The 144,179-nt window shown below is 40.8% G+C and overlaps 3 protein-coding genes and 1 pseudogene across 3 annotated transcripts; 1 reads left to right on the top strand and 3 right to left on the bottom strand.

The window, feature by feature from the left end:
- The first annotated feature begins 4,518 nt into the window (after window positions 1–4,518).
- Window positions 4,519–22,374, top strand: LOC117503186 (transmembrane protein 200A-like). Its single transcript, XM_034162385.1, is given in 7 exon segments — window positions 4,519–4,744; window positions 15,729–15,860; window positions 17,751–18,028; window positions 18,923–19,086; window positions 20,786–21,175; window positions 21,177–21,528; window positions 21,531–22,374. Coding segments are annotated over 6 exon segments (1,680 nt in total). The 5' UTR covers window positions 4,519–4,744; window positions 15,729–15,735; the 3' UTR covers window positions 21,902–22,374.
- Window positions 22,375–52,876: 30,502 nt separating this feature from the next.
- On the bottom strand, window positions 52,877–72,740 carry LOC117502831 (band 4.1-like protein 2). Its single transcript, XM_034161944.1, has 10 exons — window positions 72,735–72,740; window positions 65,057–65,116; window positions 62,591–62,758; window positions 60,892–60,960; window positions 60,036–60,605; window positions 58,437–58,565; window positions 58,128–58,226; window positions 57,880–57,960; window positions 56,577–56,694; window positions 52,877–55,435 (listed from the first exon to the last, which is right to left on the bottom strand). The coding sequence occupies exons 2-9, from the start codon at window positions 65,063–65,065 to the stop codon at window positions 56,587–56,589; spliced, it is 1,233 nt and encodes a 410-aa protein (XP_034017835.1). The 5' UTR covers window positions 65,066–65,116; window positions 72,735–72,740; the 3' UTR covers window positions 52,877–55,435; window positions 56,577–56,586.
- Window positions 72,741–73,693: 953 nt separating this feature from the next.
- Window positions 73,694–79,485, bottom strand: LOC117503602 (band 4.1-like protein 2). Its single transcript, XM_034162854.1, is given in 8 exon segments — window positions 73,694–73,848; window positions 73,851–73,870; window positions 74,634–74,680; window positions 74,682–74,732; window positions 74,946–75,098; window positions 78,413–78,500; window positions 78,643–78,766; window positions 79,386–79,485. Coding segments are annotated over 6 exon segments (510 nt in total). The 5' UTR covers window positions 78,497–78,500; window positions 78,643–78,766; window positions 79,386–79,485.
- A 4,744-nt stretch (window positions 79,486–84,229) lies between these two features.
- Window positions 84,230–123,809, bottom strand: LOC117502830 (annotated as a pseudogene).
- Between the last annotated feature and the right edge of the window lie 20,370 nt (window positions 123,810–144,179).

Raw genomic sequence — 144,179 nt, 5'->3', positions numbered from 1 at the left:
GATAAGATCAACTTTATTTATCTCAAAATAAATTATTTTGCTAGAGTACCGAAACAGTAAATGATGCTTCTTTTGTTTTGTTGTTGTTGTTTTTTTTACAATAAGTATAACAAATTTAAACGAAATGGCTGGAAGACACTTGCACAAGATGTTCAATAATACTGGACATAACTCTAAGTAGCTGAATAACTCTGTTCATTATCTGTTCATCCTGCAGAAGGGGATGGAATTATACAGTCTGATTGCCACAGGTAGGAAAGTCCTCCTGTGGCATTCTGTGGTGCACCTCGGTGGTCTCAGTCTGTGGCTGAAGGTGCTCTGACAGGATGTCAGAGTGGCATGTAGGGGGTGAGAGGTGTTGCCCAGGATGTTGAGCAGTTTCCTCAGCATCCTCCTATCTGACACCTCCACCACAGACTCCAGCTCAACCCCCAGGACTGAGCATGGTCTCAGATGTGCTTGTATGAGTTCATTATTAATTTTTTGTATTTATTTTATGTAGGATTTGGGGGTGTCTATCATCAGAAATGGAAAAAAGAAGGGGAATCAGTCTACAGATTGCTGCTGCAGGCTAACAAGTATGACAACCATTGTTCTTGTGAAATAGAGGTTCATACATTTTATCACAACAGAAGGCAAAGGAGTATGAATCCCCTTGGCCAAAGAAGCAAAATGCAAAGGGGAAACAAAATTGTGACCGGTTGCAACATAAAGCAATCTGCAGCCTTACCACTAGATGACAGTAAATCCTCCACACTGTAGCTTTAAATGACAACAGCAGAGATCCAGGCAGCTTACCAATATAATCACCTGATAAACAACCTAATTACTACCACACATCTGGAGGGTAAAAAATTCAATGCTGAACAGATTAGCCGAGGAGGAGTACAAGCAAATTCAGCTCAGCTGTCACAGATAATCGCCAAGCATCATGGATCGGGTGGTGAATTAGTAATGGAAGTGAGTCAGTCAACCCTTCAGCAACATGCTGCCTTCCAGCTGCACACTGCAAGATTCCTGCAAACCACCAATTGTGCATCTCTAACTCGTCACTGCTTAAAAAGTGGGCAAAATGCACAGTAACTCTCTGCAAGTTCAGGAATCCAGATTGTGAGCATTAAAATAACCCCACAGCCATGTAGCTATTACATCACGCTGACCTCGCTGCTGGTCACGTGTGGTTAAGCAGAAAATCCACTCTTTCCACAATACGCGTCACCTTGTGGCGATAGCGCCAGTATATGTGTGTGTCTGTGTGTGTGTGTGTGTGTGTGTGTGTTTGGGTGCCACATTGGTTGCTGTAGCAACCTAAGATGTGCTCTGGACCCCTGCCTGAGTAAACTCACACATGCACGTGACTCTTCAGATGCATAACCTTTAATACTCTGGTATTCAAATCCACCGAAAATTAACTGTACAAAAAGAACCGTAATTATCTGTTAAGGCAACTTGGACATTTTTTCAGTCCACACTGTAAAGTCCATCGTGACGGAAGCATAAAACCTGATTTCACCCGGCTGCTCCTTCCTGAGACTACACGTGGAATAAAAAGATGCAGCCTATAAATACATTGAAGAAATGCATTCTTTGCCAAATATAGTCACCGTGCAGCACTGCTGCCATGATATTCCATTAATCTCAGGGGGAATGTTTTCTAAAAGGTGAAGTATGACTTGAATGGAGCAGATGAGAAGATCCACAGTGGCTACTGTACGATTTCTGCCTGAATTATAAAATTAGTTTAGTTTAGGTTGTTGGCAGTATTGTTTTATTTTGTATGAAGAACAACCCAGTAGTCTCTTGTGATGAACCTGTTAAAGGGGCACATTGTGTAGGATAGTTTTTTTTTTTCTAACAGCTAAACATGGAGGTTTTTGCATTAAACATCCTCACAATCCCACCTTTTCTTGAACATGCATGTGAAAGTACTGCGTTATAAGCAAACCGTAAGCTTCAACCAATTTCTTTTAGATTTCTGTGACATGCATCACATATTTGGACAACTGGATGCTCTGTAAGACTTGCTCACTGAGCTGGCCAATGCTTTGTATGACACAGCTGCACTGGCTATTGACTGATGGAGAGAAACAAGGAGATACCCACTTTCAGAAGATAAAGGGGTGTGGCAACCAGCAGCATCTTTATTAGCCACTCACTGAACCAAGGAGCAGGTAAGACTGGCACTGGATAGAAGTGAAGTGATTTTGGACAACTGGAAACTGATGTGGTGCGGGAGACAGCTCAGGAGGCACTGTGTCAGAGGGAGGAAGACATGGAGACCTGGTAGTGGAATACAGATGTTCAGGAAAGTATGAGTAAGGAGAAAAAGACGTTGGCAAAAAAGAATAGGGATAGTTGGAGAAATGATGAAAACAGATAGGAGTAGAAGAAGATGCAACTAACCCTAACCCTAACCCAAAGGGTAAGGAAAGAACATACATTGAGCGGTACATGAAGTTGAACACTAAGGAAGGAGAAAAGGACTTTTACCTATTGGGCAGACAGAATCACTGAGCTCGAAAGGATGTGCAGCAGGTTTGGGTGATAAAAAATGCAGATGTAAATGTGCTGAGTGGGGAGAGTGTGTTGAGAAAGTGGAGGGCATACCGTGCATCCAGAAAATATTCACAGCGCTTCAGTTTTTCCACAATTTGTTATTTTACAGCCTTATTCTAAAATGGATAAAATTAATTTTTTTCCGCAAAATTCTACACACAATACCCCATAATGATAATGTGAAAAAATCCCTATAGTGAAGCATGGTGGTGGCAGCAGCATGCTGTGAGGATGTTTTTCAGCAGCAGGAACTGGGAGACTAGTCAGGATTGAGGGAAAGATGAATGCAGCAATGTACAGAGACACCCTGGATGAAAACCTGCTCCAGAGCGCTCTTGACCTCAGACTGGGGCAACGGTTTCAGCAGGACAATGACCCTAAACACAGAGGCAAGATATCAAAGGAGTGGCTTCAGGACAACTCTGTGAATGTCCTTGAGTGGTCCAACCAGAGCCCAGACCTGAATCTGATTGAACATCTCTGGAGAGATCTGAAAATGGCTGTGCACCAATGATCCCCATCCAATCTGATGAAGACTGAAAGGTGCTACAAAGGAATGGGCAAACCTGCCCAAAGATAGGTGTGCCAAGCTTGTGGCATCATATTCAAGAAGACTTGAAGCTGTAATTACTGCTAAAGGTGCATCAACAAAGTATTGAGCAAAGGGTGTGAATACTTATATACATGTTAATTATTAGTTTTTTATTTTTAATAAATTTGTAAAGATAAAAAAATATGTTGTCATTATGGGGTGTTGTGAGTAGAATTTTGAGGGAAAAGTGATTTTACTCCATAAAGTGATAAGGCTGTAGCATAAAATGTGGAAAAAGTGAAGCGCTGTAAATACTTTCTATATGCACTGTATTTTGGAGGAGCTAATGAATGAAGAAAATAAGAGATGCCAAGGATGGATGATGTGGAGAGGGTAAATCAGGATGTGCAACAGATTAGTAAGGATGAAGTGGGGACAGCTATGAAGATGAAGAGTGGAAAGGTAGTTGGCTCAGATGGCATGCCTTTGGAGGCATGGAAATGTTTAGGAGATAGCAGTAGAGTTTTAACCAAATTTTTAAAATAAAATCTTGGAAAGCTGTGTACACCTGAGAAGTGGCGAGGTCCGTTGGTTTGTATTTTTAAGAATAAGGGTGCACTGCAGTAGGTTTAGAGGCAATAAGTTGATCAGCCACAGCATGAAGGTATGGGGAAAAGGAGCAGGGCAGCAGGAATATGGTTCATGCCAAGAAAAAGCACTACAGATGCAATGTTTGCTCTGACAGTGCCGATGGAGAAGTGTAGAGAAGGCTAGAAGGAGTTGCATTGTGTGTTTGTGGATTCAGAGAAAAGTTATGACAGGGCACCAAGAGAAGAATTGTGGTATTGTACGAGGAATTCTGAAGTGGCAGAGAAGTATGTGAGGGTGGTGCAGCACATGTACAAGGATAGCATGACAGTGGTGAGATGAGCAGTAGAAATGACAGATGCACACAATGTGGAGGTGGGACTATATCAAGGATCATCTCCGGGGTTTTTCTTGTTTGCAGCGGTCTTGGACAGGTTGACAGATGAGATCGGACAGGAGTTTCCATGGACTATGAAGTTTACAGATGCCATAATCTGTAGTTAGAGTAGAAAGCAGGTGAGAGGATGCTGAAGATGCTGTGATTTTCTTTTGGAGTGACAACAATGGACAGGATTAGGAATGACCCATAGAGGGACAGCACGGTAGAACATTTTGGAGACACCTTCTTTTGGATGCCGGGAGACACAAAGGCGGCAGATGGTTTTACGCAGCTCGTTTTTGTAGGTTTTTTGTTCATCCCACTAATAAAACGGGAAATATCTCACTGTTGGAATGACAACCGACGTCTTTGCCACCTTTTGGAATCGAAAAATGTTCCAGGATTTCCATTTCGGGAGCGCGTGTCGATGGAGTCCTGGGCGCCCAAATGCGAAAAGCCGTTTCCTGCTAATAAAGTTGTTGAACACACAATGGCACTTTGAAACTGTTTGATCCACGCTCACAGGCTGAGGTGATGACGTCTCTACCAAAGGGCACTGGTTGTTAAACTGGTTTCTGCCCGCTTCATTTTCTGCGGCATGCCATTTCCCCTGAAAGTGGTCCACAACGCCTAATCGTCCTCTGTGCCTCATGGCTCACAGAGAGTGAAAAGTCGAGTTTTTGTCAAAGGTAAGGAGCTCTCACCTCAAAGTCAAACAAGTCACCTCTGCAGCTCTTTGTCAAACTTTTTCTATTCCATCCTTTGTGACGTATTGATCATCAAAGTAGCTCTGCCACTCTTCACCAGGTTAAAATTTTATCAACGTCCTCAACTACAGTGGCACTCATTAGATGCCATACATACAACCAAATCCCCTGGAACTGCAATATTTCTAAAAGCATGCGAGAGAGGGGAAAATATGGTACACATGCACACATATTCAGTTGGGTCCATAAGTATTTGGACATAACACAATTTGTGAAGTTTTACTTTTGGACGCCACCACAATGGAGTTAAAATTAACCAAGCAACATGTGACTGAAATGTGATTACAGCCATTTTTATACAGATGTGGCTGCAGGTACGAGGCATGCCCAGCAGCCCTGGTGCGGCAATGCTATGAGCAGCTACAACAAACCGAAGAGGACAAACAATGTATAGCAGTATTACTACTATGACTATTACTCACCCAATACTGGTGTACAATGATTAATATGTCTTGGACAATATTGCTAATGCAGACAGTATGGTACTGTATAATAAATATGCCTGGAGTCAGCAGTTCTCAAAAAAAAAAAAAGAAAGAATGATCATGCAAGCAAAAGTCTAGTGAAGGAAGCCACCAAGACACCCACGGCAACTCTGAAGGACTTCTGTGCCTCCCCAGTTATAGGCCTACAGTTTGACTGTCGTATTTATGCATTTTTGCGAGTATTTATGCAAATAGTATAGGTAAGTGATTTCTTTTGGCTTCCCTCATTTTTGTTTAGGGTTGCCACAGAAGACCTAATCAGAATCCATATGTTGATCTGGGAAAAATGCAATTAAAGATGAATATGGAGAATGGGACACCAGTGGTCTGGAACTGGGAACCTTCTGTTAAGAAGGCAAGCACATTATCCACTTGCGGTACTGTGCTACTCTTAGAATAGCGCACATATGTGTGAGGAAAGATGTATACATGTGAGAGGATTGCACAATGCCTTCATGCAAATCTCAAGCTGTGATCTGTTTTAAGGACAAACTCCATCTGTGTTTAATTTGAGACTCATGTAAAAATTCGAGTTTCTGCTAATCCTTCACAGCAATAATACTATAACTAGATAATCCCTTTTTTGTCTGTAGGCCAGTGGTTTCTGCATGTTTGAGGTGATATTGTGGTTTTATCTCATTGCGAACATAATTTTCACTGATAAATGATTAAAAAGCCGAACTGAGTCCAAGCTTTTCATTTACAGGAAATAAAAATAACGCTGGACTTAAGTTATTCCTTGGGGAGATGATGTGGGTTTATCACACAAATTACTGCTTTATGTGGGGTCGCAGTGGGCGCCACTTCTGTTAGGATAAGTGTGGGAGACTGATAATTGGGACGGTGGGGAAGATGGAGTGAGTCATTTTTCTGGAGTCAAACAGCATGGTTTACTGCAGTATACACACACACACACACCTGTGAATATCCAATGATTCCGTTCTAAAGGCCAGAGTTTCATTAGAGGCAGTGGCACTGATCCGCTTTGAAAGACATGAGACACGAGGCAAGAACTTCAACACGCGGATCAGCACAATCTTGAGAAAACAACCAGAGATGATGGTGCAGGGTTTGACATTTGAGCACATGCATGAGGAAATGTGCCGCAGGAGGATCAGCAGGCAAACGTAAAGTGGTATATTCTTCAGACAGATGACTCACCCTTGAGTCTGGAGGAGGAAGCCAACACATCAACACAAACCAATCAAATCTGTTCACCTCGTGCTCTCTTTCTCTTCTGCAAATCCGCTGCAAAACCTTTATTTTTCCTGTTATTGTTATGGAAGCATGCCCTGGGCTGCATGTTACCACTACATGGACCACAATATGGTATCACCTTGAGTCGTGATTGACAACCATCCATGTAGATCGTTGGTCCATCACCATCTCCCAAAATGATCTGCTATGGCCAAGTCTTCCATGGGTATCCTCTTGGCCTGTTTCCAGCTCATGGGATCCTCAGTACTGAGGTGCCTGCTTCCTGAGTAAGAGTCAGGAAAAAACCCATATGGCCATGAGTCTCTTGAGGTAAGTGTTGAGTTGACAGAAAGTCATTCCAGTGGCACCCAAGTTACACCGCAGAATCACCTTGGGTCCTAGATGGCAACTCCCCCAAGGTAAACGACTGGTCTGTACCCACCTCTTGAAAATAACCATCTATCGTCCAGCAGCTAGGTGAAAGTAGGCATGCCCTTGGCCTTCTCCGACCACTGGAGGCCTCAGCACTGAGGCACCTGTGTTGGATCATGCCCCAAGAAACACACTGCATGATCAGTATGCTGGATCTGATGTTCCCTCACAATGCAAGACAGACAGCTAATCTGAGACTCCCTAAGCAATGGTTTGACACAAAATCATTCCGGCAGTATCTGAGGATCCGCTGAAGAAGACATCTAGTCATTTTCTTAGGTCACAGGTTAATAATTTCCAATACAGTAGGCCCAAGTGTGACAGGTCCTTAAACAGTGTTGTTGGTATCAGGTTGTAAAGAGAGGTTGTGCTCTTGGCAGAAGTTACAACTTTCACCAGCACACCCAGTGAAATAATATAAAATTCAGTACATCTAAGTGAGGTATCAGTGATGGCACCCACACCAGCAGTGGTGAGACTAAGTCATGCTGGGTTATATTTAACTTAATGTCATCTATTGTCTTTTTGAAGTCTAAGAAATCTTGGGCTGTAAATGGAGAATGACTTACAGGTGGTCGTCCTTGAATAAGTATTGCCACAGTGTCAAACAAGAACTTTGGATTATGCTTGTTTTTGTTCATCAAATCAGGGTAGTAGGCCCATTTTGTAGCCAATAGTGCGTGTTTATAGTCCAGAAACCATTGTGTGACACAAAGTGGAATACTTCTAATTTTGAACTACTCCATTTTCGCTGTAGACCTCTAGACTTATGCTTGAGGTCACGTAAGTGATCACTGAATCAAGGCAAGTGTGTTTTTGGGTGGGGAGGGGAGGCATGGATTTAATGTAGGTGGAGCAATCATGTCCAATGTGCTCGTGAGCACTGAGCTTGAGCTGTCCACGAGATTATCCAAGAGACTGAATGATCATATTCCGAAAGTGACGCTAAGATATCAGGCAGTCTAGCTCCAAGCTCATTTTTAGTAGAGGAGTTAATGCGTCGCCATGATGATAAATAAGAGTCTCGTCCCATTGGACAAGGCAAAAAGACTGTAAACTTAATAAGTGAGTGATCTGAAATCACTGACCCAAGACATCAAGATGTCCCAATGTCAGTGATTTTTATTCTTCTGACCATGGCTATATGTAGTATCCTGGGCAGAGCAGAGACAAGTGTTCAAATAAATTATATTTTCAACCCCCAAGAGCCAGTAAGCTAAAACCCTATTAAAGAATTAAAACAACACCTCCACCTTGCATTGTATCATGAGGGACATGAGTAAATGTATATGGTGGTGGGCAAGCTTCATTTAAGGGGAGGACAATGGTAGGTTTCAGCCAGGTTTCACATAAACCAATCATATCTAAGCGATGTTCCATAATTAGATCATTTATCAACAGTGATTTTTGAGGACAGTGACCTTATGTTAATGAGACCCAAACTAAGGACCTCAATAGGGTTGACATTTTGACTGTTGGGATTTGGGGGGTGAGGGGTGGTTCCAGAGTAATATATATAAGATGCCTAAAATTAGGTTTGGGTTTATGAAGTTCTATACGGGTTGAAGGTAGCAGACACGGAACATTTGACGCTGCAGAAACAGCCAGTGGGGTACCCTCGTTTTACTGTTACCCAGTGTAATAATGGGAACTAAATTTGCAAAACAAGTCTCACAAAAATACAGTAAGACAGGAAACACTAGGACCCTAAAGACTTGAACCTTCATTCTCCTGCAAAGATAACGGCATTCTAAAATACCCCTGTCCAACAACCTCATGACTCCATAAGGTCGTCCCAGGAGTCTCCTGATCTTAAAGCCTGAGGACCAAGAGACATGAATGTCACTGCCAAGATAACAGTATAATGTCTTGATTCCATCTATCTATCCTTGAACTCATGTTCCTGAAAAAATTCCATACATTTATGGGAACAATTCATTCTCAGTTATCCATACCAGGTCATAACATTAAAACAGCACATGATCCATTGATTATCTCTCTTATCCTACTCTTGGACACTTCTTTTTTCAAGATCTCTTATTATATCAGTGTGTCTTTGCCCATATGTGCTTACGTAAAGAATCTGTCTCTGCAGCTTGTTAGTTCACTGACGCGAACGCTAAGACGTTTGAAACAAACTGTTCTTATTCGCATAGGTCTGCCTCTGGAGTTTGTCAGGAGACCTCCTACACTGTCTCACTTGTCTCGCTTGATCAACTCCACCTGCCCGTTTTTTCCATTCGCCGTCTTCTCTCCCATACACGGAGGCCGACTGTGGAGTTGTAGCACTTCATCACAGACTGCATAAACACGATGTAATTAATGCCCAAACACAATGCCAAGCTCTCGCTACCCTGTCCAATCCTTCACGGTCTGTCCAACACGTTCATCCCAATTACACCACCTTCTCTAATTCTCCAGATTCAATCCTCCTTTCCTCCCAAATCACATCTCCCTGAAATGCTCGGTAAGGAATTATTCAAAATCGTATGCGGTGATGCAAAAGGTTCTTCATTTTTGACAGTCTAGCACCTGAATGTGAGCCAAAATATGAACGACACTGTTAAATTTTGCTGGATCTCAAGCGGACGAGGTGGTAATGATGTACTTGTCATTGCTGAGAACACATCTGGTAGTTGCTATAGAAACATGTCACCAAGCAGCAGCAGATGCAGTTGCCATAGGGATAATACATCACGCGACATCACCTATAGATTAGGTAAGTTTGGTTAACGTGATTCAAAAGGAATTTCCTTAATGCAGGCATTGCAAAAGAGGTAGGACGGGGGTGGGGTCGCCATTCTAGAAACACGAAGAGAATATTTTTAACTTAATTTTTAAATGTCTTAATTAATGGCTTGACTTTAAACTCATAGACTGACTGCTCATTTAAGAAATTAACTGAAAAATGTAGATAATGATTAACTGCATTTTACTTCCAAAGGGGGGAGGGTGACTTCACTCAAAATACATTTTTCGTCAATTTAGTTAGCAAATGCATTCAAATATACAGAGTTTAACAGCGTAATATGTTGGCAGCAAGAAGCGAATTGGCATTGACCTGGTGTGATGGTTGTAAAAATGTCCCCAGATTTTGATTTTTCAATAAACTTGGTACAAATATGTAGGTGGGTTCCTAAAATGCCAAGGCCAGGCCAAATTTCTAAAAGTCAATCATTGGACTCAAGGTGTTGTGAAGGTGTCGTAGCACGGACCCACAACAGGGGGCGCAAATGAACGGACAATGAGTAAGCCAAAAAGTAACAATTTAATGTTGTGATAATACACAACTAAAGTCACAGAATTTGCACAGTCAGTTAACACCAGGTGACGTGTGGGCAGGCTCGAAGATAGAAGACCCCCGACGAGAGAGAAGCCGCGACCCACACGGCTTCCACCACCAACGGCCTGAAGAACACCGGAGCCGCCAAGTCCTGAGTCCCCAGGTGGCCTCTGTCTTCGGCTGTCGACCCTGGTACTGCTGGCAGAAAGCAGAGATAAGATGTATGAGTGTGAGTCCGCACACTCAGTAATCCACAGTCCATACACAGTTAGGAGGGAGCACCTCCACCTCCAATCACACACTCGTGCAGCTCCTGGTCAACCACTTATCTGGGTTGGGGTGTGAGGCGAAGCCGTCGCTGTCACACCAAACGCCAATCCTCCAGATAAGGCAACACTCCAGGAAAACGGCTGCAATAGAAGTTCAGGTTATTACACACAAAGTGTCTGTCAGCAGAGAAATTACCTTTCTAATGGTAGTCGATTTCTCGGCGGGGAGGTGGAGTTGCAGTCCGGCTTATGTACTGGTGTAGATGAGTGACAGCTGGTGTGATGAGTGACAGCTGTCACTTCCTCTGGGTCTGGCGCCCTCTCGTGCTTGGAGCCCGCACTCCAAGCAGGACGCCCTCTGGTGGTGGTGGGCCAGCAGTACCTCCTCTTCAGCGGCCCACATAACACAAGGTCAAAATTTTGATTTTAACTCTGAAAACTAAGACATGATTTCTAGAGCTGTCCAGGGGAGGTAAAAAAAAAAAAAAAAAAAAAATTCAAAGTTCAATCACTAGCATCAAGGTCATGTCTGACTGTTTGTTGGTCTACTCCTTCAAGGTCCTTTGGCTGATTTCTGCCAAACTTGATATGTAGATGAAGGTCAACACCATAACTGCCCTTGAAGGGTTCACTTTGGCAAAGCTCAAAGTCATTGGGACCAAACTTAAGGATCTTGATTTTCAACCCGATTTAAACCAAATTTGGCCACACTTACAAGGGGCAATTGAGAAGTTTTGAGCTTGACCCAGAAAAAGTAGGGCGTAGTTCTGCACATTTGCATTGTGAGAAACCAACATTTCTCGAGAAAGTGTGAAATGATTACTCACTGGGTGTAATGTTGAGAAATGTTGGCTTCTCAGAATGCAAAAGAGGAGAACGACATTTAAAAATTTTCCATCTAATAAATGTAGCACCAACTCAAATATAGCACATCCATGGAAGATAATGTAACTTAATTTAGTTGGGACTACAGATATTTTTTAGATGGAAATCCGATCCAGTGAGTCAGTTTTTGAGTGTATCACTTAAACAGATGACTCATTGGATGAACTCAGTTCAATTATGTGCAGGATTTCCATCTAATAAATAAATGTAGCCTCAACTCAAATAAAGCACATCCATGCAAGATAATATAACTTAATTTAGTTGGGACTACAGGTATTTTTTAGATGGAAATCTGATCCAGTGAGTCAGTTTTTTGAGTGTATCACACAAACAAATGACTCATTGGATGAACTCAATTCAATTATGTGCAGGATTTCCATCTAATAAATATATGTAGCCTCAACTCAAATAAAGCACATCCATGCAAGATAATGTAACTTAATTTAGTTGGGACTACAGATATTTTTTAGATGGAAATCCGATCCAGTGAGTCAGTTTTTGAGTGTATCACTTAAACAGATGACTCATTGGATGAACTCAATTCAATTATGTGCAGGATTTCCATCTAATAAATATATGTAGCCTCAACTCAAATAAAGCACATCCATGCAAGATAATGTAACTTAATTTAGTTGGGACTACAGATATTTGTTAGATGGAAATCCGATCCAGTGAGTCAGTTTTTGAGTGTATCACTTAAACAGATGACTCATTGGATGAACTCAATTCAATTATGTGCAGGATTTCCATCTAATAAATAAATGTAGCCTCAACTCAAATAAAGCACATCCATGCAAGATAATATAACTTAATTTAGTTGGGACTACAGGTATTTTTAGATGGAAATCTGATCCAGTGAGTCAGTTTTTTGAGTGTATCACACAAACAAATGACTCATTGGATGAACTCAATTCAATTATGTGCAGGATTTCCATCTAATAAATATATGTAGCCTCAACTCAAATAAAGCACATCCATGCAAGATAATGTAACTTAATTTAGTGGGACTACAGATATTTTTTAGATGGAAATCTGATCCAGTAAGTCATTTTTTTTAAGTATATCACTCAAACAAATGACTCATTGGATGAACTCAATTCAATTATGGACAGGATTTCCATCTAATAAATATATGTAGTCCCAACTAAATTAAATTATCTTGCATGAATGTGCTTCATTTGAGTTGGGGCTACATATATTTATTAGATGGAAATCCTGCTCATAATTGAATTGAGTTCATCCAATGCATCAGTTTTTTTGAGTGTACACCCTGCTTTTTCTGGGTCAAGCTTAAAACCTCTCAATCACCCCTCGAATGCTGGTGGATCCTGGAATTGCCAACCTAGTAAGGCCAGCCAAGGTCAAACATTCATGAGAAGGTCATATCAATGGAATTAAAGGTCAATTTCCACCATGCACTGAATTGTGTTGTTTACTAGGAGATTCTGTCGTAAACGTAACCCCAACCTCAATAATCGCAAACCTACTAAACCAGTCCTTACTGTCTACGGGTACTATCACCGTTTCTGGCTTGTGTTAATCTCTAAGTGCTAATTTGTTCACAAATTATACATCTTGGGATAGCTTCTCAAGGTGGAGGCTTCTCACTCCTACCTTGTTAAAACTACCAATGCACTTGCTTAGTTTTCTGACGAGACGTTACTCTCTTTATCCTCAGAACGCTTTGCTCTTTTCCAGGCTTTTTCTTTTACCCGGGTGTTCAGATTCCAGCAGCTTCACTCAGGTGCAGCTGACAGGTGTAAATAAATGTTTTTGTCATCCTTGTCGCATCGTCACGATCCACTCCTCCGTTCCCCTCCGTTCTCATCCTTCCTTGCCAGGCAATCACTTTTTAGTCATCTGCTTTTCTCCTTTTTCCAGCCTTTCCTACTCTCTCAGGAAATGATAGCCTTGAAGCATTGTGTGGGGGGTTTTTTTTGTGTGTGTGTGTGTGGTCGCGAACGAGAGACAGCCGAAAGAGAGAATCAGAGAGCAAAAGATAGACAGAAGGAGAGCGACAGAGAGAGAAAACCCGAGAAAACAAGTTGGTTGTGTTCGTCCTTGTGTGATTCACCATCTGTGGCCAAACACTTTCCTAGAGCAATAAACTGATTGACAAGAGGAATACAGCAGAATGTGAGATTAACAGAAGGCAGGAGGAGAAGATTTCTGGTCCCGATGCACAACTCGGTTGAATTTTTTTTTACAGTCGCTGCCTCGTCACGCATGAAACGCTGATTGCTTCTGGATTTATTTTTTGAAAAAGAGGAGCTGGAATAGAACTGTTTAAAGTCACAACATGAAAGAATGTTAAAATTAGCCACATTAAAAATAGATGTGAGAGGATGAATTTATTCGCCGCCGCCACAACAAACACGTGTTATCGGAGCAACACGGGGCGAAATGGAAAGGAGAGATTTACAGATAGTGTGTTCTTTGGGGAATAAGGAGATGGAGGGAGATACGGAAACAAGAAGGGAAAAGAGAAAACAAGACACCTAAAGGTCACGGATGTGCCCGTGTTCCCATGCTAAGAGTGAGAGAAATACGCACAGATGTCCTGCAAACCCACAGTCTGCTATTGTGACAGCTGCACTTGAAGGATCGTAAAGATCTTAGATAAATTTGCAAATTTTGTAAAAGTGCAATGATAGAAAAAGATGTAATCGGTGCCCTCCACTAGGTGTCTCAAGCAATTGAAGGGCTGGAATGTTTCTATCCCAGAAGCAGTGGAAGATAGCAATTGATGTTTAAGGTGCAATACCACTTACCGGCCACAGTGTGGTGCTATATTGAATAGTAACATAATTCCTACATAAGCAGGTTACTGGATGAACATCCAGGAGGAGTTGCGGAGTCTCATTGTACTTCATTTATGTTCACAGAGGATACACACTAGGCTGATGGGCCCGAGAGTCAGTATAGGACTTGGTCTGTCTCTATATATAGACATAGGATCCCGACCTTCAAGGTTGCATTCTATGAAGATCTGGCCTTCTGAAACTGTGGAGGCCAAACCACCCCATTCTGAAATGAGATGGTCTCTAGCCCATGGAATTTGCTGCAATTGTGTCATTAGCTTATCCTGGCACTGTAGCCTAGCAATCTTAACAGCTGTACATGACACGCTCGTGTAGAGGGCATAATCTGTAGTTTCATAATAATTTTCCAATACTTCTTATAAACATTACTTATGTATGTACCAGAGGTGGGACGAAGTCACCAGCAATCACTCTCAAGTCAAGAATCAGCAAGTCACAAGTCTCAAGTCAAGTCCCAAGTCAAGTCTCAGTCATAATGACCACCAATTGATGTAAGATGACTTGAGACTTGAGTGAGACTTGACTTGAGAATTGCCGATTCACGACTTGACAGTGACTTCATCCCACCTCTGGTATGTACATAAGGAGCCCCAAATTGTCTTCTTTAGAAATTCTCCATTCATTTTGTGTTGGTGGCGGTGGGGGGTGTTATTATACACCTGTTGTATCTTTATTTTTGGGGGGGGGAAAAAATCCTGCAATCATTGGCTGCATTCCAGGAGGTCCATAAATTGGTATCATTACTAATTTCAAAGTACTGATATTATGTGCGTCTCACTTCCCACCAAATATGAAGGAAATCCACTGAGCAGGTTCTGAGAATTAACTCTAGACGGTCGGCGGTCATGTTGCGTTCGAAGGCAGCAACATGACATTGACGAAAAGTAACCAAAGTTCCACCAGTGAAATTAATTTGAAATATTAATTCATGTTTGGTACTGCTGGCGATACTCTATCAAGGTTGTTATCTTTAATCCTTTTATTGCTAAATGGGACAACACCAGCATTAATGCAAGCTTAAATTAACAGGCATTTAAAACCAGATGAAGGCACCTCTGTTGTTTTAAGCCCCTTTCCCTTAATTATTATTTATATAGAAGTACACATCCGGTGAGCAGTAAGACCATGATTCATTTGCATATTATGTCAGAATTGCGGTTCTGTATTTTTATAAACGTTTCAACGACCAACTGAAAATCCCAGTAAAGGCATGACATAAATTTGAGTCACCTGCAGCACTGCAAAAGAGGTGACATTCATGCATAATATACGACACCCAGAGCCGTAATCCCAGGAAGTGGATCAAAAAGTGCATGTTTGTAAGTGATGCTGCACTCGGAATATTTAGTGTTGCATAAATCAAAACTGGTGGAAGACACAGCTATGCAGAAATAAGTGTTGATAAAATTTTGCTTAGTGTAAAGGTATCCGTATTGTGTCAAATTCACGTTTGATCTCTGTGAAAAAATATAAGAATAATAATTCTGCACAGGTGCTGAGCTCATGAATGTTTGCCTACGTTTGTCTATGTAGGTTAAGTATGACCGCAGCTGCAGGTGTGCTAACAGGCTTGGCTAAGCTGAAACGCCAGGATTCCGCTCGCTCTCAGCAGCACCATCCCACAGCTGCCACTTCTGCAGGCTTGACCCAAGAGGCTGCCCACAGGTGCCCGAATAGCACCGATTACATGCTACACAACACAGTCAGTATTGGGGATGGGGGGGGGGGGGGGCATTTCATTATAATTGTTATTAGCAGGACTAAAATTAACAAATCTGTTTTCACAAAAAGTGGCAGAAGCCTTAAATATTCTACATAACGTGATGGCAGAAATAAGCTGGTTGATATTTTCAACCAAATGTACAATAGCGGGCAGCACGGTGGCTTAGTGGTTAGCACTGTTGCCTCACAGCGAGAAGGTTGTGGGTTCAATTCCCGTGGCCTTTCTGTGTGGAGTTTGTATGTTCTCCCCGTGTTTGCGTGGGTTTCCTCCAGGTGTTGTTGTCTATTTGTGCCCTGCGACAGACTGGCGTCCTGTCCGGGGTGTACCCCGCCTCGCGCTCTATGACTGCGGGGATAGGCAACAGCCCACCCTTAATTGGACTAAGCGGTAGAAGATGGATGGATGGATGGATGGATGGATGTATCAATAGCTTCAGAAATGATTCGATTAACTGATTTAGAAACACTCACCAAATGAGTGAAACAACTGCATAAGAAAGCAAATCACTGTTGGTTAAAATGCTAAATGAAACTTTTTTTTTTTTTTTTTTTTGGAAAATCAGTATATAAATTCCCCAAAATCTTAAATGAAACAGTCCTCTCAGAAAAAAGATTCAGTACTTTGAGACACTTACCAAATGCATAATTGTCTCAGAAAATGAATCAATTTTTTTGATTTAGTTGCCAAACTCTCAAAATACTAAATGTACCAATTGCTTCAGAAAATAATTCACTGTTTCAAAAGGCTTGGAAAATCAAATAAAACAGTTAATCGAGAACATTGGACATAACTGTAAGTGCCTAAAACACTATATGAAAACAATTATTTTAAAAAAATATCAGTTTCCCATTATTCAAAACACTAAATGAAACAATTGTTTCAGAAAATGATTTGCTACTTTGAAACACTCAGCACAAGAATAACTGCTTAAGAAAATGAATCAACAGTTTTCTTTCAAAATACTAAATGTACCAATTGCTTCAGAAAGTGTTTCACTGTTTTGAAAGGCTTGAAAACCCAAATAAAATAATTAAGAAAGCTACAAACTGTCTGTAAATGTTTAAAACACTAAATGAAACAATTACTGTATTTTTAACAAATATCAGTTTGCAGTTATTCAAAATACTACATGAAACATTTGCTTCAGAAAAACATTTGCTACTTTGAAACACTCACCAAATGAATAATTGCTTAAGAAAATTAATCAATTATATATTGAATTTTCAAACTCTCTCAAAATACTAAATGTACCAATTGTTTCATAAATTAATTCACTGTTTCGAAAGGCTTGAAAAATAAAATAAGACAATTCATGGAGAACATTAGACACGTCTGTAAATGCTAAAACACAATATGAAAAATATTTTAAAAAGATTCATTTCTAATTTTTCAAAATATTACATGAAACAGTTGCTTCATATAATGATTCACTGTTGAGAACCACTCAAAAACTGAATTAAACAATTAATTGAGAAAATTAATCAGTTTTGAAATTATTAAAACACTAATTGAACTTTAAAAATTCTCAAAACACTAAATGAAACAATTGCTCCAGAAAATTATTGTTTTGAAACACTAAGTAAAAAAAAGTGTTCTTTTGTCAGTTCAAAAATGCCCAGCACACCACAACGGGAGTTCCATGGTTCAGAAAACTGCTGCAATAGGGAAATGAGAAAATTAGTCTTTTCAATTCCAACACTTCAAAAACCAGTGAACAGCAGATCCCCAGAAAGATGAATTCTGCACTGCAAGGGTGCCATTTAGCCTCACTTCTTTCCTCCTTTTAAACGTGCCCATGCTGATAAAAATTATCCGCTGTTGCTTCCATGTAGAAAGCGGAAGCGGCGTACTGATGTGGTGGTGGTGCGTGGCAGGCTCCGCCTCTACTCTGCCTCTGGGTTTTTCCTACTCTTGGGATTGGTCATCTTGGCTGCGGGAATTGGCATGGCAACCCTCGGATATTGGCCACATCGTGAGATTAAGCAGTCGGCCAAAACACCAACTGCAGGAGGATCCAGGGCAGGAACAGCTGGAGGGATTAAAACATCTGTCACAGATGAAGTGAATGGAGTCACGATGGCGAACTCCAGCTCAGGCCGTGATGTCCGCGGTAAGTGAACCACTGGGCAATTATGAATGTGTTCTTTGGCGACGTGATGGGTTTGACTCAAAGTTTGGTCACTAGTACTCAAAACTAAATGTGGCGATTTTCTTTATACCTCCACCAATGACGTTGGGTGGCAATTATGTTGTTGCCCCTGTTTGTTTGTTTGTGAACAGCCTGGAGTCCACAATTTTCATATATTGTTATGAAATTTGTACTGAAGATTCATGTCCTGATAGGCAAGAACTGATTAAATTTTCAAGGTCATGGGTCTAAGGGCAAAGTCAGGAATAATCTTGGAATATTGGAAAAATCCCTATCTTTAGCATTGAATGAATCTTCAAAGATTCATAACTCTGTCAAAAAAGCTCAAATTTCTTTTGTATTTGGGAGTGTTATGTGGAATGGTATTCTTTATCAACTGACAAAGTTTGATCTGGATCTGATCTAGATTACAGATTTTGTGGCCATTTATATTTAACATTGAAAAGCCCAATTTAATGTATATTTTGCATTATATTTTAAACAAACGTGCCTCAATTACTGTCATATTTGAATGTAAGGTGCAGACTGGCACTCACTATCGCCCGACAAAGATTGATCTGGACCTGATCTGGATTGTGTCGACATTTGGATTTAATATTGAAAAGTTCATTTGGTGTACATTTTGCATTATATCTCAGTCAAAAGTGCCTCATTTTAGCTCATCTTCTAACAGGACTTTGACCTTGAAAATTTTTTCCAAGGTAAAAATTTGTGGAATTGGAAACTAGTGTTGGCGGAGGTTTTTGAAATGAAATCATCAGTAAAAATGTATCTGCTCTTTTCTCTACGGAAGACAAACCAAGTCATTCTGTCCATTTAAAAATAAAATTCCATCGTCTTCTTTTTCCTGCACAGGCGAGGCCTCCAAGCAGACTGGAGGCATTCTGACTCGTTTTCTGGAACAGCATCGTCACTCTGAAAGGATGAAGATGCTTGGACCCTTCACCATGGGAATTGGGATTTTCATCTTCATCTGTGCTAATGCCATTCTTCATGAAAACAGAGACAGAGAAACTAAGGTAGGCCTGTTCCAGAATATAGACTGCCTCCGGGCATGCGACAGTTTTGGCATCAACTTTCACTGGCATACCGAGTTTGATAGAAATCAGCAAAAGGACCTGGGAGGAGGAGGCTGACAAACAGAATCATAGTCTGGTGGTTTCTGCCAATAAAGCTCCGGACATCATATGACTGTTCTGATCTGGATGACGCCTCCACACTGGCAGGGCTGGCAATTAGCAGTGTGAATGAAATGTCTGGCATTGAACCTGGTTTCAAGTCATCCAAGTTCTCTACACACTTTAAAGATGTTCAGTGTTTTGCAAGACATAATAGGGTAAAGGGTTTATTAACCTCACATGATGGATCTTAGAGGTGGCCTTGGTCAACCATTGTTACAGTACATATGGTCTATGGACTTGGTGAAGGATTAGAGGATTAGAGTGTGGTGGTTTGCAGGACTATGGTATGTCAGGTACCTGTTGATCTCAAGGTACAGGCGAGGAACAAAAGCGTAACTTCGAGATATGCCAGAATTGCATTGCTGCTTGTTGCAGATGATGGACCATAGTTCTGATGACTTCATCAGGATGAGGCGTCCACTAGTCATTGGATGATTCACAGATGAGTGTGAAGCAGCTCCAAATCTGAGGCTGTAGTAATCTACGACAAAGTGTCAGACTGACACCTACAGGTTGGGAATGAGTCACATCCCTGAGTGAAGGAGTTTAAATATCTTTGTGTTGTCTTCGTGAGAACGGGCAGGACAAGCAGGAGAATCAGCAGCAATGGATTTTCAAGCTGGAAGGCCAACTATAGAGACCTATGATCATGAAGTCTGGGGTGTGAATGAAAGAACTGAAGAAGCAGAGTCCATGTGTCTGAGATTGAGATTGAGAGATGCCTTGGAAGAGCTTATGGAGTCAAAAGGTTACCAAATGGAGGTGTTTGTCAATGCTGATACCTTTGCAGGGGAATAATTCATTCCCCCCAAAATAAAATGAAACAGAAATCATGTATTCGTTATTATTTTGGGGGTTTTAAATGTTGTTGTGGTTCATGTTAGTTTAACAGTGTTAGTGTTACTGATTTATTGTGTTTTTGTAGTTCAATTGGTTTAGTCAGTTTAGTTAAGTGTCATGTTGCTGTTACCACAACAACAACAACTAATTATATTGGCCTTTCCTGGGAATCAATGCACTAAACAAAATAAACTCAAATAATAAGAGTAAATGGCAATAATAAAAGTATATTACAACAATGCACAAAAATCCTAAATTAAAGAGCCCATTAAAAAAAAAAATCTAATTGAGCCACATTTTTAATGTAGCAGTTCCAATGCGGTGTGCCCACAATCTGTCTTAATCTTGCTTATGTTTTGTAATTTTAAAGTCCTTATGATTCTTCAAGGGGTATTTTTTGACAGCCTGAGATTTATACTCCAGAAAAGATATACTTCAAATAACACACAGATTCCTCTCATGTCATTCCACCCTTACCCCTCTTAGTTTCCTGTGATCGTATTGCCTCTGCTTTTATGTGCTGTCCGTTCCTCTTCTGATTAGATTAACTCTCCTGTGTCCCAATTAATCCCTATCATTCATTCCTAGGTTTCAAACACCGTTCATAATTACACCCAAATGCAAAACTACAGAATCAGATTATGTTTTAGTAAAGTTCTGATAGGATTCTAATGAGGCTGTTCTCTTTTTATCTTAGATAATCCATATGAGAGACATGTACTCCACTGTTATCGACATCCATTGCCTCAGGCAGCGAGAGCAGAAACAGCAGCACCAACGCAACGCCTCCTATGCAAGAGACGTCGCGGACCTTCGAGTCCTTGGTGCCGAGAATGCCAGCGCAGTGCAGCAGGCCAGCAGCTCCCTCCTCACCTTCTCCTCTTGCACCGGGAGAGGCGGGTCTACTGAAGATGAGAAGGTGCTCTTGGGAGAAGGGGAAACCTACAGATACAGGGAGCAGTCACGGTTGGACTGTGGTTTGGCTGGACGTCTGGTGCCACTCTATAAGGATCGTTCCTTCTGCGGCCCCGGATTGGGGTTGGCGCACTCTGATTCTGCACACCAGCAATGGACTATGACGGGAGATTGGGGAGCAAGGAGGACATCACACACCTCCATAGTCTCTCCTCCATTTCGGCATTTACTCTCCCGTTATAAAACTCAACAACTGCGTTATTGATGAGCCAGAGATGGAGGCAATTACCGAAGAACATCAAGGAGGACACAGAAGAGACCAAGGGAGTTCTCAACTCCTGAGCTCCATGGAGTCATTGGTCATTCCTGTAGCATCCGTTTCCAAGGCATCCAAACCGCTGAGCTTGCACCGTAGTAACTCTGCTTTTTCGCCATCCAACCCCACCTGTGTCTCCTCTTCCTCCCTCTTACCTGCTCCTTCCTCTACCTCAGGCTGCTGGCTTTTCCCCGGAACAGTCAGGAGCAACTTGGTTCCAACTCCTCTCTGCACATACTCAGCAGCCACTCGAAATCTTTGGACCTGGAGCGCAGGCCGAGCATGCTCAGCGTGCATTCAGAGCAACGGAAACACCCCAGCTGGCCTCGCCTTGACCTCAGCAACAGTAGCCGTAGTAACAGTGGCAGTCAGGGTAGCAGTAAAGGCTACACGAGGCTGGAAGACAGGGAAGAGCAAGGGGAGCATTTGATGGATGCGTCACCATCTGTGCCAGCCAAGAGTGACTACAGTAAGCGAGAGAAGTTATTAATGATATCGATGTCACACAACAACCTGAGGTGTGAGAATGAGGAGTTTACCAGCAGCACGCTGAAGCGGGGAAGCTCCGAGACTCGATTCTGAAGTCCTGTTTTGCAAATTACATTTCAGAAAGGAAGGAAACTCACTCACCTTGTAGTGTTTGTGGTTAAATATTCAGGGTCCAATGGCGCTGGTCTGCAGGTAACCCTGGATGCAAATGGAAAGACTATGTGCATACAGGAATCTGTAATCAACAGATCTACAGCACAGAGCATAGCAAGGGGTGTCTACTTCAGATGTAAACCCCTTTTGAAATATTACAGAGTACGGGCAGAAACCTTTTTTGGGGGGGTTCATACTTCCAACATATGAACTAATTGCTTCATAAAATGATTAAATGTTTTGAAACACTAACTAAATTAAATGAAACAATTGTTTCTGAAAGCAATTCACTTTTTCAAAAGTTTTGGAACAATACATTAATCAAAGGACTAAATGAAACATTTGCATTTGAAAACATTTCATTGTTTTCCAATGAGCAGTTTACTGAAACACTGTGAAGGTAGATGTGGAAATGATTCACTGTTTCAAATTCTTGAAATACGAAGTGAAACAAGTGCTTCATAATATGGTTCCCTTTTTTGAAACACTGAGTAACACAACTGCTTCAGAAATTGTTTCAAAAACACCCAAATTGCTGCAATAGGTAACTGGTTCAGAAAACAATTCAGTGTTTTGAAAAGCTCCAGAAACTAAATGAAACATTTGTATTTGAAACATTAATTTTTTTTTATTTTTTTTTAAATTAAGCAATTGGCTGAAATGCTACAGTGGTGAAAGCTAGTTTTGAAAATAATGCGCTGCTTTAAAATGATTGAAATACTAAATGAAACAAGTGCTTCAGAATATGATTCCCTCTTTTGAAACACTGTAAAACAACTGCTTCACAAACTGTTTCAAAAACACCGAAAATACTGCAAAAGGTAATTGGTTCAGAAAACAATTCAGTGTTTTGAAGTGCTTCAGAAGCTAAATGAAACAGATGGTTTGGAACATAGTTCCCTATTTTGAAAAACTGAGCAAAACATTTGATCCAGAAATTATTTCTAAAACACCACAAACGAGTGCATGTAATTGCTTCAGAAAAAGCTTCAGTGTTTGAAATGTTTGGAAAAACTCAATGAATTGTATCACAGTGCTTGGAAACACTGAAAAAAAAATACTTCTTTCGGAATTAACTGTTTCACAAACAAGAGAGACAAGACTCTCCTTATTAGAGAGTAATGTCTCGGTGTACAGTTGCTTACGAAATGCTGCACAACAAGTCAAAGATGGAAGAATTCCGCCCTTTGCAATGCTGTATTTTTAACATAATTTATTGCTTTAAAAATGTCACAATTCCACATGTGAAGGCTGATTCCTTATTTTCCAAAGTTTCTGTATTAGCTGATGTGAGTTTTCAAAATCTGCATTCTGTCTGTTTTTTTAAAACTTACATTTAATATATATTTGAATGTAATGCATATCTTATTTTGAAAGCGGTGCTTTGTCCCCACTGAACAGCAAACCAGCAGCAGAGCATCGATTGGTTACCAGCAATTTGTCATCATTGTCTAGTTTTTTCCTCTTTCAGAATAAAGAGATTTTCACTGAACTGTGATCATCGTAATTCCACATGAATGCACTCATAGAAGGTATTCTCATGCCTTGCTCAATGGCCAGCAAAAGGCACCCACATCTAGGGCGTCACTAGGGCAGGTACATTTTGGGTTCAAACCCTTCTTAAATATTCCATAAAAGTGATAGCCGCAGGCAGCAGAACCATTCACAACTTTGAAGCAAATAACCCATTTCTTAACAATTCAACTGTCTTTAAACATTCTTAACTTGAAATGAAACATTTGCTTTAAAATAATTAATGGTTTCAAAATGCTTAAACAACATAATTAATTGTATCAAAAGCCACAAACTGTTTTAAAAAACTTAATTGCTTCATAAAATATGCACTGTTTTGAAGTGCTTCAAGCATGAAAGTTGTTTCATAAACGAATTCACCATCTCAAAACACTGGACATGAAATTAAACAAATGCTTTAGGAAATAAGTCATTTCAAAATGATCAAAACAATAAATAAGTAAATAAATAGTAAAAGTATTTAGTGTTTTGAAATGCTAAATGAAACAGTTGCTGAAAATACTGTGAACATCAAATGAAACAGTTGCTTCTGTAAATTGGTTGTTTATTTCAAAACCCTAAATACAAAATAGTCACCATTTCAAAAAGATCTGTTTTTAAAACATCCAAAACATGAAATTAAATGATTGCTTTAGAAAATAGTTTCTGCAACAAAACATTCAAAGCTATTGAATAAAATAAAATATCCCTAAATGACTGAATGTTAAAATAAACTTTTTTTCAGATAATGATTTACTAAATGAAAGAGATGCTTCAGAAAATTGTTTACTTTCTCTGAACACCACATGGAGCTGTTTCAAGAAGCAATTAATTCTCTCTCTCTCTCTCACACACACACACACGCGCACACACACACACACACACACACATACATATATATATATATACACTTCCAAAAACACCAAATGAAACAATCCATGGGAATTCAACTCTAAAATGTTTGAAACACTAAATGAAACAACAACTTCATAAAGTGTCCATTTTGAAACTTTAACTGTTTCAGAAAATAACTGATTCAAAATGTGAAATGAAGCAATTACTTCTGGAAATGGTTCCAAGTTTCCAAATTTTCAAACAATACATTGATTATATCTATTGTATGGTAGTAACCATATTTCTTATATCCAACTTCCTGACTGATGCTTCAACCAAAACACATTTGGGAAGTCTCTGCAATGCAGGCCTCCCAAAAGTTTCAGTTGTCCGCGCCCCCCGTATATGAAAATCGAAGTAAAAGCCTGGATGACTCATTTAATTACCATATGTTGTGCAGCTGTGTGGGATAATAACTGCACAGACACCCAAATTTAAAAAGCTATGTTGTCGTCTCGTGGAATACGTGTTACCGTAGGAACAGATCATCATCACAGCCCTTACTACAGCTTGAATTACATGACATTACACCCAGTTTACAATGTTAACAGTTTGCTGAAAAAATATAACTTTCTTTGATTTTCTCACCTGCAGCAGTTGATCGCTGTAGTGTTAATCGACATATGAAGGAGCATCTTGTTGCTAGGAAATGTGAGGTTACAATATTGACCATGTGCATTATTTATTTTGTTGTTCTGCTTTACATGATTAAAGAAAATGCCGAGGTCCACTGCTCCATTAAAACAGATGACTGACTCATGAAAGCAGCTAAAGAAACTGTTTCAAATGTTCCACTGCGTGCAGAGAAATAAAACCAGAGAAGGGAAATGAAAGTGATTTTTCTCAGTAATCCTTGAACAGGCGGACAACTAGTGATGTGTTAAAGACAGCTCGTTCCTCTCACCTCCTCAGTCGGGGTGCACAGACCGGCTCAGTCTGTTCAGCTTTATGCCATGCGTGATACAGCTTTCATTTATTAGTTTTAATTTTCCATCTTCTGTCACATCCACACTTCTCCAAAACATCTTAAATCTGTGAAAGCAAGTTGTTGTTGTTATTCTTGTCTGTTCCTGAGCCATGAAAGTTCCAGGGAGCAGGTTCAAACAGGCTTTTCCAAGTAAATAAAAAAAAAAAAACTTTTGATACTTCCAGCAAAAGAAAAAGAAAAAGAAAAAAGTGATGAAATAAACATAACTCCACCATCAAATCATTGAAATATAGCAAAGAAACCAAAACAAATAAGTACAAATATTAAGTTATAAAATGAAATAACACAGGGAAAAGTATTGAACAGACTTCGGACATAAGCCTTGTTGGTAATGACAACTTCAAGATGCCTCCTGCATGAAGAAACTAGTCACATTCATTGCTCAGGTGTGAGCAATAAATTTCTCATTACATCGATAATGAGAAACCTTTTTATAGGCCATCAGTTGAAACTGAACTAGCTGATATTAATTTGCACTGACAAGGGGCAGGACTGCTTTCTAATTATTGATAGATTTCAACCGGTGTCTTGGCTTGCCATGTCTTTTTGCACCTCCCTTTCTGCAGGTGTTCAGTACTTTTTTCCTGTGTCATTTCACATTATTACACATAACGCAATTTATAGACATCTATGGTTTGATTTCTTTGTATGTATGGATTACTTGGGTTGTTACTGACATTTGGTGAAAATTTCATGTCGATAGCACCTTTAGAAGTATATTTACTCAGAAAAATGGTGACGTGTTCAATACTTATTTTACCTGCTGTAAATAACCCGGAAAGTTGAATGAAAGAAAAGCTAAATGAAACTATGTTTGTAAAACAAAGTGATCTCAAAACAAAGCTTCCACCATTACTGCTGCTGCTCCTTTCCCCTTCAAAAAGAGGGTGTGTTCAGCAGACATCTTTGTTTCGGTTGCCCACAATAAAAGGCCACTCTGAAAGGTGCAGTTTTATCACACAGCACAATGCCACAGATGTCGCAAGATTTGAGGGAGCGTGCAATTGGCATGCTGACAGCAGGAATGTCAACCAGAGCTGTTGCTCATGTATTGAATGTTCATTTCTCTACCATAAGCCGTCTCCAAAGGCGTTTCAGAGAATTTGGCACTACATCCAACCAACCTCACAACCGCAGACCACGTGTAACCACACCAGCCCAGGACCTCCACATCCAGCATGTTCACCTCCAAGATCGTCTGAGACCAGCCACTCGGACAGCTGCTGGAACAATCGGTTTGCATAACCAAAGAATTTCTGCACAAACTGTCAGAAACCGTCTCAGGGAAGCTCATCTGCATGCTCGTCGTCCTCATCGGGGTCTCAACCTGACTTCAGTTTGTCATCGTAACCGATTTGAGTGGGCAAATGCTCACATTCGCTGCCGTTTGGCACGTTGGCGAGGTGTTCTCTTCACGGATGATGCGAAGGAGATGTGTTGCACTGCATGAGGCAAATGGTGGTCACACCAGATACTGACTGGTATCCCCCCCCAATAAAACAAAACTGCACCTTTCAGAGTGGCCTTTTATTGTGGGCAGTCTAAGGCACACCTGTGCACTAATCATGGTGTCTAATCAGCATTTTGGTACGGCACACCTGTGAGGTGGGATGGATTATCTCAGCAAAGGAGAAGTGCTCACTATCACAGATTTAGACTGGTTTGTGAACAATATTTGAGGGAAATGGTGATATTGTGTATGTGGAAAAAGTTTTAGATCTTTGAGTTCATCTCATACAAAATGGGAGCAAAACCAAAAGTGTTGCGTTTATATTTTTGTTGAGTATATTTCACACACACAGAGCTGCAGAGATCAAAGAATCTGTCTGCCCTTCAGACTCAATTATATATTTATATCCACATGAATAGAAAAAAGGACTTTGAAGACCAGAGGTTCAGGTGAGCACGGTTGATTATTCCCATTCTTGCTCTCACAGCACTAATAAGATTTTAGCGTGATGTGTGCATGGGATTAAGATAAGATAAGATCAACTTTATTTATCTCAAAATAAATTATTTTGCTAGAGTACCGAAACAGTAAATGATGCTTCTTTTGTTTTGTTGTTGTTGTTTTTTTTACAATAAGTATAACAAATTTAAACGAAATGGCTGGAAGACACTTGCACAAGATGTTCAATAATACTGGACATAACTCTAAGTAGCTGAATAACTCTGTTCATTATCTGTTCATCCTGCAGAAGGGGATGGAATTATACAGTCTGATTGCCACAGGTAGGAAAGTCCTCCTGTGGCATTCTGTGGTGCACCTCGGTGGTCTCAGTCTGTGGCTGAAGGTGCTCTGACAGGATGTCAGAGTGGCATGTAGGGGGTGAGAGGTGTTGCCCAGGATGTTGAGCAGTTTCCTCAGCATCCTCCTATCTGACACCTCCACCACAGACTCCAGCTCAACCCCCAGGACTGAGCATGGTCTCAGATGTGCTTGTATGAGTTCATTATTAATTTTTTGTATTTATTTTATGTAGGATTTGGGGGTGTCTATCATCAGAAATGGAAAAAAAGAAGGGGAATCAGTCTACAGACTGCTGCTGCAGGCTAACAAGTATGACAACCATTGTTCTTGTGAAATAGAGGTTCATACATTTTATCACAACAGAAGGCAAAGGAGTATGAATCCCCTTGGCCAAAGAAGCAAAATGCAAAGGGGAAACAAAATTGTGACCGGTTGCAACATAAAGCAATCTGCAGCCTTACCACTAGATGACAGTAAATCCTCCACACTGTAGCTTTAAATGACAACAGCAGAGATCCAGGCAGCTTACCAATATAATCACCTGATAAACAACCTAATTACTACCACACATCTGGAGGGTAAAAAATTCAATGCTGAACAGATTAGCCGAGGAGGAGTACAAGCAAATTCAGCTCAGCTGTCACAGATAATCGCCAAGCATCATGGATCGGGTGGTGAATTAGTAATGGAAGTGAGTCAGTCAACCCTTCAGCAACATGCTGCCTTCCAGCTGCACACTGCAAGATTCCTGCAAACCACCAATTGTGCATCTCTAACTCGTCACTGCTTAAAAAGTGGGCAAAATGCACAGTAACTCTCTGCAAGTTCAGGAATCCAGATTGTGAGCATTAAAATAACCCCACAGCCATGTAGCTATTACATCACGCTGACCTCGCTGCTGGTCACGTGTGGTTAAGCAGAAAATCCACTCTTTCCACAATACGCGTCACCTTGTGGCGATAGCGCCAGTATATGTGTGTGTCTGTGTGTGTGTGTGTGTGTGTGTGTGTGTGTGTTTGGGTGCCACATTGGTTGCTGTAGCAACCTAAGATGTGCTCTGGACCCCTGCCTGAGTAAACTCACACATGCACGTGACTCTTCAGATGCATAACCTTTAATACTCTGGTATTCAAATCCACCGAAAATTAACTGTACAAAAAGAACCGTAATTATCTGTTAAGGCAACTTGGACATTTTTTCAGTCCACACTGTAAAGTCCATCGTGACGGAAGCATAAAACCTGATTTCACCCGGCTGCTCCTTCCTGAGACTACACGTGGAATAAAAAGATGCAGCCTATAAATACATTGAAGAAATGCATTCTTTGCCAAATATAGTCACCGTGCAGCACTGCTGCCATGATATTCCATTAATCTCAGGGGGAATGTTTTCTAAAAGGTGAAGTATGACTTGAATGGAGCAGATGAGAAGATCCACAGTGGCTACTGTACGATTTCTGCCTGAATTATAAAATTAGTTTAGTTTAGGTTGTTGGCAGTATTGTTTTATTTTGTATGAAGAACAACCCAGTAGTCTCTTGTGATGAACCTGTTAAAGGGGCACATTGTGTAGGATAGTTTTTTTTTTTTCTAACAGCTAAACATGGAGGTTTTTGCATTAAACATCCTCACAATCCCACCTTTTCTTGAACATGCATGTGAAAGTACTGCGTTATAAGCAAACCGTAAGCTTCAACCAATTTCTTTTAGATTTCTGTGACATGCATCACATATTTGGACAACTGGATGCTCTGTAAGACTTGCTCACTGAGCTGGCCAATGCTTTGTATGACACAGCTGCACTGGCTATTGACTGATGGAGAGAAACAAGGAGATACCCACTTTCAGAAGATAAAGGGGTGTGGCAACCAGCAGCATCTTTATTAGCCACTCACTGAACCAAGGAGCAGGTAAGACTGGCACTGGATAGAAGTGAAGTGATTTTGGACAACTGGAAACTGATGTGGTGCGGGAGACAGCTCAGGAGGCACTGTGTCAGAGGGAGGAAGACATGGAGACCTGGTAGTGGAATACAGATGTTCAGGAAAGTATGAGTATAAGGAGAAAAAGAGGTTGGCAAAAAAGAATAGGGATAGTTGGAGAAATGATGAAAACAGATAGGAGTAGAAGAAGATGCAACTAACCCTAACCCTAACCCAAAGGGTAAGGAAAGAACATACATTGAGCGGTACATGAAGTTGAACACTAAGGAAGGAGAAAAGGACTTTTACCTATTGGGCAGACAGAATCACTGAGCTCGAAAGGATGTGCAGCAGGTTTGGGTGATAAAAAATGCAGATGTAAATGTGCTGAGTGGGGAGAGTGTGTTGAGAAAGTGGAGGGCATACCGTGCATCCAGAAAATATTCACAGCGCTTCAGTTTTTCCACAATTTGTTATTTTACAGCCTTATTCTAAAATGGATAAAATTAATTTTTTTCCGCAAAATTCTACACACAATACCCCATAATGATAATGTGAAAAAATCCCTATAGTGAAGCATGGTGGTGGCAGCAGCATGCTGTGAGGATGTTTTTCAGCAGCAGGAACTGGGAGACTAGTCAGGATTGAGGGAAAGATGAATGCAGCAATGTACAGAGACACCCTGGATGAAAACCTGCTCCAGAGCGCTCTTGACCTCAGACTGGGGCAACGGTTTCAGCAGGACAATGACCCTAAACACAGAGGCAAGATATCAAAGGAGTGGCTTCAGGACAACTCTGTGAATGTCCTTGAGTGGTCCAACCAGAGCCCAGACCTGAATCTGATTGAACATCTCTGGAGAGATCTGAAAATGGCTGTGCACCAATGATCCCATCCAATCTGATGAAGACTGAAAGGTGCTACAAAGGAATGGGCAAACCTGCCCAAAGATAGGTGTGCCAAGCTTGTGGCATCATATTCAAGAAGACTTGAAGCTGTAATTACTGCTAAAGGTGCATCAACAAAGTATTGAGCAAAGGGTGTGAATACTTATATACATGTTAATTATTAGTTTTTATTTTTAATAAATTTGTAAAGATAAAAAAATATGTTGTCATTATGGGGTGTTGTGAGTAGAATTTTGAGGGAAAAGTGATTTTACTCCATAAAGTGATAAGGCTGTAGCATAAAATGTGGAAAAAGTGAAGCGCTGTAAATACTTTCTATATGCACTGTATTTTGGAGGAGCTAATGAATGAAGAAAATAAGAGATGCCAAGGATGGATGATGTGGAGAGGGTAAATCAGGATGTGCAACAGATTAGTAAGGATGAAGTGGGGACAGCTATGAAGAGGATGAAGAGTGGAAAGGTAGTTGGCTCAGATGGCATGCCTTTGGAGGCATGGAAATGTTTAGGCGAGATAGCAGTAGAGTTTTAACCAAATTTTTAAAATAAAATCTTGGAAAGCTGTGTACACCTGAGAAGTGGCGAGGTCCGTTGGTTTGTATTTTTAAGAATAAGGGTGCACTGCAGTAGGTTTAGAGGCAATAAGTTGATCAGCCACAGCATGAAGGTATGGGGAAAAGGAGCAGGGGCAGCAGGAATATGGTTCATGCTAAGAAAAAGCACTACAGATGCAATGTTTGCTCTGACAGTGCCGATGGAGAAGTGTAGAGAAGGCTAGAAGGAGTTGCATTGTGTGTTTGTGGATTCAGAGAAAAGTTATGACAGGGCACCAAGAGAAGAATTGTGGTATTGTACGAGGAATTCTGAAGTGGCAGAGAAGTATGTGAGGGTGGTGCAGCACATGTACAAGGATAGCATGACAGTGGTGAGATGAGCAGTAGAAATGACAGATGCACACAATGTGGAGGTGGGACTATATCAAGGATCGTCTCCGGGGTTTTTCTTGTTTGCAGCGGTCTTGGACAGGTTGACAGATGAGATCGGACAGGAGTTTCCATGGACTATGAAGTTTACAGATGCCATAATCTGTAGTTAGAGTAGAAAGCAGGTGAGAGGATGCTGAAGATGCTGTGATTTTCTTTTGGAGTGACAACAATGGACAGGATTAGGAATGACCCATAGAGGGACAGCACAGGTAGAACATTTTGGAGACAAAGTCAGAGAGGTGAGTGTGAGATGGTTTGACATGTGTAGAGGAGGGACGTAGGGTATATAGGGAGAAGAATGCAGAGGATGGGACCACCAGGCAGCAGGAGAAGAGGAGGTTTCTAGATGTGTTGAAGGAGGACATGCAGGTGGTTGGTGTGACAGAAGAAGATACAGAGGACAGGGTGTGATGGCAGTGTCGGTGGTGGCCCTTAACAGGAGAACCCTTAACAAGAAGAAGAAAAAGAAGTGGTTTAATAAAAAAAATATCTTATGACATTTGTAGCCTGTTTTAACATGTTTAAACAAGTGCTCATCTTAGGGGGAAATGTGCCCTTTGTTTAGAGGCAGACGACAGGGGCACCGGCGAGAACGAGAGAGGCAGACTTGTGGGAAATTAAGAGAGGGTTTGCGGAGTGATGTATCCGTGGGCAGAGAGCGAGCAAGCGTGGGAGGCCTGACAGAGAGGACGCACAACTAGCTGTGTACGCGGTCTCCAAGTGAGGCTTACCTGACGCTTCAGAGTCAGCAAACTAAAAGCTTTTTTCTAACACGCACACATCTGTGTCTGCATTTTCTTCACCACACACGGCCAGACTGTGTGTTGCACACACACACACACACACACACACACACACACACACACACACACACAAACAACTGGAGGCTGCAGTTCGTGCAGGAGGATGCCGGGATTTGGACCTTATTAATAAACTACACTGCATAAATGAAGTACTCTGGTGTGTACTTTTGTGTGATTGTTTTTCATCATTATCAAATTTGACTGACTTTTATTTTACTTGTCTTGTACAAATATGACTTTTTTTAGGAAACAAGATTCACTTTATCAAATTCCAAAATTCTAATTTCTTCTAACATTCTGACTAGTAATGACACGTTAACTTGTAAGGAAAATCTATTTCAAGAAAGCAACCGATATATGAAATATGTTCTCCAGATACGTCTACGGTATATTACAGATTATCAGAAATCCTAATCCTAATTCAGCAGTACCTCATTTAGGGCCCCTAATAGCAGCCGTCAATTACACAGCTGCTATTATTACAACCCCAATTCCAATGAAGTTGGGACGTTGTGTGAAATGTAAATAAAAACAGAATACAATGATTTGCAAATCCTCTTCAATCTATATTCATTTGAACACACCACAAAGACAAGATATTTAATGTTCAAACTGATAGACTTTTTTATTTTTGTGCAAATATTTGCACAATCTCCAGGTGCTCCGGTTTCCTCCCACATCCAAAGGCACACGGGTTAGGTGGATTGGAATCTTTAAATTGTCTGTAGGTGTGTGAGTGGGTGCGAATGTGTTTGTCTGTTTGTGGCCCTGTGACAGACTGGCATCCTGTCCTGGGTGTACCCCACCTCGTGCTCTATGACTGCTGGGATAGGCCCCCCCCCCCCCCCCCCCCGCGACCCTTAATTGGACTAAGCGGTTGAAGGTGAGTGTGTGTATTTGCTCATTTTGAAATGGATGCCTGCAACACATTTCAAAAAAGCTGGGACAGGGGCAACACAAGACTGGGAAAGTTGATGAATGTTCAAAGAACACCTGTTTGGAACATTCCACAGGTGAACAGGTTAATTGGAAACGGGTGAGTATCATGACTGGGTATAAAAGGAGCATCCCCAAAAGGCTCAGCCATTCACAAGCAAAGATGGGGCAAGGATCAACACTTTGTGAACAACTGTGTGAAAAAATAGTCCAACAGTTGGACTGTAGGGATTCCATCATCTACAGTCCATAATATAATCAGAAACCATCAATGAATGCCTGTGACCTTCCATCCCTCAGACAGCACTGCATTAAAAACAGACATCATTGTGTAAAGGATCTTACCGCGTGGGCTCAGGAACACTTCATAAAACCATTGTCAGTTAACACAGTTCGTCGCTACATGTACAAGTACAAGTTAAAACTCTACCATGCAAAGCGAAAGCTATACATCAACAACATCCACAAACGCCGCCGCCTTCTCTGGGCCCGAGCTCATTTGAAGTGGACAGACACAAAGTGGAAAAGTGTGCTGTGGTCTGATGAGTCCACATTTCAAATTGTTTTTGGAAATCATGGACGCTGTGTCCTCCGGACAAAAGAGGAAAATGACCATCCAGATTGTTACCAGCGCAAAGTTCAAAAGCCAGCATCTGTGATGGTATGGGGGTGTGTTACTGCCCACTTACACATCTGTGATGGTATGGGGGTGTGTTAGTGCCCACTTACACATCTGTGATGGCACCATCAATGCTGAAAGGTACATCCAGGTTTTGCAGCAACACATGCTGCCATCCAAGCAACATCTTTTTCAGGGACGTCCCTGCTTATTTCAGCAAGACAATGCCAAGCCACATTCTGCACGTGTTACAACAGCGTGGCTTCGTAGTAAAAGAGTGTGGGTACTAGACTGGCCTGCCTGCAGTCCAGACCTGTCGCCCATTGAAAATGTGTGGCGTATTATGAAGCGCAAAATACGACAACAGAGACCTCGTACTTTAAGCAAGAATGGGAAAGAATTCCACCTACAAAGCTCCAGTTCCCAAACGCTTATTGAGTGTTGTTAGAAGGAAAGGTGATGTAACACAGCAGTAAACATACCACTGTCTCAGCTTTTTTGAAATGTGTTGCAGGCATCCATTTCAAAATGAGCAAATATTTGCACAAAAACAATCAAGTTTATCAGTTTGAACATTAAATATCTTGTCTTTGTGGTGTATTCAACTGAACAGAAGTTGAAGAGGATTTGCAAATCATTGTATTCTGTTTTTATTTACATTTTACACAACGTCCCAACTTCATTGGAGTTGTATAAGTGCACCAAATTTGGCTCAGTTCTGAAATGCTGTTTGCACAGCCGAGGAGACAGACAGACAGACACACACACAGTTGTCTCTTAGTATATCGATAAAACATTTTGACTGTAATATGCATAACTTTACACACAGGGACAAAATAAAGAGTGAGTTCAGATTTAAATGCTCCCCTCCTCTGAGCCTCGTCTCTACAGGCCTCATCGACCTCGTCCAATCAAGAGGAAACATGCAACATCTCTTTTAATGAGCCAATTAAATTAGTGCTGCTGAAAGAGGACCTTGGGACATTACACCCCCCACACACACACACCCTTGTGCTCCTCCACATTTCCCCCCTCCCCTGAGGGCGAGTTGCACAAATCACTGTGTAGGTTTCAAACTGCATACACAAAAAGCAAACATCTGCACGCACACATGCTTTGACCAGATTTATGAAGCTCTGCAAGAAAAGTATTTTTCAGTACAAAGCAGAAACATGTGCACCTCCTCCACAGTTGGACAGACACACCCGTTAACCCCGTTAACCGTTCACACACAGTACACAGCAGAAGTACACAGAGTACTCCGCTCAGATCTAACTGAACACATCTTCAAGTTCATTTCCATTAATCACTAGTAAAGAAAAACAGCGTCATTTTGACACACTGAACAAATTTGTTTAAAAAGATGACGTGAAGTTTCATCTGTAGTTCATTAGAAGTCACAGAGGAGACCTGCATTGATTTAGTCACTCATGCACATTTTTATAATGTTTTGAACATTTTTTTTTTTTACATTAAGTGGATTTCTCAAAAAAAAAAAAAAAAAAAGGTTTCATTTAGTAAATGTTTATTTTAAGCAAGTTGTTAAATATTGTCTTTCAAGCATTTTGACACGGCTGATTACTTGGAGCGTGCAAGTTATTTAGTGCTTCAAGTGTTTCGAAAGTTAAATATCTCCTGAAGCAAGTGTTTCATTTAGTGTTTCAACATAGTGAATATTTTTTGATCCAACACTCTAAGAAATAAAATGTTGAATTTAATTGATAAAGTTAAGGTATCCTTTTCCACATAACTTTGTCAATTAAGTGCAACACAATATTGGGATTTAAGTAATAATGTTTCATTTAATTAATGTCAATGACAATGTTGTTTTGCACTTAAGAATGTTATGTGGAAAAGGTTACCTTAACTTTATCAATTAATTTCAACATTTTATGCCTAAGAGTGTATGTTTCATTTCTAAGAGTGAAGTGTTTCATGCAGTGTTTAGAAATATTGGATTTATGAAGCAAATTTTCTGTGCTTCAAAACAGTATATTTTTCTGAAGCAATGTATCAATAGCTTCCAAAGCCAGATTTTCATTTAGTGTTTCAAAGATTTAAAATGAATGGATTTGTGACGCAATTGTTTCATTGAGTGTTTTGAGTATTTTGAAACAGTAAATATGTTTGAAAGCTAGTTTTCCTTTCATGTTTCGATCATTTCAAATCAGGGGATTTCTGAAGCAATTGTTTTATTTTGAGTTTCAAACATTTTAAACGGTAAATATTTTTGAAACAGTAAATATTTTTGAAAGCTAGTTTTCCTTTCATGTTTCGATCATTTCAAATCAGGGGATTTCTGAAGCAACTGTTTTATTTTGAGTTTCAAACATTTTAAACGGTAAATATTTTTGAAGCAACTTTTTACTTGTGTGTTTTTAACATTCTGACAGTGGATTTATGAAATGAGTGTTCATTCAGCTTTTCAAAATAGTGATTATGTTTTGATGCAAGTTTTTCATTTTGTGTTTGGAGATGGCAGATTTCCAAAACAACTGTTTCATTTCAAATTTCAAAACAGTAATTTTGTCTGAAGGAAGTGCTTCTTGTCTTGAGAGTTTCAAAACAGTGAATATCTTCTGAAACTAGTTTTTCCTTGTGTTTCAAACATTTCATATGTATGCATTTTTGAAGCAATTGCTTCATTTATCATTTTGAGTATTTTGAAACAGTGAATGATTTCTAAAGTCAGTTTTTCCTTTTGTGTTTTGAGGATTTTAAATGAACTTATTTCTGGAGCAAATGTTTCATTGAGTGTTTAAAGTGTTTTAGAGTAAAACTGTAAATATTTTCTGAAGGAAGTGAATCATTTCATACTTTGAGTGTTTCATAACTGAGTTTAAAAAACAGTTGTTTAGTTTTTCAAGTCTCTAAAAACTGTGAAGCCAGTTTTCTGACATAACTGTTATATTTATTGTTTTGAAATGAAACAATCCAGACTTTGTGAAGCAATTATTTCTTGGTTTGAGCATTTTAAAATAATGACATCTTCTGAAGCAAGGGAATTGTTTCATCTTATGTTTAGAATATTTTTAAACAATAAGTGTCTGAAACACACCCGTTCAAAGTTTAACAAAGTTTCATTTCTGTCATCTTTACATGTGAAACATCTCATGAGAGGTTGAAACAACAAATCTACAGCTTTGATTTGATGCACTTAGTGTTTCATTGCTCAGTGGTATCACAAGGAATCATTATGCATTTTTTTCTACTCTTGCTTTGTATTGTTCTACTTTGGATTATACTGAAATATATCAACTTACATTTTTAGAAATGTCACTGCTTCAAAAGCAATCTGAAACATATTGAATGTGTATTACTCTGAAACATTCTATATGCATAGCTGGCAGGAACTCAAAACTGTGACTAATAGGCAAATCTTCAGAAAAAAATGAAAGTAAATTTGAATAATTTTACATTTTATCTTCTTTTCCCTCATAGAATCAAGTTACAATGGCACAGGCACACAAAAAGCTTCATCCCTAATGCGTGAAAACCTGCTTTTCTCACGAAGATCAAAGGAAAATTCAATATAACTTGATTAGAATCTGACTGCAATGACTGTTCTGTGTGGAATATTAATAAAGCATAGACGGTACGATGTGGAATGACTGCAGAGGCCAAAGACTGTGTGCCTTTGCAGTGACATGAGAAGGAAGAACAATTTAGGGAGCAAGAAGGGATTGAAATTGTGTCAATTAGACAAACAGGAGGCGAGAGAAAGAGAGAGATGGTTAGATTGCAGTAACAACTTCATGTAGCAGTCTGCCATAATTGGTTCCCTTGGGAGAAATACTGGGCATATATCCATACGCTTGTTTGCCCCCTTGTCAGTCTGCATCTACGGCATCATCTGTGTACAAAAAAAGGTGATGCAGCAAGAGATGTAATCATGATAATTGAGAAATTGGTCATAGTTTCGCCTTTGCAAACTGAAATCAATGCAAGATTTTGTGCAATAATGTGTTCTGCAGGAAGAAGCATCCTAAATCTCAAGATTGTCAATTCACAGGATTCATAAGTGTCAAAGTGTTTTTTTTCCTGAAATGGTCAGAGATTTTACAACCATTAAAGCAATTAATAAGCATTTCCGTGATGCTCACATGCACATTCCGTGCCCTCTCCTCTGGCAAAGTAATGCATATTTGATCTGAAGCTACGGTTTATGAATTATACACGCAGAGCAGCTGACAGCACTTTAAAGCTGCACTATGTCTGTGAAAAAACATGAAACAGAAGGTGACAAACACCCAGCGAGCTAAACTCTTAGATCGCAGTAATGTGCACGATGCTGTTTAAGTGTCTTGCTGCTTCGGCTGAATTAAAGTGAGTCACGCGATATGTCAAGGAAACATGTCACTCTGCTGAGCTCACTCATGATCTGCATAATCTGGGGGGAAGCAACAACATTATAGGTGTACTCACTGGTCACTTTATTAGGTACACCTTAGTACTGGGTTGGAGCCCCCTTTGCCTTAATTCTTCGTGGCATAGATTCAACAAGGTGTTGGAAACATTCCTCAGAGAAGTTGGTCCATATTGACATGATGGCATCACACAGTTGTCCATTTAACCAGTCTCCTCTGACCTCAGCAAGGTGTCCTGTAAACTCTAGAGATGGTTGTGCATGAAAATCCCAGTAGATCAACAGTTTCAGAAATACTCAGAACAGCCTGTCTGGCACCAACAACCATGCCACATTCAAAGTCACTTGCACTGTAGCAAGTCGTCTTCACCACGTTTAGATGTCTCAATGCATTGAGTTGCTGCCATGTGATTGGCTGATTAGCTATTTGTATTAACAAGCAATTGAACGGGTGTACCTAATAAAGTGGCCGGCGTCTCCTCATGCTATCCTAAGATGACAGGCATCATATTAGCTAGCCATGTCACATAGAGGCTGCATGTGATGTTTCATGGATGCTGTACTGGACTGGCGTAGCTGAAAAGTAGCTGAGCCAGAAGGTGAGACTCCTGATTTACACTCCCGAGATATATATATATATATATATATATATATATATAATACACTTAGAATCCAGCCTCAGTGTATCATGGCCTACACAAAATTGTATGAAAGCAATCTCAGGGTGGTAGCTGTAGCCAGGTAGGGGTCAGTGAAGAATTACACAGAGGTCAAACTTTAAAAATGCTCCAATCATGTTGAAAACTATATCACATTACTTGTCTGGTCATAACGATTCCAAAAAGGTATAGTTTGGACTATATGTGATGGAATGTTTTGGAGTTACGGGGTAAAAACAGCAAAAATTGTGACAAAGGTCAGTTTCAGTTTGTACAGGGGTGAAAAGTTAAAGTTGCTCCAATTTCAGTACAGAATGATGCAAATTATTGGTTCAAATAAAAGGATTAATAAATGGAATAGTTTTGACTGTGTTGAATGTTTGGTCTCCAAGGTAAAGGTCAAACAAGGTCAACATCTATTGGATTCTATGACATGTGACATATGTTACCCTGTAACATGATAACTAAGCATGACAGATGGTGAAAACTATTCCTTTTTAGAACACTATTAACCCAAACAATAATTTGCATAATTTTTTTTACTGAATTTTAGCAACTTTAACTTTTGACCCCTGTACAAACTGAAATTGACCTTTGTCACCATTTTTGCTGTTTTTCCCCATAACCCCAAAACATTCCATCATAGATAGTACAAACTATACTTTTTTGGAATTGTTATGATCAGACAATTAATATGATATAGTTTTCAATGTGATTCGAGCATTTAAAAATTTTGACCTCTATGTAATTCTTCATTGACCCCAACCTGGCTACAGCTACCACCCTGAGATCGCTATCATACATTTTTGTGTAGGCCATGATACACTGAGGCTGGATTCTAAGTGTCGTTTAGTCACCTTCAGTGGTACCGATTAGGTCAAAATTGATGACTGGCTCATGGACTATGTGATGCTCTCAAGTTACTGCGGTGATGAGAGGATTTACTGCCACACTGTTGTTTGTGTTGGCAAGAGATATCAATGGCACATACTCTCACACACACATACTGTCCTAAATGTCCTCACTCCACAGATTAAAACCAGTAGCTGGTCCACACAAAGCCTGTATATGATGTCACAAAGTCTTTCTTGGGACTTTAGGTCTGTTCTATTTCAACTGGGCCATTTGAAAGCAGGCGGGACTTCAGCTTCCTCTGTGGACCTTAAAACATTACATTGTTCTCATGATACATGAAACTTTAAATGTTAACTCTGGCTGGCAGGATCGGGAAATAAAAGGAGGGAAGAATGAAAGGGTGGAACAGAAAAAGGATGAATCCCATTTTCCAGCTTCTATTTGGTTTTTTTGTTTTATTGTCCTTTGGATTCCCCTCATCTCAGGTCAGAGGTTAAAGTACCTCACTCAGTGCGGCAGCAGCATCAGCTGCAAGGACGAGATAACCTTTAACTCTATCCCTTTAATCTCTCCCTCACCCTCCCTCCCTCCTTTTACACATCTGTCTCCCTCCATCCCTCTCTCCCAAATTGCCTGAATGTGCGGCCGACTCCATTTAACTACTCAAACGAGCTTTAATTACAAACCCGGAGACGCACTGATGAATATTCCATTGAAGATGTTTGTTTTTTCTCCTCCGCCGTCTTCACACCTGCCTACTGAAAGAAAAAAACAAACAAACCCTGAAACATGTTGAAACTGCTGCAGCAAACACTGAGAAACTGCAGCACTTCTTGGACAACAGATGAAAAATGTAGAGACAACTTTGCTATTCTTAGAATCTTGCCACGAGTGGTGCAAAATACTATATATGCACCACTGCGTCCAGTTCAGCTTTTCTTAATTTCTAAAAAAAATAAACCAGAGACGGAATGTCAGAGACTTCATTCGACCACAACTTCTTAGCTGTAGTACTCACCTTCCACATCCTTCGCACTTACATCTCTTCATGGAAGCCAGCAACGCTGGAGTGCGTCTCTTTTTAAAAATGCAGCAGCAAAAGTCAGGCTGTGATTCTCAGTAAAAGACGCCAATCAATGCTCAGAAAAATAAAAAATATCCTTCCCATCTACTAAACACTGTAATTTAGAATTTTACTCTTCCACACAAAGACAATCATTACAGGATTATTGTTACCGTATCAGTCCAGCATTTTTGTCATTTTAGTATGGTGGATATCAGAATTTTCACCACTGAGGGATTTTATTAATACAATAAGAATTTTTTTGGAAACAGAAGACACCCAGCTGACAAGTGATATTATTTCAGAAATATTCTCTTTTGCAATGTACCAGGTCCCTGCCATGCCAGTGGGTGGCACTGCTGCACAGCACGGCAGTTTTATTTTTGGACATTTGTGGTACACTGACATAAAATCTATTTCCTTTATTATTACATTACTTTTGTGACTCAAAGACTGTAACACAAAAACAGTTCATCCACATAACTAAAGGTGTTTCTTCACTAAAGATTTGAAGAAACTTTTACACATTTGATATTTTCAGCTTTAGAGCCAAATCATATCTTTTACACAGTGTTCTAAGCAAATATAGTTCACATTCAGAAAGCTGAACATTTTGATATGGAACATATGGGCATTATACACGGCAACTGCCTTAAAAGGCCAATTTCTAAAGGTATTGTTGTGTGGGCCGCCAGAAGAGGAGGTACTGCTGGCCCACCACCAGAGGGCGCCCTGTCTGGAGTGCGGGCTCCAGGCACCAGAGGGCGCAGCCGCCTCACAGGAGCAGCCAGTGTGACAGCTGTCACGCATCACCTGCAACAGCTGTTACCAATCACCTGATCAGCAGGGGTACATCAGCAGGACAACGTCTCCACCTCTTTGCCGAGATATCGTTCTACCTGGAAGGTAACGTTCTCAGCTGACCGTGAGATCTTTTCAGTAACCTTTTGTGACTTTTGTGCATTATATAGCAGACTCTTTCCAACGAGAGGTGGAGGTAGTTTTCCTGCCGTGTGGATTGCTGGGTGTAAACGCGCCCACATTTAATTGTTTTTTTTTTTTTTTCCTCGCCAGCAGTACCAGGTCCGACACGCGGAGGCAGTGGCCACCTGGGAGTTCGGGACTTGGCGGCTCCAGTATTCCCGGGGTCCGGTGGCGGAGGAAATCGTGTGGTTCCGGTTCTGCTTTGGACAGACGTCTTCTATCTTCGAGCCTGCCCACACGACACCTTCTGTGATTTGACTTGTTGTCTATTGTTGTGATCCGTTGTGTTTGTTGTGCTTATTCACAACAGTAAAGTGTTGTTATTTGACTTCCTCCATTGTCCGTTCATTTGCGCCCCCTGTTGTGGGTCCGTGTTCCTACACTTTCACAACAGGATATCTCGGCCAACGTCATGGACCCCGAGGGGCGTCGACCGGCCGTTGAACGGCCAATGGAAGAGCTGGGCGCGCAGGCGTCTGCAGGAGGAATGATCGGTGAGTTGCAGCGAATCCTCACCGCTTTTACGGCTCGGCTGGATCTGATGACCGAGCAGAACGTCCTCCTTAACCGCAGGGTGGAGGCTCTCGCCGCGCAGGTGGAAGCGCGCCCTCAGGGCGCTGCTGCGGCTCTCCCTCCTGTCGATCCTGTGCGCAACAGTGACGTTCCACAGGTCGTTCAACGACCCCTCCCACCTTCCCCTGAAGCATACATAAGCCCTCCAGAGCCGTACGGGGGTTGTGTGGAGACGTGCGCGGACTTTCTTATGCAGTGTTCGCTCGTCTTCGCACAACGTCCCGTCATGTACGCGACTGATAGCTTATGTGATTTAATCTGCTTCGCGGCGAGGCACGCGCTTGGGCTACAGCGCTCTGGGAGCAAAATTCACGGCTCCTTCAGACATATGATGGGTTTGTGAGGGAGTTCCGAACAGTGTTCGATCACCCAAATAGAGGAGAGACCGCTTCAGCCGTGCTGCTGTCAATGAGACAGGGGCGCCGGAGCGCAGCTGCTTATGCAGTCGACTTCCGCATCGCGGCTGTGAGGTCCGGCTGGAATAACACTGCCCTCCGCGCCGCCTTTGTAAACGGACTGTCGTTGGTCCTGAAGGAGCACCTGGTGGCCAAGGACGAACCGCGGGATTTGGACGGGCTTATTGATCTCGTTATACGATTAGACAATCGGTTAGAGGAACGCCGTCGGGAGCGAGGCGAAGGACGTGACCGGATACGCGCCGCCCCTCTCCCTTCCGGGTTCGAAAAGGGGCCGCCCTCCCCACGCTCCACAGCCGCAGCGCTTTGTGGGGCAACAGCTCCCCCTGTTGACGTTGTTAGGGAAACGCACAGGGCCAAAATGGGGTGGCTGATCCGTGGAGAGTGTTTTCTCTGCAGCTCAACAGAGCACACACAGAGAGACTGCCCCAAACGGCCAAGACGTCAACACTCGCCCTTAGAGACTGGGCTAAGGAGGGGTCAAGACATTCAAGTGAGACACACACAAATTGCCACACGACTCCCAGTCACAATCCTGAGCGGGGATTTCACCCTTCAAGCCCGAGCCCTGGTGGACACGGGGTCAGAAAGGAATCTGCTAGACAGCGGATGGGCAAAGAAGGTAGGGCTCCCTCTGGTGACGCTTCCTTCGCCATTGCAGGTGCGGGCACTAGATGGCACCCTCCTCCCTTTACTCACACACAAGACACAACCAGTAACTCTGGTGGTGTCTGGAAACCACCGGGAGGAGATGGAGTTTTTTGTAACTCCTTCTACCTCCCGTGTGATTTTGGGCATCCCATGGATGTTAAAGCACAATCCCCGGATCGATTGGCCGTCTGGGGTGGTGGTTCAGTGGAGCGAAACCTGCCATCGGGTGTGTTTAGGATCCTCGGTTCCTCCCGGTTCCCAGGCTAAGGAGGAGGTCAAAGTCCCTCCCAATCTGACGGCAGTGCCGGTTGAGTACCACGATCTTGCTGACGTCTTCAGCAAGGATCTGGCACTCACCCTTCCCCCGCACCGTCCGTACAATTGTGCCATTGATTTGGTTCCAGGCGCTGAGTTCCAGTCCAGCAGGCTGTACAACCTCTCTCGACCTGAGCGCGAATCAATGGAGACCTACATCCGGGACTCATTAGCTGCCGGGCTGATCCGGAACTCCACCTCCCCGATGGGGGCAGGTTTCTTTTTTGTGGGCAAGAAAGATGGTGGACTTTGTCCATGTATTGATTACAGGGGGCTGAATGAGATTACAGTTCGCAACCGATACCCGTTGCCATTATTAGATTCTGTGTTCACCCCCCTGCATGGAGCCAAAATCTTTACTAAGCTGGATCTTAGAAATGCGTATCACCTGGTTCGGATCCGGAAGGGAGACGAATGGAAGACGGCATTCAACACCCCATTAGGTCACTTTGAGTACCTGGTCATGCCGTTCGGCCTCACAAACGCCCCCGCGACGTTCCAAGCATTAGTTAATGATGTCTTGCGGGATTTCCTGCACCGATTCGTCTTCGTATATCTAGACGATATACTCATCTTTTCTCCGGATCCTGAGACTCATGTCCGGCATGTACGTCAGGTCCTGCAGCGGTTGTTGGAGAACCGGCTGTTTGTGAAGGGCGAGAAGTGTGAGTTTCACTGCACATCTTTGTCCTTCCTGGGGTTTATCATCTCCCCCAACTCCGTCGCTCCTGATCCGGCCAAGGTTGCGGCGGTGAGAGACTGGCCCCAACCCACTAGCCGTAGGAAGCTGCAACAGTTCCTCGGCTTTGCAAATTTCTACAGGAGGTTCATTAAGGGCTACAGTCAGGTAGTTAGTCCCCTTCACCTGGTCGGATCGTTGCGATGCCGCGTTCAAGGAGTTGAAACGGCGCTTCTCGTGTGCACCCGTTCTGGTGCAGCCCGATCCTAGTCGCCAGTTAGTGGTTGAAGTGGACGCCTCGGACTCAGGGATAGGAGCTGTGCTTTCCCAGAGTGGGAAGACCGATAAGGTCCTTCACCCGTGTGCCTATTTTTCCCGCAGGTTGACCCCGGCCGAACGGAACTACGACGTCAGCAATCGAGAACTCCTTGCGGTGAAAGAGGCTCTTGAAGAGTGGAGACATCTGTTGGAGGGAACGTCCGTGCCATTCACGGTTTTCACTGACCACCGGAACCTGGAGTATATCAGGACCGCCAAGCGGCTGAACCCCAGGCAAGCCTGCTGGTCAGTGTTCTTCGGCCGTTTTGACTTCCGGATCATCTACCGTCCCGGGACCAAAAACCAGAGATCAGATGCCTTGTCCCGGGTACATGAAGATGAAGTCAAAGCGGAGTTGTCGGATCCACCGGAACCCATCATCCCGGAGTCCACTATTGTGGCCACCCTCACCTGGGACGTAGAGAGAACCGTCCGGGAGGCCCTGGCACGAAGCCCGGACCCCGGAACTGGGCCGAAGAACAAACTATACGTCCCACCAGAAGCTAGGGCTGCAGTCCTGGACTTCTGTCACGGCTCCAAGCTCTCCTGTCATCCAGGGGTGCGAAGAACCGTGGCAGTTGTCCGGCAGCGCTTCTGGTGGGCGTCCCTAGAGGCCGACGTCCGGGATTATATCCAGGCCTGCACCACCTGCGCCAGGGGCAAGGCTGACCATCGCAGGGCATCAGGACTACTCCAGCCGCTGCCTGTGCCTCATCGCCCCTGGTCCCACATCGGCCTGGATTTTGTCACGGGCCTCCCGCCGTCCCAGGGTAATACCACCATCCTCACGATAGTGGACCGATTCTCCAAGGCGGCCCACTTCGTGGCCCTCCCGAAGCTCCCAACAGCCCAGGAGACAGCGGACCTCCTGGTCCACCACGTCGTCCGGCTGCATGGGATTCCAACAGACATCGTCTCCGATCGCGGTCCCCAGTTCTCCTCGCAAGTCTGGAGGAGCTTCTGCCGGGAACTGGGGGCCACGGTGAGTCTCTCGTCCGGGTACCACCCTCAGACTAACGGGCAAGCAGAACGGGTAAACCAGGAGGTGGAACAGGCCTTGCGCTGCGTGACTGCCGCGCACCCGGCGGCCTGGAGTACCCATTTGGCCTGGATCGAGTATGCCCATAACAGCCAGGTGTCTTCAGCCACCGGCCTCTCCCCTTTTGAGGTGTGTCTGGGGTATCAGCCCCCGTTGTTTCTGGTGGTTGAGGGAGAGGTCAGTGTGCCCTCGGTCCAGGCCCACCTACAGAAGTGCCGTCGGGTGTGGCGTGCCGCCCGTTCTGCTTTGCTAAAGGCCCGGACGAGGGCAAAAGCCCATGCAGACCGTCGGCGGACCCCGGCCCCTGCGTATCGGCCAGGGCAGGAGGTGTGGTTATCCACAAAGGACATTCCCCTCAAAGTGGACTCCCCCAAGCTACAGGACCGTTATATTGGCCCATTCAAGATCCTTAAGGTCATCAGTCCAGCCGCAGTGAGGCTTCAGCTTCCAGCCTCACTGCGGATCCATCCTGTGTTTCATGTATCCCGTGTCAAACCGCGTCACACCTCACCCCTCTGTACTCCGGGTCCGGCACCGCCTCCTGCCCAGATCATCAATGGCGAGCCGGCTTGGACTGTACGCCGGCTCTTGGATGTCCGTAGGATGGGCCGGGGCTTCCAGTATTTGGTGGACTGGGAGGGGTACGGTCCCGAAGAACGCTCCTGGGTGAAGAGGAGCTTCATCCTGGACCCGGCCCTCCTGGCCGATTTCTACCCGCCGCCACCCGGACAAGCCTGGTCGGGCGCCAGGAGGCGCCCGTTGAGGGGGGGGTCCTGTTGTGTGGGCCGCCAGAAGAGGAGGTACTGCTGGCCCACCACCAGAGGGCGCCCTGTCTGGAGTGCGGGCTCCAGGCACCAGAGGGCGCAGCCGCCTCACAGGAGCAGCCAGGGTGACAGCTGTCACGCATCACCTGCAACAGCTGTTACCAATCACCTGATCAGCAGGGGTACATCAGCAGGACGACGTCTCCACCTCTTTGCCGAGATATCGTTCTACCTGGAAGGTAACGTTCTCAGCTGACCGTGAGATCTTTTCAGTAACCTTTTGTGCATTATATAGCAGACTCTTTCCAACGAGAGGGGGAGGTAGTTTTCCTGCCGTGTGGATTGCTGGGTGTAAACGCGCCCACATTTGTGGTGTTTTTTTTTTTGTTCCTCGCCAGCAGTACCAGGTCCGACACGCGGAGGCAGTGGCCACCTGGGAGTTCGGGACTTGGCGGCTCCAGTATTCCCGGGGTCTGGTGGCGGAGGAAATCGTGTGGTTCCGGTTCTGCTTTGGACAGACGTCTTCAATCTTCGAGCCTGCCCACACGACACCTTCTGTGATTTGACTTGTCTATTGTTGTAATCCGTGTGTGTGTTTGTGCTTATTCACAACAGTAAAGTGTTATTTGACTTCCTCCATTGTCCTTTCATTTGCGCCCCCTGTTGTGGGTCCGTGTACCTACACTTTCCCAACAGGTATGATAACATAACCTTGAAGCGCCAGCCAGTCCAGTGACCCCAGAAGATTAAAGGGTTTGTTTTGGCAAAGGTCAAGATCATTGGGGTCAAAGGTTAAACATCTGGTATCAGTTTGTTCCTCTGTTCCTTCTACATCCTTATTCTGATTGTAACATATTTTATACGTAGATGACAGACAATGCTAGGATTGTCCTTAAAGGTTAGCTTTAGCAAAGGTCATGGTCATTGGGGGTCAAATTTAACATTTTCTTTCCGATGGGCACCAAACGTGGTGCACATGAAGGTCAGTTCTGGAATTGTCTAGCAAAGTCAAATTTGCCATAGGTCAAGAGGTCAAGGTCATTGCGGTGAATAAATCAAGATAACTGACAGCTTATTTATGAAATGCACGCACATACACAGTAACAACTGCTAACAAGGATCCTTGCCGGATTGCAAACGTAATAAAGGACGCTACTGGCTGCCCTTATGCAACAACCTTGTTGGTCCTGATGCTGAAACGTTGCCATAGCAACAGAATTAGCTGCCTGGAAAGCTTTGCTCTCCCCTTCTGGTCTGTCTGTCCCTGTACTTTTTGTTCTCTGCCCTCACGTTTGTTTCTCTCTCATCGGGTTTTAGTCATGCTGAATTCCGGTTGTTCTTTGCTCCCTTTTTTTCCCTCCCTCCTTTCATTTCTGTGACTTTCCTGCCTTTCAGCTGCTCTTCCCCGTCTCTGATTTGTCATCCCCTCAGGCCTCTTTTATCACATCCTCCCAGCAGGTGCACCCCCCCCCACACACACACACACAAACTCCCACTCTCTCCTTTCATCTCTTTAATCTCTTTTTGAACAACCGATCAGTTGTTTCGGCCTCTTCGCCTCCGCAAACTCTCAACTGACAACGTAATGAATTTAATAACAGCAAAATGTTTGTTTTCCCTCTGCTGTTCACTCCCCACGTCTCACACTTTCATCTGCGTCATCACTCCATTTTTGGCTCATGTTCGGTTTTTGGCAGCTCCGTTTCTTTTCTGCCAGTTTCTCAGTCTGAGCGAGTGATCACAGAGACAAACCCAAGGGTCATTTCACTCATTTCTTCTTTTAACCAAAGATTAAAACAGGAGTTTTAAGTTACTTTAACAAACAACATTTAATCAGTGCAAATAAAACCTATGGTCTACCCAAGAAAGGTCTCAAACCTCATTGGTTACTGAGATATGAGTGGGGTGGGGGCAGGGGGGGACTTCATTGTTTTGGACCATTATCATAGCAATACAACTAAAAAAGTTGCACTTTGCACAGCAAAGAATCAGTTCTAGTCACCGTTTACACAGAGGTCATAGAACGATGTGGTCCTCCGCATCGGCAAACTGGCGATAGCAGAATCTTGTTTTCATTGGCCTTTTGTGTGTTGGGTGTGTGCACAAGATAACTCAAAAATGGCTGGTTGGATTTCCTTTAAAGTTGGTGGAATACCTGGATATACACAGAGAGACATTTGGCTAAAAATCAAGGAAAAAATGGTCTTAAAAACTCATTTTTTAGGTATAAAAAACTATTTATGATTGATAAGAATAACTTCATTATCAAGTCACATGATGAAGTCATACACAGTCAAAGAACATCAATACAGAGATATGAACATTTACATTTATATCAGCCCTCCGCTGCCTTTAATTTTGTTTGCAGCACTGCTGCTGTTGCAGTTGGCCAGGGGGAGGGGGGGGATCTAAACAAAAGAAATCTGATTGATTTCGATTTTGTTGTTTAATGAACAACAGGGTTTGGGTTCCACCCCGTAGATCAACCTATGATTTAAATGCTGTTCAAAATCATCCAAAACTTTGCGCAGTATTAAATCAACTCTTTCTGAAGCAGGCAAGTTTATTAAGTTTAAAGAAAATTCTTGAGGAGAAAAGTCTTCCTGCGACCATGAGGCAGTCTGAGTCTGTGGACATTTTTAGGTCAAGACTCAAAACCTATTTTTATTCTCTTTCTTATGGATAGTTTTTATTTTTATTTGTTTTATTCTTTTACTTCTGTTTTTATTTATGTATTTGAATTTTTTATTCATTTTTAATTATTTATTCAATTTCATGTTGACTTGTTTTATGTAAGGCACCTTGAGACGGCTTTGCTGTGATTTGGCGCATTATAAGCTAATTAAATTAAATTAAAATTAACAACAAAAAAGTGTCATTTTGTAATGTTGGTTAACGAAGTTTTCTGGCTCATCATAAAACCCTTTCAACTTGTTTGGCAGGTTTTCAGTATTCCTAGCCACAATACAGATGCTAGCCGATGCTGTGGATTGTGTTGTGCAGCAGGGGGCGCCACACTACATTTTACTGAAGCTTTAATATTAAACTGATTCCTTTATGTTGATGCAGTGAAGCCAAAGTTGACATCAATTTTTGTTTTTTAAGATTAGACCGTGAGCTAACACAAACGTTATCAGCGAGAAGATAAAAAAGACATAGGAGCAAAGTTCAAGAAGAAAGAAAGAGGGAAAGGGGAAAACGTGGACATGCACGTGTTGTGTTTTGTGAGCCTGCAAAGTTTGGGTTCAAAGGTCAAACTGTGAGCCGAGGCTACACACACACAAACATGGGGCTTATCTTCTTAGAAATCACAAGGTTGATTGCTGGGACAGAACAAAGTTCACATCAACAGAGATTTTTTTTTTTTTTTTAAAACAAAGATATCACAGCGGACGTTTCTCCAGTGGAATTATTCATGGATTATCAAAACCTGATGTGACTCTGACCAAACTTTTCTTTAAGGTATGCGATGGTCGTCTTAAAAAAACAAAAAAAAAACAATACTTCGAAACTTTGCCTCGCTGAAGGTAAGTTCACATCAGCATTCCATAAACAAAAAAAATATGCCCTAATATGTTTTGGCTTCCCTTTGTACAAAGTTTTTTATATGAAAGTCAAAAGCAGGTTATTTGATCTGAACTCTTCTGTTTAAACAATATTAGTCATTAAAAAAAAAAAGTCATTTTAATTTCAACAAAACTTTCTGGGAGCTTCCGTGAGTCAAACATACAAGTTTTACTTATATATATATATATATATATATATATATATATATATATATATATATATATATATTCATATATATATATATATATATATATATATATATATATATATATATATATATATTCATATATATATATATTCATATATATATATATATATATTCATATATATATTCATATATATATATATTCATATATATATATATATATATTCATATATATTCATATATATATATATATATATATATATATATTCATATATATTCATATATATATATATATATATATATATATATTCATATATTATTCATATATATATATATATATATATATATATATATTCATATATATATTCATATATATATATATATATTCATATATATATTCATATATATATATATATATATATATTCATATATATATATATATATATATATATATATATATATTCATATATATATCATATATATATTCATATATATATATATATATTCATATATATTCATATATATTCATATATATATATATATAATTCATATATATATAATATATATATATATATATGAATATATATATATATATATATATATAATATATATATATATATATATATATATATATATATATATATATATATATATATTCATATATATATATATATATATATATATATGAATATATATATATATATATATGAATATGAAAGAGTGAGATTTGATGATTCAATGAAGTAGAGAACAAATCGACCTGTTGGATTTCTGGTTTAAAGTCCTCTTGCTGTATTTCACACAGTGACAGCAAATTTTGTTTTTTAAGCCAAACAAACCAAATGATTCAGAAAATCAATTGCAGTTTTAGAATACTCAGAAATAAAAATTCACCATTTTGAATTTATGAACAGCCAGGTGGTTTTTCCAAAGCAATTTCTTAAGTCATTGTTTCAAACGGATCCCTTTTGAGTGTTTCAAAAGTCTTTTCACGTTAAACGAAACAACTGGTCCAGAAAATGAGTAAACATTTCAAAGCACTCTGTGAAACATTAATTTTAAGTTGAGAAGTAGTGCTGTGCTAAATCAGAATAATTCAGTCTTGGCAAACCAAACAATTGGTTCAGCAAATGATTTTGAAATGTTTGAAGAAAATAAGTCCCTCTCCCAAAAATGCTTTAAAACAATAGAAAGAAGCACAAAAAAATGACATGCTCTAAAAACAAAGTAATGGTAATAGTTCAGACAATGATTACATTTCAAAAGCTTTAGTGAATCATTTGATTCAGTCGCACCATTTAAAAAGGCCTGAAAAGCTAATTTAAATCAATTTGTGGTGAAGTACAAATAAGCCTTTTCTTCAGTGATGCATTTAATTTGATGGTGTTTTTCGCTGCAGTCGATTCCTTTTACAGACATCGGCTACAGCTGTAAAACTGATTCCAGCCTCAGGTGCAGCCTTGAACCCCAATTCCGTCCTCCTGTGCAGGAGCATCATGGAGTCGCTGAGTGGGCCCTGGGCTGAGCTGGCTCTGTTCCTTCGGCACGCTCGCTCATGCACAGATGGCTTCATTCCTCTCTGGGCGTTTGCTCTGCTGCTCTTCATCTCCGTCTGCATCCTGCTGTTGCAGCTGATGCTCTACATCAGCTGGAAACTCAGACAGTGTAGGTCCGTTTGGGAAATTCACTACAAATAGTAATAAACGTGTATGCATTTGCTTATGCACAGGGTCAGGAGGTCACGTGCAGAAAATCATACACATCTGTACAGAAAGACGGGAAATGTGCATTGCTGCGAATCCACTGTTATGCACCAGTTTTAAGTGATTTCATTCATGTATTCCATCTGCAGTTGAAGCTGGATTATTGGAGTTTCTGCATGAAAGAAGTGACATCTACAGGCTGCAATCTACAAGTGCACACACAAGGAGGAGTGTGGGGATGGATGCGCACAGCTGACAGGAGTTCAGGATTTTTAGATCACGTGGAGTAAAAGGACACTGGCCTGAGGAGAACGTTTTCACAGAGCATTAAAACTTAAAAAAAAATTACATTCTATGAAAAACCAAAAGGTTGCCATCACTGTGGACACCTGCAAGGGATCAAGACAAGTTTGTCTGATCTCTGAAAAGACTTTCTGACCTTGAACGTTTTTTTTTTTTTTTTTTTTAAGCCATTCTACAGGCAAACGTGTCACTCAGTGATCAGAGCAAATGCATCCAAAACTCAATGCATATGGAATTTTGGCCAAAGGAAATTAACACCACATGCATGACTGACCAATGATGATTTAGCTGCCTTAAAATTCACAATATATATCAGGTCAGCTCATCCCTGGAGTACCTATGGTGTAAGCATCAAGAATTTATCATGCATTATGTTCACAAGTAAAATAACCTGGCCTTCAATAACATGCAGATGTATTCACACCAAATCAGTTTAACAGTTTATGTTCAAAAGACATACTTGCACCATCTTAAAATCTAATTAGCTCATCAAGTCCTCAAGGGGTACCTATTGCGTAAGTATCAAGACCTTGCGTATTGCGATGTTCACATGAAAACCAACCAAAATAAATGCAAATATATTTGCAGCAAACAGCCTTAAAATCAAATTGCTGTTTCTCGTTCCCACGTGGTACTTGTGGTGTCGTATCAAGTATAGGTTGTGGCAAGGTATAAAAAGAAATACCGTAAGAGGATACTTCAGAGTATAACAGTACTTTATTTAAACAGCGTTACACAGGAGGGGTGTGGCAGTGTAGGTACACACAAGACATTTTATATGCTGGATTTTAAAAGAGTATTAGTGATCATTGGTTGACTAAAATTGAACAATGGGGCAGCCAGGCAGATACAAAGACACTGCTGGTTCTCTCATGCCGGCGTACCGTGGTATGAATCTTACATAGAAACTGGTTCCTTTTCTTAGAAAACTGTCTAAAAACATTCATTTGTGGCACAAATTCATGGTGGTGTGAAAGTGACCAAAAACAAAACAAAAAAGTGTATCAGGCATTTTGGAAAACTGACTGCAGGGACCCCAGAGCTCCTGTGATTGTTTTGAAAAAAAAGGGGGACCTGAAGGTAAAACGTCCAAAGATTAAAGTGTCCAGAAGGGGGCACTACAGACCCACTTGTCAACATTAAGATCACATTTTTGTCATAAAACTTCTGCTTCATAGTTTTTTTTTGTTTCTTATTGAAATAGCAAAAACCTCCAAAGCTGCAGCAAGGATTTTATTTTATTTATTTCTTTATACAAATTCTGTCTCTTTGTGGGAGATATAGATGTTAAAATTGCCCCCCGTGGAATGTCGTTAATCTGCATATTGGAGACTTCAGTCCCGATTACAACACACTCGTAAAAAAAAAAAAAATACAACACGAAATAACTTTTTTTTTTTCTTTTTTTTTTTAAGAACCAGTTTGATACCTGGAGAATATGTTCCATTTCCTCATTTAAACACATTTTTGAGTTCTGATCTGGTTTGTAGATCTAACCAAGGCCGTATCTGTGAGACCACTTTGCTAGCAGCTAGCTGGATTTTGCAGACTTCAAATGTTAGAAAACGACAATTTACATGGAGTATATTTTTACTAGAATTTAGCTGTAAATTTAAATTGAACTGAAAATCCATTTCAGACTTAGGAGCACTTCTGTGATGTGCTTCGGTTTTAGCTTGTGCCGTTGCTAGGTGCAAATTCAGCCGAACAACCTAAACAGACTTTTTTTTTTCTGAACTTGAAAACGCTCCACAACGAACAAAATGACATTAACACTGCAAATAACTTGGTTGATGTAAAGTAGCCAAAATGGGAACAATTTCCTCTCAAAGAAAATCTTATCCATAAAAAAAATCTGCTTTAAAAAAAAGTCACTTAACATCCTATGTGTAATAAAACTTTGGAGTTTTGCAACATTTAGAGTTAATTTTTTTAATCTGTGGTAGTGTCCCCATTAATTCACTGCAGGATGTGAAATGACCGGACATTTATTTTGCCAAAAATGAGTCTAGAAAAAAAAAAAAAAAAAAAAAAATCACTGTAGTTGTTTCTTTTCAAATCCTTCAGGTTACTGGTCTCCCTTTGCTCCCCTGTAGCCCAATAAGAATAGAGAATGTCGCACAGTGGGTGGGGCCAAGGAAAGCATTTCAACTGTACACACAAAGGAAAAAAAAAAAAAAGTTGCCCACACCAGCTTTAAAATCCATTCATTTTCAGTACAAATAAAAACCATTTTTCTAACTGCAGAGTGTTTAAAAATATAGATTACAAGGAAATAATTCCACCTGAAACATTCATTCTAAAGCTGTAATGATTCAAACATTTGGAGATTGCGCCCCCCCCCCCCCCCCCCCAAAAAAAACAGCGTCCAAAAAATAAAATAGAACTCTGAAGAGAGCTGGAAATGAACTCACTCAACTGAGATTCACCGCACACGGAATGTAGACGAGTAAGAACAAAAACCATAAAGTCAAACAATTTGATTTTTATTGCAATATTTTAATTACAGAACCCTGCTTTATTTTTTAATTCATTAGTAACAAAATATAACGTGGCACTCATCTGAATATTAAAGTTCACTGTTACTGTAAAAGTTTAGAACTTATTTAATTTGGGTACTTTTCAACTCAAATAATGTAAAGGAGGGAGCTGTAATTTAACAATAACTTCTTTTTTTCAAGTGGGAATGCACCAATAACATCTCCAAAAAAGCTAAATATCAGTGTAAAAAAAACAAAAAAACCCCACCAATATGATTTAGTAAAATTATTTTTGTTTTTTCCCTGTTATTTAAAAAATATGGCAGAATAAAGCTGGATTTGGAGTGCTGAGCGAGTACTCTATCAGCTTCTAGTACCTGTGATATCTTTTGTACAATATTAATTGTATCAGTTTCTCTCTTATCAGGGTCCATGGGTTTTTAATGCCGAACTGCTTTAGGGACTATCTGCTCTCTTTTTGTAAAAGAAAGTTGTTAAAGGAACAAAAAAAATAATTATTAAAAAGCACTATTAAAAAAAAAAAGCTACAAATGTTAATCTAACAAAGTGGTTCTTCCCTTGGAATGAGTGAGGACATTGTTCATCTCTGTTTCAGAGTGAAGGATCTCGATGCACCATAGACGTTAGAAAGACTTCGTTATCGGCGTCCTGACTCCCGCCTCCTTTCTTGCTCCTCCTCCTCACTCAGTCCAGGTCGGTTATTGCAGGACAATGAAGGTCAGTCAGTGGAAAACAGTCACGATGGGCGCTTCAGCTCTGCACAGCACAGAAGAACAAAACGTGAGCTTCTCTGTCCTCCGTCTGCCACAATGTGACATTTTCATTTGCAAACTTCCTTGTTGCACTCGACATTAGAGGTCTTCATGGATGTGTCTGGTCCCGACTAACAGAGGCATGACTGCGACCCGAGTCGGGAGCAAATGTTAGCAGGTCTCTATGTAAATATGAGCCGAGTGGCTCCACCTTCCCATCAGTTGTGATCATGTGATGCATCAAAATCAGCAAATCGTAAACATAAAAACAAATCACAAAAATCCATCCTTTGTGATTGAAGGACGGCATATTCTCTTAATTATACTGGAGGAACATATACGCTTTGGGATATAGTTAGGAGATGGAATTTGACCTTTTAAGGTTACGCAAGGTGAATGACTTCATATTAGTGGTTGATAATAATAATAATAATAATAATAATAATTATCATCATCACAAGGGGGATCATTATACAATTTCCTGGAACAATAATTCCAAACATTTCCAATTGAGCCAAATTTTAACCTTGGCCTGTGATCTTCATTTTTAACTGATCTTTCTCAAACTCAAATTACTTTGTCCACCACATTTTTCCAGGTTTTTGTGTATCACAACATTTACCCCCCCCCAAAAAAAGACACTGCACTATATTTCACTTGTCCATCCACCTTTGGAACTGCTGGTGGTGGTACTTAACCTTAATTTTTGACTTCTTTTTTTTTAGATCCATGTCTCTAACTGCTTAAAAGAAACACTTTGCCCCCCCCCAAAAAAATTAATATCCCTGAAGCATTACCATGGTAACGGCCAAAAACATTCGCCCACTTCTCTGATTTTGAGGGGGGTATCACTGCATCTTGAATGATGATGAAATCATTCTTGGGTTTGTTTTGTTGCTGTGTCACTTTAGGCCTGCCCCCGCCCCCCCCCAGTACTCTGCAGGATTTGGATCAGACAAAGATTTGGATCCGTGAAGGCCTCTATCTCTCACATCTTTCAACACGTTTCCTGCACAACTGATGATGTTGGCCGCTGATTTCAGTACCTCCATTTGTTGAAATTTTTTTTGCTCCACCTCAGTCATTTTCACTCTTGTTTCCTGCTATAACTGTGGCACCAGTTATTGTTTTATTGTCATTATTACCTGAGTTCAGTCAATCCTCCTCCTCCTCAGCCAACTCAGTTTCTTTATGAACCACCACTCTGGTAACAGACATGTCGGGATGTTGCTCTTTGGCCTCCTTAATGGCCTGGGCCAGTGCCTGCAGCGCCACAGAACAGCCACACGGTGGAAGAGCCGCACACAGCAAGCAGTGGAGGAGGGGGAGAGGAGGGCGTTAAATGAAAAGTAAAACAAGAAGCCAAACAAAAAAAAGAAGCTGGATTTACTAGAAATGAAGCCTGGGAGACTTGTAGCATTCCATGTTGTTGATTAAGGGGAAAAACTGAGTAAATCCAGCAAATCAGAACAGACAAAGCAGATGCGGGATTGAGCCCAAACATCCAGCAAAGCGACGTGCTTTTACACTAATCTTCTAATTTTACTGGTCACAGCTTGTGTAGATTTAATTTAATCTCCACCAAACAGACAGTACCAGCTCTATCAAATAACTAAAATATATATTAAAAAAATTTATCATTTAAACCTGCTCTGCAAATGAAGTCACAAATGTGGGCCAGAGTTTCCAAAACAAATCTCTCAGAACAGTCTAAATTAAAGGTTGGAGAGACTTTATGATGGAGACTGTGCTAATGTCAGGGAGTCTCCCTCACAGTCTGCAATGAGGGAGGCAGAATGTTTGCAAAATTCACTGCTGATTAGTTAGAATTGCCAATGTCTGCAAATGTACTCAACTAAAATGCACCATCATACGTACAAACATCTTTACAGCTAAAGGGCATAGTTTAAAATCATGATTAATATTAAAAATTCTCAATTATTATACAAAAATGAGCCACTGTCCTCACATTTGATTATCTGGACAGAAATAAAAAGCAACCAATGGTGTAAATAAAAAGATGCAAAACAAAAGCAAACAGCGCCATTTTAAAGCTGCATGGATGAATGAATGAATGAACGAACAAACAAACGGGGGCACATGCAACAGATGGTTTCAATCATTGTGATTCACAGCTGATGGACATTTCTGATAAGTGATTGGTTTGAGCAACATGACCAACAAGTCTGACTACATAAACATGGCGACCGGCTGAACAAACAAAACTGCAGACAAACATTTCGCCGTCACCAGCTATGGAATCTTACAATCTGAATGAATAAAGAAGCCAGCATAGCACTGTAGCATCTTGCATGTTTCCCACTTTTTTTAATGATTAAATGTCTACAAACTGTTCCCTGAGGTGCTCCTCATGCACGTGCAGAGAATAAAGCAACTTGGTGCAATAGCAGCGAAACCCAGCGGCATGTTACATGGCTGAAAACTGACCTGGTCATGGTCGATGTCACAGTCGCCCGTGATAACGATCCGCTTTTCGATCCTCGTCTCCGATAGGCCGCCCTTTAACGTCTAGAACAAATTCACACACACACACACAAAAGAAACAACAACAACAACCTTATAATCACTGGTAGCTTTTATAGACAGGCATGCACATAACTGGTACTGCTGGTGCGTGTGCATGCTAAAAATAGGAACTGAAACAATAAAAATCAGCTTTTCCACCGTTCACATACCTTGGTAATGTGCGTGGTTGTAGTTGTGCAGAGAGATTCCGATGTGATTGTCTGAGCAGTCATCAACACTCCGGGTTCGCCATCACTGTTCCCGTCCAGCTGCAGGGGCGACAAACACAAAAGACGCTACAGTTAAATAAAATCTTTAAAATGCGGGAGACGGAATCAATCGTGGCGTCACAATCTGCAGCTGGAGACAACAACAAAACCCAGCTTAAATGTGGACAACGTAAATACAAGAAACACACTCAAGTTATCAGGAAGTGACAAATAAAGCCGAGTGTCATGCGGCCCGCTGTCGGCGTGCACCTGCGCAGCTTCGTATGTGATGGTCTTGGTTTCCGTGTGTACGATGGGCACTTCTTTTGTGGCTATCTCAGTTTTCTGGGCAGCAAACGTGTCTGATATAGTCACCATTTCTGTCTTTACCACCGGAGGCTGAGGAAGGAGGGGAGAGAGAAAAGCCAGAGGGCGGGGAGAAGGTTAATACATTAAAGTTGAGACCGTTAAGGGAAACCCCTAAACCCCAAACATTCACTTCCAAATCAACAAGCATTAACATTTATTGTCTTATTTTGGAAAGAAGTACATATAATACTGATAAATCATTAATATTTTTGCAAAGGCGCCAATTTTTTTTTTTTTTTGGGGGGGGGGGGGGGGGGGGCAAAAAAAAACAAAAAGAAAATTGAAAAAAAAATAAAGCAGCAAAATTTCACATTTAGTACTCGCAATGTTGAGATCTATGCTTAAAAAAAAAAGTTAATTTTTATTCAATTATTAAAGTTCAAGAAAAAGCAACCAAATCCATAATTAACTGTGTTGGAAGTGAATTTATGCACATTCACGACTGCACACAAGACTAGCTGTAAAAGTAATACACGCACACACAAAATTCATGCACGTTGAACTCATGCATGTCTACACCGTGCACAGAAACAATACAACACTACTTCATGCAGCTCAAGAACGCCACTTGAAAACAGAAGCATGCACGCACACAGGACCACAAAATAAATACAAACATCTTTGGTGTCTTCCTGCAAACCAAAATTCCAGCACAAGACATTCATGCACACAACACAGCACGGTGAAATGGCAAAACAACGCAAACGGCATGCGAAGCAGGTGGCAGTGACGACTTCTGTGACAGCGTTACCGCCTTATTAATCGTGCACTTGCACACAGAGAGAAATGTCACCGTCAAACACGTGGCGGACACACAATCACCAAAGCTGAAATGTGGCGTGCAAAGAGGAAAACTGAGCACCTGACAGAGCCGTGCATTTCCCCAAAATCAAGCCCCATTTACATGCGTGGAAATGTCACAACACAAACATATCACAGCACAATGCAGAGCATGGTGTGCTATGAGCACGTCTACGGCACGTAAACAAACAACAGCACAGCACGCTACTCGGGGCGGGAGTTTGGGATGATGGAATGAAATTCAGAGAGGGGAAATGATGGCAAAACTGAACTATGTGCATGTAATAAAAATGACAAAAACTAAAAATGGATGACATCACAACAACTCAAAAGTTGCATTGAATTGGACCTTTTTTTACGCTCCAAACAAGGCCTTATGGGTAAATCTTACGGAATGGCTTCACTTTAACTGTCATGCAAACAAACATTTAATGTAGCTCATTCATTTCTATCAACATTTTACTTAATTATCTACAAGGGACGTGTAGAAATTTCATTTTAACACGTTTCTGAACTCTAGACTGTATTTTTAAATTTGTTGTTTTACATGACAGATTTTTAAAAGCTGGCTGTTAGGGGATGGACACAAGGCTTTCATAATCGCGTAAGCAGGAAGGAAAAGTGGGTGTGTCTACAGTTGGTAGGAGGTGGGATCAAAGTCCAAGGAAGCTCCGCAGTTGGATCCAGTGAAGAATTTACCTCAGAGCAACAAATAACCTGCGGCCGTGGTTCTGGTTCAACCACTGAGGCTTCTCCGTTCACTTTCGGCTCCTCCTGCTCCTCTGCTTCTTCTTCTTCTTCTACAGGAAGCCCCACCACGCCCCCCTCAAGAAGCGGGAGACCGTTGGGAGCTTCCTCAGGTGTCATCATCAGCTCTTCTGTGCTTTCCTGACATTCTTCAACTTTGTTCTTGTCCACCTCGGTCTCTTCGTTCCTCGGCTCCTCTGCTTCTCCAGCAGCGACAGGGGCGTCCAGAGTCGGAGCACCAATCTCCTCCTCCTTCTCTTGCTCCACCTCTTCTTTCTCTTCTGGAACTTGTATGTGAGTGATTAACATGGGTACATTTGGGTGGTACTCCGCTTCTTCCTCGCTCTCGCTGTCAGATGAAATACTCTCCTGCTTCGGCTCTCTCGTTTCCTCTTTATCTTCAGCCTTCACTTCCACCTCATGGCCAGAAGGGGCGCCGCTGGTGCCTGTGGCGAATACCGGATTGGTTGCCTTGGAAACCTCTTGGACGACAACGGTTTCTTCGATTTCAACTTCGGGCGTCTATGAACGTACACACACGCACGTTGAGGTGCACATGGAGACAAAAAAAAAAAAAAAAAAACTCAACATGATCAGTGAACAGAAATTCAAAATGGCAACTTGTAGTTACCAAAAAATAAATAAAATCAATGCAAAACAGCAATGAGTAGAAAACAAGATGGAAAAAAGTGCAACTGAAACTGTGCGACATCTAACATGGCTACAAATATGAATCTTAAAATCTCAGCAGTGTTACATAGAAGACAGATGGAAAATGGGCGTGGCAACAGAGGAACTGTGGGACCACCTTTGCAGGTTCTTTGGTTTCAGAGTTCATGTTATCAGCGGCGATCGCTTCCGTTTGGGACGCATTCACCTGTGTGAAAGAGAGGTTACCATGACAACAAAATGTTAGTCACAGCAGTTTTAATTGATACTCGTTAACACAGTAAAGAGGGGAAAAAAGGGCGGAGTCTGACTATGGTGGTCTGCTTTTCACATGTGCGCACACTCACATTCTCACATTACTGCAGCAAGCTGAAAAAGGTGTGATAAGAAAGAAGACAGGAGGACACAAGAAAAACTGGATGGCAGATGAACGGAAGCAAGCACAGATGAAGCTCGGCATCTTTATCCAAAAGAAAAAGAGGCACAATTTCAAATTTGAGAGCGCTGATCTACTCTGAACATCTCAAACACAACAACCACGTTACATCTAACAAGTCGGATTATACGACAACTCATTGAACATCACAGCTCGCGTGTAAAACGCCACCTAGAATCCATTAATTTGAGTGTAACAGAATGACTGTTTACTTTTAGCAACTTAAACGCTCCACTGAAACCTTTTCCATGAATATCAGTAACCGCTCTGACAAATTAAGCTGTTAAACCCCGATTTCAAAAACAAGCTTTGATTAGACAATTTATCGTCGCCCTAGAAGTTATTCGCTCCACCGTGCAGCTGTCAATTCCTGAATGACTTGGCTGAGACAAGCGGTCATGTGACAAAAATTCACCAAATCTTGCCAAATAACATAGAATGTCAACTTGCATTTTTCCTTATTTTACAATTTGTATTACACTATACGTGTGTTATGTTGCAAACAATATTCAAGTTTTAAGAGTGTCAGTGTGTGAGCAAGTCTGAGCAGAGGAAATGCGCCATCTTTTGTCAGATATGGAGTACTGCAACTGAAAAGGAGTTCCTGCCCAATCGAAAGCCATCTTCGAGAAACAACAGCACGAGAAGCCGAACATAAAGAGTATTTCAGAGAAGACTGATAAAGGAGCGTCTGAGCTGAAATAGAATTAAATTCTGCGTGACGAAAGAACAGATTATCAAAAATAAAATTAAAAAAAATGCACAGAAAAAGACAAAAAAAATCAGAACAGTTGGTGCTGCACTCCTATGGCGCAAAAAACAAACAAACAAAAAAAAATTTAAGAAACTTTAAGAAACAAACAAAAGAGCTTAGTGTTTTCAATCAGAACCAGTGAGGGAAAAACTGGTTAGAACCTATAACAACTGACTACAATAAATCTATAAATCTGACAGTCACGAAAATTCATAAGTGAAGAAATTATCAAGTCGGGGCGACAAACCGGTCATTCCCAAACTGAAGAACCTTTAATCACAATTTTGATTTCTGGGCAATGTTAAATATGAAAAAAAACTGAAAATAAAACAGGTTTTATTTATTTTTGAACACCTTTGGCATCTTATGTGTAGTACCTTAATGGCCCAGCAGAGTGCCACGGCCCACACTTTGGGAATCACAGGTCTAAAATAAAATGGTAAATAAGTGCTGTGGCTGTTGACACCTGCTGAGGTGAAAGCTTGGAAAGGAGAGATCACAGAATTCTACAGCTTTGTGCAAAGAGCAACAACTGCAGCAAACTAATTTTTTTTAACACATTGCAATATTGTGCACGAGCACAGCTCACCCATTTTTAGGCAAAAATGAATTAACTGGACAGCGAATCGAACATCCACACAGACGTACCACTTGTTGCTGCTGAATACGCATCATTGTAGCGGGAGAGGAGGTGAGGCGTTTCTCCCACTGGTTGGGCTGAGGAGGAGAGGGAGGTGGCGCCTCCATAAAGGAGCGTTTTAGCTCGCTAATGCTAGCTTGGTGTTTCAGAACCTCTTCTTGGGTCTTATCGAGGTCCTAATGGGGGGGTAGCAGGGATGAATTAGGTGGTAAGAAAATGGAGAATCAGAGCGGAGGATGGAAAAAGTGAGGTTGAAAAGAAGATGTGCGGAGATGAGGAGGTGAAAAAGGAGGTCAATGAAACAGGTGGGGGAGGGATAAGACAAACTGTGTTCAACAGGTCAGAGGTCACATTAGTCTGTCATACTGGAATAAACACAGACAGGGGTCACACCTCACTGCAGCATCCCACCGATCCAGACCAGGATCGTTAAAACATTCCAAACTGCAGTGAAACGTGGCTTTTTAAATGACACCGCGTCACACAGAGAAGAGCGGAACATGGAGCTGATAGTGTTGATCGCAGTATGAACCTGAATCTGTTGCCTTTTCTCTCTGTCCTCCAGGCTGGATTGCTGGCAGTGCTTCCATATGTCAAGGGTGCAACAAAAACTTGGCACTTGCCAAATTTTAACATGTCATAACTGATTACAGTAATAAATATAATCAGCTCATCTTTGTAAAGAATTTCTGCTTGTAAAACTTGTTCGTACTGACAGAAGCTTCAATATAAAGAAGCAGGTATAGTGCTGCATTTATCCAACTGCACCTGTTCCTAATTTCCATCACCCCTTCAGACAGAAGGCAGGTCTGCAGAATATTACAGTCAGCAAAATAAAGCAGACTTTCCAGTTTATCTGAGTTTGTCAAATTTTAATCAGTATATCCAAATTATTTTAATTTGGAGGTCTGCAAGATAACATTTATCTTTTTTTGTCTTAACCTGGAGATGGACGAGTTGTGCATCTATCTGTTCGTTCGCACACTGCATCTTACAGGGTACGAAATGAAAAATTTCCATCTCAGTGTATTTTGCCAACTGTACCTTTGTGCTGCCTTTTAAAATTAGTTTTGTTGTGCGTTTTGTGAAATTAAACATGTACTGCATCTACCTCCCTTCCAGTCTAACCTCTCAACTCAGAATACTTCAAATACTACAGTATTTAGGGTACCATACTGGCAGGGTGCTCGCAACACTATCAGCCCAATATTACATTAAAGAAAATGTGTTTTTTTTGTGTGTGGTTTTTTTTTTGTGTTATTAAAGAACGCATCATTTGATGCTGGCAGCCAATTACCAGAAAACAGGAGGAAAAGCTCCATGTTTTTGAGGATTAGTCATGTTAGACACAGCTGGCTGGCAATAAACCTTTTAAACCAAACAACAGGAAATTGTTACAAAACCACATTCAACATGCACAGACCATGCATCAAAGTAACACCACTGACATCATTCACAAAGCAGCCACCTACTGGTTTTTAAACACCTGGTGGAAACACGACTCGTTAGGAAAGTTGCACCTCTGGAATGATTCACATTAAGAAATTAATTACAATATTTTACAACTGGAAAATTGTGGATTTTTTTGCCATTAATTCAAAAAATTAAAACAAGCATTCTGACTCAAATTTAAAGGAACATTAGCTAATTACTCAGATTTACCCAAATTAGAGTCGCTGAGCACAACTGAGAACTTGTGCAACGGTTTTGCGATGTATAATCTACATTAGCATGTTTGATCACATCTAATAAGACCTTGTTGAGTCCTCAAACACTAGAACGCAGAGACTATTAGTAACCACAACTACAATTTGTATGCACCCAACATCAATGTCAACATGTCAGAAGCTTGTGTATCAAGTTTTGTTAAGACATTGCATCCACAAAGTTTTGAGCCTCTGCTCCCTGGTGGCCACAATGAGAATCAAAATGTGCTCAAGGTAAGACTAGTCTGAGGTCTTAGTGACGTGACCTTGTGTACCAAGTTTTGCATTGATGTACAGAATTTCTGCCAAGATATAGCATACGTAAGTTCAACCTTTGCCCTCTGGTAGCCAAAATTATAATGTAAAGGTGCCCAATGTGGAGCATGTTTCTAGTTTTAATAAGATGATCCTTTCTACAAAAGTCTCCAAACATGGACACAGAGAGTCGCGGTTCTGAGACCTATTTAGCAGCTCAGTTAGTACGTAAATGAACAATAAATGTTTCCTCGTCCAGATGGTTTCAATGACTGTCTTGTGAATTCAGACAAGTAGCATTACAACCTTTCTGAACAAATCTTTTTCATTCTCAGAGTAAAAAAGAGAAACCAGGTGCGGCGATGATGCAAACGACAAACAGCGGCATGCACACAGCGCCCAAAAGCACGACAGAGCAAAAGTCTGACTCAGTGCAGTAGTTCTGATGGTGTCAGAATACACAGAAAGCTGTAGTTCTTATTTTCAGCCATCAGGTGAGACGCCAGTACCAACCTCCAACATTAAATTACTGTGCCTCACATAAATATTGTCGGCATGCACTCTTAATGGACTCTGGAAAGCAGACATACAGCATAACAAATAGAAAACAAAACAAAATTAAATAAAAAGGACAACAATTGTAAAATGAATGCAGTGTGCAAATGCTACAAAATAAAAAGACAATAAGAATTATAATTGGTTGGAAAAAAGAGAATTTTAAAAAAATTGAAAAAAATCTGCAAAAAGATGACAATCGTGAAGCTAATTTATATAATATATATATATATATATATATATCTCAAATAATCAAATAATAATAATAAATGCTGTGTGCAAATGCTGTGAATTAAAAGGAAATTAGATAAAAGCTAAATCAAAATTTAAATAAAGCAAGTCACTAAAAACTAAACTAAAAATGTATACAAAAGAATTGGTGGATGAAGGCTGAAAATGTGTTTAAAAAACAGTTTTGATGCTTTTTTATCCAGTGAAGTGGTGGATATGCTCATATCAATACACAAATGCACACCAAAAAATCAGATATATAAACCAGAAACCAAACCAAAATCATGACACCTAAAGCCAGAACAGACTGCAGGTAAAAGTGACTGTTTAGGGTCAGTTTTTCCACCCATCAGGTCCAATTAAAATCAAAATGCAAAACAAATAGAACGGTGAGAGATTATCATCATCAACACTCGGAATATAGATGTAGTGTTTAAATTTACCAGTTACACATTATATCATCACGGGGAGATTTTTTTTTATTATTTTAAAAAAAAAAAAAAAAAAAAAAAAAAAAAAAAAACTGACCCATATTGTCACCTGAGGGCAAATTCACCACAGAAGCATGAACCACACCGATGAGTGATCAGGCCAACGCAACAAGCGGTTGCTCTAAGATTATGTGAGCCTGGTTCATCGTCTGAGCACACCACACATTCAAGATACAAAACCACAAATTCCAGGAGATGTCTTTGGTCTTTTCAGACTATATTCTCCCAAGAATTTGCGAAATCATGCTTGGCAAAGACGGGCGACACCCCCTGACCTGAGTGGGTTTGGCCTCTGCATCGGCAAGGCTCGAGTCCACCTCCTTAACCTTGTTTGTCGAAGTCACATCCCAGACAAAGCGTGTGTTTGTGAGCGTATGTTTGGGGGTGGGGTGGGGGGTGGGGTGTGAAGACAGAATATGGTAAAACAGATGGTGTGAAATGGCTACTGCTGGTCATGTGACCTTTGCATTAACCCCTGTGAAAGGAGGAACGCCCCGTCCATTAAATACAAATGTTTATGTTACTGAACAATTCTTTGATGCAGAAATGTGTGCGCAGTCCTCTTGGAGGGGGGAAAAAATAAAAATAAAAAAAAATTTAAAAATTAAAAAAAAAAAAAAAATCAGCAAATACTAATATTTTTTTTAAGTGCACCAGTGCTGCTGATGAAAATGATGTATGTGTGCAAAACCCCCCTCAAACAATCAGGTTTACAGTAATGCATTTATAAAGTAAAACACTACAGCTACTCTAATTACTACTAATCCCATCCTGGGTACAGACGCTCGTCATGTTGTTTCTGGTTTTAATATGAATTATTCCTCTTCTGTCTGATCTACAAAGCAACATACAGCAGGAGATTTTTTTCCTCATATAAGTCACTGATAAAATACAATGAAACATGCTACCTATAAACAAATGTGTCATGTCGTCATTTTGAGTATTTAACTCAGTTATGACGACAAATGTTTATCATATCATTGCAAAATAAATAAATAAATAAATAAATAAAAGAATCTGAGAAGGGATCCTTTGCCAATTCATTTTCCTTTGACCATCCAAAAATTCTGACTCCAAAATTGCTTATTTATCCTCACAAGAACAAGATTACTTGAGTATAATAATGTTACCTACATGTGAAATTACTCAAGTGTTTTAGTGTCTGTATGCGTTGTTGTACCAGTCATTATTTAAATTAGGACTTTATATGCATCTTGGTCAATGAGATCTGGATCCATACTAGACCTGGTCCAAATTGCCCATAACAGTAGTTGACTACGCAACATGCCCGCCTGAGTTTTTTTTTTTTTTTTTTTAAATTATACCAGTTTTTGACTTGAAAAGAAACAGGTAAAATGTTGCCTATTGCCGATCGCACAACATCATGAAAGACTTTAAACGGACCTAGAAGTCATACTGTTTCTATTCTAAGGACCAAATGCCTTCATAAAATTTTAGCAAAATCTATTGGTAACCTTTTAAGTTATACACATACACACAAAAAACTACATTCATGAAGAAAAATTTAAAACTAATGGTGTAATTTTGCTATTACTATAATCATCATGACTATCATTACACACCTTTAATAACAAAATTTTAAATAAAGACTTTTTGAATAAATGCTGTGGCAGGTATTTTTTTTTTAAACCACAGTTGGCTCTTCAAACTTTCTTAATCATAATTTTCAGAACTTCATTAAAGACAGACCCAGGTGTTTGAACAGATTGAAAATTTGCAGACATTAAAGTATCCACCAACTCTTCTACCTATGTGTAAAATTGTCCATCTGCAAAATAGTGTACATTTTTTACATTACACCTACATTTTAACCTTTTTGACTGTCTAGCCTATGAATCCCTTCTTTTATTTTTATTCTTCTTGTTTTATTTTTTGTAATATAAACAATGCAGTGGGGTTGGTGGGGGTGCAGGGACGGCAAGAAAGTAGAAGAAGAAAACGTGACAGTGTTACAGATCTGTGCTCAGGCCAAAAGAAGAGGGAAGGAAAAAACAGAGCTGACGGGGTGTGGACGTGCGTCTTTAGGCAGCGGGATCACACATCTCTTGACTCCACGTGGTGGTTGTGCGACTGTGTTGTTGTGCGAGTGGAGGCGTGTCTGTTGGCAGCAGAGGTGAGTCATGCCAGTTAAAAGCAGAGCTCAAGCGATCCGCAGACCGATCGTCCGGCGCGTCGGTCACAAACATGGGCAGAACTGCCTTTTTCTGATTGGAGACCGTGTTCTCCAAGTAGCACAGGGTCAGGCCGAGGGGTGTGGCTAAAACCAGGGCCAAGGCCAATGATTGGCACGCAGTTAGCATCACGGCTAAGAGGAAGACAACCAACAGGCAGGGCAAGAGCAACGGGGACAGGTTCAGGAGGTAACGATGCAAAGAGGCGCAAGAGACGACACGAAAGTGACGAGAGGAACGAGGCAGAGCACAGAGAGAGGAAAAGAAAGCACAAACGGAAGACGATGTGAGGCGTGGATGAGGTGGGGAAAAAGGAAAACTGGAAACCGAGCTGGCGAAAAATGATGCGCAATGTGACAATTTCAACACCACAGAATTAATTAGTTGAAATAAATTGGGGACGCTCACGCTGGACACGATGCGCTTGTGAAGGGTGGCACTAATGGTCTTAAATTTCAGCGTTAAACTCGAAATGAGCCGGATCCAAATGAACAGAGAAGCGTTCGGGTCTGAACACTGTTTTGCTTGCAGACGCCTGCTGACGTTCTTCCCCTGCAAAGACAGAAAACAAAGTAGGAGAGATGCATATTTAACCACACCCCTCAGACAGAACCAGCGCTGCCAGTGAGGAAACCCAACCGGCGCCCTACTTTCAGCCTGGCAGACCACCTCCAGTGCCAAAAGTTCCGCGCTACAGCAGGGGAGGATTTGGGAGCAGCTTGTAACGGGGGGGCAGGCGTCAGGGTTTTGTGCAAAGTCGGCTGACTGCAGAGTGGATAAAGAGGGGGAGCTGGGAGAGTTTAAAGGAAGGGCCTGTGGCATGGGTGACGCGGCGCCATCCTTGTCGAGATCCTCGTCTTCGGAGATGTCCGACAGGCCGCGGTTGAGCTCAGAGATGGAGTCGAGGGACGGGGGAATGGAAGACAGTGACGATAATGAGGAGAAGGAGAGTGGAAACATGAAGATTGACTGATAGAGGAGAGGAGATGAAGAAGACAGGATAAACAAAGGACGTGAAACAAAGCAAGCAGAATGGGAGAAAAATATACATAAGCGATCCAACAGAATGTGAGCATAACAAAATCCATTTTGATAATGAATGTGATGACAGCGTGCAGGAGAAGGGTGAGACACGCAAACAAAGTGTGGGAAAGAAAAAGGAGAGGGGAGGGAAGATACATTAGTCTGTGAAGCACAAGAACGCAGCACACAAAAGGTTAAAAGTGAACGCTCAAGGGTCGAGCACAGTGTACAAAACGGTGTCAACAGCAGAGGCAGAGCACGAGGGTGTGAGCGCGCTTTAGGAGAAGAAAAAAGTAAAAGGAGGCGTGCATTATGTATTTATACAACCTATACAGCTAATATAACCACTTCATTAACCTATAGTGTGTAGGATAGTGTCATCTAGTGGTAAGGCTGCAGAATGTTTTGTTTCCCTTTCACATTTTTGGCGATGGGGATTCATGCTCCCCCTTTGTCTTGTGATGAGTGTATAACCCTCCATTTCACAAAGATGAGGGTTCTCAAACTTGTTAGCAAACGGCGGAGAACGTATGTCTGTACTCTAACAATATGGTGGTGCAACATCACGGCGTACATAAGGGGGCGCACTCATGTAGATATGAAGTGCTCATTCTGAGCTTATTACACTGATTCATTGTTGCAGGTAATTATGTTTATGAATATTTTCTATTTGTACAAAGAATCACCCCTAATCCTACACACTGTAGCTTTAAAGGCTGGATAATAATAATAATAATAACTTGTCTCTTACCAGCACTGAGCTCCTTCGTGCTCTCCACAATGCAAGCAAAAGATGACTGCAAAATCGGCAGTTCCAAGACTGAATAAATCCCCGCTCATCATTGCATTTCCAACAACATCTACACTCAACAAAAATATAAATGCAACACTTTTGGTTTTGCTCCCATTTTGTATGAGATGAACTCAAAGATCTAAAACTTTTCCACATACACAATATCACCATTTCCCTCAAATATTGTTCACAAACCAGTCTAAATCTGTGATAGTGAGCACTTCTCCTTTGCTGAGATAATCCATCCCACCTCACAGGTGTGCCATACCAAGATGCTGATTAGACACCATGATTAGTACACAGGTTTGCCTTAGACTGCCCACAATAAAAGGCCACTCTGAAAGGTGCAGTTTTATCACACAGCACAATGCCACAGATGTCGCAAGATTTGAGGGAGCGTGCAATTGGCATGCTGACAGCAGGAATGTCAACCAGAGCTGTTGCTCATGTATTGAATGTTCATTTCTCTACCATAAGCCATCTCCAAAGGCGTTTCAGAGAATTTGGCAGTACATCCAACCAGCCTCACAACCGCAGACCACGTGTAACCACACCAGCCCAGGATCTCCACATCCAGCATGTTCACCTCCAAGATCGTCTGAGACCAGCCACTTGGACAGCTGCTGAAACAATCGGTTTGCATAACCAAAGAATTTCTGCACAAACTGTCAAAAAACCGTCTCAGGGAGCTCATCTGCATGCTCGTCGTCCTCATCGGGGTCTCAACCTGACTCCAGTTCGTCGTCGTAACCGACTTGAGTGGGCAAATGCTCACATTCGCTGGCGTTTGGCACGTTGGAGAGGTGTTCTCTTCACGGATGAATCCCGGTTCACACTGTCCAGGGCAGATGGCAGATGGCGTGTGGCGTCGCGTGGGTGAGCGGTTTTCTGATGTCATGTTGTGGATCGAGTGGCCCATGGTGGCAGTGGGGTTATGGTATGGGCAGGCGTCTGTTATGGACGAAGAACACAGGTGCATTTTATTGATGGCATTTTGAATGCACAGAGATACCGTGACGAGATCCTGAGGTCCATTGTTGTGCCATACAGCCAAGAACATCACCTCATGTTGCAGCAGGATAATGCACGGCCCCATGTTGCAAGGATCTGTACACAATTCTTGGAAGCTGAAAATTGCCCCAGTTCTTGCATGGCCGGCAATGCTCACCGGACATGTCACCCATTGAGCATGTTTGGGATGCTCTGGACCGGCGTATACGACAGCGTGTACCAGTTCCTGCCAATATCCAGCAACTTCGCACAGCCATTGAAGAGGAGTGGACCAACATTCCACAGGCCACAATTGACAACCTGATCAACTCTATGCGAAGGAGATGTATTGCACTGCATGAGGCAAATGGTGGTCACACCAGATACTGACTGGTATCCCCCCAATAAAACAAAACTGCACCTTTCAGAGTGGCCTTTTATTGTGGGCAGTCTAAGGCACACCTGTGCACTAATCATGGTGTCTAATCAGCATCTTGATATGGCACACCTGTGAGGTGGGATGGATTATCTCAGCAAAGGAGAAGTGCTCACTATCACAGATTTAGACTGGTTTGTGAACAATATTTGAGGGAAATGGTGATATTGTGTATGTGGAAAAAGTTTTAGATCTTTGAGTTCATCTCATACAAAATGGGAGCAAAACCAAAAGTGTTGCTTTATATTTTTGTTGAGTGTATTATTTGGTGCCCACATTGAATTTTTAACTAAGGATCATCATCCGGCAGATCATGCACTTATGTTCAGTTTTGCACAATGATAAGTCCGTAGCAACTGATTCACTGGCCTTTGAATTTACCTCCCTATCACAGGAGCAGTAGAGGGGTTATTTATATTTTTTTAATCTAATGTAATTTTAAAGCATTTTGAAGTGGAAAAAAATACGTATTTGGACTACTTAACATTCTTTAGCTCTGCTGCTTATTCTGCATAATGAAGGCCAAACAGTGGGTTTTCTCTAATGATGAAAATCATGTCACAGCTTCAAACTACTTTAACAGCACGAGTTCAGACTAAACTTCAAAATGACGTGCTGCAGTCGCTGTTAACATTCTATAAAATAGCAGACTCCTCTACTGCGTTCTCAAGAATATTCTGGTGATTCTGATGCCGAACTTGGAGAAAATAGTTGTCTTTTATCTCGCAGATTTGGGTCCAGGTAAGTTTGTTATATCATGATGCGATACCTTTTTTTTTTTAAATCAGTGCTTTTGTATCAGAAACAATCTGTCTTTAAGAAGACAAAAACTTGGAAAAAAACTTGGGAGCAGTCAGATCAAAAGGCTAACGAATCAATTTGGCGGTAGCCTAAATTAAAGTTACAATCTGACACCTTTTGAAGCAAAATCCAAAAGTCTCTCACACACAGACAGGCAGGAATCTAACTCTGTGCATGAAGCAATGTCTTGTTTCTTTGCTGTCAATCGTATTATTACTCTTGTTCTCTCCCTTAGTTAGCATGAGCAAGTCTCAATGTTGATATTCCATCAAAACAAATAGTTTTTTGTTTACAGTTAGACAGAAATATTCATTCACCTGTGACTAATGTTATTATCAACAGAAACGACCATAGAAAACATGTTAATCCTGATTCATTTTTCAGGTGGGTCGGACATTTCCATGAAGAGATTTCATTTAATAACAAATAATAATGCTCAATAATTTGCTTTAAAAAGTTCAAAGAAATACAATTTCTAGCCATAAAGTCCATATCAGTTAATAATAACTTTTTTTATTCCCTGTGACCCACAAAGCACTGTTCCTCTCTCTGTAGCACACATTAAAAAAAACAAGCAAACAGTGAAACAATAATATTTCATCCTCTCTGCACAGTATGTCCTCATTCCGCTGGCTGTTTGTGGTTTGCACACAGACACGCGTGCATCCTCGCACACTACCTTGGAGTCTGATGGAGCTCACGTCTGTTCTCAGCCGCAGAGTCCCTGTCGGCCTCAGTTATACTACCATCGGTGCTTTGGAGTGAGGAAAAACAAAGGAAACATTATATGTTTTAGTAACAGACCCATTTACTTTTTCTTTAATCCAAATTTGTCTGGTAATAATATAAGTGCTAACGGGCTGCAGTGGAACGATGTGTCCACAAGGGGGCGGCTGCATTGCAGTAAACCTGAAACTTGCACACAGCTGCACCAGGTATTGCAAAATAAAACGCTCTCATTTCTGAGCACTCCTGATTAGCGTCAGGAAAACACGGGACATGAAAACTAAGGAAATCAAGACCGTGTCATTACCGGTTATAATTACTGACGAGACAGCTGCACGATTCAGTCACAAAACCAAAAACGTGTGTCAAAACTTTGGATTTCAGGGATTTCTGCTTCAGTCTTCAATCTGCTTTCTGTCACAAGTATGTACATCGATTGACTTTGCAGCTTATGACTACTTCCATTGTCAGTTTTTTTTTATTTATGTATTAAAACGTCACAAAATAAAGAAACTGTGTCACCATTTCCCAGAGATAAAGCAATGTGTGTAGATTTTTTAAATGAAAAATTACTTAAATATTAACATTATTGGCGACCAGTTTTGTGTCAGTCAAAAAAAATAAATAAAGATTTTTTTTTAAAAACAGTTTCAGTGGAGGTTTTTCTCCATTTTTTTTTTTTTTAAAGATGTAAGATTTTTTTCTTTTCATCTCTTCCTCCCTCTCTTTGTGAAAGGAAACATGTGCTGTAGTTGTTTCCTATATCACCAAGCATATTACATCCAAACACACATAACCCCCCTCTGTGACCACACTCCCACCCCATCCTTCATTTCCTTAATCCATCCGGTTTTTGCATCTCTTTTGGGGCAAAGCTGCAGCGCTTTGGAGCGAGTTAGCGGTGCACATATGTTACCTCCATCCAGAACTGCGGCTGATTCGTTTTGACGAGGTGCGCTCAAAGCTGGGTGCAGGTCGGTCTATGAGAGAGCTGGCCTGGCGGGTTTGGTCCTGTGTTCGGCCACTGTAGCGGAACTTTGAACCCAGCGTCAAGAAGCGGGTTTGGTTGGCGGTTCAGGTGCGTTTAACCTAAAGACAGAGAGAAACTATGATGTGGGACAGTCACAAATTCTTTCTACAATCACATCACATGTGCAAAACATTAAAAAAAAAATGTTTCCAATATGTTCATCCGACTGCAGCAGAACTAAACTATCAAGCATGCAGCTATTTCCCAAAATGGCTATGTGACCCACCAAGACACTCATAACACTCAGGAGTTCTAGGATTCTGTGGCTGTGATTGGAGAAAAATGTGCACAGTGCAACTTTTGTCTAGTGCATTACCAGCTTTACGCGGAGTGGCACAGGAAGAGACTTTCTTTAAAAGACGTGAAATTTAAGCTAGTTTGGCAGAAGGCACACGGGGAACTCGAGCCTAGATTTGATCTGTTTTCTTGTGTGTAAATCCTTCTCCGTTCCACTCCACCATGAATTGTACAACTAGTGATGCAACAAACAAAAAGGTCACTATGTTACTCCAGCCACAGAAGTCTATACACTCTGCCAGAGTTGCCATTTATGTTGTGGTCGCTTCTCTCACTAGTTTCCTTCTTGCAGAGTCACTCAGATATTCAATGACTAGACATGTGCATGTATCCATCCCCTGACTTGTATAAAGAGTATTTGCCGAGTCCTGACTGGCTGTTAAACCTTCTTGTATTCAAGCTGAAAGTCGACACTACAAGAACATCCTAAATGTTTCATTTCACAACTTCACTGCAGCGGCGCACAGATGCAGAAATGTGTGTGAACAGAGTGCATGTGGTGTGATTTAATGTGTGCCCATCTACCTGTAGAAGCTGTGATTCTCCACACAAACCTTCCACAGCCGTTTGGTCCGATCGATGGTTTTGGAGTTTAAAGCCCACTGTGCTTTCAAACTGCTCCGTCTATCAAAAAAAAAAAAAAAAAAATATATTAAAAGAAAAAACCATGCAGTGATGCGCGCACTGTATGTGACTTTCATGTGATGCATTGATCTATAAAGTTCAAAACGGCATAATAATTCATCTGGTGTGCTTTGATTTTGCAAAATATGACTGGTGTAAGTGTACTGGAGTGTCATTAAGACTTTTGGCCTGAGGGAGTTCATGGGTACACACCGCTCCTGGTCTGATCTTAATATAGAAGTTGTTCCTCTTGTAGGAAATCTTCAGATCTTGGGCCAAGCAAAACGATTTATTCCGGAGTCTATCTTTGTAGACCAGGAGGCCGTTGGCACACACGCCAAGCATGATAGCCACGCCTTCAGAATCCTGTCAGCACGCACACATGCGCAAAAGAAGTCAAACAACATTGTTCTTTACAACAATTAAAGAGAGGAAAGTTTTCCAAATAGTCCAAATTCATGAGTACAAATTGATTTTCACCTGTAAAATGCTCAAAACATAGCAACATTTCATGTCATCGCCGATTTGTTCTTTTTTCCACTTGGATATATGGCTGTGGCCATCTTTGTAGACCTTAACAGTGACAAAGTTTTAAAGAAGTGGGCGTGGCTCGTGTATCACTGACATTCATCTCTCGTTTTAAAATTATTATTATTAATTTTGGTTATTTAACTTTTTGGGATCTGTAAACTGTTAAACCACTATAAGTGATCACATACAATCCATAATTTAAGTTAAACATCTACTAAATGTATTAACGTAGCCAAGCTTGGCTAAGGCAACTTTGGTATAATTTCTAACTTTCTTTTGACCAAAAGTCAGACAGGATTTGACTGTTGGTGAACCAGAATGCACCTCTGAGTTTGTACAATTTCAAAATGCTCTTATCTCAGTCATCACTGTAAATATTGGACTCTATACAACAGCCCAATGTACAAATATAGCAGGGTGAGCTACATGAACTCACTAACAAAGCTTTTAAGTCCATGACATCTGGTAATAGTAAGCCAGAGAGTACTGGGGGTGATATTGATTACAGTCATGAATTAACAATAAAAATCTGTTGGCCTAATGGAGAGTTTTACTGGGACACACACATGGTCCTGCCACGCTTTTAGCTCACTACTGATCGATGTGCACTTTGGCACCATCAGCATTTTTGCACTTGTGCGCTGATCTCACTCACAAAATGAAAAGCGGAGGATATTTTGCATTAGCTTACTGTGTGGTTTCAGAGTATTGTTGACTTTTCAGTGACTGCGGGATAAAGCGTGTGGCGTTGTCATGTTAACATGTACGCATCAGTCACAGTGGAAGACCGTCCCAATTCCAAAGCAACATAAACAGTACGTAAAGAATAAATTATTCAAATAAATAAGAATAGGTCAAGGAATGCTGCGGCCACCTTACATTTAACAAAGGCTGACCCCCCCCCAAAAAAAATTAATTAATAATAGGAACACTACAGGGAAAAACAAAACAAAACATATCATTGCACAAAAGAAAATGTAAGTCGCCCGGTGGAGAATATTGTCGGATAACATGGGTGAGTGATTTTTAAAAATTTCATTTATTTGCAACAAGGTTTTGGTGACAGGAAAGTTGACAGTCGCACTAAACCTTTAAAGAAAAAGGTTCAATCTAGATATGCAACTAATTTGTACCTAAAAATATCCACCTCTGCCATGAATACTGGATGTGCTGGCATCCCAGGTGGGATAACCATTTCAGTTAATAGCATTCATTCAGCAATTCAAAGCAGTGTTGTTAACTTTAATTTTCTTCCATGAGTTGTTCTGTGACAAGTCAGAGTGAGGCTTTAAATTCTGAATGTGTCTGATCATTCAAATCTACCCTTTGAATATCAGGGACCAAGATGCAAACACTTCCTACAGTTTAAATGTGACAATTTCTTAAAGCTCTCACACAGTGAGGTCCAGAGGTACATATGCTGAGTTTGAATATGATGACCTTTTGCAGCGATATAACATCACGTCCTATACGGTGGCTTCCCCGCCCATTTCGAGTGAGCGTGACGGATGAACGCTTTGGAAAAAAACAAAAACACAAATCAAGCTGCCACATAGATACTACTGTGAGGTCAAAAATGTGAAGGCTGGACCAATCTGCGGCTCAAAAAAACACTTTAGTCATTTCCATAAAAATCCAATGCCATCAAAAATATGGTATGGTGAAAACTGATTTATTGAACTCTACTTGATCTAAGCAATCCACCCTACCTGATTTTGAAAAACGATAAAAAAAAAAAAAAAAAAACCCAAACTGTTCAAAGTTGCACATGGAAAAACGCTTCAAATTTGACCAGGTGGTGGCGCGAGAGTGCTGGAGGTATACACATGAAATTTAGTGTAAAGAATGACAGAATTCCAGAGAAAGTGCATCAAATTTCACGACATTTTACCACACAGTTATACTGCTGATGTGAAACGTGAGGGATGGAGCACGTTTCTAATCCCGTCTACAGCCAGCGAGGGATAAAAATCTCTACTGACCGAACACTGTTGCATCCCAACAACATGATGCCAACTACATTTGGCTAACTGTTTGCAGTTAAAAAAATAAATGCCCCCCAAAAAGTGCAGCACAGAAATAGATCCACGATTTCCCACAACTTGGTATTCCATAAAACAAACACTTTCACATTCGAGACACTCACTAATGCTCTCGTCTCTCCCTCTGGATCAATCTGCTGCAAAGTGGAGCACGCTCGTAAAGGGGACTCGCCTCTTTGTCTCCACTTGCACATCACTTTATCCTTATCTCCGCCGCTTGCTTCTTTTCTTCTTGACCTTCGATTTATGTCACATCCTCTCTTCTATTCTAAGACTGGGTCGTGTGTTTTCCCCTCATTTTTCCTATCTGTCCTGCAGACACACAGAAACGCGCACACTGCTGGTGACCTGTTATCCCAGCGAGACGCTGGCTGTTCCCATGGCAATGTCCTCCCTGTGTGTTTGCACAGCTGACATACAAATACAGCAGAGACGTACAGATACAGCACGGTGACGCACCTTCCCCATATCAAAACAAACTGTTTATTCCCCAAAGAGGAATGGCCATGAGATATGCACACATTTGTAAATTTTGCTGTGGAATTTAAAATTTTTGCAAAAGTTGAAGACCAAAGAACTGCATAGAGACCATTAAATGTTGAGGTGTCAAACCCAAATTTGCCTATGACGCTGGCAAGGTTGCGCTGTCCTAAATTGAGATGAAAATACTCTGCAGAGGAGGGAAAAAAAAAATGCAGAAGATTAATCACCGAGTGGTTCCACAAACTCTGTAAAACCTACTGCTTATTTACCTCTGACAATTTGGGTTTCTGATAGATGCAGATGAGGACCAGTGAACCTCCTATTGTGGGCCAAGTTGGCATTTTTCCACATGCAAAATAGAATGAAGGCAGAAAGCCCATCAAGTTGATAATCACAGGGTCCTGGCGTCACTGTTGCTTATATGAAATTCTACTCGAAACAGGAAGCTGCTGTATGACAGATTTCTAGACTATTTTTCAACTTCTTTAAAGCTACTAAAGTGACTGGTTTTCAGATGCCAGAGTGTTGTTGGTTTTAACTGTTACAAAGCTTACCCGAAAGTGAAAGAACTGCAGTAAAATTCTAAATAATCGCAATTACATCCACAATACTATTATTTCCTACCTTAGCATGGTGCAGGTCCACGCCGTACATGGACAGTTTCTTGGCATTTTCTAAAAACTGGGAATCAGCCTGCGCTGGTGTCATTCCCCTAAAAAACAAAAATCACCCACAACAGAACACAGTTGGATTTGCATGTCTGTCTTATAACTGCATTTAAAAAAAGAAAATAAAACAGTCACCAATATGAGTAATAAATTTGCACCATTAGATGTGTGTGTGCTTCCTCTGACCTGTGGATTTGTGGAGTTCCAGAATCTTCTCCTCCATTTCTTTGTTCTGATTCGGGGCAAACGTCAGCTGGCTGATGTAGTCGAAAGGCCGAGGTTGATTAGGTTCATAGTCTCCAAACTCTGCCTGTAAACCAGTAGCACACAGACATACAGCTTTATGAGACAGAATGAAACAAAAAGCACCCGAATCGCCTCATGGCGCCACCTAGGCTTCATAGGATACAATTAGGTTATCCGCAAATGGAACACGTGCAGCGTTTTGTGACAGTTTCCGCCTCATTATGCACTTTTAAAAATCAGATATGCACCACAGAAGGTCACGCTCTGTAGCTATGATAAACCTGCATGCAAAGGTAACAGTGAGCACAAATGTGATCCAGTGCCCGATTTGAGGATGTAATGCGCTGGACTTACTGTACACGTTGTGTGCTAATAAGTGCTGTAGCACGCGGATAGCATAACTCCAGCACAATCTAACCAGCAGATGTGTTGGTGTCACAATAACACTGAGACACTGTGACTACAAAATGATATTGGTGCAGCACTTTTCCAGCTGATACAGGTAATATACAGTGTGCTGCCGTGCAAGGTGCTCAACTGCACATTGGGAACAACTTGAGGATTAAGGATATTACCAAAGAGAATGTCTCCACACATACAGAAATGACAACAATATGCCAGGACACAACACAGCCATACCTGGAAGCTGTATATTTGCCACTTGCACAGTACTATACGTATACCTGCAACGTGTACGATCCCAATAATGTGTGCGTGACAAATGAGCAAGGCAGTTGACCGGATGCAACATCTTCACGGAGCTGCAGGCATAACAGGTTACCTACGAAAAAGAGAGAGAGAAAGAGAGAAGAGAGGCGGATAAGTCTCCTCACAGTAAGCACATTCAACGCCTTTAATTAGAGCAGAACTGCTTCAATCTTTCACAGTGCTAAACGAGTCATTCATGTGGTCAAATTCTCTGCTCCTGGGAGGCTGAGCACAGCTAGTGAGATTAAATGTCTGTTGGCTCCTTCAGGTGGTTAATATCTAATCCTCATCTTGACATAAAGAGCAAAAAAAAAAAACAAGTGTAAACATCTGCTGTATTTCCCAGACTCTAATTTTCCCCGGAGTATTGGTCACAATCTGTGCAAAAAATGCGCCGTGGAGAGGAAACAAAAAACAAACACCATAAGAGGCACCGGTCTATAAACTGCACTCCCAGATGGGTTTGTGCTGCTTGAACGACAGAGACGTGGACACTTGGATTATCCCTGAGCTACGACTATCCGAGAAGTTTTTCAAACAAAGGGCCCCGTGCTTTGAGTGTGTGTGCATTATGGCGAGTATCCGTCGGCAAACTCCACAATAATTTTACACACAAATCTACACCATTACCAAGACGTACAGATTGATTTCCAAACGTTAAACTGTGTGCGTGCATGTGGTGCCTAGTTACCGTCGTAATGTCCTCAGTGAGGCATCGAGGGTCGGGAGGGTAGAACTTGACGTTGAAGGCAAATTGCCAGTTGTTGCCTAGAGAGAGAAGCAGCGAAACAACACCATTAGGAAAATGTGGTGAGAGGAACACAGATGATCAAGATCAGTTATTTACCCCACAATGAAAGTACTTGGTGAATATGAACAAATATAGAGTGCTTACAACAGGCACATGTGGGACTTATCTAATCAGTGTGAAGATCTAAATGCTGGGTTACAATAGGAAATGAATGAAACAAGAGGTCATAATTCATGGAATGTCTTTCTATTTATTGTGCGCTCTCTTGCAGCTGATCCCACTTGCATGTGTGTGTATGCATGATAGCGAGCGAGCGAGAGAGACGTTGGTGTGACAGAAGGCAGCTACTTAATGGAGAACAGATTTTAGAAAGCATTACGCACGCTGCTGCATCATACGTGCGCCCGCCCCCTGCACAGCAGCTCTGGTATTGTGCAACATCATTTCATCATGACCAAGCGCCACACTGAAATATTTATTCCCTTGTTTATTGTTGTAAACAAGGGCGTGGATCGTCCACGTCACCTTCAGCTTTCTATCAACAACTTTTAAAGCTACAGTGTGTAGGATTTGGTGTCATCTAGTGGTGAGGTTGCACATTGCACTACGCCGTTGCTCCCATGCAGATATGCAGAAAACAGATTCGTCGTTGCAGGTCATTACACACTAATGAACAGATGGTTATAAATGCTATATTCCATTTCTGCTAATAAAAACCCCTAAAATGCTGCATGATGTTGCTTTAAGTTTCTGTTGGCGCATTTATTTAAATCTTTAAAGAAAAAAAAAAAAATCTTTGCTTTCAAAGCAAAATGCTTTGAAAGGCGTCCAGCTGCCATATGCCTTGTGCAGATTAATGCTGCCAGTGTCACACGCACAGAAACGTACCTACTTTGACGTACGCCGCATACCGCAGGCGCATTAAACACAGACACCAACCGCTGTCCCACATAAACACACATTCACACCCAGACGCATTCTTAGTCAAAAATATCAGTTTATGGGGCCAAAATGATACGTTCTTACTGAACCAGTCTCTTAAAAATCTCGTGAGTGCGTGCGCGCGTCCAGAATAATCCTCAATGTAACTAAACCACATTAAGGACACATTCAAAACTCAACAGCTGCAATTTCATGTTGGGAGCGGAACAGAGAAAGATTTTCAAACAAGAAAACCGGTCAAATTTCGACTCGAGTCTCCCATGTGCCTTTTGGACTAAACACAGTTTTTGCCCGTCACAGGCAGAGAAGCAGACAACTACATCAGAGTTGTCTTGGTGGCTTCCCTCACTACTCTCCACCTTGCATGGTCACTCACTTTTTTGAGCTACTCAGTGACTTGGTACTGTATCCTCCTGGAGCTTTTCCAGTCATGGCACCATGGAAATGGTTGCAGAAATTCCAGTCGTTTTTAAAATCAATACGCTGATGGAGATCATAAATTGTTCTATGGTACTCAGATGTGAAGCATTTCGCTCTGGAGGATCATTTTGATGAATCTGGCTTTTTAAATCGGCAACCATGAGTGTGCAATAACAACAGTCTTGATGCAGTTACACGTTTGTAATATGTTTTGAACTCAAAACTGGATAGTACACCTTGCTTGGATTGTGTAACTTCCTAATTTAATGGTATTTTTCCTTTTTTTTTTAAATTCCAGTAAAAATCCCTGTTAACCACGACATGATGTCATCCTACTATGAGACCATGACATCGTGATCTCATGGTCATTTACTACCAAAGAATGACGTAACTGTTTAGTGAAAAACAAGCTCAGTTTGCATTAACCCACGGCGTCCTGGGCAAACATTGGTAAGCTTAACATTGATAAGTGATACTTTTCTGCAAAAGGCTTTTACAAAGTACACTTCAGTGATTTTGACCTTTTGAATCCCAAATCAATAAACTTCTTGGGGTCTCCATGCCTAACACACGTCAAGTTTGGTGACAATCAGGTCAATACAAAAAGTGAAGTCATCTCGCTCACATATGAAATGTCCCATGACAGACTGAATGAGTGAGCGACTGCCTGCACATAGTGATGTCCAGCCCACTGGCTATACAGTGAAAATAATCCAAGTATATACTAATGTACGCCAAAATACATACGGCAGTTTCCCCTCACAAATGTAAGCCACAACAGTGAACAGTCAAGGAGGACACACGGTGACTTTTCACCAGTCAGTCATCAAGGCTACCAAGAGAAGCACACCTGCCAATTTTCACATTTTTTACCAATTTTTCCAAACGCTTGACCATTTGAACTTTGTTACATGGTACAGCAAGACTTGTAATAAACCAAATCAGAATGGAAAAAAAAAATTTAAAAGAGTGCAGATAAGGTGAAACTTACTGCGTATCTGTCTTTTGATTTCCTTTGTGGGATCCAACCAACACTGTAAAGAATAAGCAACATGAAAGAGAAAATTAATCCTTAACACGTAAACCTTGGGGGATGTGACATGCACATCTGCGGAGGTCTAGTCTATACCAACTGCATGCAGCTTGGTAGATACTCTGATGCATACCTTCTGGTCATGGCTGTCCTTGTATGTCAGACCAAAGTAGTCTTTTTCCAGTAGATTAAGATGCTCGCACACCTTAAAGAATAAGAACTGGCCCTTGGCACGTTTCTGAAAGGAGAGACAAAGATCTCACTGCTGAGATTACATTTTCCTGGGGCAGGTGGGAATAAAGAACAGTTATGTTGTGCAGTTCCTTGTCAAACAGAACATGCAAGGGATTCCAAACATAATTGACTTCAAATTTTGAGCAATAAGAAGGGTTTGATGAGACACTTGCTGAGGGATGCGCCAGCCTCACTCCCTCCACAACGCTTCTCTGCATCAATGCATCTCTGTTTCAGCAACATATGTTTCATTATTGTCTCTCCGACAGGCTGTCTCTCCCTCTCTGGCGATACATTCTTTCAGGCGCTTCAGCTCTGCACAGCACAGAAGAACAAAACGTGAGCTCTCTTCCTCCGTCTGCCACAATGTGACATTTTCATTTGCAAACTTCCTTGTTGCACTCGACATTAGAGGTCTTCATGGATGTGTCTGGTCCCGACTAACAGAGGCATGACTGCGACCCGAGTCGGAGCAAATGTTAGCAGTCTCTATGTAAATATGAGCCGAGTGGCTCCACCTTCCCATCAGTTGTGATCATGTGATCTCAAAATCAGCAAATCGTAAACATAAAACAAATCACAAAAATCCATCCTTTGTGATTGAAGGACGGCATATTCTCTTAATTATACTGGAGGAACATATACGCTTTGGGATATAGTTAGGAGATGGAATTTGACCTTTTAAGGTTACGCAAGGTGAATGACTTCATATTAGTGGTTGATAATAAATAATAATAATAATAATAATTATCATCATCACAAGGGGGATCATTATACAATTTCCTGGAACAATAATTCCAAACATTTCCAATTGAGCCAAATTTTAACCTTGGCCTGTGATCTTCATTTTTAACTGATCTTTCTCAAACTCAAATTACTTTGTCCACCACATTTTTCCAGGTTTTTGTGTATCACAACATTTACCCCCCCCCCAAAAAAAGACACTGCACTATATTTCACTTGTCCATCCACCTTTGGAACTGCTGGTGGTGGTACTTAACCTTAATTTTTGACTTCTTTTTTTTTAGATCCATGTCTCTAACTGCTTAAAAGAAACACTTTGCCCCCCCCAAAAAATTAATATCCCTGAAGCATTACCATGGTAACGGCCAAAAACATTCGCCCACTTCTCTGATTTTGAGGGGGGTATCACTGCATCTTGAATGATGATGAAATCATTCTTGGGTTTGTTTTGTTGCTGTGTCACTTTAGGCCTGCCCCCCCCCCCCCAGTACTCTGCAGGATTTGGATCAGACAAAGATTTGGATCCGTGAAGGCCTCTATCTCTCACATCTTTCAACACGTTTCCTGCACAACTGATGATGTTGGCCGCTGATTTCAGTACCTCCATTTGTTGAAATTTTTTTTGCTCCACCTCAGTCATTTTCACTCTTGTTTCCTGCTATAACTGTGGCACCAGTTATTGTTTTATTGTCATTATTACCTGAGTTCAGTCAATCCTCCTCCTCCTCAGCCAACTCAGTTTCTTTATGAACCACACTCTGGTAACAGACATGTCGGGATGTTGCTCTTTGGCCTCCTTAATGGCCTGGGCCAGTGCCTGCAGCGCCACAGAACAGCCACACGGTGGAAGAGCCGCACACAGCAGCAGTGGAGGAGGGGGAGAGGGGCGTTAAATGAAAAGTAAAACAAAAGCCAAACAAAAAAAGAAGCTGGATTTACTAGAAATGAAGCCTGGGAGACTTGTAGCATTCCATGTTGTTGATTAAGGGGAAAAACTGAGTAAATCCAGCAAATCAGAACAGACAAAGCAGATGCGGGATTGAGCCCAAACATCCAGCAAGCGACGTGCTTTTACACTAATCTTCTAATTTTACTGGTCACAGCTTGTGTAGATTTAATTTAATCTCCACCAAACAGACAGTACCAGCTCTATCAAATAACTAAAATATATAAAAAAATTTATCATTTAAACCTGCTCTGCAAATGAAGTCACAAATGTGGGCCAGAGTTTCCAAAACAAATCTCTCAGAACAGTCTAAATTAAAGGTTGGAGAGACTTTATGATGGAGACTGTGCTAATGTCAGGGAGTCTCCCTCACAGTCTGCAATGAGGGAGGCAGAATGTTTGCAAAATTCACTGCTGATTAGTTAGAATTGCCAATGTCTGCAAATGTACTCAACTAAAATGCACCATCATACGTACAAACATCTTTACAGCTAAAGGGCATAGTTTAAAATCATGATTAATATTAAAAATTCTCAATTATTATACAAAATGAGCCACTGTCCTCACATTTGATTATCTGGACAGAAATAAAAAGCAACCAATGGTGTAAATAAAAAGATGCAAAACAAAAGCAAACAGCGCCATTTTAAAGCTGCATGGATGAATGAATGAATGAACGAACAAACAAACGGGGGCACATGCAACAGATGGTTTCAATCATTGTGATTCACAGCTGATGGACATTTCTGATAAGTGATTGGTTTGAGCAACATGACCAACAAGTCTGACTACATAAACATGGCGACCGGCTGAACAAACAAAACTGCAGACAAACATTTCGCCGTCACCAGCTATGGAATCTTACAATCTGAATGAATAAAGAAGCCAGCATAGCACTGTAGCATCTTGCATGTTTCCCACTTTTTTTAATGATTAAATGTCTACAAACTGTTCCCTGAGGTGCTCCTCATGCACGTGCAGAGAATAAAGCAACTTGGTGCAATAGCAGCGAAACCCAGCGGCATGTTACATGGCTGAAACTGACCTGGTCATGGTCGATGTCACAGTCGCCCGTGATAACGATCCGCTTTTCGATCCTCGTCTCCGATAGGCCGCCCTTTAACGTCTAGAACAAATTCACACACACACACACACAAAGAAACAACAACAACAACCTTATAATCACTGGTAGCTTTTATAGACAGGCATGCACATAACTGGTACTGCTGGTGCGTGTGCATGCTAAAAATAGGAACTGAAACAATAAAAATCAGCTTTTCCACCGTTCACATACCTTGGTAATGTGCGTGGTTGTAGTTGTGCAGAGAGATTCCGATGTGATTGTCTGAGCAGTCATCAACACTCCGGGTTCGCCATCACTGTTCCCGTCCAGCTGCAGGGCGACAAACACAAAAGACGCTACAGTTAAATAAAATCTTTAAAATGCGGGAGACGGAATCAATCGTGGCGTCACAATCTGCAGCTGGAGACAACAACAAAACCCAGCTTAAATGTGGACAACGTAAATACAAGAAACACCTCAAGTTATCAGGAAGTGACAAATAAAGCCGAGTGTCATGCGGCCCGCTGTCGGCGTGCACCTGCGCAGCTTCGTATGTGATGGTCTTGGTTTCCGTGTGTACGATGGGCACTTCTTTTGTGGCTATCTCAGTTTTCTGGGCAGCAAACGTCTGATATAGTCACCATTTCTGTCTTTACCACCGGAGGCTGAGGAAGGAGGGGAGAGAGAAAAGCCAGAGGGCGGGGAGAAGGTTAATACATTAAAGTTGAGACCGTTAAGGGAAACCCCTAAACCCCAAACATTCACTTCCAAATCAACAAGCATTAACATTTATTGTCTTATTTTGGAAAGAAGTACATATAATACTGATAAATCATTAATATTTTTGCAAAGGCGCCAATTTTTTTTTTTTTTGGGGGGGGGGGGGGGGGGGGGTGGGGCAAAAAAAACAAAAAGAAATTGAAAAAAAATAAAGCAGCAAAATTTCACATTTAGTACTCGCATGTTGAGATCTATGCTTAAAAAAAAAAGTTAATTTTATTCAATTATTAAAGTTCAAGAAAAAGCAACCAAATCCATAATTAACTGTGTTGGAAGTGAATTTATGCACATTCACGACTGCACCAAGACTAGCTGTAAAAGTAATACACGCACACACAAAATTCATGCACGTTGAACTCATGCATGTCTACACCGTGCACAGAAACAATACAACACTACTTCATGCAGCTCAAGAACGCCACTTGAAAACAGAAGCATGCACGCACAGGACCACAAAATAAATACAAACATCTTTGGTGTCTTCCTGCAAACCAAATTCCAGCACAAGACATTCATGCACACAACACAGCACGGTGAAATGGCAAAACAACGCAAACGGCATGCGAAGCAGGTGGCAGTGACGACTTCTGTGACAGCGTTACCGCCTTATTAATCTGCACTTGCACACAGAGAGAAATGTCACCGTCAAACACGTGGCGGACACACAATCACCAAAGCTGAAATGTGGCGTGCAAAGAGGAAAACTGAGCACCTGACAGAGCCGTGCATTTCCCCAAAATCAAGCCCCATTTACATGCGTGGAAATGTCACAACACAAACATATCACAGCACAATGCAGAGCATGGTGTGCTATGAGCACGTCTACGGCACGTAAACAAACAACACCAGCACGCTACTCGGGGCGGGAGTTTGGGATGATGGAATGAAATTCAGAGAGGGAATGATGGCAAAACTGACTATGTGCATGTAATAAAAATGACAAAACTAAAAATGGATGACATCACAACAACTCAAAGTTGCATTGAATTGGACCTTTTTTTACGCTCCAAACAAGGCCTTATGGGTAAATCTTACGGAATGGCTTCACTTTAACTGTCATGCAAACAAACATTTAATGTAGCTCATTCATTTCTATCAACATTTTACTTAATTATCTACAAGGGACGTGTAGAAATTTCATTTTAACACGTTTCTGAACTCTAGACTGTATTTTTAAATTTGTTGTTTTACATGACAGATTTTTAAAAGCTGGCTGTTAGGGGATGGACACAAGGCTTTCATAATCGCGTAAGCAGGAAGGAAAAGTGGGTGTGTCTACAGTTGGTAGGAGGTGGGATCAAAGTCCAAGGAAGCTCCGCAGTTGGATCCAGTGAAGAATTTACCTCAGAGCAACAATAACCTGCGGCCGTGGTTCTGGTTCAACCACTGAGGCTTCTCCGTTCACTTTCGGCTCCTCCTGCTCCTCTGCTTCTTCTCTTCTTCTACAGGAAGCCCCACCACGCCCCCCTCAAGAAGCGGGAGACCGTTGGGAGCTTCCTCAGGTGTCATCATCAGCTCTTCTGTGCTTTCCTGACATTCTTCAACTTTGTTCTTGTCCACCTCGGTCTCTTCGTTCCTCGGCCTCTGCTTCTCCAGCAGCGACAGGGGCGTCCAGAGTCGGAGCACCAGTCTCCTCCTCCTTCTCTTGCTCCACCTCTTCTTTCTCTTCTGGAACTTGTATGTGAGTGATTAACATGGGTACATTTGGGTGGTACTCCGCTTCTTCCTCGCTCTCGCTGTCAGATGAAATACTCTCCTGCTTCGGCTCTCTCGTTTCCTCTTTATCTTCAGCCTTCACTTCCACCTCATGGCCAGAAGGGGCGCCGCTGGTGCCTGTGGCGAATACCGGATTGGTTGCCTTGGAAACCTCTTGGACGACAACGGTTTCTTCGATTTCAACTTCGGGCGTCTATGAACGTACACACACGCACGTTGAGGTGCACATGGAGACAAAAAAAAAAAAAAAAAAACTCAACATGATCAGTGAACAGAAATTCAAAATGGCAACTTGTAGTTACCAAAAAAATAAATAAAATCAATGCAAAACAGCAATGAGTAGAAAACAAGATGGAAAAAAGTGCAACTGAAACTGTGCGACATCTAACATGGCTACAAATATGAATCTTAAAATCTCAGCAGTGTTACATAGAAGACAGATGGAAAATGGGCGTGGCAACAGAGGAACTGTGGGACCATTTGCAGGTTCTTTGGTTTCAGAGTTCATGTTATCAGCGGCGATCGCTTCCGTTTGGGACGCATTCACCTGTGTGAAAGAGAGGTTACCATGACAACAAAATGTTAGTCACAGCAGTTTTAATTGATACTCGTTAACACAGTAAAGAGGGGAAAAAAGGGCGGAGTCTGACTATGGTGGTCTGCTTTTCACATGTGCGCACACTCACATTCTCACATTACTGCAGCAAGCTGAAAAAGGTGTGATAAGAAAGAAGACAGGAGGACACAAGAAAAACTGGATGGCAGATGAACGGAAGCAAGCACAGATGAAGCTCGGCATCTTTATCCAAAAGAAAAAGAGGCACAATTTCAAATTTGAGAGCGCTGATCTACTCTGAACATCTCAAACACAACAACCACGTTACATCTAACAAGTCGGATTATACGACAACTCATTGAACATCACAGCTCGCGTGTAAAACGCCACCTAGAATCCATTAATTTGAGTGTAACAGAATGACTGTTTACTTTTAGCAACTTAAACGCTCCACTGAAACCTTTTCCATGAATATCAGTAACCGCTCTGACAAATTAAGCTGTTAAACCCCGATTTCAAAAACAAGCTTTGATTAGACAATTTATCGTCGCCCTAGAAGTTATTCGCTCCACCGTGCAGCTGTCAATTCCTGAATGACTTGGCTGAGACAAGCGGTCATGTGACAAAAATTCACCAAATCTTGCCAAATAACATAGAATGTCAACTTGCATTTTTCCTTATTTTACAATTTGTATTACACTATACGTGTGTTATGTTGCAAACAATATTCAAGTTTTAAGAGTGTCAGTGTGTGAGCAAGTCTGAGCAGAGGAAATGCGCCATCTTTTGTCAGATATGGAGTACTGCAACTGAAAAGGAGTTCCTGCCCAATCGAAAGCCATCTTCGAGAAACAACAGCACGAGAAGCCGAACATAAAGAGTATTTCAGAGAAGACTGATAAAGGAGCGTCTGAGCTGAAATAGAATTAAATTCTGCGTGACGAAAGAACAGATTATCAAAAATAAATTAAAAAAAATGCACAGAAAAAGACAAAAAAAATCAGAACAGTTGGTGCTGCACTCCTATGGCGCAAAAAACAAACAAACAAAAAAAAATTTAAGAAACTTTAAGAAACAAACAAAAGAGCTTAGTGTTTTCAATCAGAACCAGTGAGGGAAAAACTGGTTAGAACCTATAACAAACTGACTACAATAAATCTATAAATCTGACAAGTCACGAAAATTCATAAGTGAAGAAATTATCAAGTCGGGGCGACAAACCGGTCATTCCCAAACTGAAGAACCTTTAATCACAATTTTGATTTCTGGGCAATGTTAAATATGAAAAAAAACTGAAAATAAAACAGGTTTTATTTATTTTTGAACACCTTTGGCATCTTATGTGTAGTACCTTAATGGCCCAGCAGAGTGCCACGGCCCACACTTTGGGAATCACAGGTCTAAAATAAAATGGTAAATAAGTGCTGTGGCTGTTGACACCTGCTGAGGTGAAAGCTTGGAAAGGAGAGATCACAGAATTCTACAGCTTTGTGCAAAGAGCAACAACTGCAGCAAACTAATTTTTTTTTAACACATTGCAATATTGTGCACGAGCACAGCTCACCCATTTTTAGGCAAAAATGAATTAACTGGACAGCGAATCGAACATCCACACAGACGTACCACTTGTTGCTGCTGAATACGCATCATTGTAGCGGGAGAGGAGGTGAGGCGTTTCTCCCACTGGTTGGGCTGGGAGGAGAGGGAGGTGGCGCCTCCATAAAGGAGCGTTTTAGCTCGCTAATGCTAGCTTGGTGTTTCAGAACCTCTTCTTGGGTCTTATCGAGGTCCTAATGGGGGGGTAGCAGGGATGAATTAGGTGGTAAGAAAATGGAGAATCAGAGCGGAGGATGGAAAAAGTGAGGTTGAAAAGAAGATGTGCGGAGATGAGGAGGTGAAAAGGAGGTCAATGAAACAGGTGGGGGAGGGATAAGACAAACTGTGTTCAACAGGTCAGAGGTCACATTAGTCTGTCATACTGGAATAAACACAGACAGGGGTCACACCTCACTGCAGCATCCCACCGATCCAGACCAGGATCGTTAAAACATTCCAAACTGCAGTGAAACGTGGCTTTTTAAATGACACCGCGTCACACAGAGAAGAGCGGAACATGGAGCTGATAGTGTGATCGCAGTATGAACCTGAATCTGTTGCCTTTTCTCTCTGTCCTCCAGGCTGGATTGCTGGCAGTGCTTCCATAGTCAAGGGTGCAACAAAAACTTGGCACTTGCCAAATTTTAACATGTCATAACTGATTACAGTAATAAATATAATCAGCTCATCTTTGTAAAGAATTTCTGCTTGTAAAACTTGTTCGTACTGACAGAAGCTTCAATATAAAGAAGCAGGTATAGTGCTGCATTTATCCAACTGCACCTGTTCCTAATTCCATCACCCCTTCAGACAGAAGGCAGGTCTGCAGAATATTACAGTCAGCAAAATAAAGCAGACTTTCCAGTTTATCTGAGTTTGTCAAATTTTAATCAGTATATCCAAATTATTTTAATTTGGAGGTCTGCAAGATAACATTTATCTTTTTTTTGTCTTAACCTGGAGATGGACGAGTTGTGCATCTATCTGTTCGTTCGCACACTGCATCTTACAGGGTACGAAATGAAAAATTTCCATCTCAGTGTATTTTGCCAACTGTACCTTTGTGCTGCCTTTTTAAAATTAGTTTTGTTGTGCGTTTTGTGAAATTAAACATGTACTGCATCTACCTCCCTTCCAGTCTAACCTCTCAACTCAGAATACTTCAAATACTACAGTATTTAGGGTACCATACTGGCAGGGTGCTCGCAACACTATCAGCCCAATATTACATTAAAGAAAATGTGTTTTTTTTGTGTGTGGTTTTTTTTTTGTGTTATTAAAGAACGCATCATTTGATGCTGGCAGCCAATTACCAGAAAACAGGAGGAAAAGCTCCATGTTTTGAGGATTAGTCATGTAGACACAGCTGGCTGGCAATAAACCTTTTAAACCAAACAACAGGAAATTGTTACAAACCACATTCAACATGCACAGACCATGCATCAAGTAACACCACTGACATCATTCACAAAGCAGCCACCCTACTGGTTTTTAAACACTGGTGGAAACACGACTCGTTAGGAAAGTTGCACCTCTGGAATGATTCACATTAAGAATTAATTACAATATTTTACAACTGGAAAATTGTGGATTTTTTTGCCATTAATTCAAAAAATTAAAACAAGCATTCTGACTCAAATTTAAAGGAACATTAGCTAATTACTCAGATTTACCCAAATTAGAGTCGCTGAGCACAACTGAGAACTTGTGCAAACGTTTTGCGATGTATAATCTACATTAGCATGTTTGATCACATCTAATAAGACCTTGTTGAGTCCTCAAACACTAGAACGCAGAGACTATAGTAACCACAACTACAATTTGTATGCACCAACATCAATGTCAACATGTCAGAAGCTTGTGTATCAAGTTTTTGTTAAGACATTGCATCCACAAAAGTTTTGAGCCTCTGCTCCCTGGTGGCCACAATGAGAATCAAATGTGCTCAAGGTAAGACTAGTCTGAGGTCTTAGTGACGTGACCTTGTGTACCAAGTTTTGCATTGATGTACAGAATTTCTGCCAAGATATAGCATACGTAAGTTCAACCTTTGCCCTCTGGTAGCCAAAATTATAATGTAAAGGTGCCCAATGTGGAGCATGTTTTCTAGTTTTAATAAGATGATCCTTTCTACAAAAGTCTCCAAACATGGACACAGAGAGTCGCGGTTCTGAGACCTATTTAGCAGCTCAGTTAGTACGTAAATGAACAATAAATGTGTCCTCGTCCAGATGGTTTCAATGACTGTCTTGTGAATTCAGAAAGTAGCATTACACCTTTCTGAACAAATTCTTTTTCATTCTCAGAGTAAAAAGAGGAAAACAGGTGCGGCGATGATGCAACGACAAACAGCGGCAATGCACACAGCGCCAAAAGCACGACAGAGCAAAAGTCTGACTCAGTGCAGTAGTTCTGATGGTGTCAGAATACACAGAAAGCTGTAGTTCTTATTTTCAGCATCAGGTGAGACGCCAGTACCAACCTCCAACATTAAATTACTGTGCCTCACATAAATATTGTCGGCATGCACTCTTAATGGACTCTGGAAAGCAGACATACAGCATAACAAATAGAAAACAAACAAAATTAAATAAAAAGGACACCAATTGTAAAATGAATGCAGTGTGCAAATGCTAACAAAATAAAAGACAATAAGAATTATAATTGGTTGGAAAAAAAGAGAATTTTAAAAAAATTGAAAAAAATCTGCAAAAAGATGACAATCGTGAAGCTAATTTATATAATATATATATATATATATATATCTCAAATAATCAATAATAATAATAAATGCTGTGTGCAAATGCTGTGAATTAAAAGGAAATTAGATAAAAGCTAAATCAAAATTTAAATAAAGCAAGTCACTAAAAACTAAACTAAAATGTATACAAAAGAATTGGTGGATGAAGGCTGAAATGTGTTTAAAAAACAGTTTTGATGCTTTTTTATCCAGTGAAGTGGTGGATATGCTCATATCAATACACAAATGCACACCAAAAATCAGATATATAAACCAGGAAACCAAACCAAATCATGACACCTAAAGCCAGAACAGACTGCAGGTAAAGTGACTGTTTAGGGTCAGTTTTTCCACCCATCAGGTCCAATTAAAATCAAAATGCAAAACAAATAGAACGGTGAGAGATTATCATCATCAACACTCGGAATATAGATGTAGTGTTTAAATTTACCAGTTACACATTATATCATCACGGGGAGATTTTTTTTTTATTATTTTAAAAAAAAAAAAAAAAAAAAAAAAAAAAACTGACCCATATTGTCACCTGAGGGCAAATTCACCACAGAAGCATGAACCACACCGATGAGTGATCAGGCCAACGCAACAAGCGGTTGCTCTAAGATTATGTGAGCCTGGTTCATCGTCTGAGCACACCACACATTCAAGATACAAAACCACAAATTCCAGGAGATGTCTTTGGTCTTTTCAGACTATATTCTCCCAAGAATTTGCGAAATCATGCTTGGCAAAGACGGGCGACACCCCCTGACCTGAGTGGGTTTGGCCTCTGCATCGGCAAGGCTCGAGTCCACCTCCTTAACCTTGTTTGTCGAAATCACATCCCAGACAAAGCGTGTGTTTGTGAGCGTATGTTTGGGGGTGGGGTGGGGGGTGGGGTGTGAAGACAGAATATGGTAAAACAGATGGTGTGAAATGGCTACTGCTGGTCATGTGACCTTTGCATTAACCCCTGTGAAAGGAGGAACGCCCCCGTCCATAAATACAAATGTTTATGTTACTGAACAATTCTTTGATGCAGAAATGTGTGCGCAGTCCTCTTGGAGGGGGGAAAAAATAAAAATAAAAAAAAATTTAAAAATTAAAAAAAAAAAAAATCAGCAAATACTAATATTTTTTTAAGTGCACCAGTGCTGCTGATGAAATGATGTATGTGTGCAAAACCCCCTCAAACAATCAGGTTTACAGTAATGCATTTATAAAGTAAAACACTACAGCTACTCTAATTACTACTAATCCCATCCTGGGTACAGACGCTCGTCATGTTGTTTCTGGTTTTAATATGAATATTCCTCTTCTGTCTGATCTACAAAGCAACATACAGAGGAGATTTTTTCCTCATATAAGTCACTGATAAAATACAATGAAACATGCTACCTATAAACAAATGTGTCATGTCGTCATTTTGAGTATTTAACTCAGTTATGACGACAAATGTTTATCATATCATTGCAACAATAAATAAATAAATAAATAAATAAAAGAATCTGAGAAGGGATCCTTTGCCAATTCATTTTCCTTTGACCATCCAAAATTCTGACTCAAAATTGCTTATTTATCCTCACAAGAACAAGATTACTTGAGTATAATAATGTTACCTACATGTGAAATTACTCAAGTGTTTTAGTGTCTGTATGCGTTGTTGTACCAGTCATTATTTAAATTAGGACTTTATATGCATCTTGGTCAATGAGATCTGGATCCATACTAGACCTGGTCCAAATTGCCCATAACAGTAGTTGACTACGCAACATGCCCGCCTGAGTTTTTTTTTTTTTTTTTTTTAATTATACCAGTTTTTGACTTGAAAAGAAACAGGTAAATGTTGCCTATTGCCGATCGCACAACATCATGAAAGACTTTAAACGGACCTAGAAGTCATACTGTTTCTATTCTAAGGACCAAATGCCTTCATAAAATTTTAGCAAAATCTATTGGTAACCTTTTAAGTTATACACATACACACAAAAAACTACATTCATGAAGAAAAATTTAAAACTAATGGTGTAATTTTGCTATTACTATAATCATCATGACTATCATTACACACCTTTAATAACAAAATTTTAAATAAAGACTTTTTGAATAAATGCTGTGGCAGGTATTTTTTTTTTTAAACCACAGTTGGCTCTTCAAACTTTCTTAATCATAATTTTCAGAACTTCATTAAAGACAGACCCAGGTGTTTGAACAGATTGAAAATTTGCAGACATTAAAGTATCCACCAACTCTTCTACCTATGTGTAAAATTGTCCATCTGCAAAATAGTGTACATTTTTTACATTACACCTACATTTTAACCTTTTTGACTGTCTAGCCTATGAATCCCTTCTTTTATTTTTATTCTTCTTGTTTTATTTTTTGTAATATAAACAATGCAGTGGGGTTGGTGGGGGTGCAGGGACGGCAAGAAAGTAGAAGAAGAAAACGTGACAGTGTTACAGATCTGTGCTCAGGCCAAAAGAAGAGGGAAGGAAAAAACAGAGCTGACGGGGGGTGTGGACGTGCGTCTTTAGGCAGCGGGATCACACATCTCTTGACTCCACGTGGTGGTTGTGCGACTGTGTTGTTGTGCGAGTGGAGGCGTGTCTGTTGGCAGCAGAGGTGAGTCATGCCAGTTAAAAGCAGAGCTCAAGCGATCCGCAGACCGATCGTCCGGCGCGTCGGTCACAAACATGGGCAGAACTGCCTTTTTCTGATTGGAGACCGTGTTCTCCAAGTAGCACAGGGTCAGGCCGAGGGGTGTGGCTAAAACCAGGGCCAAGGCCAATGATTGGCACGCAGTTAGCATCACGGCTAAGAGGAAGACAACCAACAGGCAGGGCAAGAGCAACGGGGACAGGTTCAGGAGGTAACGATGCAAAGAGGCGCAAGAGACGACACGAAAGTGACGAGAGGAACGAGGCAGAGCACAGAGAGAGGAAAAGAAAGCACAAACGGAAGACGATGTGAGGCGTGGATGAGGTGGGGAAAAAGGAAAACTGGAAAACCGAGCTGGCGAAAAATGATGCGCAATGTGACAATTTCAACACCACAGAATTAATTAGTTGAAATAAATTGGGGACGCTCACGCTGGACACGATGCGCTTGTGAAGGGTGGCACTAATGGTCTTAAATTTCAGCGTTAAACTCGAAATGAGCCGGATCCAAATGAACAGAGAAGCGTTCGGGTCTGAACACTGTTTTGCTTGCAGACGCCTGCTGACGTTCTTCCCCTGCAAAGACAGAAAACAAAGTAGGAGAGATGCATATTTAACCACACCCCTCAGACAGAACCAGCGCTGCCAGTGAGGAAACCCAACCGGCGCCCTACTTTCAGCCTGGCAGACCACCTCCAGTGCAAAAGTTCCGCGCTACAGCAGGGGAGGATTTGGGAGCAGCTTGTAACGGGGGGGCAGGCGTCAGGGTTTTGTGCAAAGTCGGCTGACTGCAGAGTGGATAAAGAGGGGGAGCTGGGAGAGTTTAAAGGAAGGGCCTGTGGCATGGGTGACGCGGCGCCATCCTTGTCGAGATCCTCGTCTTCGGAGATGTCCGACAGGCCGCGGTTGAGCTCAGAGATGGAGTCGAGGGACGGGGGAATGGAAGACAGTGACGATAATGAGGAGAAGGAGAGTGGAAACATGAAGATTGACTGATAGAGGAGAGGAGATGAAGAAGACAGGATAAACAAAGGACGTGAAACAAAGCAAGCAGAATGGGAGAAAAATATACATAAGCGATCCAACAGAATGTGAGCATAACAAAATCCATTTTGATAATGAATGTGATGACAGCGTGCAGGAGAAGGGTGAGACACGCAAACAAATGTGGGAAAGAAAAAGGAGAGGGGAGGGAAGATACATTAGTCTGTGAAGCACAAGAACGCAGCACACAAAGGTTAAAAGTGAACGCTCAAGGGTCGAGCACAGTGTACAAAACGGTGTCAACAGCAGAGGCAGAGCACGAGGGTGTGAGCGCGCTTTAGGAGAAGAAAAAAGTAAAAGGAGGCGTGCATTATGTATTTATACAACCTATACAGCTAATATAACCACTTCATTAACACTATAGTGTGTAGGATAGTGTCATCTAGTGGTAAGGCTGCAGAATGTTTTGTTTCCCTTTCACATTTTTGGCGATGGGGATTCATGCTCCCCCTTTGTCTTGTGATGAGTGTATAACCCTCCATTTCACAAAGATGAGGGTTCTCAAACTTGTTAGCAAACGGCGGAGAACGTATGTCTGTACTCTAACAATATGGTGGTGCAACATCACGGCGTACATAAGGGGGCGCACTCATGTAGATATGAAGTGCTCATTCTGAGCTTATTACACTGATTCATTGTTGCAGGTAATTATGTTTATGAATATTTTCTATTTGTACAAAGAATCACCCCTAATCCTACACACTGTAGCTTTAAAGGCTGGATAATAATAATAATAATAACTTGTCTCTTTACCAGCACTGAGCTCCTTCGTGCTCTCCACAATGCAAAGCAAAAGATGACTGCAAAATCGGCAGTTCCAAGACTGAATAAATCCCCGCTCATCATTGCATTTCCAACAACATCTACACTCAACAAAAATATAAATGCAACACTTTTGGTTTTGCTCCCATTTTGTATGAGATGAACTCAAAGATCTAAAACTTTTTCCACATACACAATATCACCATTTCCCTCAAATATTGTTCACAAACCAGTCTAAATCTGTGATAGTGAGCACTTCTCCTTTGCTGAGATAATCCATCCCACCTCACAGGTGTGCCATACCAAGATGCTGATTAGACACCATGATTAGTACACAGGTTTGCCTTAGACTGCCCACAATAAAAGGCCACTCTGAAAGGTGCAGTTTTATCACACAGCACAATGCCACAGATGTCGCAAGATTTGAGGGAGCGTGCAATTGGCATGCTGACAGCAGGAATGTCAACCAGAGCTGTTGCTCATGTATTGAATGTTCATTTCTCTACCATAAGCCATCTCCAAAGGCGTTTCAGAGAATTTGGCAGTACATCCAACCAGCCTCACAACCGCAGACCACGTGTAACCACACCAGCCCAGGATCTCCACATCCAGCATGTTCACCTCCAAGATCGTCTGAGACCAGCCACTTGGACAGCTGCTGAAACAATCGGTTTGCATAACCAAAGAATTTCTGCACAAACTGTCAAAAACCGTCTCAGGGAAGCTCATCTGCATGCTCGTCGTCCTCATCGGGGTCTCAACCTGACTCCAGTTCGTCGTCGTAACCGACTTGAGTGGGCAAATGCTCACATTCGCTGGCGTTTGGCACGTTGGAGAGGTGTTCTCTTCACGGATGAATCCCGGTTCACACTGTCCAGGGCAGATGGCAGATGGCGTGTGGCGTCGCGTGGGTGAGCGGTTTTCTGATGTCAATGTTGTGGATCGAGTGGCCCATGGTGGCAGTGGGGTTATGGTATGGGCAGGCGTCTGTTATGGACGAAGAACACAGGTGCATTTTATTGATGGCATTTTGAATGCACAGAGATACCGTGACGAGATCCTGAGGTCCATTGTTGTGCCATACATCCAAGAACATCACCTCATGTTGCAGCAGGATAATGCACGGCCCCATGTTGCAAGGATCTGTACACAATTCTTGGAAGCTGAAAATGCCCCAGTTCTTGCATGGCCGGCATGCTCACCGGACATGTCACCCATTGAGCATGTTTGGGATGCTCTGGACCGGCGTATACGACAGCGTGTACCAGTTCCTGCCAATATCCAGCAACTTCGCACAGCCATTGAAGAGGAGTGGACCAACATTCCACAGGCCACAATTGACAACCTGATCAACTCTATGCGAAGGAGATGTATTGCACTGCATGAGGCAATGGTGGTCACACCAGATACTGACTGGTATCCCCCCAATAAAACAAAACTGCACCTTTCAGAGTGGCCTTTTATTGTGGGCAGTCTAAGGCACACCTGTGCACTAATCATGGTGTCTAATCAGCATCTTGATATGGCACACCTGTGAGGTGGGATGGATTATCTCAGCAAAGGAGAAGTGCTCACTATCACAGATTTAGACTGGTTTGTGAACAATATTTGAGGGAAATGGTGATATTGTGTATGTGGAAAAAGTTTTAGATCTTGAGTTCATCTCATACAAAATGGGAGCAAAACCAAAAGTGTTGCTTTATATTTTTGTTGAGTGTATTATTTGGTGCCCACATTGAATTTTTAACTAAGGATCATCATCCGGCAGATCATGCACTTATGTTCAGTTTTGCACAATGATAAGTCCGTAGCAAACTGATTCACTGGCCTTTGAATTTACCTCCCTATCACAGGAGCAGTAGAGGGGTTATTTTATTTTTTTAATCTAATGTAATTTTAAGCATTTTGAAGTGGAAAAAAATACGTATTTGGACTACTTAACATTCTTTAGCTCTGCTGCTTATTCTGCATAATGAAGGCCAAACAGTGGGTTTTCTCTAATGATGAAAATCATGTCACAGCTTCAAACTACTTTAACAGCACGAGTTCAGACTAAACTTCAAAATGACGTGCTGCAGTCGCTGTAACATTCTATAAAATAGCAGACTCTCTCTACTGCGTTCTCAAGAATATTCTGGTGATTTCTGATGCCGAACTTGGAGGAAAATAGTTGTCTTTTATCTCGCAGATTTGGGTCCAGGTAAGTTTGTTATATCATGATGCGATACCTTTTTTTTTTTAATCAGTGCTTTTGTATCAGAAACAATCTGTCTTTAAGAAGACAAAAACTTGGAAAAAACTTGGGAGCAGTCAGATCAAAAGGCTAACGAATCAATTTGGCGTAGCCTAAATTAAAGTTACAATCTGACACCTTTTGAAGCAAAATCCAAAAGTCTCTCAACACACAGACAGGCAGGAATCTAACTCTGTGCATGAAGCAATGTCTTGTTTCTTTGCTGTCAATCTATTATTACTCTTGTTCTCTCCCTTAGTAGCATGAGCAAGTCTCAATGTTGATATTCCATCAAACAAATAGTTTTTGTTTACATTTAGACAGAAATATTCATTCACCTGTGACTAATGTTATTATCAACAGAAACGACCATAGAAAACATGTTTAATCCTGATTCATTTTTCAGGTGGGTCGGACATTTCCATGAAGAGATTTTCATTTAAATAAACAAATAATAATGCTCAATAATTTGCTTTAAAAAGTTCAAAGAAATACAATTTCTAGCCATAAAGTCCATATCAGTTAATAAATAACTTTTTTTATTCCCTGTGACCCACAAAGCAACTGTTCCTCTCTCTGTAGCACACATTAAAAAAAACAAGCAAACAGTGAAACAATAATATTTCATCCTCTCTGCACAGTATGTCTCATTCTCTGGCTGTTTGTGGTTTGCACACAGACACGCGTGCATCCTCGCACACATACCTTGGAGTCTGAGTGGAGCTCACGTCTGTTCTCAGCCGCAGAGTCCCTGTCGGCCTCAGTTATACTAACCATCGGTGCTTTGGAGTGAGGAAAAACAAAGGAAACATTAATATGTTTTAGTAACAGACCCATTTACTTTTTCTTTAATCCAAATTTGTCTGGTAATAATATAAGTGCTAACGGCTGCAGTGGAACGATGTGTCCACAAGGGGGCGGCTGCATTGCAGTAAACCTGAAACTTGCACACAGCTGCACCAGGTATTGCAAAATAAAACGCTCTCATTTCTGAGCACTCCTGATTAGCGTCAGGAAAACGACGGACATGAAAACTAAGGAAATCAAGACCGTGTCATTACCGGTTATAATTACTGACGAGACAGCTGCACGATTCAGTCACAAAACCAAAAACGTGTGTCAAAACTTTGGATTTCAGGGATTTCTGCTTCAGTCTTCCAATCTGCTTTCTGTCACAAGTATGTACATCGATTGACTTTGCAGCTTATGACTACTTCCATTGTCAGTTTTTTTTTATTTATGTATTAAAACGTCACAAAATAAAGAAACTGTTCACCATTTCCCAGAGATAAAGCAATGTGTGTAGATTTTTTAAAATGAAAAATTACTTAAATATTAACATTATTGGCGACCAGTTTTGTGTCAGTCAAAAAAAATAAATAAAGATTTTTTTTTAAAAAACAGTTTCAGTGGAGGTTTTTCTCCATTTTTTTTTTTTTTTAAAGATGTAAGATTTTTTTCTTTTCATCTCTTCCTCCCTCTCTGTGTGAAAGGAAACATGTGCTGTAGTTGTTTCCTATATCACCAAGCATATTACATCCAAACACACATAACCCCCCTCTGTGACCACACTCCCACCCCATCCTTCATTTCCTTAATCCATCCGGTTTTTGCATCTCTTTGGGGCAAAGCTGCAGCGCTTTGGAGCGAGTTAGCGGTGCACATATGTTACCTCCATCCAGACTGCGGCTGATTCGTTTTGACGAGGTGCGCTCAAAGCTGGGTGCAGGTCGGTCTATGAGAGAGCTGGCCTGGCGGGTTTGGGCCTGTGTTCGGCCACTGTAGCGGAACTTTGAACCCAGCGTCAAGAAGCGGGGTTTTGTTGGCGGTTCAGGTGCGTTTAACCTAAAGACAGAGAGAAACTATGATGTGGGACAGGCACAAATTCTTTTCTACAATCACATCACATGTGCAAAACATTAAAAAAAAAATGTTTCCAGATATGTTCATCCAGACTGCAGCAGAAACTAAACTAGTCAAGCATGCAGCTATTTCCCAAAAATGGCTATGTGACCCACCAAGACACTCATAACAACTCAGGAGTTCTAGGATTCTGTGGCTGTGATTGGAGAAAATGTGCACAGTGCAACTTTTGTCTAGTGCATTACCAGCTTTACAGCGGAGTGGCACAGGAAGAGACTTTCTTTAAAAGACGTGAAATTTAAGCTAGTTTGGCAGAAGGCACACGGGGAACTCGAGCCTAGATTTGATCTGTTTTCTTGTGTGTAAATCCTTCTCCGTTCCACTCCACCATGAAGTTGTACAACTAGTGATGCAACAAACAAAAAGGTGCACTATGTTACTCCAGCCACAGAAGTCTATACACTCTGCCAGAGTTGCCATTTATGTTGTGGTCGCTTCTCTCACTAGTTTCCTTCTTGCAGAGTCACTCAGATATTCAATGACTTAGACATGTGCATGTATCCATCCCCTGACTTGTATAAAGAGTATTTGCCGAGTCCTGACTGGCTGTTAAACCTTCTTGTATTCAAGCTGAAAGTCGACACTACAAGAACATCCTAAATGTTTCATTTCAACTTCACTGCAGCGGCGCACAGATGCAGAAATGTGTGTGAACAGAGTGCATGTGTGTGATTTAATGTGTGCCCATCTACCTGTAGAAGCTGTGATTCTCCACACAAACCTTCCACAGCCGTTTGGCCGATCGATGGTTTTGGAGTTTAAAGCCCACTGTGCTTTCAAACTGCTCCGTCTATCAAAAAAAAAAAAAAAAAAAATTATATTAAAAGAAAAACCATGCAGTGATGCGCGCACTGTATGTGACTTTCATGTGATGCATTGATCTATAAAGTTCAAAACGGCATAATAATTCATCTGGTGTGCTTTGATTTTGCAAAATATGACTGGTGTAAGTGTACTGGAGTGTCATTAAGACTTTTGGCCTGAGTGAGTTCATGGGTACACACCTCTCCTGGTCTGATCTTAATATAGAAGTTGTTCCTCTTGTAGGAAATCTTCAGTATCTTGGGCCAAGCAAAACGATTTATCCGGAGTCTATCTTTGTAGACCAGGAGGCCGTTGGCACACACGCCAAGCATGATATCCACGCCTTCAGAATCCTGTCAGGCACGCACACATGCGCAAAAGAAGTCAAACAACATTGTTCTTTACAACAATTAAAGAGAGGAAAGTTTTCCAAATATTCCCAAATTCATGAGTACAAATTGATTTTCACCTGTAAAATGCTCAAAACATAGCAACATTTCATGTCATCGCCGATTTGTTCTTTTTCCACTTTGGATATATGGCTGTGGCCATCTTTGTAGACCTTAACAGTGACAAAGGTTTAAAGAAGTGGGCGTGGCTCGTGTATCACTGCATTCATCTCTCGTTTTAAAATTATTATTTATTAATTTTGGTTATTTAACTTTTTTGGGATCTGTAAACTGTTAAACCACTATAAGTGATCACATACAATCCATAATTTAAAGTTAAACATCTACTAAATGTATTAACGTAGCCAAGCTTGGCTAAGGCAACTTTGGTATAATTTCTAACTTTCTTTTGACCAAAAGTCAGACAGGATTTGACTGTTGGTGAACCAGAATGCACCTCTGAGTTTGTACAATTTCAAAATGCTCTTATCTCAGTCATCACTGTAAATATGGACTCTATACAACAGCCCAATTTACAAATATAGCAGGGTGAGCTACATGAACTCACTAACAAAGCTTTTAAGTCCATGGACATCTGGTAATAGTAAGCCAGAGAGTACTGGGGGGTGATATTGATTACAGTCATGAATTAACAATAAAAATCTGTTGGCCTAATGGAGAGTTTTACTGGGACACACACATGGTCCTGCCACGCTTTTAGCTCACTACTGATCGATGTGCACTTTGGCACCATCACATTTTTGCACTTGTGCGCTGATCTCACTCACAAAATGAAAAGCGGAGGATATTTTGCATTAGCTTACTGTGTGGTTTCAGAGTAATTGTTGACTTTTCAGTGACTGCGGGATAAAGCGTGTGGCGTTTCATGTTAACATGTACGCATCAGTCACAGTGGAAGACCGTCCCAATTTCCAAAGCAACATAAACAGTACGTAAAGAATAAATTATTCAAATAAATAAGAATAGGTCAAGGAATGCTGCTGCCACCTTACATTTAACAAAGGCTGACCCCCCCCCCAAAAAAAATTAATTAATAATAGGAACACTACAGGGAAAAACAAAACAAAACATATCATTGCACAAGAAGAAAATGTAAGTCGCCCGGTGGAGAATATTGTCGGATAACATGGGTGAGTGATTTTTAAAAATTTCATTTATTTGCAACAAGGTTTTGGTGACAGGAAATTTGACAGTCGCACTAAACCTTTAAAGAAAAAGGTTCAATCTAGATATGCAACTAATTTGTACCTAAAAATATCCACCTCTGCCATGAATACCTGGATGTGCTGGCATCCCAGGTGGGATACCATTTCAGTTAATAGCATTCATTTCAGCAATTCAAAGCAGTGTTGTTAACTTTTAATTTTCTTCCATGAGTTGTTCTGTGACAAGTCAGAGTGAGGCTTTAAATTCTGAATGTGTCTGATCATTCAAATCTACCCTTTGAATATCAGGGACCAAGATGCAAACACTTCCTACAGTTTAAATGTGACAATTTCTTAAAGCTCTCACACAGTGAGGTCCAGAGGTTACATATGCTGAGTTTGAATATGATGACATTTTGCAGCGATATAACATCACGTCCTATACGGTGGCTTCCCCGCCCATTTCGAGTGAGCGTGACGGATGAACGCTTTGGAAAAAACAAAAAACACAAATCAAGCTGCCACATAGATACTACTGTGAGGTCAAAAATGTGAAGGCTGGACCAAATCTGCGGCTCAATAAAACACTTTAGTCATTTCCATAAAAATCCAATGCCATCAAAAATATGGTATGGTGAAAACTGATTTATTGAACTCTACTTGATCTAAGCAATCCAACCCTACCTGATTTTTGAAAAACGATAAAAAAAAAAAAAAAAAACCCAAACTGTTCAAAGTTGCACATGGAAAAACGCTTCAAATTTGACCAGGTGGTGGCGCGAGAGTGCTGGAGGTATACACATGAAATTTAGTGTAAAGAATGACAGAATTCCAGAGAAAGTGCATCAAATTTCACGACATTTTACCACACAGTTATACTGCTGATGTGAAACGTGAGGGATGGAGCACGTTTCTATATCCCGTCTACAGCCAGCGAGGGATAAAAATCTCTACTGACCGAACACTGTTGCATCCCAACAACATGATGCCAACTACATTTGGCTAACTGTTTGCAGTTTAAAAAAATAAATGCCCCCCCAAAAAGTGCAGCACAGAAATAGATCCACGATTTCCCACAACTTTGGTATTCCATAAAACAAACACTTTCAACATTCGAGACACTCACTAATGCTCTCGTCTCTCCCTCTGGATCAATCTGCTGCAAAGTGGAGCACGCTCTTAAAGGGGACTCGCCTCTTTGTCTCCACTTGCACATCACTTTATCCTTATCTCCGCCGCTTGCTTCTTTGTCTTCTTGACCTTCGATTTATGTCACATCCTCTCTTTCTATTCTAAGACTGGGTCGTGTGTTTTCCCCTCATTTTTCCTATCTGTCCTGCAGACACACAGAAACGCGCACACTGCTGGTGACCTGTTATCCCAGCGAGACGCTGGCTGTTCCCATGGCAATGTCCTCCCTGTGTGTTTGCACAGCTGACATACAAATACAGCAGAGACGTACAGATACAGGCACGGTGACGCACCTTTCCCCATATCAAAACAAACTGTTTATTCCCAAAGAGGAATGGCCATGAGATAATGCAACACATTTGTAAATTTTGCTGTGGAATTTAAAATTTTTGCAAAAGTTGAAGACCAAAGAACTGCATAGAGACCATTAAATGTTGAGGTGTCAAACCCAAATTTGCCTATGACGCTGGCAAGGTTGCGCTGTCCTAAATTGAGAGAAAATACTCTGCAGAGGAGGGAAAAAAAAATGCAGAAGATTAATCACCGAGTGGTTCCACAAACTCTGTAAAACCTACTGCTTATTTACCTCTGACAATTTGGGTTCTGATAGATGCAGATGAGGACCAGTGAACCTCCTATTGTGGGCCAAGTTGGCATTTTTCCACATGCAAAATAGAATGAAGGCAGAAAAGCCCATCAAGTTGATAATCACAGGGTCCTGGCGTCACTGTTGCTTATATGAAATTCTACTCGAAACAGGAAGCTGCTGTATGACAGATTTCTAGACTATTTTTCAACTTTCTTTAAAGCTACTAAAGTGACTGGTTTTCAGATGCCAGAGTGTTGTTGGTTTTAACTGTTACAAAGCTTACCCGAAAGTGAAAGAACTGCAGTAAAATTCTAAATAATCGCAATTACATCCACAATACTATTATTTCCTACCTTAGCATGGTGCAGGTCCACGCCGTACATGGACAGTTTCTTGGCATTTTCTAAAAACTGGGAATCAGCCTGCGCTGGTGTCATTCCCCTAAAAACAAAAATCACCCACAACAGAACACAGTTGGATTTGCATGTCTGTCTTATAACTGCATTTAAAAAAAGAAAATAAAACAGTCACCAATATGAGTAAATAAATTTGCACCATTAGATGTGTGTGTGCTTCCTCTGACCTGTGGGATTTGTGGAGTTCCAGAATCTTCTCCTCCATTTCTTTGTTCTGATTCGGGGCAAACGTCAGCTGGCTGATGTAGTCGAAAGGCCGAGGTTGATTAGGTTCATAGTCTCCAAACTCTGCCTGTAAACCAGTAGCACACAGACATACAGCTTTATGAGACAGAATGAAACAAAAAGCACCCGAATCGCCTCATGGCGCCACCTAGGCTTCATAGGATACAATTAGGTTATCCGCAAATGGAACACGTGCAGCGTTTTGTGACAGTTTCCGCCTCATTATGCACTTTTAAAAATCAGATATGCACCACAGAAGGTCACGCTCTGTAGCTATGATAAACCTGCATGCAAAGGTAACAGTGAGCCACAAATGTGATCCAGTGCCCGATTTGAGGATGTAATGCGCTGGACTTACTGTACACGTTGTGTGCTAATAAGTGCTGTAGCACGCGGATAGCATAACTCCAGCACAATCTTAACCAGCAGATGTGTTGGTGTCACAATAACACTGAGACACTGTGACTACAAAATGATATTGGTGCAGCACTTTTCCAGCTGATACAGGTAATATACAGTGTGCTGCCGTGCAAGGTGCTCAACTGCACATTGGGAACAACTTGAGGATTAAGGATATTACCAAAGAGAATGTCTCCACACATACAGAAATGACAACAATATGCCAGGACACAACACAGCCATACCTGGAAGCTGTATATTTGCCACTTTGCACAGTACTATACGTATACCTGCAACGTGTACGATCCCAATAATGTGTGCGTGACAAATGAGCAAGGCAGTTGACCGGATGCAACATCTTCACGGAGCTGCAGGCATAACAGGTACCTACGAAAAAGAGAGAGAGAAAGAGAGAAGAGAGGCGGATAAAGTCTCCTCACAGTAAGCACATTCAAAGCCTTTAATTAGAGCAGAACTGCTTCAATCTTTCACAGTGCTAAACGAGTCATTCATGTGGTCAAATTCTCTGCTCCTGGGAGGCTGAGCACAGCTAGTGAGATTAAATGTCTGTTGCTCCTTCAGGTGGTTTAATATCTAATCCTCATCTTGACATAAAAGAGGCAAAAAAAAAAAACAAGTGTAAAACATCTGCTGTATTTCCCAGACTCTAATTTTCCCCGGAGTATTGGTCACATCTGTGCAAAAAATGCGCCGTGGAGAGGAAAACAAAAAACAAACACACATAAGAGGCACCGGTCTATAAACTGCACTCCCAGATGGGTTTGTGCTGCTTGAACGACAGAGACGTGGACACTTTGGATTATCCCTGAGCTACGACTATCCGAGAAGTTTTTCAAACAAAGGGCCCCGTGCTTTGAGTGTGTGTGCATTTATGGCGAGTATCCGTCGGCAAACTCCACAATAATTTACACACAAATCTACACCATTACCAAGACGTACAGATTGATTTCCAAACGTTAAACTGTGTGCGTGCATGTTGGTGCCTAGTTACCTCGTAATGTCCTCAGTGAGCATCGAGGGGTCGGGAGGGTAGAACTTGACGTTGAAGGCAAATTGCCAGTTGTTGCCTAGAGAGAGAAGCAGCGAAACAACACCATTAGGAAAATGTGGTGAGAGGAACACAGATGATCAAGATCAGTTATTTACCCCACAATGAAAGTACTTGGTGAATATGAACAAATATAGAGTGCTTACAACAGGCACATGTGGGACTTATCTAATCAGTGTGAAGATCTAAATGCTGGGTTACAATAGGAAATGAATGAAACAAGAGGTCATAATTCATGGAATGTCTTTCTATTTATTGTGCGCTCTCTTGCAGCTGATCCCACTTGCATGTGTGTGTATGCATGATAGCGAGCGAGCGAGAGAGACGTTGGTGTGACAGAAGGCAGCTACTTAATGGAGAACAGATTTTAGAAAGCATTACGCACGCTGCTGCATCATACGTGCGCCCGCCCCCTGCACAGCAGCTCTGGTATTGTGCAACATCATTTCATCATGACCAAGCGCCACACTGAAATATTTATTTCCCTTGTTTATTGTTGTAAACAAGGGCGTGGATCGTCCACGTCACCTTCAGCTTTCTATCAACAACTTTTAAAGCTACAGTGTGTAGGATTTGGTGTCATCTAGTGGTGAGGTTGCACATTGCACTACGCCGTTGCTCCCATGCAGATATGCAGAAAACAGATTCGTCGTTGCAGGTCATTACACACTAATGAACAGATGGTTATAAATGCTATATTCCATTTCTGCTAATAAAAACCCCTAAAATGCTGCATGATGTTGCTTTAAGTTTCTGTTGGCGCATTTATTTAAATCTTTAAAGAAAAAAAAAAAAAATCTTTGCTTTCAAAGCAAAATGCTTTGAAAGGCGTCCAGCTGCCATATGCCTTGTGCAGATTAATGCTGCCAGTGTCACACGCACAGAAACGTACCTACTTTGACGTACGCCGCATACCGCAGGCGCATTAAACACAGACACCAACCGCTGTCCCACATAAACACACATTCACACCCAGACGCATTCTTAGTCAAAATATCAGTTTATGGGGCCAAAATGATACGTTCTTACTGAACCAGTCTCTTAAAAATCTCGTGAGTGCGTGCGCGCGTCCAGAATAATCCTCAATGTAACTAAACCACATTAAGGACACATTCAAAACTCAACAGCTGCAATTTCATGTTGGGAGCGGAACAGAGAAAGATTTTCAAACAAGAAAACGGTCAAATTTCGACTCGAGTCTCCCATGTGCCTTTTGGACTAAACACAGTTTTTGCCCGTCACAGGCAGAGAAGCAGACAACTACATCAGAGTTGTCTTGGTGGCTTCCCTCACTACTCTCCACCTTGCATGGTCACTCACTTTTTTGAGCTACTCAGTGACTTGGTACTGTATCCTCCTGGAGCTTTTCCAGTCATGGCACCATGGAAATGGTTGCAGAAATTCCAGTCGTTTTTAAAATCAATACGCTGATGGAGATCATAAATTGTTCTATGGTACTCAGATGTGAAGCATTTCGCTCTGGAGGATCATTTTGATGAATCTGGCTCTTTTTAAATCGGCAACCATGAGTGTGCAATAACAACAGTCTTGATGCAGTTACACGTTTGTAATATGTTTTGAACTCAAAACTGGATAGTACACCTTGCTTGGATTGTGTAACTTCCTAATTTAATGGTATTTTCCTTTTTTTTTTTAAATTCCAGTAAAAATCCCTGTTAACACGACATGATGTCATCCTACTATGAGACCATGACATCGTGATCTCATGGTCATTTACTACCAAAGAATGACGTAACTGTTTAGTGAAAAACAAGCCTCAGTTTGCATTAACCCACTGGCGTCCTGGGCAAACATTGGTAAGCTTAACATTGATAAGTGATACTTTTCTGCAAAAGGCTTTTACAAAGTACACTTCAGTGATTTTGACCTTTTGAATCCCAAATCAATAAACTTCTTGGGGTCTCCATGCCTAACACACGTCAAGTTTTGGTGACAATCAGGTCAATACAAAAAGTGAAGTCATCTCGCTCACATATGAAATGTCCCATGACAGACTGAATGAGTGAGCGACTGCCTGCACATAGTGATGTCCAGCCCACTGGCTATACAGTGAAAATAATCCAAGTATATACTAATGTACGCCAAATACATACGGCAGTTTCCCCTCACAAATGTAAGCCACAACAGTGAACAGTCAAGGAGGACACACGGTGACTTTCACCAGTCAGTCATCAAGGCTACCAAGAGAAGCACACCTGCCAATTTTCACATTTTTACCAATTTTTCCAAACGCTTGACCATTTGAACTTTGTTACATGGTACAGCAAGACTTGTAATAAACCAAATCAGAATGGAAAAAAAAAATTTAAAAGAGTGCAGATAAGGTGAAACTTACTGCGTATCTGTCTTTTGATTTCCTTTGTGGGATCCAACCAACACTGTAAAGAATAAGCAACATGAAAGAGAAAATTAATCCTAACACGTAAACCTTGGGGGATGTGACATGCACTTCTGCGGAGGTCTAGTCTATACCAACTGCATGCAGCTTGGTAGATACTCTGATGCATACCTTCTGGTCATGGCTGTCCTTGTATGTCAGACCAAAGTAGTCTTTTTCCAGTAGATTAAGATGCTCGCACCACCTTAAAGAATAAGAACTGGCCCTTGGCACGTTTCGAAAGGAGAGACAAAGATCTCACTGCTGAGATTACATTTTCCTGGGGCAGGTGGGAATAAAGAACAGTTATGTTGTGCAGTTCCTTGTCAAACAGAACATGCAAGGGATTCCAAACATAATTGACTTCAAATTTTGAGCAATAAGAAGGGTTTGATGAGACACTTGCTGAGGGATGCGCAGCCTCACTCCCTCCACAACGCTTCTCTGCATCAATGCATCTCTGTTTCAGCAACATATGTTTCATTATTGTCTTCTCCGACAGGCTGTCTCTCCCTCTCTGGGCCGATACATTCTTTCAAAGCCAGATGGGAGTGTTAGGCATAAAAAATCCTCACGCTCAGCTATGACAGTGACATTTAGCACACATCCAAGCATGCACGCTCGAGCGAGCACAGACGATCCAGTGGTTCAGTTTCAACAGACTGCAGGCCAGACAGGAAAAAATGCAAAAAAAAAAAACAAACAAAAACACAACCTGTCATTTCATTGCTTTTTAACTGTGTCATACTGAATGATTGCAGCAACACCCAGACAGATGGGCGATGGAGCGCGGTGGCAGTGGAAGGAAAGAGCATGAAAGACGGCATTTTTCTTCTCGTCCTGGGACAGCTGAAAACATCTGTGGTATTTTCCTATACTTGGCGCAACACGTTCGCACACTCGCAGTGCATTCTGATGGCACAAAATAAGAATGTGACATTTGTGTGCTTCTGTAATGCACGTCTGTGCCACTGTTCCCACAAGCCAGGCACTACATGAAGGGTGGCTGTGGGGGGCAATTCATATGCATTACTGCCTATGAGAAACACAAATATTTAAGTTTTTTTTGCTATTTGTTTTTAAGTGCAACAATCACTAGCAGCCATATTATGAAGATTTACATATTTCCAAATAAATCATAGATAAATAATAAAGAATAAATTAAAAAAGAATAAATTATGTTCCTGCAACGCTTGCAGGAACATAACTCTACAACATGCACATAATACTCTTCCTCCAGGAGGTGACCAAACTCTGGCAGGGGTGGTGTCCAAGTGGTCAATGCTCTCTGTTCAAACACCACCTCTGCCATAGTTCTCCATGTAATGTGGCATTGCGTCAGGAAGGGCTTCTGCCAATTCAACATGCAGATCCACCCCGGATCTGCTGGGGGCCACCCCGAATGAAAAGCAAAGGAGTACTTGGGACTTACTAGGAGATGATCAAACTAAGTTGTTGTTGCACTCAAACTGCAACATAATGAAATTCTAGGCTGTGTGCTAAATTTCAGTTTGGCTAATTAAACCACACCAACTATAACTGAATAGTCAGCTTTCAAACCATTTGAATCTGTTTTTACAGCAGAGTTGAAAAATGAATCGGAAGATACTTGGGCAGCCTGCTTTAAGGTGTCATGATTAGCATTTTCCAAGATGCCAATTATGGGTTACCAGGTGTCAAAAAACAAAAAACAATACATCCAAGGTTGTAGCAAAAAATTACAAGATACACACAGGCTTAAAGCTAGAGTGTGCAGCATTTATCATCATCTAGTGGTGAGGTTGCAGAATGTATTATGCCATTGCCAGTCACAATTTCTCTTCTGTCGATGGGTATGCATGCTGTGTTGCTTTCTCTCATGATAATCAATATGTGGAGCCTCCACTTCACAAAAATGAAGGTTCATAAACTTTTTAGCCTACACTAGCAACCAGTAAACTGTATACAAGACACCGATCACCTACCCCTCTTCTCTTTTCTTCAGTCTTTCAACTGCATTGCAAAATGCAGAAGGTGGAGTAAGAATGTCCCTTTTGGACTACTGTATTAACAAGGTGCTCCTATGTAGATATGAAGGGATCATTCTAAGATTATGAACACACGTTGACTTATTGTTGCAGGTCATTACCGTATTTTCTGAAGTATAAGTCATACTGGAGTATAAGTTGCACCTGTCAAAAAATGCCTCTTGAAAAGGAAAAAACCAAAAAAAAAAAAAAAAAAACATACAAGTCATCCCAGAGTATAAGTTGTTTTCTGTGTTATGTGCCATTAATTTGGGATTTCTGTGCATTCTTGTAGTGCATTTTTATTAATGGCATTTATTCTTTGATTATTGGAGTTTATTTTGTTTAGTGCTTTGAATCCTGGGAAAGTTCTATATAAACAAACAAACCAAACAGTCATTAGAATTTTAATACCAACTTGTGAATTTTCAGTATACAAGTCGCACCAGAGTACAAGTCGTAGGGCCTCCCAAACTAGTAAACAAAATAAAATAAAAAAAAGTGAGATATTCCAGAAACTACAGTATACACGAATGAACACATGGATATAACTGCTACATTATGCATCTGCTAATAAACGCCTCTAAATCCTGCACACTGTGGCTTTCAATCCTTGCACACCAAGGCTAACACAGCCATTGGCGCCAACAGTGATACAGTGTAATCATACTCGTATGGGGTAAGCTAAAAAACCTCAATGCAAAACACACAAACTGCAAACCAGCTCGGTGGACATTTCTCACAGAGCACACAGGAGGCCAAACAAGGACTTCTGCAACAAATGTCACAGACGTCTAAAATGAGCATTGCTAGTCCTAAATTTAGTTTCTAACAGGGGAGGTCGTACATCCACAGCTACAAGGTGTGGGACTTTTAGAACCACAGCCATAATTAACTGCAATGACTCCGTTTGCACAATAGACCCCTTAATTAGCAGACATAGTACAATGGAGACAGAATTAGAGGAAAAACAAAATGCTGGAGAACTGCTGGGCAAACAAGAAAGTTAACAACTCTGGAAGGCATTGTGCACCTCTGCCTCTCACAACCTAACTATGCCACTGTGTACAGGGTGGGTCTAGTGAATGTGTGTGTGCGCTTACACACACATCAGGACAATAGTGGTTAGTTGCAGTATCAGCGGTATCTGTTGAAACACAGAGCAGCCACTGTTCAAATGACCATGGACACTCGCAGGCATGCCGTCGGCGGTGGAGTACTGTAGATTAGGAAAACGAGTTTGTGACCATAAAGTCAAAAACAAGAAGACTGAGCTCAGTGAAATGCTCACCAATTCTGAACAGGACATTTAACTGTTACACAGCGGCTGTTTTGAGCAGTTTGTGCACATAGAAAAAGGGAAGAAAGTCCTGTGTTTCAAAAATAAATTCACCAGTGCAACTGCTAATATCTGATTTGTTCCTATTGTAAACAGCCCCAAAATTCTCTCTCTGTGCCACCGTATCTTCCAAAGATCTAAGTATTCATATCTTCTCCTGAGGATTATCTGCAAACACCAAATATTTATCATCTGAACAAACACTTCTGGCAGCCTTCCTTCTTTATTAATCTCCAACTGTAATACACCGTCACTGAACGGTGGCGTCCACGTGTGACACTGCACAACACGCATTTGCTATGGAGCGGCAGCTGCACAGAACTAATCTGACGGAGACGGACCCTTATAATCTGATGCCGTCTTGCGCGAGCGTGTGTGTTGGTGGTCAGCAGACGAGCCCGCGCCGGGTGAGCTGCTTTGCTTTTATCCTCCTAAGCCACGCCCCCAAGCATTATGGCAGAATCTCTGCCATAACTGCATTCTGCATGCAAGCGCTGATCCTGTTCACGATAACGTCACCGACACAGTGGAAACCTCGAAGAGTAAAAAAAGCAACTCTGATTTGTATAAAACATTTCCCCCTCACCTCCACCTCACAGTTGAAGTCGCTCCCGTCCAACAGGGTCACATGACAAACCACCAGCTTCATCTTGCTCTTCTTCACCAGACGAAGAGGAGACTGGAAAATGGAGGTCTGGCCTTCTCCCCCCTCTCCTGTAACCTGCGCCTCCTTTTGCTCTCCTGCTCCTTCCTCCTTGACCTCTTTGGGATTTTTTGCAGCACTCTCTTCTGCTTTCTCCTCCTTAGTGGGCTGAGGCAGAACGGAGCATAAGAGAGTAATAAAAATGAGGAAACCAGATGAAAAATCAATAACAGTTACACACCCTGGACTTGCTTGTTCACGCCAAACGCACCAAATATTCAACCTCATTGCTGCAGTATTAGCAGAGTGGACAGAGCAGCTTGCACGCATGTCAGCCTCCTTGCTGTGTTCAAGGACACATTTGGTGCAGATTAATCCAGATCAACCAGACAGCAAAATGCTTTTTTTCAGGAAATCGTTTGAACATCACTTTTACCGCAATTCTCCCAAGCATAAGAAATTTTCCTCCTGCGTTCTCGCAGCACGACCTTGCAATGACCACAAAATTACAGCACGTTCTGACTGATGCATCAATTTTGCATTGCGTCCAATCCAGACGTCAGGCTGTGAGCAGCTCTGGTATCTGTAGAAGAGTGTTTGCTCAGAAACACAATAAATAAATCAATCACCCAAAATCTGTCTGTCCAAAGTAGGTCAAAGAGAACACAGTTTTCTTCCCATCACTCGATCCCCAGTTTGTCCCTTACGAAGGTTCTGGTCTCTTCTCGTGCAATTCTGCTCTTAGATGGTGCGGGCGTTTCTTCTGGCCAAGTCTCTGAAATGTTGATGTCAGTGGGTGGGCCTGGGTGGGTTAATGTCATCACTGGATGGAACAGATTGCGAGTTTGAGGGAGAATGGCTGTGCTTTTCTCTCCCTCTCTCTGCTGAACAGTCTTTGTTTATGTCTTAAACAGTGTCCATAGCAGGACTTCTCAAATGTGGCAAAACATCGTCATCTTGATTATTTTGGCCACTGCATTTACTAAAGTAAAAAAATAATAATAATTATGGTAAATGGTGTCCATTTATATAGAGCTTTTCCATCTACATATATCAGAAGCTCAAAGTGCTTTGCATTGATGCCTCACATTCATACACACAGTGATGTCAGGGTGCTGTCATGCAAAGCACTCACTACGCACTGGAAACTTGGGGTTTAAGGACCTAAGAAAATCATTTATATATAATTTCTTTCTTTACAAACTATTAAGTTATAGCAGAAGTTTGCCAGTTCTAGTCAAGACAGGGAGGGACTGGTACATAATACCCCCCCCGCCGCCCATCTAGCAGTACGAGGGGTACCTGACTAATAGCTGGAGAAGGTATATGATGGCGAGGAAAGGCAGTCATGCAGTGGCCCTGTACATGTCCAACTCTAACTCGCACATCTCTGAAGCAAAGTACAAAGAACCAACCTTTTACCTCAACTGTAACTTCAATTTTGAGCAGGTAGGTCCGATTTCTACCACCTGAGCAGAAATACTATAGTCCTGGCCTCACAATCTGGAGATGGTATTATCCCCTACGGACCTTCATTCCACTTTGAAAAAGAAAGGGCAATCGCTTTGATTGAAACAACTACAGGAGTATTACTCTGCTCTCCATGCCAGGAAGGGTTCTTGCACAGATCACTCCTTACAGGATTCCCAGTGACTTCTGCCGCTCAGCGTGTTCTAACTCTTACTCTGTGCAATGCTTGAGCAGAATAGGTGCTGGGTAGGTTAGGCTGTGGAAAGTACAACCCCTGGCAAAAATTATGGAATCATCGGCCTCAGAGGATGTTCATTCAGTTGTTTAATTTTGTAGAAAAAAGCAGATCACAGACATGACACAAAACCACAGTCATTTCAAATGGCAACTTTCTGGCTTTAAGAAACACTGTAAGAAATCAGGAAAAAAAACTGTGGCAGTCAGTAACGGTTACGTTTTTAGACCAAGCAGAGGGAAAAAAATATGGAATCACTCAATTCTGAGGAAAAATTATGGAATGATGAAAAACAAAAGAACGCTCCAACACATCACTAGTATTTTGTTGCACCACCTCTGGCTTTTATAACAGCTTGCAGTCTCTGAGGCATGGACTTAATGAGTGACAAACAGTACTCTTCATCAATCTGGCTCCAACTTTCTCTGATTGCTGTTGCCAGATCAGCTTTGCAGGTTGGAGCCTTGTCATGGACCATTTTCTTCAACTTTCACCAAAGATTTTCAATTGGATTAAGATCCGGACTATTTGCAGGCCATGACATTGACCCTGTGTCTTTTTGCAAGGAATGTTTTCACAGTTTTTGCTCTATGGCAAGATGCATTATCATCTTGAAAAATGATATCATCCCCAAACATCCTTTCAATTGATGGGATAAGAAAAGTGTCCAAAATATCAACGTAAACTTGTGCATTTATTGATGATGTAATGACAGCCATCTCCCCAGTGCCTTTACCTGACATGCAGCCCCATATCATCAATGACTGAAAATTTACATGTTCTCTTCAGGCAGTCATCTCAATGGAACGGCACCAAACAAAAGTTCCAGCATCATCACCTTGCCCAATGCAGAGTCGAGATTCATCACTGAATATGACTTTCATCCAGTCATCCACAGTCCACGATTGCTTTTCCTTAGCCCATTGTAACCTTGCTTTTTTCTGTTTAGGTGTTAATGATGGCTTTCGTTTAACTTTTCTGTATGTAAATCCCATTTCCTTTAGGTGGTTTCTTACAGTTCAGTCACAGACGTTGACTCCAGTTTCCTCCCATTCGTTCCTCATTTGTTTTGTTGTGCATTTTCAATTTTTGAGACATATTGCTTTAAGTTTTCTGTCTTGACGCTTTGATGTCTTCCTTGGTCTACCAGTATGTTTGCCTTTAACAACGTTCCCATGTTGTTTGTATTTGGTCCAGAGTTTAGACACAGCTGACTGTGAACAACCAACATCTTTTGCAACATTGCGTGATGATTTACCCTCTTTTAAGAGTTTGATAATCCTCTCCTTTGTTTCAGTTGACATCTCTCGTGTTGGAGCCATGATTCATGTCAGTCCACTTGGTGCAACAGCTCTCCAAGGTGTGATCACTCCTTTTCAGATGCAGACTAACAAGCAGATCTGATTTGATGCAGGTGTTAGTTTTGGGGATGAAAATTTACAGGGTGATTCCATAATTTATTCCTCAGAATTGAGTGAGTCCATATTTTTTTCCCTCTGCTTGGTCTAAAAAAGTAACTGTTACTGACTGCCACAATTATTTTTCCTGATTTCTTCTAGTGTTTCTTAAAGCCAGAAAGTTACCATTTGAAATGACTTTAGTTTTGTGTCATGTCTGTGATCTGCTTTTTTTCTACAAAATTAAACAACTGAATGAACATCCTCCGAGGCCGGTGATTCCATAATTATTGCCAGGGGTTGTATAATATGCATCTCGACTTCACAAATCAACGCATACCCCGACTGCAACTAAAGAAGCTGAGCAAGGAGTCAGACTGCTTGGGTTTGTGACCATTCTGGTTCAAGACTAACTTTCCAAAGGACATTACTTGAACTTTCTAAGGCCCCAAAATCCACTCGTATATTTGGGGGGGGGGGGGGGGGGGGAGACAAATAAATAAATAAAACAAAAATTACTGCCACATTTTCACATTTCAGCTGAAGGTTAAAGTAGTGAAATTTCACCAGATTCTACATTCATTTTCAAACCCGTTTGCTCAAACTATGTGTTAAAAAAAAGAAAAAAAAAAAGAAAATCTGCACTCCCAGAGCAACCGTGAAGACTGGAATGAGACAAACTGTGATGTGACAAAAATTAAGCAAATCTTTGAATTTCAGGGTGAGGCACAGAGAAGATGAAGGAAAAAAAAATTATTATGTATTGTTATACTGGTATATGTATAGAATAAAAGTCTTTACATATATACAGACACTTTTGGTGAAATAAGTTATCAAAAAAAATTCAACTTGCATTTTTTCTTAACGAATCTATGACATTCTGAAATGACCGTAGGGTTCGAGAGGGTTAAATATGAGATACCTCTGTGTCAGCGCTGGCGTTGGAATGAGCCTCTGCCTCCTTTACTTGCTCCGACTTTACAGCCTCCTTCTCTTCCAGCTCCTCCGCGTGGCCGTTCACTTCTGGGGCACTCCCATCTTCATCCTCTGCCACCTTGGTTGCCGTGTCCTGTGTGGGCGGGGTCTCCTTGCTAGGGGATGTCTTCATTCAATTCAGGAGCGGGCATTGAAAAAAATGTCATCAAAAATGGACATTTTGAAGTCAACCTGTGTGAAATGTGAGCTACGTGCATACCTGGCTTTGGGACTTCTGCTTCTTAAGCCACGGTGGCAGGTATCGAGAGATGCCTTTCGCCTCTTTCTCCTTCTCCTTTTCCTTCTCGGCTCCCTCAGCACTCGCTACTTCCTCCGTTTCTTCCAATTGGTTGGGCTGAACAGCTGACTCTTCTGTTTTCTCCTTCACCTCCGTCTCTGTGCCCGCTTCTGTCGTCATGGCTGCGTGTCAATCTGCCGAGTGAGAAAGGAGAACCAACAGAGAAGACACTGCATTGAAAAGGAGCATGTCAGATTTAAACAAAACGAGTCCAAACTAATCTTTACATCATAACCTCTGCTAAGGTGACGCTTGACATTTTATTCCCATGATTGTCCCTGTAAAATGCAAGTGAAACCATCTCTTCCAGATCACAATAACTCAAAAACAGTAAGTGCTACTATCTTGTAACTCAAATGAAAATGACCTACAGTGAGGACAAACTGATTCAGTGTTTGTTGACTTTGATAAACCAGATCAAGACAAAACGCAACTTTAACTTGTGTTAATAACAGTCCCATTTGTCACCTGTCTGAAACATCTTATTCCTACACTTTGGGAAAGCCAAGGGACATACTCTGTAAAATACAATAAGTGAATGATGCCATCCCCCTTATCACATGATGATGGAAATTAGGAGCATGCGTAGCTGAAGTTTCCCAGAGCTTAAAATGAGCTTTTCAGTTTATTTTATTTGCAAAGCCTAGACTGGTGGAAACCACGGGAGGATAGCAGGATTAAATTCAAAAGGTGAAACAATGATTTTCATAAAAATCTAGGGAAAATGTTTATTCTAGTGCAGAAAGGAATTCTAATAAAATTTGTGTAAATGTAAAACACAAAACAATCATATATGCTTTTGGGTTCACCTGTTTTTGTTTGGGGTTACTACAGGTTTTTAACGTCAGATTCCCTTCCTGACGCAACTCAGCGTGCACAAAGAGAGGCGGGCGTTGGTAGTCTTGGCTGCAGACCTTCTGTTTTGAAGGCAAGCATACTACTTGCGCCACTGTACTGCTATATAAAAAGGTATCCGGTATGGTAAATGGGAATGGTATAGTAAGAAGGGTTGAGACTGGTTGAAATGGGTATGATTACATTTTTATGCTGTAAACACATTTTGTGTTGCCCAGAACTTTAAAAGAATTTTTGACATAGTAAAATAGGGGTTTGCTTCATCTGCAATGCCATTCCAGTTTTCAAATTTTACTCTGACATGAAAAAAGGCACTTAAAAATGTTCTGCGATGCTTATATTTTTAACAGTGATTGAAAATTGTTTTTGCAGTCGATGTGCATGCAATTTATTTATTTATTTTTAACAAAAGTGGAAAGAAATGTGACCTCGATTCTCCCAATGATATTAATTTTCATGGCATGCAACTCAGAGTTGAGTTATAATCCAGGGTATCTTTTATAAATGAGGGATATGGCCCCATACTTTCTGGCTTTACAGCACTTTTTTCCAAGAGCAACAATAAATATGAGCTCTCTAAAATCAAGCAATATATATACTTTATGTAAACCACACCAAATATGAATTAAAACTCAAAACACAAAGTAAATATTGTTTAAATTAACCTGAACTACACCCTGGAATAAGTCATTTCAGTTATATAAAGTGAATCTCCAGCTTTGGTTCAGCTGTTAACACTGTTTTTAACGCCGGAGTTCTCCAAAGCGAGCACACAAAAACACAAGTTTAGGATGTCATTATGTCAATGAGGTTTTTCTGGGTCAACAGCTGGCTACAAACAGTTACAGACGCACAATGAGGGAGGGTAAATTATGCAATTCTTGTTATCTGACTCATTCCATTTTACCCTGCAGCTGTGGTCAACATGCACTCTTCAACCCAAATATCCTTGCCAATGCTGTCCTCTGACATCCATCACAGCAACAGACAATTTTATTCTGCCTGACAACAGATAAATGTCACTGGTTTTCAGGGCAAGTTGGGGTTAGAATGCACCATTTGCCAATTAAAGTTGTACAGTATAACTGCAAAAAAAAAAAAAAAAAAAGTCTAGATTGTTCTCCCTTTACTTAAATTTTACTCTGCACAGTGTCGAGCATAATAATTCATCTGCAATTTCATTCAAGTCTTTCTTTCCCCGTTTGTCTTCCGTCACTCGTGCCATCTTTCGGGTCAACTCCCTCACTTTTTATTATTCCTTACACTTTCTGCATTTTGCTTTCCAACCATCTCGAGTCTTTCACTCACTCTCCCGCTCTATTTTCTGCCGTGCCACCTCCAATAAGCAAGGACACGTGTGCACATCCACAGCGGGTGGAGGTGGAGGGAGGGGACGGGAACAAAAATAGAACAGGTCGTCTTACGCATGATCGGCTAATGAGGTGGAGCGGGGAGGCGGGAGACGGATGGAGGGCGGTGATGGAGTAAGTGCCAGTGTGCACGTCAGAGGAAATATATGCTTTTCTGTACGCTGGAAAACAGACAGAGGAGATGCTGAGACCAAATTCATTTAGCTCTTGTCAAGAGAGACTAACGTTGCACTACAAACCTAATAAAATGCCATTAAAAATATACAGTCTCTGTAACTATTCTCCAACTGTGGGGGGGGGGGGGGGACGTGGTCAGAATCCATCCACCACTTTTGAAACGAGACCTTTCCACCTCCTGAAGAGCATGAATTTAAACTTGGAAGTGTTTTCATGACAGCATCATCCTCTGCATCTATCGTGTGCAAATATTTGTACCTCTTGAGTGATTTTCACATTTTTGTCTTCACGCTGCACTGTTTTGGAGTTGTTTCCTTGGCTTATCGCTCTCCACAAAGATAACTCAATCAAATGTGCTCAGACACCACAACAGCACCACTGATCACATTTCAAAGTATACAGGTATGTAGAGAAAATGTTACAGCTTTGAAAACGGAAAGTTCATGAATAATAGAATATCAAACTCATTTTGATAAAAACTTACCTTTTTTCCACATATGAGCAAGGGGCTGGAAATCTTGACACCCCCCCCCCCCCCCCCCCCCCCCCCATTGTTGATCATTAAGATAACCAAAACTTAACTTCAAAATCATTATTAGGTGTTCTGAAGGTACCATGTCCAGTCAACATTAATGCTAGCATAGTTACATAGATGGATTTCTCTCTCACACACACACACACACACACACACACACACACACACACACACAGACCAGAAAAATTACTAAGGTCCCTAATTACTAAGATACCCAACTTGCTCTGTAGTATGCAGTTGAGCATCTTGCATGACATCAAGTATGTGTGTATGTGCGAATGAGGCAACATTGTAAAGCATTTTGTGGAAGTAAAAAAAAAAAGAAAAAAAAAAAACACTATATAAAAACGCAATCTATTCATTCCATTTAGTATAGTGTTGAAGCTATTTACACCAGACTGTTACAATAACATGACACAATTATGACCATGGACCACCTAGTAGCAACTACCATCAATGCTAATGGCAAAATGAGAGCGATACTTCGAGACAGACACAGATATACACAGAGACAAAGAGCTGCATAGATATAGACAGCGATACAAAGATAAAGCACTAGATCGAGCTATCACAAACATATTTCCTAATAAAGAGACATGTTCAAGACTAGAAATGGGAATTCTAATACAGAAGCTAAACATCACTTTAATGAAGTCATGATGAGACTGAAGATCACTTTGACTACTGCACTGCTATACGTCAACATCACTTTCATGTGATGCAGAAAAAAAAAGAAGAATTATGGGTAATAAAATGACGTAGTGCATCGCCACCAACCCGTACCTGTGCACTGCATCTCCCGCAAGACGAGCATGAACTACGTAAACAGGCTAAAACTCAATGCAGCGCTTTCCGGTAGTCTGTGCAGCACCGACCTCAGTGGCAAATTGCAACAGCGCACAGACATGCGCATGTTGCTGAAGACGTGCACCAGCATAGTTGTTCAACATGATCCCAATAGCACAAATTATTAAAGAAATGTATACAGTTAGAGGGAACAGACAAACTTCATGTTGCTCAACTCACATGTGTACTAAATAAGTTACCAACACGTCTGTTTCGTGTTAGTGTGCCAGTTTGGCAGACCGAATGGTCCGCCCCTAAAAATTGGTCCGCCTTTTGCATCAGCGCATACATACGTCATATCGGACCACAGCAGCACGTCTGAGACGGAACTCTTCACCCAAAGCAATCAAATGGATTAATGGGATTATTAACCATAATCATCAGTTTAAATCATTCTCAAGTCAGTTTTAAGCAGAAACTCAGCGAAATTCCGTGACGCATTGAAATGTCCAACCCACAGTGAACACATCAGCTAGCAGCTCGTTTAACCGTGGCGCTCTGATCACTTACGCAGCCTTTTATGATGAAATAATGCTGAATTTATGTGGAAATGATTATTGTACAAAAGCTTCAGATATCTGTCGCTGAGACAGAAGATGACTGGAGTGAAGTTTGAAGCAGAAACGAGGTGATAATCCATTGGGGGGGCCGATTTTTTTTTTTTTTAGGGGGAACATTCGGTTGGCAACACTGGTTCTCCTCCTCTCTCGCAACTTTCTAACTCATCACCCACCCCCCCCACCCCCACCCCCCAACTCTGTCTTTTGCGCCCCGGGTTGCCCCCCGTTCTCTTTTTAGTCATTTCATCAAATCGTTACACTCATCTTTCCTCTCCCATTCCCTTTCTTCCAGTCCAATGTTTCCACTCACATTATCAACCTCTTAAAAAACCCTCCTCTTCCTCGCTTCTTCCCACAGTCCATATAAACAACAGCGGTGACATTATTACAATCCCTCCGCCTCTCTCTACATGTATCCACAAATCAAACGGTTTACAGCGGCAACCCGATCTGTACGCTCTCTGGTGGAACTCCGTGATCGTACTAAGTAGACCAGCGTGTGACCGAGCTACAAATACGACAAAAGCTCCACGTGAATGAGGTCAAACGAGGATCACACGCAGTGAACACTTACGTATTGTTTTCTCTGCTGCTCTTCTTCCCCCTGCAAGTCCTGTCCTCGTTTCCTCACCTACTTTTTTCCTCTCCTTACTTTCGTTTTGCCCTTTATTCTTCACTGTGCTCTTCTTCAAACCTGTCAATGTTTCCGTATCCCTGCGTCCTCTTACTTTCGTCGCCTGTCTCTCGAGTGTCTGCCCTACAAACTGTCATTCCAGTCTTCTTTCTCTCTCCCATCCCTTCTTCTCTCCCTCTGAGCTCTGCATCTATTTCCCCGAGGACAACCGCTCAGAGAAACGAGGGCAGAAAATGAGAGAATGAAGGGGGGGGAGTGACGGCAGAGTGAAAGGAGGGAGGATAAACGTGCAGATGAGTGAGTGAGTGAGATAGAGAGATATGAACTCCACCTACTGTGCCAGATTACTAGACAGGCACGAGCATAAAAATGCCTCTGAAAATCTAAGTGGAATCACTTGTCAGACTCATAGAACTCCCAGCTGAACCCAGATGTGCATAAATTAATTCCTAAAAACAGCAACCAGAGAATGAAGACCCAACTGGAAATCATCTAAAGTTAAATGCACTCTAATGATGATACCGTGCACCAGAATGAAAAATGCATGCACAGCATAATGTGCCAGTGTTTATCATGTGGTTTCCATTTATTATTAAAAAACAAAACAAAAACAAACTGCAACAAACTAAAATGTTGATTCTGGCTCTTACAAACTCAACCTTAACAACTTTGGAAAGTGGTGACATTTATGAAGGTATCACAACCTGTGGTTGTGGCAAAAAGAGGAAAAGTAGTAGTCACATCACTTATGATGCACACGGAGATAATTTGTTCCACAACAGGCAAAATTACAACACAAAATTTAAGATCGTGCTGGCACATGCTGAAATAAGAAAATCTTCTGCACAATACAGCGGTCCCTCGTTTATCGCGGGAGTTACGTTGTAAAAATAACCCGCGATAAGCAAAATCCACGAAGTAGTCAGCGCTATTTTTTGCAATTATTATAGATGTTTTAAGGCTGTAAAACCCCTCACTACACACTTTATATGCCAGATTTGGCGCAGCTCCGCACAGCAGACAGGAGGGCGGTGTCAGTGGCCCGCTGCTGCGTTTACTGAGCCCACAGCGCATCGGAGGCAGTGAGAGCAATCGCGGTGATGCCGACCGGTGCTGTGAATGGCCCGCCTGATGACGCAGAACACGTGCTGTAAAAAAAGCATGCAAAAATCGAACTAAAAAAAATCTGCGAAACTGCGAGGCCGCAAAGGTGAACCGCGTTATAGCGAGGGACCACTGTATATGAACAGAATGTAATTTAAAACTCACGGCTTTATTAGGTTTGAAAAAACATCAGCTGTGTAATTTTAAACATTACAAATTTATTTTATTTTTATGGCTCATGTGCAGTGCGTTCATGGCTCACAAGATGGCCGAGGCCCACACTCTGTGAAGCGCTGCTGTTCTACATTTGAAAAAGTAGATTAACTTTTTTTGCCATGTTGGTAACAACAGTTCATTCTCTTATTCGTTTTAGTTTATGCAAAGACTCTGCTGTTGCTGTACTTCATGCCCTTTCCTGTGGTGTGCACACGATCACTACCGATGACGTGTGCGCGCTTATTCCTCCTGGAGATCCACGAACAAGGCAACAGCATGACTGACTCACATCTGGGTCTAATCTGCATTCAGTATTCAGAGGGGAGCACCTCTAGAGCGCTTCCCTCTGCAAAGGTCATGCTGGATTGCTACTTTCGAGAGGTGGGGATAGGCCAGTTGTATGTCTGGGGGGTTGCCATCCAGAACCCTTGGCAGTTCCATGGCGTTACGGATGCGGCGACGCACTGTATCAGTGCTGGCTCTCAAACCTGATGGTCATTTTACTGAAGAGTTGATCAAATATTCTTTACTGATAACCTCTTTTTAAAATGGTAAATATTCTGTTTTAAAAATGCATCTAAATTACATCAATTAAAAAAAAAAAAAAAAAGAAAAAAAAAAAGGATGAAGGTATATTTTTGGATCCAAGTCAAGGGTGAGAGAATGTTAAGGAGGACAACAGCACCAGGCCAGATGTTTTCTGCACAACCACACAATAAACTTTTGGATTAAAATTCATGTGGCAGCAGAGTTTATTTTTACACACACACACACACACACACACCTGATGAGACGATAGCCTCACTTCTATAATTACAGCTTTTATTTTTATTTTAAATAGAGGTCTATATTGCAGCTGATTAAGTCAAACAAAAACATTCCTCCTTACAACTTTATTGACGTCATTCTTGGTTTTAACAGCTGTCGTCATCGAAACAACTTCCTGAACTGGGCTTTGGTTAACATTTTACAAACAAGGGTGAGCACAAAGCTCCAAAAACAGACAAAGATGAAAATAAATAAAGCTTTCAGTTTGGTCTTAACCTGCTTTGTGTTGTATAGAAAGCAGAAAAAAAAAATACTTTCCACTAAGAAACACAAACCACTCTTATTCTGTGGAGTAATACGGCCAGACGGGGAGGAACTGGTTTGCATGACGACGACATTCACAAGACTAAAACGATAAACCCCCGTGGAGAAAAGAGATTAAGACAGCAAAAACACACAGTCGGCAAGCGTCGAAGTGACAATAGAGATTATCACCATGTCTAAAACCAGATCAAATCACACCAGGAAGTGGGACTACAGGGGGTGCAGCAGCTACCACTCCCTCCCTCCTGAATGTCAACAATGATACACTGACTATAGAAGTCAACTCGCTTCACAGCGGACCTGAGTGCACGTGTGGGGTTTTGGTGTATCCGTACAAATGAGACAACTTCCAGTCAAAAAGTGTAGGGGCAGAAATATGTGTCTTTTTTAAGACTATACATTTTAACCGACAACCTGCAGTGCTGTGAAGGTAACTGAACATGTACCTTCCTAGTACTACATGTGCTGATGGGTTCCTCCAGAGACTAGGGTACTTAGAGCACACTTCAGTTTCCACGCCATGTTCCAAAATTTTATACTAGTTGCGTGCTGCTGTTCAATGGCACATCATATAGATTGTGGGTAATAGCGGGTTTGGTTGCACAACTTTGATACTTGATGCCAATTTTTCTTGCTGGTGATCATCCAGATGCTGTTCATGCATTGCGTCAATGATTACATCTTTCAAATGCATATTGTTAATTTCCAATGACATGCACAAAGATGTACAAAACGGATGCAAAATACACAAGGCAGCCTTCACGGCTGTGCGAAAACACTGTTAACAGTAAGTACTGTATTTTCTGAACTATATGCTGCACTGGAGTATTATTTGCATTGGTCAAAAAAAAAGCATCATTGCATCAGCATCATTGCAAATATAAATACCATTTATTTTGAAACTTTTAAATTGGTGCATTATTTATAACATATATAGTGTTGGTGAGCAGAAGTTACTTGGCTAATTAATGTCATTGTACAAGGCTTAAAGAACTCGCGTAAACAGATTCTTGTCCTAACTGAATAGATGAAAACATCAAGAAGGAACTAGGCTAAATATGTGAGCATTTACCCCATTAAATGTCCGAAATTTTTAGTGATATTTTTAAAACATTATATTTAGCCTTACCTTAGCCTAGCCATCCATGTTGCATCTCTGGCTGTCCCACAAAGTGCAAACAAGTGAAGTGCAGAGAAGGATGAAGGTTATTTATTCAATAACATGTGAAGGTTATTCCCTCTTTTTAATCAAGTTAGTCTTTCAGTTTGAGAGCATAATTTATTAATTTTATTCATTCGCCAAGACCCAGCATGTCATCTTCATTCAGATCACCACTATTTTGTTTTCTGATGTTAACATACAGCTTAATGGTGCATTACCAACACCTGCTGCTCCAGAGTGTAAATCAAATTCACACTCACTCAATTCAGTATATAGGAGCAGCTTGTCACATGGATATGAAGCAACCTTGTCACAGTGGATGGTCATGCATTATTTCGACATATATAAGGCACTTCAAAATATGTAGTAGGATCAGACAAACAAGTTTAAAAAAAAGTTTGACTTAAAGTCCAGAAAAAAATGGTATATTTTCACCCTAAAGATGCTGTTAGGACTTTGGTATTTCTTATGACTATGACAATAAAGGCTTCATAAGCTTCTTTATTTGCATACGTGTGCAACTGCAGAGGCCAGGGAGCATGCACTCATGTTCCAGGTTGCTGAATCCACAAAACCGCAGACCAACTTCGATCCTCCAACCACCTGGGCAGACATCCAGTCCATCCTCACCTCCCAAAAGAAACCATGTGCCTGCTGAAGACAGATGAAATGTGCTGGGCTTGACATTAATGCTGGAGGATAACCTAAACATTTTCAACACTTTTTATCCTACTTGAGTAGATCTTTCAGTCAGTTTCAGTAGTCAATTCCATCCACCACATTGTGGTTCTTGGACAGTTTACAACAGTAAAACTGCTTGGCAATTCCTCTAACGCAGGAAACAGCCACTCACAGGAGCAACACCAGACCCCTGAGTTGACAAAAATGTGAGATGTGAGCAGTGATTTAGAGAATCTGGACTCAGACCATCTACTCTGTGGGTGAAAGTATTAACAGGTGTTAATGTCACAACATCATAAATCCTAACCCGGGGTGGTGTGCAGCACAGAAACAGTGTTAGCTGTTAAAAGCAGCTGATTTCTACCTCTTGTTGACTCCCTCTCACATCCAGTGTTGCGTACAATGAACACGTGATGAAATACGTCTCAAATCCCGTCCAACACAAACCGGACAAATATTTCTTTTAACTTGAGCAAATAAAAGCAGATTCCATTCCTTGTCCATGATAATCACTCATCTGCTAGCAGTATATCCTGTTACTTCATAATACACCTGCACACTTGACAGAAAGGATAAATGACTCCTTAAAAATTTTGCATTATTGTGTTATTTCGGTTAAGATTCATGATTAAATGTTTGGTACACAATCATCATCATCAAGTTTACCAAAGATGTCACCATAAAATCCTTCAGTTGTTTAACCCAGGAAAGACCAGGGTCCCCATCTTGTCACTCTGTAGGGCACAGTGTTTGGTGCATACCACAAGTCTATTCAGGGGCTTCCTGCCCACACTACGCTGTTTTGCAGCATCAAATCTCATTGCAAAAAAAGAACACTGGGTATACAAGAGTGTGAAAGAGTCACCTTATTAGTTAAGGTCATAACACTAAAACCATCCCGTCAGCATGCCACCTGCTTTTTTAAGAGCCAGTGTCCGATTGAAAATGGACCCAATGGACAATGGAGGGGTCCATTTTCCACTGTGGAATGCAGACCCATGTGGAATATGGACACGGGTGATTTTGTTGAGATAGTAATGCATGTTGGCCATAACACCCAGAGCAAAAATCTATTTGAAATGAAAATATCAAGCCCAAACATCCTCATCATTATTACCATTACATCAAGTGAAACCTTTGTTTATCGGACCTTTGTAATGACCCTATCACGCAAAAAAAAAAAGGGGGGGGTATTAACACCTGTAGCATTCATGCACACGCTATGCATGCAAGGTGCAGCCGTTTCATCTGGCCTTTGAGAAAGACATTACAGATTAATGAACACCAAAGCTATCACCTGCAGTACCTTTAATGGAAAGCTAAAAACTGTTCTGTCAAACTGCACTAATTGTGCACTCGGACGTAAATGTAGTGAGCGTTCTTTTACCTGTGCGATTAGAAATTGCAATGCATTTTAGCATGGAAGCACGGGTGGTAAGGCATATTATTAAATTGTGTCAACGGCAGTGTGCATTTATGTTTCAATTCATGAGAGAACTGAATTATTGTAAAACTGACAAAACAAGATGATAGTCTTTGAAATAATTTCACCGCAATACACCAGCTGACAGTTACTGAGCCTGTTTGGTTTTGAAACAATGACTCACGAGCATACACAAGGTACAGAACCCTAATCTGTACTGTTCTCTTGTACAACCTGTCCATCCGTTATCTGTGACACATGCAGGCAGGACTGCAGCTAAACATGCAAATGTGTATATGCCAACACACCAGCAGATCCTAAAACATATGCAAACACATACAGGTATAACTACCACTCAATGCTGAGGGTTGGTATTTGCACTACAGCAGACGAGGAAGGCAGTGGTGTGAAAATTTTCAACATGCCTGTCTCTTTACATCGCACTGTGACCCTCACACTCAGGATTACACAGAGGATAATCCTTGTGTGTGTTTGTCTGCCCGCCTGTTCGTCTAACTATTCATCCTCATGTCATCGTCTTCATCTCAGATATGCACAGTTTCTCCACATTGCACCACACCGAAGAACATGTGCGTTAACAACCGCAGTGGTGTCATTCGTCACGGTTTGTGCTGCTGATGTCGACATGTGGTGCTTAAACATCCAATACTATGTCATTACTGTTGTAACTATATTATTACAGTTAGCTCATAACTACTGTTAGAGGCTGCAAAACTACTTTTAAACTGCATTGTGATACTGTATTTAACTCCCATCATACCCACCTACTGTTTTCCATATATATATTTATATATGATGTGACTCGTACAACAACTCACGATTCAATTCGATTCCGATTCTTGGGGCGATTCGATTCAGAATCAATTTTCGATTCAAAGAACTCTGAGAAATAGTTATATTACTTAAAAGTGTTTATGTTTAAGAAAATGCAGCTTTACAAGGTTAATCAAGTGATTCTAGATGTAAATTTACTTATCTGCTTTGTTCGTTCAGAGTTGGATGGCAGTTTAGCAAAGCGCTGGTCAGTAGTCGGCAGATACTGCTGCTCCACTCTTTCAGCTCCGGGTGATTGCGTAGCATGTGGGCTTGCGAATTTGAAGTGTTTCCGAAGTACCTGACTTTCATTTTGCAGATTTTGCACAATGCATAAGTCATGTCAAGTTTCTTCTTACGCAGCAAATAATAAAATCCAAAATGCACCCAAACATTTGCGTTCAGCAAAGACGGTGCTGGCTGAATTAGCTCTTGTCCGCCATGCTAAGCTACAGCCACTGAACTCTGCAGCTCACGAGTGTTTGAAGCACGCCGGACCCCCCTCATGGGGACGCTGTAGTACGGAAGCCGTTGCCTGACAAACAGTACATGCAGCGAGTAAGCAAGAAAATGTTTTTAAAAAATGCTTTGTAAAAATCAATTCTTGGACATTTTGTATCGATTCATAATCGTAATAAATAAGAATGGCGATTCGGACGTGAATCGATTTTTTCCGACACCCCTAATATATATATATATATATATATATATATATATATATATATATAAACAAACCAATTAAGAATCATTAATTACACATCTATCTTTGGAGCAATGTCGCATCCCACTGTTTGAAGCTACAGCGTGTAGAACGTAGGGGCCTTTATTAAGCAGAAAGCGAATATAGCCTTAATAACCAATAACCATCTGATTATTTGTGTATAATTTGTTTTATGAGCTTAGAATGAGCCAGTCATATCTACATGGGCGCAGTGTCACTCAAGGAGGCTGCCATGTTGCTACAGTAGCCTAAAAGGGACATAGTTCTTTTGTGATTTGTCCAGAAGACTGGGAAAACCCAAAAGAAGAGGAGGAATCAGTGGATGCCAGTGCAGGCCAACAACTTTGAGAACCCTCATTTTTTGTGAAAGAGGAGAACAAAACGGCGCATCACAACAGAAGGCAAGGGAACATGAATCCCCGGTGCCAAAGAAGACAAAAATACTGCAATCAGCCACAGCATAAAATCTGCAACGTCACTTCGAGTTGACAAAAATCCTACACACTGCAGCTTTAAGATTTGTGAGGTTTTATGAAGCATATTAACTGCTAGATATTAAATTATGAAGATATTAGTACAGTAATTTCCAGTTCTGCAGTCATGTTGCCAAGGATGAAAATGGGTAAACAGAAAAACTGCGTATATATATTTCGCCCCTGTCAGGAAACATTTATAAAGTGAACATTAAATAGACATTTCTCATGTGTGACTTCTTGGACTGTTTGTGCCCCCCAAACATGTTCATGTGGGTGAGAATAACAAATCAGCTCAAAACTACTATTGTCAAACGATAACCTCGCCTATTCAACGATTAAGGCAGTCAGGCGCGAGTGCCCTGTCTGTGCTACTCACAGACAAAGGAAGAGTGTACGGGCGGATCACGCCAGCGCACCCGCGAGAGATAACAGTTTGCTGAGCGACAGCGATGGAGTGAAAAAGATGGAAACGAAAGATGAAGTAAGGGAGCATGAGCTCGGAGACGATAATGTGTGCCTGTGCGTGAGAGAGACGGTCGGTCAAACAAAACAAAGACGGTGAAACTCAAGATGAAACCACACAGGTCAGCTGTCCCACTTGAGTAGCGGCGGGTGTGACATCGCTATGGCAACGCACATCCCACAGAGGGTGGTAACAACAGGTGCCCTGACAAAACAAATGACTTCATGCACGCTGAGGGTTATTATTACCGCTAAAAGCGAACAATATCAGACTCCACTATCACAGAGACGAAAGTAACGTGAAAGATTCTTTTGTGAAACTCAATTAAAAAAAAAAAAAATAGACTTGCAAACTTCCAATACAGTACTTTAAAACCTATTTTAAAATCAAGCTCAACTATTACTACTGCTCCTACAACAACACTTATAAGCTTCACTTGCAATTTAGGCCATGTCCATTCATATAAAACTAATTTTTCACGCTTCTGTCAGCACGTATCTTGTAAAAAACAAAACAAAAAACCCTGCTTTCTCGAAGCGAAGGAATAAAGCATTATATGAAACATTATGTCAATTTTTATTCTCGAAAGAACTCCAATACTCACACGCCACAGCTGACTTGCAATCATTTCCTAACAGCTGACCCCACATCTAAAATAAGAAGTCCCTCTTGTAAGTTATCCTCATTTTGGGGACATTATTCTGCTTTCTCAATTAGAGTGCAGACATGCAAAGTCAGAACTCACGTCACACATACACATGGAGAGAAATATGGTGTAGCAAACGACTCTGTCTGCAGACAGCAGCGACAGGTCTACGACCAGACTGATTATTTAGGAACCACCTATCAGCTAATCCCAGACCAATAACCTCTGACCTCTAACTGGGAAACAGGAAGTGTGGCGATAGTGCAACTTTGAACCCTTCCTATCATTTCCTTTGGATAACCTCCACTCCTCAGTCTTAAATTTTCTTTCTGCGTGTCTGGTATACATCCCAGCAGCTGACTCTCATTAGGAAACCAACAGACTTCATCACCACAAATGTTACTTTGAGAGCAAATCTCAAAGGTTCCAGGACATCATTTCATCAGCGTTTGAGTTTCTAGAAAAGCGCTATACAAATAAAATGTATTATTATTATCATCATCATCGAAACTATTCAGGAAACGTACGACCCGATAATAACAATAGTTGTACCAATTATACCACCAAACATTACAAGGTAATTTAATACACTGCGCATATATATATATATATATATTTTTTTTTTTTTCCCCCAGCCTATAGAGCTGATGCCCTGCCTCTTACTCAACTAGCCGGTCCAACCAGCTTTTGCAACCCAATACATAGATTTTCATTATTCAGGCAGAAACTCTTTATAAGACTACAAAAGTAGACCTGAAACAAAATTAATAGACCATTTTTCAGAATCACGCTATTGTTTCAGCACCTCATATTATTTGTCTCTGTTCTATACCACCCTGGATACTTTTAAAAATGTATTTTTACTCCATGCTTTTAATACTGTCTGTTTTATTGTGTTTTTATTTTTTAGTGTTTTATCTTAAATGATATCTTCCTTTTGTTTTTAATTTACTGTTTTTTAACTTTATTTTATTTTTTATATTTTATCTGTTGTGCAGTACTTTGGTAACCTTGTTGTTTGTAAAATGTGCTATACAAATAAAAGTGGATTGGCTTAGATTCCAATTTGATTTTTAAAGTTTTGTTCCTCGACTTGAAATACTGGAAATTGTCATGAGCAATTTTTATTATTTTCAAACATTTTTTTTAAATTAAGCAATTTATTATTTACATCTTAAATTACTTCAAACGGAATAATATTTCAAGGGAAACTATTACATATTTGGGAACCTCTGCCCATTTACTGCACTTTATTTTTACAAAAACTAAAAATCATTTGAAAAAGTAATACAACGTATTTATGCTCTTGGAAAGAACATGTTCACATTTCAATTATTTTACAATTTCAGAAGCTTTTCATTTTATGAAACAAATCTTCCATACAATTAAAATATGGGTTATACGTACGTTTTGTCTAAAATACATTTACCTACATTCAGTCAATTTCAGTCTGAATTGTTCTCGTATTGGTCATGGGTTTTTTTTCTTGCCCCTTTTCAAGAATGTTTTCCAACTTTTAACGTCTCAAAGGCTACGAAAGAAAAAAAGGCCTTGCAACCTTTTTGCCCTGGACGCCTCCTCTCCACTGCCTTTTTTTTCTCCCTTCATCCCTTCCTCCTTGTCACTATACCCTGGTATCCACCTCCCGTGTTCTCGCTCTGAGGCACTTCAAATCCTTCCCCAGTATCTCAAACCAAATTACCAAACAAATTAATGAACACGAAACGACAAACGCTTTTGCTTGCGGTCACCACAGCAAATCCGGTATGGATCAAGTGGGTACAATAATGAACTGACGGACTACCTTTGAAAGCTGGCATACGTAATCACTGCGGTTAAAAGCCACCACCTGGGTCAAAAATGAGTATTTAAAGCTCAATCATGTCCATTTTTGCTGCCGGTTTGCTCAGGATGCCCCCATGTCGCTCTCTAACATGTGGCATTTAAAAGATAAAGGCTGAACTCTGTCGGGATCTGCTGTGTTCAACCTCTCTGTGTGAGAATGTGACCCTGTGCTGATTAATCTGTTTTTAACTATGTTTGGAACCCTGCCAAAGCCACAGGCCCACGCTCTCTCTCTCCCTCTTTTCTTTTTATTCTTTCGTTTCTTTCAGAGCATGACACTTGCTGGGGGAGGCAGCGTGGTCTCTCTCTTATGTTCAAGAATATTTCCCATTCTCTTCTGACAAACCTTCACTTTCAACAAAATGATGACTAAACCTCAAAACTCAGAAACACAACCTCTCTATTCTATTCAACTCTTACATTCTGCAACTATGACATTAAGGGTTTTTTTTATTATTATTATTATTGTACACACCAACCTGGCTCCCCATCCCTTTCCCTCCATCACGCCCTCTACATCTCCATCCTTCTTTCCCCCTCCTGATCTCACTCTTTCATCCGCCCTCCTACGGTCCTCCCCTCACTCACGGACACGGTAATAAGCCAAACACTGCGTTACAGTTTCTATTCATCCATGCCTTTCTGATCTTCTCTGTGGAGTCCAGGTCCTGTGGTGCCTGCCAGCTTAGTAGTCCTAAACGCTACAGGCTAATACTGGTTTGTCATGGCTGACTGTTGCACTATAAATTGCGTTCCGCTTATGAGATTATAGCCTTGAATTTGGATTTGAAGTTAAAGTGTAGATGACTGACTAAATTGCATAGAGCTGCAACATTGTCTAATAAATATAGGCCTTTGAGTGTCCTGTGACACTTTTAGAAGCTTAACCAGTTCTTGAAATTGGCCGCGCTCGATGCAGCGTCTCTGTTGTGCAACATGATTGTGTGCTGCTTGGCGTAGATTATCACAAGTCAGGAAATGCTGATTAAACTTGTACTAGTTTTGAGCATGTTTAAAATTTTCAGGAGTTCAGCTGGGCTTCTGGACTAGCTTAAGTATGAGCTGACCTAGTGCAGACTTGATAGACCTAGACTAGGCATCTCATTTTCACACAGAGCACGTCAATAATTATTCTGTAATGTCAAGTGCTGAGGATAAATATGCAAAATGTTTGCCTGCAGTTACACAAAATTGCAAAGAGCCTGCCCCAAGCTCTAGAAAATAACAATTTTCCCAGACTTTTACCTAGTGGTGTGCCTGCTTGGGAGGACAAGACGAACATGGCCAGGTGAAACATACTTGGGGAAATTTCAGTCAAGATGCACAAAGTTGAAGCTCGGTCCACTATAACGCCATACTCACCCAAATGCTGAGCAGCTCTAACGTTTAATAACAGACAAATCAGCATGAAAGTGTTCAGAAAATAAACACTGGGCTTTATGAAAGATCATTTTCATATATATTTCAGGAAGGATTTAGATTAACCCTCTGGGGCTGAGGCCGTCGTATACGATGGCTAAGACCAAGCTTTACTAAATTATAAATAACTTTTGAATGATATGAGATAGAAACTTACTCTTTTTTTTTTGCTGAAAAGTTAACTCTGCGGACTTTCAAGCCAGCCATCGGCCATCTTTGTACTTCTCACAGAAGCTGTGTGATGACGTGCGTAATGTGAGTGTCCAATTGGAATCTGTTCACCATCATGTGTTTTTCCAAAATCCAATTGTAGGGCAGATTCACCTCACGTGGAACGCCAAAGATTGTTTTCAGGAGTGATGTGTTACTAGTTGGCCCATTTGAATAGCCCCCTGGGTGCTCCAAAGAGTACATACTCAGTGTGCACTGCACCATTACGCACAGCGATCAGTGAAAGCAGGAGCACACGGAGAGCCTCCGATGACAATCTCACATGCTCAAACAAAGAGTGTGTAACTATCAGGATTGCTCCACTAGTTTGCATGTGAATGTTACTGGATCACTCTGTTGCTTTCTCTGCGTAAAGCACTGTTTGCCATATCAATGGACAACAAAACGCATAGACCATTTTGTATATATTTCGTATTGTTCAAAATTTGCATTTGTGTTTATTGTTTGAACCTTTTTGTTGTACAGTTTTTCACACAAGACCTCAAATTACCTTTATAAAGTGTCAAAAAAGTTGTTTATTATAGTTTGCTGTGTGTTTTGAATAAATGTGTGTGGAAAATTATTTTTCGCTTTATTTTTTACTTGCCTATTTTTGATTGTAAACCTTTATTACACTTATAAAACACAACAAAAATATATATATTCTGAAAGCACAGGTTGTCCTGAAAACAGAGACAAAACTTGATTGTGGAATGCAGGGAGAGCTGTTAACAGCAATAATAAAACATTTATGCCAGGCGAGTGAACTGTCCAAAACAGGAAACTGGAAACAATTTAGGATTTTGGCCCATGAGAGTTAAAATACAATGTCAAGACGCAACAATAGCAAGCTGTTCAAGGATAAAATAGCACTGCTACTCTCTTCTATACTAGTGTTAGGATCTTTGAGAGGAAGAGACTTTCATCTGTGACTGACAATATAGACAAAAAAATCTGATAAAAAAATACAGCAATGGGCACAGCTAATAAACATAGGCTAGCTGAGATCCCACTGGAAATAACTGGATAAAACCTGGCCATATGACATAAAGGTTTATCTGCTGAGCTGGTCTGCTGTGTCAGTTGTCAAAACGAATGCTAGCTACATTTTTAGCACAGCTTCATTAGGTGTATTTTTCCCCAGATTTAAGATGGAAATTTAATTTCCCAGATTCCCATCAAATGGAGCGTGAACTTCACCCATGTGCTTCCCCCTTCATGTCTGCAAATAAAAATCTTACAGTGCAAACTCACAATATTTGCCATCACCTCCAAATAAATACTTTACCAGCAATAAAAATAAGCTCAAGCTTTGTGCTGATTTTAATAGGTCATTCACGAACCAACAATACTACAGAATGACAGCAGATGGTTGGATGTGCTCTAATGAGTGCAGCCCTAGTTTAGCCAGAGAAAACTGTGAATCAGGGAGCATCTTCTTTATCTTTCCAAAAATCAGTCAGCAATAATTGGGAGACAGCGGAGCTATCTGTACGAGCTAATGTGATGACATCGGTTCCTGTTGAACAGAGAGTCTGAATGAAAATGCGCACAAACACGCACGCAGGGATGTTCCCATAGCCTTTCCGAATGGTTAGGCAATATCTCATCTAACTGTCACCCTCGCTCAGCCTCTCTCTCGCTCCATCATTGTCGCTTTCGCCCATTTCCTTGTTCATTGCTCCATCTATACGCGCTACTATCCATATTTAATTTCTTCAACTTACACATCTGGTCCTGGTTAGGTAAAAAAAAAAAAAAGTACATGACACAGATTTCTGTCACACTGGGAGCCTTTATACGGTTATAAAATATTAAATAAAAGACAAAAACACAAACTGGCACTGTTTGAGCTTATAGTTCCGGGTGGCCATTATTAAACAATTAAATACACAACCTGCCAGGGGGTGTGAAAATCATGATTTTTAAAAAAAAAAAAAAAGTTATTAAATTGCCAGTTTTATCATAGCCAGAAACTGCAGGAGAAGGGGGGGAAAACATTTAGTTGGGATTTTAAAGTTTCGACAGTCCATCAACTAACCTATGCACACATCAAATGCCAAATCTATGCTTACAATAGAGGCATTTAATCAAAATTTCAAACTTAAATCAATTAAGAGATAGTTTTGTTTGTTTTTAAGAATCAGGTAGTGCATGATATATGACCATCTCAGATTTAACAGATTTTTTTTTTTTTTTTTTTGGTGGTAGCTCTATGGGTAGATACAAAAATTCTAAAATTCTAAGTCCCTAAACCAAGCTGTTTTTTTCTAGGGCCTCTAGAAGGGTCAGTTTCTTGAGTGCAAAAACTGGACTTCTTAAAAAAAAGTTGAAATATCTCAATGCACCAATGACTGCCAGATGGAAATGATAAATGGGAAGTACAGCCTTCAGTTCACCAGTTTAAGTTAAAGCTGATTTTATACTGAATTACGGAGCCTCTACAAAACATATACACACTGTTTTGGGTTTGTGATCATTTTGGGGTGGAACGTTGCACTGCAAACACACTACCAATACCTAGTGACAGCCATGACAAATCAGCCTTATTTTATTCTATCATAATCTTTTGCGATATTCCACTGGAAAACAACTAGTGAAAACAGATCCTCCTTATCTGAGGCAAATATATTTTGGGGGGAAAGAAACTGCTAAAAGATTGAATGAAACTCATTACTGCTATTGGTTTGACATTTTACAGGGATAAAACAAAACATGTTTCTTAAACTTTTTCCAGCTTTCTTTTTCAGAGCAAGTACATTTTTCCAATAACCTCACTGAATCAAATAAAGCTGGAGTTATTGATGGTGTGACGGGAAGTGACTTCCAGTATTTAGGAGTTAATGAGGAGATTCTCCCAACAGAACAACTAATTAAGGCTTCTCATTAGTGGGTTTGACAGAGCTGCCACTGTTCCACACATCCTGAGACTGAGAATGAACATGGCACAGATGATTATAGATCAACGATACACACAGAGAGAAGCTGAGCGAGAAAACACACATCATGCCACGAATCCCCATGTGTTCCATTTATATCTGGTCCAAAGACTTCTAAATAAGTTCAAAGCCTTTACTCTATGGAGTCATAAATCACAGACAATGTGTTTTTAAAATCTGCACCAATCAATTTTTCCCCAATTCATGGCTTTAAGAGCTTTTTCCACAATGAATTTTATCCAGGGTAAACTTTAGAACAACTGCACAGTACAACGCAATACAAAGGCTCCACAAAATTCTAACTGCCAAGAATGCAGGTGCACGTTTGAGGTCACGGCATGTGTTGGGCAGTTGCATCAGATTGCATCATGTTGTGCAGATGTTAATGCAATCGTACAAACTTAAAAGCAGAAGTTCAGACACATTCCAGATATCCATTTGGGAGCAAATTCCTGACAAATGCATTGCCCAGTAGGTTGAGATTGGTGCACAAAGCTCACTGGTCTGTGTTTAAAGGTGAGAAGAGATGAGCAACAGAGATATCTACCAACAAATCTTCTCTTGCATGGAAATACTGCCATAATCCAGTCTGTCTCTACGTCAGACATTAACCACTGAACTGCACTTGACATTTTCTTGCTGACAGGGACATGTACAGCACACTGAACAAAAAGATTTGCAAACCGCTGTAACTCTGTGTGGCACCCCAAGCAATTCAATAAATAATATTGAATGAACCCAATGGAATAAACCGACATTTTACAACTCATCGCAGTTTCCAGCTCCATCCAGTCTGCCGGTCACTTTGTTGGCTTGCCTGCCAATCTGTCTGGGAACTAGTTAAGCCCTTTGCCATCTGTCAAGCCATGGTTGACTATGGATCTCGAAACACAGACATGTACACAAATATTCCAGTGTTTACATCTGAGCTAATAATTTGTCCATCAACTAAACAGTGGTGCACAGAAACAGCACTGTATATGATTGCAGACCCACTAAAGTGGCAGAAATTTTGAATTTGTGAGATTTTTGTGCAATAAACACAGACCATTTAGAGCGTTGACAACTGATCATTACTGGGACGGTTGGTTACAGCTGTAAAATTCTGCCAAAAAAAAACAAAAAAAACAAACCTGCTACATTTTCAGTTTCGTATATTCTAATTTGAATAGTCTGGATTTTCTGAATGCTGATCAAAGTGGAAAAAAAAGAAGAATCAATTATGACGTATCACTGTGAGCTCTGATAACTCAGCAGTTTTTATATTTTTGAACTTATTTTAATACAGAGCAATTTGTTACTGACAAAGGCATTAAGAACACAATTTTGCAAACAGCAGTACGCCTAAATAATCCCATCTTTCACTGAAAGGCTTAATCAATTAGTATATTTGCAAATTAAAACAAAAAAGTCAACTAGTTTGATAATCATATAATGTTTAAGTCATTATTTTGTTGTTAATCTGCCAAAACAAAGGATCTGTAATGATCACCTTTGATTATGAGAAATGTTTGATCATTTTCTGACATTTTTTTAAAACCCACAATGTAATTTGTTAAAAACAAAGGCTTGTAAGTACTAAATAACTGTTGGTTGCAGGGCTAATCCAATTCTTTGAAATCAACTGTGATTACTGCAGTCATTGTTGACTGTTAGCGATTAAATGTTCCAATAGTACAGACATGCAGCTGGATGGATGTCTGTGCAAGATGTCATTTATATCAGTAGCTCACCGTTTACCTGCATGTCTCAGTTCTGGCACTGATATAGGTTAAGGTTACAGGCAGGATTTGTGTCAGGGTAGTTGTGACTGAATTAGCAGCTAACACCAACTAACTGGCAGCCTTGTCAAAGCTGGAACAATACCTCTGTGTAATGTGCCCAATGGATGGAACTGGCAAAAATCAATAAATAAATTGAAAGAAAAGAGCTGGTATGTGGTAGAGGTCTACACTCCTACTGGCCCCTCAATGCATGCTTAGAGGTTCTTTCAATAAGTTCAACACTCTCACCACCTACAAATACACTCTTAACAGCTAAGGCCAAGAAGTCAATCAAATCCTAGATATTGTCTTAATCTATTACAATGGCACATCCAACATTCCAACCTGAACCATTTCTCCTTAAAGTCCCAATCACACCAATGATGGACAGAGCAAAAGGCTTATGTATTTAAATATTTTGTCCGTTGGCAAGTACATCAGTCTCCTGTGGAGTTGAGGTGCTTATGGACAGACACCTGGAAATGTACCCTTCATGGTTTTTACCCAAGTGTGACACGGTCTTTACATGAGTCCAAACTCACTGATATGCAATTTGAATGGGGGGAAAAAAAAAAAAAAAAAAAAAAAAAAAAAAAAAAACCCACACACACATATTGTAACACATGAGTAGCTTAATGAGGTAATGTTTGGCTCCCCCACCTTCTTCTGAATAACCTGTCCTATAATCAGGCAGGACTACAAATCCCAGAAATCTCACTAAGCCACTTTGCATAAAACAACTGCAGAGTTCATTAGCATAGAGATAATAGTTCCTCCTGATTAAACTTAATAAAAAAAAATGTTAGTAACAATAGAACTATATTTACAAATGCATAGTAAAAATGACAATTTGCTGATGTCTTTCTCAGCATACAATCTTTTAAATTTTATTTATTCATTTATTTATTTATGCAAAATTATGTGTGCTGGCACATATAGAAGGAGCTGCTGTCCAAAATACTGCAGTGAAGTTAGTTGCACGTTGAATATTTATCACTGTCATGCAGTGTTGGCGGCAGGCAACTTAGGGACGTCAATAAATGTAATACTAATACTGTAACTCAAATACTGTTTGAATTAAAAAAAATAAGATAAGATAAACTAATGATCTCACAGAGGAGAAATTCACATGTTACATCAGCTCTAAAAAAAAAAAAAAACACACAAGATGGGTGCAAGTAAAGGAAAATGTTCATCAAGCAGCGTGTGCAAGGATAAGCAATAATAATAATAATAATACTTGTAACAGTACAAGACATAAGAAATTAAGGTAGAAATAGAATATATATATATATATATGCACGCATACACGTGCACACACACATACATATATATATATATATATATATATATATATATATATACATACATACATACATACACACATACATACATGATTGGGATTGAAAAAGAGAATAAATAAATAAATAAATTCAACAATTTGCATGCCAGATGACCTAGATTCTGCAGTGTTGGACCAATCAGACACACCTCAAGTTAAAATGTTTCCCTGGACATTCCATTTTATATTATTTGAAGAAAATCCCTTTGTTTTCTATGGAATAAAAGTTGAATTCAGACAGTAATTTATTGACACCAACATTGAATGAAAGTGACGTCCAAAATTAAGCCATAAATAATTTTCAAACAGCAGCAGACAAAATGTCTTCGAATTAAACATTTTTTTGTAAACAATGTGTTTTTTGCATTACGTTTCATTAAAAAAAAAGACTTTTGACTGATCTTTTAAAGCTGTTAAACCAGGAAATGCAAACCACACCAAAGCATACGTAATTATAAATCATTTAATAACAACAACCTACTCTTTTTTTTTAACTTACTGTCGTTAAATAGCTCAAATAAACGTCTGAAGCGCATCAGCGATTTAAAAGTTGTGGAGGTGATAAGATACAGGCGCCATTGAACGAAGGTACAACTGTGGCTTTGAATAACGGGATCCCAATAAAATGCTCACTGTTCATTCGACCACTTATTCTTCGGGAAATTACTTCTTGTTTGTGGTTAACTGCAGCTGTATTTAACGCTACTAAAATCATCTGGTTGCAAAATAAGCCGAAACACGCTGAACTAGCCGCAGTCGCTGATGTGCAAATCACGTGACTCAAATTAAAAAGGGAGCTAAAATTAGCCTTTACCTGTCGTAAAATCCTCCACTGCATAAGGTTTTCTCAAACGTGTCTTTTGCCGCTCTCCCCTGCTGAAAAACAACCCACGTCCCACGACCTCAGCATCCAAAAAATTCTCTGCTCAACTCCAAACCAAAAAAAAAACAAAAAATCTGGAAGGAGCTCAAAGCAGACGTGTCCATCATCCTTTAAGACCCGCCCAATACAGTGAAAACTTCTTTTACACGTCTCTCATTGGCTTAGAGGAGCTACTGTATTAGCACGCAAGATTTGATTGGATGACCTTGCTGTCTATTAGCCTCAGAGACGAATTCTGAGGATGTGGCAGTGCCACTGCGCGCAACAGCTCCGTCTACAGGATAAACGGTATCATTACAAAATAACAGTAAATATGTTTTCACTTTTCTTTAACTTTTTTTTGTTTGCTTAGATATTTAGATATACCTTTATATACTAGCATAGTTCCTCCTTAGAATTGGAATATAATATATAAGATATACCTTACAGAATTTTCATAGAGCATATTTTTAACATTGCAAAATTATGTCGTAATATGGCTAGCTAGCTAGACCCCCCTCATACAATAATAATAATTATTATTATTATTATTATTGGAGTTTTGGGGTCACGAAAGATAATAATTATTATTATTATTATTATTACTACTACTACTACTACTACTGCTGCTGCTGCTGCTGCGATTATTATTATTAACATTATTGCAGCAGTTTTGGGGTCAATAATAATAACTATTGTTGTTGTTGTTTTTGGATCAATTATAATGATTATTATTATTATTATTATTGTCGTAGCTTTGGAGTCAATAATTAAAATAAGAATGATTATTATTGTTGTAATTTGACTAAGCTGGTATGGAAAATAGAAGGATAATAATAATTATTATTGTTATTATTATTAATATTAGTATTGTTGTTGTTGTTATTATGTTTGTATGTATGTTATGTTATGTTGTATGTATGTTTGTATGTAACTTAGGATGCAGCTCATCAGACTCACCGGTCGCACAGAGCAGCATCAATCTGGTTGAGAAGTCCATCAGAAACAGAAGGATGGAAGACAGAGGGGGAAATGTCACTAAAATTCTTCCCACAATAATGTAGCTCTGATAACAAGTTCTCAAAAAGCTAACCCTGCAGATGGACAAAAATGAGGGAAGCCACCAAGAAATCCATAACAACTCTGAAGCAATTACAGGCTTATGTGGCTGTGAATTCTGACTCTGACCTGATCTGAAGTATCTCCCTCTCTCCTGATGCTCACTGTGTCGTCTCACCTTTTCGTCTGCAGGATGTCTCTCTTTGACCTCTACTGTTCACTATACTCAGGCAGCGTCCTCATAGGACAGAAACAAGGTGTCCCACAGGAAGCTGTGTGAGCTGTGTCATTACCTCAAAGAAGGTGTGACAACAAGGCGGTGCAGATACTTGGAACGATTAGTGGCAAGTCCTGAGGGATATTACTGTACCATCTGGATGCCAAGA

This window comes from Thalassophryne amazonica, chromosome 21, assembly GCF_902500255.1.
Source record: "Thalassophryne amazonica chromosome 21, fThaAma1.1, whole genome shotgun sequence".
Classification (NCBI taxonomy): domain Eukaryota; kingdom Metazoa; phylum Chordata; class Actinopteri; order Batrachoidiformes; family Batrachoididae; genus Thalassophryne; species Thalassophryne amazonica.
This window is presented reverse-complemented; position numbering and strand designations above follow the sequence as displayed.

Bases quoted from the DNA above. Each gene is read 5' to 3' on its own strand.
- LOC117502831 (XM_034161944.1), bottom strand. The intron at 58,227-58,436 runs GTGCACGCCGAC...TCGCCCCTGCAG, and splicing joins TCACATACGAAGCTGCGCAG to CTGGACGGGAACAGTGATGG. The intron at 57,961-58,127 runs GTATGTGAACGG...AATTTGTTCTAG, and splicing joins CAACCACGCACATTACCAAG to ACGTTAAAGGGCGGCCTATC.